This window comes from Pipistrellus kuhlii, unplaced genomic scaffold (assembly GCF_014108245.1).
Source record: "Pipistrellus kuhlii isolate mPipKuh1 unplaced genomic scaffold, mPipKuh1.p scaffold_m20_p_7, whole genome shotgun sequence".
In the NCBI taxonomy this organism is placed as follows: Eukaryota; Metazoa; Chordata; class Mammalia; order Chiroptera; family Vespertilionidae; genus Pipistrellus; species Pipistrellus kuhlii.
Genome location: NW_023425573.1, coordinates 26,025,023 through 26,159,196, shown reverse-complemented (window position 1 = coordinate 26,159,196; position 134,174 = coordinate 26,025,023). Strand labels below are relative to the sequence as shown.

Here is a 134,174-nt window from a genome sequence, read left to right as displayed (position 1 = left end):
AGCAGGAACTGAATCCAAGTGATGATGATGATCTGGTAGTGGTGGTGGTGGTGGTGGTGAAAGCTAACAACATCCCTTGCTTTTAACCATTACACATGCTGCATTCTTTGACTTTGTTTCCTCAGCAGCTGGCATTGTCCCAGCACACAGTAGACACTCAATAAATACCTATAGAATCAATAAATTTTTTCTTATACTCCTCAGGAAGGGTGCTTTTCTCTTCTCATTTAATTTTCTGTCTCTCCAATGTTTTGTTAAATAGTGGTTTTTAAAGTTAACTGCAGATTATTCCTGCCCTAGTCAGAGATAACAGTTTCAGATTTGTTGTATCAGTGATAGAAACAGAAATTGAGACTAGCAGATCATTAGGAGAAGTAAGGAGTTTAGTCCGAAACAAGTTTAATTTGTAGCAAACACAGGTTGATTAATTGTAGCAGATTGTGTTTTTCGTTTTTTAATATATTTTTATTGATTTCAGAGGGGAAAGGAAAGAGGAGAGATAGAAACATCAATGATGAAAGAGAATAATTGATCGGCTGCCTCCTGCATGACCCCTACTAAGGATCAAGCTGGCAACCCGAGCATGTGCCCTTGACCGGAATCAAACCTGGGACCCTTCAATCCACAGGCTGACGCTCTATCCACTGAGCCAAACCAGCTACGGAAAATTGTTTTTCTAAAGATGGCAGCAAAAATGTATTCCACGCCTTGTACTCCTCTAAAACCTTGTAATTATCCTTTCTATACATAGAATATAATTCCCTTTCCTTGGACCCTTGTAACCTATAGAATGTGCTAGAAGAAAAACAACATGACTTCCAATGCTAGATCATAAAGAGGGTAGAGCTTCCACCTTGTCTGCTCAGTCTATTTTATTTTTTTGTTAATCCTCACCTGAGGATATTTTTTCCACTGATTTTTTTAAAAGACAGAGTAGAAGGGAAGGAGAGGGAGGGGGGGGGATGCAGGGAGAGAAGGAAGCAGGGAGGGAGGAGAGAGAGAAACATGGATGGGAGAGAGACATATCAATTGGTAGCCTCCCACACACATCCCAACTGAAGCTGAGGATCAAACCTGCAACCCGGGTACATGCCCAAGACATCATGAAGCAAGGACAAACTTCCTCATTGTGCCGTGTCTGAATTCCTGATTCACTAAATCTATGAGGATAATGAAATGGTTGCTTTAAGCCACTACATTTTGGGGTAATTTGTTACACAGCAATTTAACATCCTCTTTATGGATTGGGTTGCATCCCTCCAAAAGACATATTGGCATCCCAACCTCAGAATGTACTTCAGAATGTCATGTTATTTGCATATAAGGTCTTAAAGAGGTAATTAAGCTAAAATGAGGCCATCCAGGTGGGCTGTAATTCAGTGACTAGAGTCCTTATGAAAAAGGGAAATATAGCCCTTATGGGTATGAAGTAGTTGGTTGGAGCATCATTCCATGCACCGAAAAGTCGAGAGTTTGATTCCTGATCAGGGCACATATGGGAGGCAATTGATTGATGTTTCTCTCTCACTCGTTCTCCCTTTTCCTCTTTCTCTAAGAAAACAAAAATCAATAAAAATTTAAAAAGGGAAATTTGGACACAGACATGCATAGAGGGAGAACTGCATGTGAAGAGGAAGGTACAATCAGGAGATGTTAGAAACAGTTTGCAGCTTATATGAATTATTCTAAGCTGTAGGGTGGACAATCGGGGCAACATGAGGGCAGGGCAACCACTGTAGCAACCCAGGAAAGAACCAATGAAGGCCATGGCCATGGGAATGGAGGATGGGAACTGCAAGAGACAGGCATGAAAGGAACATCTGCAGGACTTCATGACCAAGATGGGGCCAAGAAGTCCTGTCTGGTCTTTTATACTAGTACATGGTCCAATATTGGTCCTTTTTTGTTTTAAATCCTCCTGTGTTACATTTTCTGTTATTGCAATCAAGTTTCTAACTCTTACATGGGCTAGTTATAAGAGAAACAAATGAATGTTTGAAAGTAATTACAATGTTGCCTCCATTCCTGTCTTCTCTCTCTTTTTTTTGTTAGACTTTATTTATTTATTTTTTTTACAGCAGTTTTAGGTTTACAGAAAGACTTAGCAGGAAATACCCAATTCCCAAACACCTCACTTCCTCCTCCCCCTCCAGTTTTACATATTATTTTTAAGTGATTCATTTATATATATAATTTTTTTATTTTTTTATTTTTATTTATTTATTTATTTATTTATTTATTTATTTATTTATTTACAGAGAGGGAGAGGGAGAGTTAGAAACATCCATGAGAGAGAAACATCAATCAGCTGCCTCCTGCACACCCACAACTGGGGCTGTGCCCGCAACCAAGTAGCGGGTGTGCAGGAGGCAACTGGTCTATGATTCTCTCTCATCTATGTTTCTGGCTCTCTATCCCTCTCCTTTCCTCTCTGTAAAAAATCAATAAAATATATTTTAAAAAGAAGAAGAAGAAGAAGCAGCTTGGGCTAGAAGTGTCCCCTACAGAAAACACTTCCTCTCTCCCCCAACTCAAAGAAGTCTAGAAGCACAATGATGTGATGGCAAAGTCTAATTGCACAGTTTATTTAAAAAGAGACAGCTGTAAGGTAGAACTGCAGATGTTTTCTTTATTGTAAAGACAGCAGTTACAAAAGGGAATAAATATGACATTAGGAATTACTTTTTAAAAATACAACAATAAACCCCTGGCATGTGTACACAATCCCAAGAACCCTGGAGATTTGAAAATGTGTGCGGGAGGTTTAGAACACCGTCACCGCTTTGGAGCGGATGTTGGAAACTTTCCACATGATGAGGGTGGACATGACCTTTGGGATTTTAAAAGACTCTAGATTTGTCAGTTGTGAATGTCAGGGGTCTACTGTAATATAATTTGCATAGAGTCAGAGTTAGCAGGAATTTTTCTACTCGTTAATAGTACTTCTAATTATTATTTTATTATAAGTATGTAGTAGAGTATTTAGGGGTAGAAAAAAAGGCTGAAATGGGGAGGCATGAATGAAGGTGGGTCTGGGGGAAATGCTAGGGGACAGGAGGAAAGTGATGGAAAGGAACAGAATTTATCTTTTCTCTATTTTGTGTCATCTTGGCAGCATGCCACACCCCCTGTTGGCGAGGGGACAGACAACCGTCCAGTTTGACCTGCCTCAAACTTCACCACCCTCAAAAGATGAGGATGCAAAGGCAACTGGCAGGCTCAGGCTAAGAATGAGAACAGGGCAGCTGATGGGAAACAAAAGGGGTGGGGGGGGGACGGAGGAGTGGGAGGGCGGGGCAGAGAATTACCCAAGAAAATGGGCAACATTAACATCACAGCCCCCAAGGATCCTCTCCTCTGAGGACCACCAAGGGAAGAAGTGTCTGTACAATTTGTTGCCACTCTTTAATGTGGAAGAGGAAAAGGAACAAGGAAAAGTCACAGGTGGCCAAACCGAGGCACGTTCTGGCTACAGAAAAGGGCAGAGCAACGTGGGAGGAAAAGAAAGGCAAGGAACAGCTAGTCTCTCTCACCTGGGGGTGAGAGCGCTCCCTGCTGCCCTGAGGCGAAGGAGTTTGCTTGACTGGGTGTGGAGGCTGGTTGGGGCAAGGAATCAAGTTGGGGGCCAGGATGCCTGGCCAGCTCTCCCAGGGGCATCTGTGAGGCACAGCTGTAGACAGAGGTCAAGGTCCCCCGACTATGTGCTAAAAGTGGCCTTGAGCTCCCGGAAGGCGGCCTGGCGGATCCTCCTCTTCTCCTCCTCCTGCTTCCGCTCTTCTTGCTCAGCTTTCAGCTCAGCTTCAAACTTACTGGCACAGGCCAAGGCGTGGACCTGCAGGGAAACAGCAGAAATAGACCAACAGGGTGAGAGAGGGGGAGAGAAACTAGGAGATGGAGCCACGTGACATGAGACTCCTTCCCTGTGGTCTTCCCAGGTTTGCCTGGTAGTAGCGGGGACAGTCACTCCGCTGTTGGGGATGGGTCTTCCCACTTCTCTTCTTTTTCAGGATACTGTTTAGTGTCCCACCTATTACCCACTTCTACTCCTTCTTTATTAAATATATTTTTATTGGTTTCAGAGAGCAAGGGAGAGGAAGAGACAGAAGCATCAATGATGACAGAGAATCACTGATCAGTTGCCTCCTGCTGCCCCACAGTGGCGACAGCCCACAACCCAGGCACGTGCCCTAACCAGGAACTGGACCGTGACCTCCTGGTTCATAGATCTACACTCACCACTGAGCAACAACAGCTGGTTTGCTCCCCGCTTTTTATTTCACAACAAAATAACTTCCCTGCTGGGATTTTGATTGAGACTGCGTCACTCTCCTGTGGCAAAGGGATTTCTTTACAATATAGGTTCCCCCTGAAAGCCTGTTTTTATTCAGTATGGTTTTTTATGTTACCCACTAAAATGTTTTGTTATCTCTAAATAAGTGATTCTAAACTTATTTCCATATATTACATTTTTTGTTGTTGTTGTTGTTTTTATTTGTGAATGGGATTTAGCGCCATTTTAAAAAAATCAAATTTATCTCCAATGATACAATATCAGGTAAACTCATCTTAAAATCCTCTACTCTAGAACTGACATTTTCTCTCTGTGTGTGTCTCATAAACTAGGTAAACTTTGCAAACACAGTGGGCATGTACATTATTTAATAAAGATGGCGAACTTGCTCTCCAAAGCAACCATTTCCATTTATACCCCACCAGCAGAGAACACAGGTTCTCACTTCACCCACAGCCTTGCCAATAATTAACCTTATAAATTAAGGCTTATAATTAACTTTCTCCCTACTTGCCAATCTGATAGGCAAACTGGCACCTTTTATTTCCTCTTTGGTGAAGCACCCATTTGTATCCTTTGCTCATTTTTCTATTCAGCTTTTTTTCTTTTTCTTTTTTTACTTTCCATAATGTAGGTATTAATTCCTTGTTAATATTTTCTCAGTTACTTTCTCCAAGTTCTTTGCCTTTTTAAAATATATGTTTTTATTGATTTAAGAGAGAGTGGAGAGGGAGAGATCAAAACATTGATGAGAGAGGACCATCAATTGGCTGCCTTTTGCATACACCCCACCAGGGATCGAGCCTGCAACCTGGGCATGTGCCCAGACTGGGAATCGAACTGGTGACCTCTCTTGGTTCATGGATTGACGCTCAAATCACTGAACAACATTGGCCCGGCTTATTTGTCTTTTAACTTCAAGGTAGCTTAAGCCATACAAATATTTTTGAATTTTGATGCAATCAGTGCTTTCCAGCCATTTCCTTTCTGACTTTAGAATTTTATGTCATGTTTAAGAAGTTTCTAAACCCACTTTCCTGTATTTCCTTCCAATACTTTTATGGTTTTATCTTCACAATCCGCTTTTTTTTATTGTTGTTGTTAATTTTCACACAGGATTTTTCCCCCCATTGATTTTTAGAGAGAGTGGAAGGGAGGGAGGGAGGGAGAGAGAGACAAACGTGAGAGAGACAAATCGATTAGTTGCCTCCCGCAGGCACTCCAATCAGGGCTGAGGAACAAGCCTGCAATGGAGGTATGTGCCCTGGACCAGAATCAAATACTGGACCCTTCAGTCCATGGGCTGATGCTCCAATCTCTGAGCCCAACCAGGTAGGGCAAAAACGATCTTTTTCATATACGAAATTCCCACATGAAGGAGATCTGTTTTTATTATTGTCTATCCTGTTCTACTAATTGTTTTGTTTATTCCTGTACCCAAACTACATTATTTAATATTACCTTTTTATTGAATGTTTTTATATTTATAAAAAATTAAATATTCTTTTATCATATTGAAGAAAAATATTTTTATTGCTGGGTTGGCGTGGCTCAGTGCTTGAGTATTGACCTGTGAACCAGCAGTTCATAATTTTTTTAAAAAAATATATTTTATTGATTTTGTACAGAGAGGAAGGAAGAGAGATAGGGAGTTAGAAACATCGATGAGAGAGAGTCATCGATCAGCTGTCTCTTGCACACCCCCTACTGGAGATGTGCCCGCAACCAAGGTACATGCCCTTGACCGGAATCGAACCCAGGACCTTTCAGGCCCCAAGCCGACGCTCTATCCATTGAGCCAAACCGGTTTTGGCAGCAGTTCATAATTTAATTCCCAGTCAGGGCACATGCCCGGGTTGCTGGCTTGATCCCCAGAGTGGGGTGTGCAGTAGGCAGCCGATCAATGTTTCTCTCATCATTGATGTTTCTATCTCTCTCTCCCTCTCCCTTCCTCTGAAACCTATATTTTTTAAAAGATGGTTTCATTTTAAAATGTGTTATTATGAATGTTAAACTTCACCAATGTCTCTGAGATATTTAACTGACCACAATTTTCCCCCCTCTAATATCTTTATTTATTTATTTACTTTTTTTTATTAAATTATTATCTGTGTACATATTTTACCATTGCCCCCCCCCACCATACGTACTCTCCCTCCCCAGAATTTTGTGTCCATTGGTTGTATTTATATGCATGTATACAAGTCCTTCGGTTGATCTCATTTCCCCCAGATCTCTCTACCTTCCCTGCTGTAATTTGACAGTCTGCTTGTTGCTTTACTGTCTCTATATCTATCTTTTGGTTCATCAGTTTATAATGTTCTTTATTATCTATAAATGAGTGAGGTCATGTGGTGTTTCTCTTTCATTGACTGGCTTATTTCACTCCAATTCCATCCAGGTTGCTGCAAATGATGAGAATTCCTTCTTTTTTATGGCAGCATAGTATTCCATTGTGTAGATAAACCATAGTTTTTTGATCCAATCATCTCCTCCAAGATCTTTAGATCTTAATTTCTACAGGACTATTCTTTTCATAATGGCCATGGTATTTAACAAAATTTCCTTTTACAGGAATATATGCAATATTAGGTTAAGAAATTTCAATCAGTAAAAAAGAAAAAAAATCAATTTCAATCAGTAAATTTTTACCTCAAGCATATGTTTGTCTTGTGGACAATTACGTCAGCAGTAAGCAAAGCCTGCTGTCAAATTACCAAACCTCGGAATGCTGGATGGCACAGCAGCACCTCTCCTTAACACATGAGCATCGGCTCGCTGGGTGGAAAGGCTGCACACTTTGAGGCTCCACTTTGAGGCTCACCCAAGTTTGCTTCATTTAAAATATATGCCAAAAATAGAGACAAAAGGTGTATCCCTTTTGTAAATATCTGAATTAATGTTAATTAAAATTATATACAGTATTAAGCAACCTAGAACGAATTCTATGAATGAAAATACTCAATTTCCAATCTTGAGAAAGGAATTGGATTTCATCCCAAGTTTTACTTCTAACAAGTATCACTGCCCTGAGTGCTTATTTAGTGTTTCCTACCACTTTTTTTTTTAAATAAACCTTTATTGTTCATATTATTACAAAAGCTCCTCATTTTTCCCCCCTCCAACAGGTTCCTACCCCACCCTCTGCCCTTTCCCCACCCCCCCTTGTCCTCATCCATAGGTGCACAGTTTATGTTCATTCTCTTCTGGCACCCCCCACTCCTCTTTTCCTTGACAATCATCAGTCCACTCCCCTTCCATACCTCTGATTCTATTATATTCAACAGTTAATATTGTTCATCAGGTTTTTTAATTCCCTTGTTTTTTTGTGTTGTGTGGTTTTTTGTTTGTTTGTTTGTTTTTTATTGGCTTCCAAAGGGGAGTTTAAGGTCAAAAGGAGTTTCGGGTGTGCCCAGATCCTATTCATCAAAATCTGGGTAAGCTCCTTATTTTTTGGTACAAGATTTAGCATATCTAGACCTGGGTGAGTCCTGGTCCTATTTGTTTCTCATTTCAAGCACATGGATTAAAAAATCAGTACTGATAAGAGGATTCTGCCAGTGCCCTCGGGCTCAGTTGATAAGAATTAAAAGAATGTCCATGTGCCTTCCTTGTGTGTCTCCTTACCTTTGGTTTTTACAGCTCCTCTGATTTTCCTTCTGGTTTTCTCTTTCCTTCTCGTTGTAGAATTTCCAGTCATTCGACTTTCCTGTAGTTCTGGGTAATGTCCATTTTATATTTTAGTTTTATTTTATTGAAATTGTTGTGTGCGGCTGCGGTTAGGTGTTTATCTGTGCAGCCATCTTGGATCCTCCTTTCCTACCACTTTTTTTGTTGTTGTTAAGTCCTGACCATATTTTTTTAATTTGATCTATTGATATCAATATTTTAAACATTATCCCAGTCCTTTTTTTATTATTATTAATCCTCACCCAAGGCTATTTTTCCCATTGATTTTTAGAGAGGGGAGGAAGGCAAGAAAGGGGGGGGGGAGAGAGAGAAAGAGAGAGAGAGAGAAAGAAAAAGAAACATCAATATGAGAGAGACAAATTAACTGGTTGCCTCCCAACATGCTCCAACTAGGGGCAGGGAGTGAACCTGCAGCCCAAGTACATGCCCTTGACAGGGAATCAAACCCACAACCCTTTGGCACATGGGCCAACACTCCACCACTGAGCCACAATGGCCAGGTCCCTTTCTAATTTTCATTCTGTTACCTCCTTTGGAGCCTAATGAAGATTCTCACAACTCAGTGGGAAGTTATATCCCTTTTCTGAATTCTGTCTACACTTCACAGAGGTCTGTTTCTGGAGAGAGATACCTCTGAAAGTATTACTTGGAAGTGTTATGTTTTTGTTCTTTGTGAATCAGAAGCCCTATCATGCAAATGTGTGGGTGTAACAGGGACTAGGAAATTATATTTTCCAAATTTCCCAGATATTTCTTAGGACATGAACAGAAACTATTTGCAACCAACATTGTACCCTTCAAATGAAAGGGCATGCCTTCCTTTTGCCTTAAGTCAACTTAGATTTATCTCTAAAACGCAGCTTATAACTTTTCCTCCTTAAATTATTCCCTTGGCTGTGGGAATGTCCTGCCTTGATGGGGGAAAAAAAAAATATATCACCGACAAGCCTTGTAGCATTTCACATCCCACCTCCAATCAAGTGGTCGTAAATACTGGGAGTTCCCCATTGTTGCTGCCTTTATTGGACCTATGATTCTCCAGAATCTATGGAAGCTTCCCAAGTCCAGCCTCGCCCAAGGCAAACCGATCCCCATAGTGCCCATCACTGATCATGTCAGGCTCCTGCTCAAGCTCCTCTGAAGACTCTCCCCACCACACACACACACACATCCACCCAAGTGTGAAGCTGTGCTTTCCAAGCCTGGCCTACCCTGAACCACCTGCAGAGCTCATTCAAGTCCATGTTTCCTGGGCCCCACCCTGGAGAACCAGATAGATCTGGGTGGGACTAGGAAGCTGGCCTGCAGCTGGTTCTGGTGCTCAGGAGGCTAAGGAAGGCCTGACCTCTAGGGGAGCCCAGACTCTCTGTCTAAGTGTGTCCAGTGTGGACCAGGCCCAGCCTCCAGACACTCCTCACCCTCCATGCCTTGGAGCCTTTGCTCCTGCCATTCCCACGGCAGGAACGCCTTCCCTTCCTTGATTACAAGGTGAGTCTCCATCTTTGAACATCTGTCACAAACGTCAGCTCCTTTATGGCCCTCTCCTAAATTCAAGGGGTGATTCCCTGCATTTGTCACTCAAGCAAATGTTTATTGAGGGCCATTATATGCCCAGCACTGTAATTACAAAGATAATATACCTACGCTGCCTTTGAGTCTGGGTGGGGAGGCAGATGCATACACATAACACATTCAAAAATTTTTATTTTATTGTTATTCTTTTCATCTTTTCTCCTGGTTATAAAAATAATGCACCCATAATTATAAAACATTACAAAAATATTTAAAAAGTCCCTTAGACACAGGTATTACTAATGCTTTAGTATGTAATTATCCAGGTTGTATTTAATATTTACAAAATGGGGTTTCAAACAGTTTTTGCTTAATTCATTTTCGGCATCTGTCCATACATACCCGTGGCTGTAAGGTGTGCAAATGAGTGGGTGTAATACCCCTATAATGGAAGTTTCAGTCATTTCCAATTTTTCTCTATTACTACCAGTGCTGTAGAAAAAAAACAAACCCTATCTGTATTTATATTTATACTAGAGGCCTGGTACACAAAATTTGTGCATGGGAGGTGTCCCTCAGCTCAGCCTGCACCCTGTCCAATCTGGGACATCTCTCTCACAATCCAGAACTGCTGGCTCCCAACCGTTCGCCTGCCTGCCTGCCTGATTGCCCCTAACTGCCCTCCCCTGAAAGCCTGGTCACCCCTAACTGTCCTCCCCTGCAGGCTTGATCGTCCCCAACTGCCCTCCCTTCCTGGCCCAGTAACCCCTAACTGCCCTCCCTTGCCAGCCTGGTTGCCCCCAACTACCCTCCCCTGCAGGCCTGGTTCCCTCCTCCCCCCCCTGCCCTTCCCTGCCAGCATGGTTACTCCTAACTGCCTCCCCTTCTGGCCTGGTAACCCCTAATTGCTCTCCCCTGCTGGCCTGGTCCCCCCAACTGCCCTTCTCTGCTGGCCTGATCACCTACAACTGCCCTCCCCTGCTGGCCTGGTCACCCCTAACTACTCTCCCCTGCAGACCTGGTCCCCCCAACTGCCCACCCCTGCCAACCTGGTCACCCCTAACTGCCCTCCCCTGCTGGCCATCTTATGGTGGCCATCTTGTGTCCACATGGGGGCGGCCATCTTGTGTGTTGGAGTGATGGTTAATTTGCATATTACTCTTTTATTAGATATTTATATATAGACAAGTTTGGACACAATGCTGGTGTTGAAGGTGCATTTGTGTCTCTGAGGCCAAACTCCTATAGGCAGAATTCTAGAGGTGAAGGATGATATCAAAAGTTAACGACTTGCCCCGATCTACTCTCAGAAAGTTGGGTCGATTTATGTACTTGCCCAAAGTGTCCAAAATAAATTATAATATCATGATCAAATAAATTATGATAGCACTTCCACTCATAACACAGGCACGCAGAAGAGGACAGACTTTCCCAACTGGGATAGTCAAGGAAAACAGCCAAGAGGAGGCAACTCTTTAATTTAACATGGATCTTAAAGAATGAGTAGTTTTCTGGGAAGAGTCATCTGAATGGGGCCTTCCAGGCAGAGGACACAGCAGTATTGAGGCCCAGTTGTGAAAAACAGGGCAGCATCTGAAATATGCATGGGGTGGACGAGGCTAGAGTGGGGACCAGATCTAGGTCAGAAAAGGTCTGAATGCCCAGATAAGACATTCCCAGAGACTTCATACAGTCTTGGACAAAAACACTCGGCACACTGAGCTGCAGCCGTGGAGTGGAAAGAGCGTCCTGCTAAGGTGGGTCTCAGTCCTCGGCCCCAGCCCAAGGCATCACGAGAGATCTGCACACATTGACTCAGTCAATGAATGGGGAGGACCCATCCCACAAGAATTATTCCTTGCCTCCTCTCTATCTAGGCTGAGAGTTTGCTTTCCTCACTAGACGAGGTGTGTGTCCTGGGAAGGGCAAAAGTGTTGTCTACTACACCCTGGTATTTCCTGAGCTGAATGTGGGGCCAGGCATTTCCAGGGGGACTGGGTTGAATCAATGCTACGTCATGAAGGAAGGACCAAACCACTTTCAGGGTTGGACACACAACGCTGGTTTTGAAGGCACAATGAGTGGTCAGCCTGCCCCTGGCTATCAGATGACGGCCGTAGAAATTCAGGCACCAAGTCCACCATGATTCAGTTTACATGTTGGCACAAAAATGATGGACTGTTTCTCCAAGCAGCATCCTAGGGGCCCGAGCAGGTTGAAATGTGTTGCCAAGGACAATTTGTCTCTGGGCAGACTAGTAAAATAAGCCAAAACCACACAAGAGGCAGACTCCTGCCTGGGGTGGTGGGGAGTCCCAACAGCTCATATCACATATGGACTATTCACAGTGAGCCAGGGACTTGCTTAATACTTTATGTATACGTGAACTCTGGTAATCCTCACAGTAATCCCATCATCCCCCATTGCACAGATGAGGAAACTGAGGCACAGACAGGTAACAGGAGGAGGCAGAATCTGAAACCAGAGAGCCTTACCAACTGCACTCCACTGCTGTGGTAGACAGGGGACTTGGAGGGCTCTCCTGACCTCTCTCTCTCTCTCTCTCTGCAGGTGTGCTCTGCAGAGGTGAAAATGACAGCGCCCAGCAAGGGGAGGGTTCTCCATAAATGCTCAATGGCTGGATGGACATGTGAATGAATGGAAGCACCCAGAGGAGATTCAAGACCATGCACTGCAGATTCCTTACCCACTCCCAGACATTGTCAATGGAGCAAATGGCCCCATTGGTCACTTGTTTACACACAAGTGTGTAAGAGGCAAATATGGAGGTAGCTGTCCAAGTAACCCAATATGAAACCAGAGTCTGATGCCTGTGCCATTCGGTGGTTTTCCTGTTTTGTTTTTAATTTGTAGATTGCAGGCAGACACATTCATTCTCCTGCAATCACACATGATCTATTTAAGCTTGTCCGGAGGGAGTTGAGCGAGTCGCTAACTGGCATCTCCTGCTGGGCAGGGTAGAGGGAGGGGGCGATTGTCCTGCGCGGAAGAAGCCACCTACCTTGGCTTCAAAGAAGTTCTTGGCACCCTTGACGCCCTCCAGGGCAACATCGATCTCGGACAGCTTTGCCAAGGCCATCAGCCCACTCTCCTCCTGCAGCTCCCCTGCGGCAGCCTTGTGAAAGATGAGCAGGAACTGTGGGGAAAGGTCAACATAGGTGAGAAATTGACAACCATCTCCTTCGGCCCCACTAGATTGCTTACCTTTCCCAGTATTTTCTAAGAAATCCTTATAGCTATGCTTCAAATGCTTTAGCTCTGTCTCTCCACTTTTGTTCATGGTCATTTTTGACTTTCAAAAATTTTACATAAAATCTAACAAACTTTTTCTTTTTTCTCACCAGTGTTATGCTTAGAAAAACCTTCCTCGCCACCAAGGTTATAGACACAATCACCCACGTTTTTGTCTACTGCTTTTGACTCCCCCCCTTTTTAAAAAAACAAAACAAAACATGTAAATATTTAATCTCTGAAATGTATTCTGATCTATCATGCAACGTTGATCATTAACCATATTTTCCTTCAAATGGTTAGTTAGTAATCCCCACATCATTTATTGGATAATCCATCTTCTTCTTCCAGATTCAAAATGTGACCTGAATGAGTTAATCTTTAAAGCCAGCCTGTGCCAAGGCCTCTGTAGAATGCATTTAAAAATAAATAAATAGGCTAAGCTGAAAAGGTTGGTCCCCCAGCTTTCTGTCTTTCTTCCCCAAGTCAATTTTATGGCTTTTAATTTCTCTTACTTAAACAATTTTTCTGAATTTATTTGTCAGTAATGCTACCCAACTTCTACCATTTATTTTTCCATTTGGAAAGAATATGAGTTATGCATTCACATCAAAGAGGCTTCTCCAGGTTTTCATGTGCTACCTAAAATATAGGGAAATTTGGGGTTCTTTTTCATGACCTTCTTTTCTAGAGAATGGCTTCCCAAGAGCAAAGGACAATACCTAAAGTATCGTGAGAAGTAAAACACCTACAACAAGCTCTCCAAATCCCACCTGGGATGTCTTTTACTGCCAAGACTCTTAATTCCTGGAGGGAAGTTTCTTTCATCAAGTCAAAGTTTCAACCTCCTTACCCTGGCCAGTGGCTCAGGTAGTTGAGCATCCCCCCATGCAGGGATGGGTCATAGATTCGATTCCCAGTCAGGGCACATGCCTGGGTTGCAGGCTTGATCCCCAGTTGGAGGTGTCAGGAAGCAGCCAATCAATCTCAATGTTGCTGTTGTTTTTTTCCCCTCTCCCTCTTTCTCCAAAATCAATAAAAACATACTTTTATAAAAAAGTTTTTCTGAAACCAGTTTGGCTCAGTGGATAGTGTCAGCCTGCAGAATGAAAGGTCCCAGGTTTGATTCTGGTCAAGGGCATGTACCTTGGTTGTGGGCACATCCCCCATAGGGGGTGTGCAGGAGGCAGCTGATTGATGATTCCCTTTCATTGATGTTTCTTTTTTTTTTCTTCTTCTCTTCTTCTTTTTTTTTTTTTTTAATATATTTTATTGATTTTTTTTACAGAGAGGAAAGGAGAGAGATAGAGAGCTAGAAACGTCGATGAGAGCAAAACATCGACCAGCTGCCTCTTGCACACCTTCTACCGGGGATGGGCCCGCAACCAATGTACATGCCCTTGACCAGAATCGAACCTGGGACCTTTCAGTCCGCAGACTGACGCTCTACCACTGAGCCAAATCAGCTTCAGTATCATTGATGTTTCTAACTTTCTATCCCTCTTTCTTCTTCTCTGTAAAAAATCAATAAAATATATTAAAAAAAAAAAAAAGAAAAAGTTTTAACCTCTACCTCCCCCATCCCAGAAACATTGCTAATAAAGTTTTCTTTGTAATTCTTGCTTTGGGAGTCTTGGGAGCATTGCTGAATGCAAAGCTGTGGATGAAGCAAGATGCTCAGGGGTGAAGCAAGATGTGCAGGAACACGCAGCTTTGCAGAGGCCACTGGTTGGCTCAGTAGCAACACGATGTTCATCCACCCGCAACTTCAAACTCTCTCACTAGGGGTCGGCAAAGATTCAGTTTGCTGCAGACTCTCAGAGCCCAAACACTGGCTCCAGAGGCTTGGAAAATATTAAGTATACTTATATGAAAGCTATATATGAAATCAGCTTTATCACTGACTATAAAGACACTTCGGTGTTTCGTTTCATATGCCTGAGAGTCAAGCTCAGATATTATAAAAGAAATGTATTTAACTATTTTTTAAATTAATACATACATATTGGCTATAAAAACAAAACAAAACAAAAAACAAGCCTGTTGAAGAAGGTGAGGTTCACAAGAGTAGGGAGGTGTGGGGGGGATTTGGGGACAGTTGTGGTCGGGCTCTCACAGAAAACCCTGAAGCAGCAAAGACTTCAATGCTGCAAATGTGAGCCACTCCAGGAGAGAAGGAGGGAAGTATCTGTCCCTTGTCCCTCGGTACCCTGCCTGTCCTTAAAGCACTTAGTTACAGAAGCCCCTCCCCCACCACACACACAAAAGCAGGTAGCCTCTGCATACCAGCCATTCCCTTGGGCCCAGGGAGGCAACGGGAAAAGATAGAGCCTAGCAACAACCCAGGTGACCCTGGGGAGGCCTCTCACGTCTGAAGTGGAGATGACAATGTTCCTCGGTGTTTACAGAACAGCGTAAAGTATTCCTTGTGGGTCTTTTCCCAGAGCAGATCCCAGCCTGGCCCCGTATGCTCCCTCTGCCAGCTCAGCAGATGACCAAGAGGAGCCCTGTCATTACTGAAGGGCCCCCATCCCAGCCAGTTAAAGAAGATAAAAAGTCCAGCTCAACCTGAAAATGTGCAGCCTTCCAAAAGCTTGTCAGACATTCCCATTTAATTTTATTACAATCACCAACGCTGAATGACAATTTCTCTAACTGCCCAGCCTTGTTTGTCTTCCTATTTATAGTCCACAAAGACTGGTATGTTGTGGAGAATTGGAAAATGTCCTAGCTATGAGCAAAGAGCGGGGGAGGGAAGGAGAAACAGAAAACAAAGAAACAGAGAGAACGGTCAAAGCTAAACGCAATTTCAGATACAAGTTATATTATAAAATGCTTCGGATAAGTGTAGGAAATTTTAAATGTCATGGCTCTAGCTTGAGATGCAAACATGTCTCCATATTAGTTCATAGTTTGCAAGTAACAGAAACAAACTTGGTTTAATCAAAAAGGGGGTAGTCATTATATAAAAAGGTATCTTTAGCTGAAACCGGTTTGGCTCAGTGGATAGAGCATCAGCCTGCGGGCTAAAGGGTCCCAGGTTTGATTCCGGTCGGGGGCACGTACCTTGGATGCGGGCATATCCCCAGTTGGGGGTGTGCAGGAGGCAGCTGGTCGATGTTTCTCTCTCATCGATGTTTCTAACTCTCTATCCCTCTCAATTCCTCTCTGTGTAAAATTAATAAAATATGTCTTAAAAAAAAAAAAAAAAAAAAAGAGAGAAGATATCTTTAAAAAATCAAGGGTAGCCCTGGCCAGGTGGCTCAGCTGACTGGAGCATTGTTCCACTCACTAAAAGGTTAAGGCTCAACCCCCTGTGAGGGCACATACCTAGGTTGCAGGTTTGATCCCCAGTTGGGGCTCCTAGAGGAGGCAACCACTCGATGTTTCTCTCGCACATGAATGTTCCCCTCTCTCTCTTTCTCCCCCTTCCTTCCTCTCTCTCTAAAATCAATAAAAATATATCCTCAGGTGAGGATGGAGATAGAACTGCTAACTTTGGTCCATCGTTATGTTTCTTCTGTGCGTCTGTACACACATACAAACTACAAATGCAAATAATATTTTACATACAGTTTAGTAATCTGCTTTTGTCCTTACTTTTTTTTTTTTTTTTAATTGGTTCATTTGTTAATCCTCACCTGAGGATATTTTCAGTGGAATGGAGGAGGAGAGACAGAGAGAGAGAAACATCGATGTCCCACTGATTGGTCAGGCCCAGGTGAGGATCAAGCTTATACCTAGGTATGTGCCCTTGTTCAGAATTGAACTGGGACCCTTCAGTCTGCATGCCAATGCTTTATTCACTGAGCCACACCGGGTAGAGCTTGTCCCTACTTTTTACATTGTCAACAATTGTTCTCTGGTCATGAAACACTTTGTTGTATCATCATTTTTAATGGATCCATGTATGTCATTTTCTAAAATGCCCTTAATGTACATGCATTATTTTCATAATTGGAAATGAAAAGGTTTAAGAGGAAGACCATTTCTTTGTATATTTGGGAAAAGCAGCAAAATAATACTTAAGAGAGACCTACCTTTTGTATCAAAGAGCTTTATTTGGGTGTGACTTGCTTGGGAGAGTTAAAGAAAGGTAAGCACTTACTAAGTGCCAGGTTTTGAGAAAGGAACTGAAGATGTGAGCAATTTTGTTTCTTGGCAACCCCTGTCCCATGTGATGATGGTAAGTCTGTTGACCATGGTGCCCTGTAGCACCTGACCTGGCCTTAAACAATAACAGTCCCCTGAATGCAATGATTGGTCCAGGACGTGGGCACGCATTCCTAGTAGGTCCAATCAGAGCTCTTCCTCTAGGACCGGTATGGACTGAGACAAAGAAGCGCTCTATTCACTGGGGTTGCTAAACTGGGACACTGCACTTTGGAGCTGTTGTCAGCCATCTTGCAGGTGCTGGGAAAATGCCCTATGTGGAGTAGAAGATGAGGTGGACATGGAAGAAAGCACAGTGAAGATGTAAAAATATATCAAGAGAATGACCCTGGATTACTTGTGCCTAATGCATTTCTACTTCTTCATCTCCCAGGTATGTGAACCAATACTGATTTTATTTTTCTCATTTACATTAGTTGGCATTCTCTTTCTGTCACTTACAACTAAGAGTTCTGATACAGGCAAAGGAAGAGAATTTGGTTCTCCCAACAGTCCTGAGGAAAAGCTATTAACACTCCCATATTAAGACAGAAAAACTGAGGCACAGAAGGAAAATAATGTGCTGAAGTTCTGCAGCTTGTGTGAGACTGAGGTCTGACAGCAAACCTCCCTCCATAAGCACAGCGTGGTAACAGCAAGCGAGCCTATATCTCTGGAGATATATCTGCTAGAAGTGGGACCACAATGGGCTCTGAACTGACAAAGGAGTGAATGAAAAGGTCACTAAGCCCTGTAGGCAGGTTGAAAACACACCATGGAACCCTTGGAGATGTCCAGTTCTCTACTGTCCACCATCTGTGGGAAATGGCCAAACCAGCATCTCCAGCAGCTAACCAAGCATCTTGGACTCTGGGAAGAGCAAATTTGGTAAAACTCAGGGCAGGGATTGTGTTAGCTCAGTTGGTGACTTGCACAGACCTCTTAACACCCTCTCAATTTCTGTTCCCCAGAGATCACAACTTTGCCACAGAAGCTCTTTCCCTAGTGTTGCCTCCAAAGCTTCACCAAGCAAATGCTTTTACCTTCTACACCCCAGGGGCACCAGGGTAGGAAAGAGTCAGTGTCCAGTACCACACATGCATGATATAAATGAACCAAATGGCAGGTGAGGGAGCAGGAGGGACAGGTGGGAAGGTGACCATGGCGAGTGACACAGGTGACATACAGGCTACAGCTCAGGTCCAGCCATAAGCTGGGGCCTGATTTCAGCCAAATGCTGACCTTTTTGGCCCTCTAGCTCCAAGCTCTGCAATAAAGGCTGGACCGGATTATCCTAGTTGGGGGCCTATGCCCAACACATGTTTTCCGTGATCTTTCATCTCCATCCACATCTACCAGTTCAGGAAAGGAAGTGATGGAAGAATCTGGAGTTGATTTGTGGGCAGTGAGAGGCAAGGTCAGTTTCATCACAGCTGGGCAGGAACTCGTGGTTGCTAATCAGCTGCAAAGACCCCAGGAAGAGCCTCCAAGGCCCTATCTAGTCTGGACAGAAAACCAGTACTCGGTCAAAGTCACCATTGGAAAGCAGGATGCTGGAACTCCACTGTTTCTGGAATATTAGTAACAAAGGGTAAACACCAGGAAGGACAATCTTCTCTATTCCCGGCCCCTGAGGGATCAGCTGAGACATGCCTAAGAATAGACTTCAGCAGCTGGGCTAAAGCCCAGAGCCTTCAGCCTGATGTTGTCCCCAGGTTATTCTAATTCTAGGCCACTCTGACACATCTAGAGGCCTTTTAATAAAACTCAAACATATAAAGTGTACTTAGTGGTCAGAGTGACACCATCCAGATTACAACTCTTCACATCCATAAGAGACACACTCTGGGGGCAGACTTAATGAGCGCCAAAACCCCACTGAAGCAAGTCCTGCTCCATAAGGGTGTTTCCATTACAGAAATTCTCCCACTGTAGACACAACTGTTCCTCACAGTCAGTTGGCCTGGAGGTCAATTCCTCCCAATGATACCAACAGCAATCAAAGCTTAACTACAACAAGACTGTGCACACAGCCCACAAAAGGGTGCGCCAAGAGTGTCCACCTCAGGTAATTAGAGAGACTGAGCCACCAGGCCCTATAGGACACATAGCACACAAAGCCACTCTATCAACAAAGGAAAATACTCAAAATGCAGAGACAAAGAAACAGGTCACAAATGAAAGAAATGGAGGAAAGCAAACTACTGGATATACAGTTCAAAACCATGGTTATAAGGTTACTCAAGAATCTTCTAGAAACCTCCGAGAAATTTAGTGAGACTCTCAAGGATATGAAAAAGGACCAATTAGAGATTAAGTATACACTGACTGAAATAAAGAATAATATACAGAGATCCAACAGCAGACCAGAGGATCCCAAGAATCAAGTCAAAGATTTGAAATACAAAGAAGCAAAAAACACCCAACCGGAAAAGAGAAAAGAAAAAAGAATCCAAAAATATGAAGATAGCCTCTGGGACAACTTCAAGCTTACCAACATCAGAATTATGGAGTTACCAGAAGAAGAGAGAGAGCAAGGCACTGAAAACCTATTTGAAGAAATAATGACAGAAAATGTCCCCTACCTGGTGAAAGAAATAGTCTTACAAGTCCAGGAAGCGCAGAAAACCCCAAACAAAAGGAATCCAAAGAGGACCACACTAAGACACATCATAATTAAAATGCCAAGGACAAAATATAAAGAGAGAATATTAAAAACAGCAAGAGAAAAATAGTTAGTTACCTACAAGGGAGTAACCATACGACTGTCAACTGATTTCTCAACAGAAACTATTCAGGCCAGAAGGGAGTGGCAAGAAATATTCAAAGTGATGAATAGCAAGAACCTACAACCAAGATTACTCTACCCAGCAAAGCTATGATTTAGAATTGAAGGTCAGATAAGAAAAAGCTAAAGGAATTCACAGATAAGAAAAAGTTAAAGGAGTTCATCACTGCCAAACCAGTATTATATGAAATATTGAAGGGTATTCTTTAAGAAGAGAAGAAAAAGGCAAAGATAAAAATTATGAACAGCAAAGTGACAACAAATACATATCAAAAAGTGAATCTGAAAATCAAGTGAATAAAAAAAGATGAACAAACATAATAAACTGGTGAATATAATACAATTAGGGACATAGAAAGGGAGTGGACTGACAATTCTCAGGGGGGAAGAGGGTGTGGAAGGTACAGAAGAGACTGGACAAAAATTGTACACCTATGGATGAGGACTTGGGGGGATGGGTAAGGGCAGAGGGTGGGGTGGGAACCAGATGGAGGGGAGCTATGGCGGGGGGGGGGGGGGGGGGAGAGGAACAACTGCAATAATCTGAACAATAAAGATTTATTAAAAATAAAAATAAAAGAATGAATGCCTTAGTCCCCAAGGGGCCTCTGGCTGTTACACTATAACTTTCTTCACCTTAATTCTGAATTTACTGTGTACATGTTTAAGATAAAACTTTAGACTTATAATAAAAAATAAAAAACTCAAACATATAAGACATGGAATTCCCTTTCTTCTGGGGTTGCATCCTTACCCTGGGAGGAACCCAATGGCCTTGAGCCTCCTCCCTACCCTCAAACAGAAAAGGCCATATCACCCACAGGGAATCAGCCTGTGAACCTGTGTGCACTCTCTCATACAAAATTTTGCTTGCAATTTCAGGGTTCAAAGGCCAAAATGACTATTCCTTTTAGAGAAAGAGTGGAAAAGGGAAGGAGAAAGAGAGAGAGAGAGAGAGAGAGATTGATTTGTTGTTCCACTTATTTATGCAATCATTGGTTGCTTCTTATATGTGCCCTGACTAGGGATAGAACCCACAATCTTAGGGATGTGTTCTATCCAACTGAGCTACCTGGACAGAGCAGCCTCCTTTTTTTTTTTTCTTTTTTCTTTACTATTTTTAAATGCTTACTATAAAAACAAAAAGTTTTAATATGGAAAAAAAGAATAAACTTATATAACCACCAAAACTATGCACCCAGAAATACCTACTATGAATATTTTGGTGAATATCTTCCAGATTTCTCAATACTTATATCATTTTACCCAAATGAGGCTAACCTACCCACAATGACTTTCTTCTTCTTTTCTTTTCCCTCCCAATTGATTTTTATTTTTTTATTTTTAGTTTTTAATATATTTTATTGATTTCTTACAGAGAGGAAGAGACAGGGATAGAGAGTTAGAAACATCGATGAGAGAGAAACATCGATCAGCTGCCTCCTGCACACCCCCTACTGGGGATGTGCCCGCAACCAAGGTACATGCCCTTGACCGGAATTGAACCTGGGACCTTTCAGTCTGAAGGCTGACGCTCTATCCACTGAGCCAAGCCGGTTTTGGCCCTCCCAATTGATTTTAAAGAGAGGAAGGGGAGAGAGAGAGAGAGAGAGAGAGAGAGAGAGAGAGAGAGAGAGAGAGAGAGAGAATTGATGTGAGAGAGAAACATGGATAGGCTACCTCCCACATATGCCCCAATAGGGGATCCAACCCACAAACTCAGTATGTGCCCTGATAGGGAATTGAACCTGCCACCTTTTAAAAATACATTTTTTTTTTTTATTATTGATTTCAGAGAGAAAAAGAGAGGGAGAGCAAGATAGAAACATCAATGCTGAGAGAGAGTCTTTGACTGGGTGACTTCTGCACACCCCTTACTGGGGATAGAGCCCACAACCTGAACATGTGCCCTGACTCTGAATCAAACTGCAACCTCCTGGTTCATAGGTTGATGCTCAACCACTGAGCCACACTGGCTGGGCCGAACCCACCACCTTTTGGTGTACAGGACAATGTTCCACACAACCGGGCTACCTGGCCAGGGCCACCCTGACTTTCAGTCTCTTTACTGAGCATTTCCCCATGGCAGAACTGAGGTTCACTAGTGCCTTAAATTGTTTTTACAAGCAGAACTGTAGATTAAATATCCAAACCCTGCTCTGGAGAAGCCCAAGCCATTTGTACTCCAGGAGACTGTACATTTGAAGGTGTCCTCAGGGTCACTCCCCCTCCAGGGGCCCAGGATTGCAGGACACAGGTACCTCACGGAAGCTGAGCTTGCCGTCAAAGTCCTCGTCCACCTCCTTGATCATGCTTTTCAGGCCCAGGTGGGTCTGGGGGGCCCCCAGTTTCTCCATCATCAGCTTCAGCTCCATCAGGTCGATGAAGCCGTCCCGTCCAGCATCATACCTGCAGAGTCAAAGGAAGCACACGGATGAGGCATGGCACAGCCAGGACAAAAGAACACTTGTTACTCTCCCAAGTGTGTGAATCTTTGGCCTCACTCATTGAAAAGTGACTCAAGTGCCTCCTGCTTTGCAGCACCTGGACCACAGCATCAGAAGGGACCACCTTCCACAGGACACCTTTGGGCACTGCATACTATGATTCCCAGTGGATCTTGTACTACATGTTTGTTTTTAATGATTTATCTCTAGAAGTGGACCATAGTTTCCTGACGATGAAAATATTCCTGTTTACCTTTATTCCCTCCATTTCCGTCAATAAACATCAACGGAATCTCCTGATACTGGACAGCAGGCGAGCTGCAGGAAGGTGCCCTGTGCACCCACTATCTTCACACAAAGCAACCAGAGACTCCAGTAGCCTCCCCTTGGGTTTCTCTGCCCCCATTTCCACCAACCCCTCCGCTCATCCTTCTGTCTCCTGAGTATGCTTCCTGCCCTTGCACGAGGCTGTGAATCAGGCTTGGCCACTGCACCCTGGCTTTATGCTTTGCCTTCTGGCTCACTCATCTAGTCTCCAGTTCCGAACAGTCACTTTGGTGTGAGTGACAGCTGAGAGGGATCCTGGCTCTGTCCTCTTGTCTGAGTTTTAACCACATAGCCAGCACCTCTGGTGGTTGTCCCTTGAGGCCCCCATCCCTCTCCCTGAAAACAAACCCAGCCACCTCCACGTGGAGATCCAGCCCTGCCCTCTATTGCAGAATGCCTAGGTCAGCCCAGTAAGGTCTTCTTTAGCCTTCTGTCCTCTGCTTTCTCCTGACCACTCCACCTGCCTTCTCTACACACTCGGTTATTACAGCATTTTCTCACAGACTCCCTAAACTCCTCCCTTCAAGTCCATCTTCTTTTCTGCTACCTAGAGTTCTCTCTTGCTTTAAAAAACATATCCATGCATAATCGCCAAAAGGTGGAAACAACTCACATATCCACTGACACTTGAGTGGATAAATAAAATGTGGTATATCCATACAATCAATGGGATATGGCATATTTATACAGTAGAATATTATTTGCAATAAAAAGGAATGAAATTCTGATACATGCTGTGACATGACTGAATCTTGACAACATTATGCTAGGGTTGAAATAAGCCAGATACAAAAGACAAATACTGCACAATTGCATCTATTTGAGGTATCTAGAATTCATAGAGATAGAAAGTAGAACAGTGGTTAGCAGGGAGTGGGGGAATGAGGAGTTACTGTTCAATGGGCTAGAGCCACTATTTCCAACCAGCTGCAGTGGCACAGTGATGTGTCATAAGAATTTTTTAAACATGCAATACCTGATATGTCATCAGGGGCATTGACCTCTTTTCCCTTAAACTGTCAAAGAAAAGAAAAATGACAACAACCGACACAACAATAACTGTGTAAATGACAGTTATACCTTTATTTATTTTTTTGTCAGACTGGCCAAAAAAAAAAAAAAATATATATATATATATATATATTTGTTGGTGTGCCACAAAATTTTAGTAATGAGTTTATGTGTGCCATGAGATAAAAAAAAAAAGGTTGAAAATCTCTGGGCTAGAGTTTCAGTTTGGGATGTGAAAAGGTTTCTGGAGACGGATGGTGATGATGGTTACAGGAGAATGTGAATGTACACTTAACGGTTAAGATGGTAAATTTGTTAAAAAAATTTTAAAGAAATAAAATATATGGTTTCTTCACTCTCTATCTCGCCCTTCCCCCAACCTAACAACAAAAACCCACCATTGTTGGGAACCACACCACCACCCACCAGGAATTACAGCCTTTAGGCAACCAGAAATCCATCTCTGTGGGCTGGAGGTATTCTGAGGCCCACAGGGTTGGGCTGGACATGAGGCCTGTACTGCTCGACATGATCCAGCCACAGTGGCTGACTCATGCCAATCCTCCCACCCGGAACACACCATGCACCCAGAGCACACCACCCACCCACTCCGGACTCTCTAGGTGGCCTTTCTATACCCCAGAGCTCTGAGAGCTGCCCCTTCTCTCCTCTGATCTCCAACAGCACCCACTGTCTGTCCCCCTCTGGAATTCGCTGACGCAACCTCCTTCTGCTTGGCACCTTCCAACTCAAGCAGCTCTGTGCTCTCACTAAGCACTGCCTCCTTGCCTGGGAGAATCACAGTACAAGTGCTACTGGGTGCAGGCAAGACCCCTGGATCTGCTGGTGACACCAGGGACTCTTTTAAAAAATATATATTTTATTGATTTTTTACAGAGAGGAAGGGAGAGTGAGAGAGCTAGAAACGTTGATGAGAGAGAAACATCAACCAGCTGCCTCTTGCACACCCCCTATTGGGGATGTGTCCGCAACCAATGTACATGCCCTTGACCGGAATCGAACCTGGGACCCTTCAGTCCACAGACTGACGCTCTACCACTGAGCCAAACCAGCTTCGGCGACACCAAGGACTCTTAAGGACAAAACAGGTGTCCAGGTCTGGAAGGAGCAAGGTTCTTCTGGGTTTCCAGGAAGGGGGCAGCATGTATGAATCACAGATGGACCAGTCCAGGATCTAGTATTACCAAAGGATTGTTTGTGAGCCCTTTAAAAAGGAAGCAATGATTGCCATCAGTTCAATAAATATAATTCAGGGGTGGGCCTTATTTACTCGGTTTTAATTTCTTTTTAAAATAACGGCTTTAAGGAGATATACACTGAGTGGCCAGATTATTATGATCTCTGAACGCATAATAATCTGGCCATTCAGTATATACACATATACATATACATATACACATACACACACACACATATATATACATTATATATAATATATATATATATTAGAGGCTCAGTGCATGAATTTGTGCATGGGTGGGGTCCAGCCAGCCTGGCTAGGGGGAGGGGATATGGGAGGTTGGCCGACCTGCCTGATGGTCGAACTCCTGGTTGAGGGGACAATTTGCATATTAGCCTTTTATTATATAAGATATACACTGAGTGGCCAGATTATTATGCATTCAGAGATCATAATAATCTGGCCACTCAGTGTATATTATAAAATTAATTTTTAAAATTTGAATTCACAAGATTGTGCAGCCACCATCACTATTTAACTCCAGAACACTTTCGTCACCCAAAAACAAATCTGTATGGTTATTCCCACTCCCCTCTCCCCCACACCACACCCTAGCAACTACTAGTTTGTTTTCTGTCTTTATGTATTTGCCTATCAGATAAATGGAATCATCCCATATGTGACCTTTTGTATCTGGTTTCTTTCATTTAGCATAATGTTTTCAAGGTGGCATATGTTAATCAGCACTTTATTCCTTTTTATTCATTGCTAAATAATGTCCTATTGTATAAATATACCACACTTTACTTATCCATTCATCAGTTGATAAACATTTGAGTTGTTTTCACTTTTGATTGTTATGAACAATGCTGCTACCACACTCACGTACAAATTTTTGTGCAGACATACGTTTTCATTTCCCTTTGGTATATATCCAAGAGTGGAATTGCTGAGACACATGTTCATTTTCTTTTGAAACAAGATTGTCAAGTTAGTCCCTCAGAAAACCACTGCTAACCCGTTATCTCTGCCAGGGTGAGCAAGGCCCCTCTGATAGGCTGCTGGGGGAAAGATAAACAGGTCACAGGTGCCTTTACAATCAGGGGGGTTTGCTATTGGTTGTAGAGCAACCTAGAAAGGTGCCAACTACCAAATCTGCTGGTGACACAAAGTTGGGGCAGAAGCGAGGCCTAAAAGATCTCAGCAAGCTGTGATGTCCAGGATAAAACAGAGCAAGGAGAGCACACATTACCTAGCAACCCCACTTCTGGGTGTACACCCAACAGTACTGAGAGCAGGGACTCGGCCCGGCCGGCATGGCTCAGTGGTTGAGCATCGACCTATGAACCAAGAGGTCAGGGCACATCCCCAATGATTCTCTCTCATCATTAATGTTTCTCTTTCTCCCTCTCCCTTCCTCTCTGAAATTAGTAAAAATATATTTTAAAGAGAGCAGGGACTCGAACATGTTCTAGCAGCATTATTCACAATACTCAAAGGTGAAAACAACTCAAATGCCCATCGATGGATGACTAAATAAACAAAATGTGGTGTGTACTTACAACGGAATATTATTCAGTTTTAAAAAGGAAAGAGCCCAGCTGGTTTGGCTCAGTTGGTTGAGCATCAACCCATGAACCAGGAGGTCATTGGTTAGATTCCCGGTCAGGGCACATGCCTGGGTTGTGGGCTCAATCCTCAGTAGGAGGCATGCAGGAGGCAGTCTATGGATCTATCTCTTTCACTGATGTTTTTTTCTCTTTATCCCTCTCCTTTACTCTAAACATATAATAATATGGTTTTTTTGTTTGTTTTTTTTTAAAAGAAAGGAAATTCTGGCAGATGCTACAACATGGACAAATACTGTATGATTCCACTTATAGGAGGTACCTAGAATAGTCAGACTCACAGAAAGTAGAATGGTGGTGGGAATGAAATGAGGTGCTCTTATTTCCTTGTTTTTGCTAACAGAGTTTCAGTTTTACAAGATGAAAAGAATTGTGGAGATGGATGATGGTGATGGTTGCCCAACAATGTGAATACACATCATGCCACTGAAACTGTGCACTTAATAATGAGTAAAGTAGTAAAGTTTATACCTTATCACAACTTTTTTTAATATATTTTTATTGATTTTTTACATAGAGGAAGGGAGAGAGATAGAGAGCTAGAAACGTCGATGAGAGAGAAACATCGACCAGCTGCCTCCTGCACACCCCCTACTGGGGATGTGACCGCAGCCAACGTACATGCCCCTGACCGGAATCGAACCCGGGACCCTTCAGTCCGCAGACCGACGCTCTACCACTGAGCCAAACCAGTTTCGGCTTTATCACAACTTTTTTTAAAGGCAAGATCGCAAAACTAAGTCCTCCACACCCACTTCTCAAGTGCAGGTCTCGGAGGAAAGGGCTCTGTGTGATGACATTTGGAGATTTGCCGGATGCCAGTGAGTTTGGGGGCTGCCCAAAACCCACGGGTAAAATCATGACGGCGAGAAGGAAAAGTTCCCAATCCTGGACAAGGGGGGCCGCAGTACTCCCCAGTCTGCTCCACTCCAGGCTGACCCCAACACCGAGGCCTATGGGCCTGGTCAGTGGGGAGCACCCAGGAAGGGGGATGGTGTAAGACCACACCAGGATTAGAGTGGAAGGAACCTGGAGCATTTGGCGCCGGGAAGCAGAGAGCTATCCTCAGGTTGTGCATTTAGTTCCTGGGAACCTCTGGACGGCGAGGACTGGGCTCTGTGCTTAGCCAACACAAGGAAGAGCGCTCTGGCAAAAACAGGCGACGAGGAGGAGACCTGAGAAAGGAGAGCTCTTACAAACAGGCCACCGGCACAGGCTCCGTTACAGGGAGTCCTAGTCAAAGTAAACAGGCCTCTTTAGTGTGGAACTTTCCAGAACCTTCCATGCGGTCATGTGTCTGAGATTTAGCAGAGGAAAAGGGCGCACAGACTCGTCTGACCACAGGTCTCTGCATCTGGGAAATTTCCACCAGAGGAGGCACAACTGACACCCTGGGGTGCCAGAGAGTTAACTTTGGGAGACACTTCCTTGGGCAATTCCAGAAGGGCGACTAGTTACACGACCAGCACAGCCGCTTCCATGCTGAGATTTTGAATGGAATGGCCTCCACCCACTGCTCAGCGCACTGCGTGCAATCCACCCAAGTTTGCGGAGGAAACCAAAGCCACGAAGGGGGAAGGGGTGCATTCAAGGTGGGAACCATTGGGGGCTGACGCCCAGAGGGTTAGGGTCTGAACGTTAAGGAAGGAAAAGAGAAGGCAGGAAAGGAGCAGCCCCGAAACTTAGGTGAAAAGACTGAGGGAGGCCCAGGAAGAAGAGGTAAACAGGGGCGAGGAAGGAGATGAGACAAGATCGGGGAACAAAGCAGGAATTTGTTCTGGTGTGGGGGGGTTGGTAGGGGGGGAGAAACGAGGACCAGGGTTTCCCTGCTCCCCTAACCTGGAGCAACATGCTCCCCCCTCACCCACCCACCCACAGCACAGAGGGGCTGTGGATAGCAGGCCATGCGTGGAGAGGGGCTTGGAGATTTTCTTCTTGTTTTGTTTTTGTTTTTGTTTTTTGGTGTTCTTTTCTTTTTTTCTTTTTTTCTTTTTAAATATATTTTATTGATTCTTTTACAGAGAGGAAGAGAGAGGGATAGAGAGTTAGAAACATCGATGAGAGTCATCGATCAGCTGCCTCTTGCACACCCCCTACTGGGGATGTGCCCGCAACCAAGGTACATGCCCTTGACCGGAATCGAACCCGGGACCCTTCAGTCCCCAAGCCGATGCTCTATCCATTGAGTCAAACCAGTTTCGGCTGGTGTTCTTTTTTTCATCTGGATTGTGATTGAGAGGAGTTCAGAAGGTTTAAAAAACCTTTATTTTTAGGCCCTGAAGCTTCAAACATTCTCCAGACTTAAGAAAAAGGACAAATATGTCAGAAAGGGACTCAACACAGCCTGGAAACAGGTTAAGGAATTCCACTTTCTGTGACTGGGCAGGAAAGTTTGGTTTGACCACTCGTACCTGCCCCAGGGGGCAGATCCCAGACAGAAGAAAGAGCCAAAGCCGCAGCCACAGCCCCACTGGGGTCCACTGTGAGCCACCAGCTTGGCAGAAGAATAGACAGCGTGTAGACAAAGAGGGGACATCTCCCAGGCCAAGAAAGACGGGGAAGGCAGGGGTCATGAGCCAGCCACCGCCTTCACTCCTGGGACGCAGCGAAGGCTGCTTTCACTGCTCCTGCTGGAAGCACCGGCCCAGTGCCATCTCCGTAAGTCCTGGCAGGACTATAAAGTGGTCCCAGTAGTGGCATCTTCACCCCTCCCGGTGGAGCTGGCATTGATCATTCAGGTCGTCTAGGAGGGTTTGTCCACAGTCCCTTTCTTCAGGGCCTGCTTTTGCAAGAGAGGCAAAAAGACTTCCCAAGTGCCCTGTCATTTTACTGTTTTGTCTGCTCCTCTCCCAGCATCTAAGACGATATATGTGTGCAGCACACACAGTGGGATTCAGGGAGCCTAATAACTGAAACCGGTCTGCTCTGCAGTTCACGACGCATTGTCTCATATTCCAATCCTTTTCATCTTTACCCGTCCCATGAAGAATTAATAATAGCCACCTGTTTCTTGTTTTATTGTGAGCACAGGCACTGTGCTAAATCGCCTCGCTGAACTCAACAGTTCTGTAAAGTGGTGATGAGTCACCCGCTTGATGGATGGCAGCAGCTGAGGTAGGCAGCAAAGCCAGGTCCTGTGTGGGTCCCGATGAGCCTGGGACTTCCAGACAGGAGCTTGGCTCTACGTGGGTGTAGAGAACGCAAAAATGATAGTTAACAGTTTACCATGTGCCCCTCAACTTGAAGGCGGGCCAGGGGGCACCGTGCCTACTCAATGTCCCAATGCACAGATCCTACTGCAACTGTGAGGTTTACACCTCTTACAATTCACATGTGGAGCCTTTGGCAGAAGTGAGCTACATTGCTGAGTCCCGAATGTGGGTGGGTTCTGATTTTGGTCTTAACGCACGATGCTTCGGACTGCCCAGAGATGCAAAGTCATTCGTTCTTGGCCAAGAGAAAACTGAGGTTGCCATCTTATAAACATTTGGAGAAAGTCTCACCAGTCAAGCCCTTGAAATAAATTTAAACTGATTTAACCCCCCACCCCACTTCCAACACACCCTCTGAGGGATGTAGTATTGTCTAGCTGATGAAGAAACCAGGCCCATCAAGGTCAACCAGCCCAAGGTCACTAGGGCCTGGTGAGGTGAACAAGGAGGACATCCATCCTGATGCCCAAGCCTGCAGCCCACCCCTGGGGCTGGGAGGCATGGCCAGCAGAGGCAGGTTCTGGGGAAGGAAGATTTAGTAGCAGGCCAGTCCTTACACAATGCCAAGGTTGCCCCTCCAAGGACAGTTCCCAGAGACAGGTTAGCCAAAGCTAAGGTACAGAGGAGTTTCTGGGGAAGTCGGGTGTTAAAAAGATCAGGGCCTTTCTGAAGGCTTAAGATTCCCTACATTATTCCCACATCCCACGGTGGGTACGGCCGCAGGTGCAGACGCTGAGCGGAGGGGCCCCGGCTGGCCCAGAGGGCACAAAAGCCTGCTTCCCTGTGCTCAGAGGCCCTCTTCCGAGGCCACGGCAGTGTGGCAGCCCCTTTAGACAAGGCGGCTGACAACCGCTCATCTTTCTTCAGACTTTGGGGCCTGTGGAGAAGGCGAATGGAGTTGGGTATGTCCTCCTTATCCTAGAAAACGCTTTTGCTGCCTGCCCCATGAAAATGCTGTCACGTTCCTTGCACTTTGGAACCCAGCCCCGAGAAAAGGAAGCAGCACCTAGAACAGCCTGCCCACGTCAGGCCCGCCCACACTGCCCCGCTGGCAGGGCCACCCACCAGGCATCGCCCCCAGAGACAGATGTCACTTCCCAGCACTGGGATGTGGGACCAGGTCACAGGGGAGCCTGGGAAGGGAAGGCCAGGAGAAGGAGGGGGACCAGGCCCAGGGAGGCCCCGAGGGCAGGATCCCAGCCCTGAGCCTCACTAGGGCTTTCTCTCTCTCTCTCTCTCTAAGCCTGGCCTAACCCTGCAGCCACACCCCCACCATTTCAAACCATCAAACTGTTTTCTTTTCCTCCCCACGGTTTACATCTTTCAAATGCCTGCAGGCTTATATTAGAACTCCCTTAAGCCCTTGGCTCCCCACTACTAATATCTTAGCTCCTTTTTTTTTCTTAGCATTTAAATTTTAACCCAGCAATTTCTTATTAAAGACAACCCGGGATATTAAAGAAAAACCACATGTAATCCCAAAACCTAGCACCCTTTTGTGTTTCCTGGGGCTTCCCGCTAGCCCTCCTCGGGACTGGTGACCTTTCCCCATGTTTTTGCTTTAAAATGTCTTGGGCCCTGCCCTGGCCAGCATGGCTCAGGGTTGGGCGTGGGCCCGTGCACCAAAAGGTTGACAGTGGACTCCCAGTCAGGGCACTTGCCGGGTTGCAAGTTCAGTCAGTTAAGGGGTCTGTGGGAGGGAGTGGGTGGATGATTTTCTCTCATCACTGACGTTTCTATCTCTCTTTCCCTCTCCCTTCCTCTCTCTGAAAACAATAAAATAAAATAAAAACACACACATATAAGTAAATATTTTTTTAAATCTTTAAAATGTCCTCAGTCCCTGTCATCTGTCTGCTCTCCAGGTTTTGTTAGGGAGAGGCTGGTCTGAGCAACACGAGATGGCCCTGCTGACACAGGCCGGGTTCAAGCTCAGCCCTGCCACTCACTTGGGAGAGGCCTGGGCTGGGGGCCCTCTGCAGACGGGGTGTGAGAGCCATCTGTGCTGCGCGGGGCGGGAGAGGGGCCAAACGGAGGTAAGACGCCTGCACTGGGCCCTGCACCTGGGAAGCAGCCAGCGAGAGGGAGCTGTTTCTAAAAGCAGTGCCTGTCTGCAGCCACGAAGAGGAAGCTGACAGCTTCCAGGGCTTCTGCTCTGCATTGCTGCCCACACCCAACCAGGCCTCAAGCAGGCCCCACCACCTTAGCGTTCTGCAGGGAACCCAAATCCACAGCCTGCGGTGCTCCCTGCCCTGACGCTCCGCCAGCCCTTACCGAGGGACCCGCCCAGCCATCCTATGTCAGAGGACCAGGTCTGCTCCCAAGGGCCCACTCTTTACTGACTGGGTGGGTGAGCAAGGCCAGGCTGAGATCTCTGAACACACGGCTGTGTGTGCCTGTGACCTAGAAAAGCCCCCAGAGGGGCCAGTGGCGCCGAGTCCTCACCCACCAAAGGCCGCTAGCAAGGGGGCGAGGGCCAGTTTCCAGTGTGGGCCCAGAGCCGGCAGCTCCTTTTTCCACGAATCACTGGGCTCCCGCTGAGCGGAGCCCCTGGGTGTTCTTGGTTTTCAGCACACAAATAATCTTGCCTTAATGGAAGAAAGAAGCCGCCAGCTTTTGTCCGTCTAAGGCTCAGCCATCAGAAACTCCCCAGGGGCCCCTCCGAAGGGGGCTCTCAGGGGGTGGCAGTGCCCCAGAAAATGCCTTAGTGTTGGGGGATCATGCCTCAGACCTGACCAGGGCATCGGGACACCCCCACTTGTCTTTCAAAAGGCCTCGTGTGGAAATCGTGTATTTCAAACAGGCAGGGGCTGGCTACTCAAGGTGTGGTCCCGGGACCAGGTCACCCAGGATTGTTAGAAACGCAGTATCAGGCCCCATTCCTGCTGGTGCCCAGGCTCTTTCAAGCAGGAGAAAGGCACTGTGCCAGACTATCCCCAAGGCGAGTGGCCTTTCCTGGGGGGCCCCCACCTTCTCACTGTGCGGATCCCTAGCTGGGCCTAGCCACATGAGCGTCAGGACTCCCCAAGGTCACAGGACCGCCCCTCCTCCTCCAGACTCCCCCGGTGGCCCGTTCGCTCAGTCTCTGGTTTCCTAGTCTTTGTGTGGGTCCCCCTCCAGCTCCCAGCTGTCAAGTCATCTGCTGCTCCTTCCTTCCTTCTTTCCTTCCTGTTTGCTGCAGGGAAACCAGATCTCCACGTGTGTGACCACTGCCTGCAAAGGTAAGAGTAAGCAGGCTCTGAGCCAGGGCCCGGGGGACTCGCAGGAGTTAAGTACGAAGGCTGGAGCCCAAGGTCTTTGATTTCCAATCAGGCTGCTCCCAGCCAGCTTCGTCCAATGAGCTTTGTCAAGTTCTATTCACCCTCTCACTCACCACCGGGCTCCCAGCTACCTGGGGCCACTCCCCAGCAGGAGGAAAGCACAAAGACCAGTCCCAGCGGGAAGCCGAGGGACAAAGAGACAGTTGAGCTGTGATAAGGCCGGAACTTGGGCAGAGCTGGAGTGGAAGGAGGTGCGGGGACAGAGGAGCAAATGCGCTGAGAGGGAGCCACCATCACCAGTCTAGTCCAGAGGTGCCAGGATGTCCCAGAAGGCAGCCCAGGGCCCACTCTCACAAAGCATCCTGGGAGAGTTGTGTCTGCCAAAGGGCAACAGGGGGCGACCCTCAAAGAGTCTGAGGCAGAGACGCAGCATCAGAGAGCTGTTTCAGAAAGACCTCTCAGCTCTGTGAGCAGAATGGGTTTTGTGAGGGGTGGGAGATGAGCAGACTAAGGCAGGGGGCCCAGTGGGGGAACGCCATGTAGTCCTAGCCATGGAGGGATGCAGGGGGGTGGGGGGGAGGGCAATGGTGAGGTGGGAGCTGTACTGGGTACAGGTGAACGCCAGCTTCACCTGTTCTGTGCACGGCCAGTGCTCATTCTGGCCAATTCCTTCCTTTTCGGGCACAAGGCCAACCAACCTCTTGGCAGGCTGCAGGAGACCAGTGGAGTCTGGGTCTTGTCCCCACCGTCAGCCACAGCACCCTATAGTTCCACACATCATACACAGTCTGAAAGCTCATAAAGGAAAGTGGGGGCAGCCCTGGCCAGATAGCTTAGTTTATTAGAACATTGTCCCGATAGGCCAAGGTTGTGGGTTCGATCCCTTGTCAGGGCACATACAAGAATCAACCAATGAATGCATAAAAAAGTAGAAAACAAAACTAACTCTCACTCTCTCTCTCTCTCTCTCTCTCTCTCTCTCTCCCCCTCTTTTTAAAAAGTGGGGTTCGAGCTGAGCTCCCCCACTACAGAACACCAACTGTGTGCTCAGCACCTCACAAGACAGCAGAGGCGAGGCAGAGCCAGGCGGCTGCTACTCAGGCTTCAGTGCAATCAGGGAAGTCTACTTAGTCCCAAACGCATGCCGGGAGTGGCCCTACTCGGGACTGCCCCGTGGATTCAGGAAGAGAGACGGCAAGGGGTTCTGGCACAGCAGCAGCTCGCGGCACTAAGCCGCCAGGCCCAGCCTCATGCTCTTGCACTGGTTGCCATAACGCAATAGTGGGAAGACCTCAGTACAACCCTCCGGCTGATGCCAGCAACCCAGAGTGGAGACAAAGCCAACCAGTCCCCATGGCCATCCCCAAAGGAACGTGCCGGAGACAATGCCATAGCAGGCCAGTGGCACAGAATTTCAGCCACACTGAAGGCACAAATGCCCTCTGACCACGAAGGAACGGTGGGGTGCAGAAGGAAGAGCCCTGGAGAGCTTCTGGCTCAGCGACGCAAGTGTAACGGCAACAATCCCTCCTCCTGGAGCCTGGAGGGGCCCCTCCTGAGGAAGGTGGAAGACAGCGGTGGCTGGGCGTGTGCTCCTGCGGTCAGACTCCCCTGGCTCAGCCCCCTGGTGACCTCATGTGCTGTGTGTCCCTGGGCAAGTTACTCGAACTCTCTGGGCTGCCAATTCCTCTTTTGTCTAGTTGTTGCCAAAATGAAAGGAAGGCAGAGAAACGCTCAGCTCATCAACGAGGGCTCCCGTTCCTGGTTTTGGTTGCTTTTATCTCTTTAAAGAGAAAGACCCTCATCCTGGGCCCCCCCTCCTCCCTTAGGCCTTTGGAAATTGGGGCACTCTTGCTGGGTTTGGGCAAATATGGACTGGGACTGTTTGGGGACAGGGGAATGGGGTGAGTGGGTCTGGGAATCGAATTCCAGGCAATCCATCCTGAAAGGAGGTGAGAGGAAAGGAGGGAGGTTGTGAGGACACAACAGTCGGGTCCCAAGGGAAGCCTCTCTGGACAAAGACTGATTGGGGGGAGGGGGGAAGGAGGGGCGGGTAAAAGGCTCTTCTGATCAGGGAAGTCGAGATGAGACGGGTGATGGTGGGTTCTTTGCTGTGAAAGTGCAGTAAAGGGGTGCCTCCCCTTAGCTCCCAACTTTCCCCACAGAAGTCCTGAGGGGCCAGACAACCAGGCAGAGGAGCCCCTGGAAACCCAGCTCTGGGAATTCCCGGGAGCCCTGTTTGGGTCCCCCCAAACAACCCGGGGCTTTCATACCCAGACTTGGTCTGGCCTGGGGCAGCCCCGCAGTGCCCCGCCCCTCTTGACCCCCAAGACCAGGAGGAGTCTGGGCGGAAATGGCCAGGGGGAGGCACAGGTCTCGGGGGAGCTGAAGTGGGCAGCGGAGGATGAGGTTGTGGCTTTAAACCGGGAGGAAGAGCACTGGCTGCCGCCCTCCGAGTCTGGCTCTGCACCCACTGCTTCGCTGCCGCCTGTCCCTCTCCTGTGTCCCTGCGCTGGGCTGGCACCACCTTAAATCCAGTGGCCCTGCGGGCCGGAGGGACCGGCAGCTCCCTGAGTGGAAAGAACATGGGGCTGGGACTGGCGTGACCTAATTAAGGCTGTGACCGCACACCGAGTAGTCACGCGATCTTGGGGACAACCTGAGAAGGTGGTCACTTACCTTTTTCCACATCTCACTTACAGGCGTGTGCCCGTGTGGCATGTGGTCCGTGTCACAGCTAGAAGGAACTGTACCACCCCGCTGAGGGCTCCCATTCCTCTGACGGCCCTGAGCTCTGCCCAGCTCCCCGGGGGCCCTCACTAGGGCCTCGCTGCAGCTCCAGAGAAGACCCTCTGCTGGGATCCTGGCACCCCTGCCCTCCTACGGCCCTGGGCCTGGCCCTGGGGTGACCGGAGGCCAAGGGGGAAGAAGTTAGCCACACAACCACAAAGACCCAACCCTGCCAAAAACCGGTTTGGCTCAGTGGATAGAGCATCAGCCTGAGGACTGGAAGGTCCCAGGTTCGATTCCGGTCAAGGGCGTACCTTGGTTGTGGGCACAACCCCAGTGGGGGGGGTGCAGGAGGCAGCTGATGGATGTTTCTCTCTCATTGATGTTTCTAACTCTCTGTCTCTCTCCCTTCCTCTTTGTAAAAAAATCAATTATATATATATATATATATATATATATATATATATATATATATATATATATATTTTTTTTTTTTTTTTTTTTTTTTTTTTTTAAGGGCCAAAACCGGTTTGGCTCAGTGGATAGAGCGTCGGTCTGCAGACTGAAAGGTCCCAGGTTCGATTCTGGTCAAGGGCATGTTCCTTGGTTGCAGGCACATCCCCAGTAGGGCGTGTGCAGGAGGCAGCTGATCAATGTTTCTCTCTCATCGATGTTTCTAACTCTCTGTCCCTCTTCCTTCCTCTCTGTAAAAAAATCAATAAAATTTATTTAAAAAAAAAAAAAAAAGGACCCAACCCTGCCTTCCCAGGGCAAACCCTATGAAGCAGGAGGGGGAACCTCACAAAATCAACAATAACAGACAGTTCTATAATAACAACTAAGTGCAATCAACTAGACAATGCAGGGTGTGGGAGAGAGGTGGGGGGCATCAGGCCAGCAAGAGGAGGGCCAGGCTGGGGGAACTGGGTGAGAGGAATTCAGCAGCTGGCAGGGCCTGGCCTAGAGTCCTGATGAGGAACTTTGTTCCCTGGGCCACAGGGAGCTACTGAATGTTGTACGTTGTCCCCAAAGGTTCTGAAAAGGAAAACAAGGTACTGCAATGAGATCTGGGCTCTGGCAAGAGGATGGATGGGAGGAGGACAGTCGGGCAGGTGGTCCCGTGAGACCAGGAGGTCAGGAGGCCCGCAGAGAATGTGCCCCACGTGGCCCCACCTGGCTGTGGAGGGGGAGGAAGGTTGCCAAGGACAGCTGAGATTTGGAGCCTAAGAAGCTGGGAGTGGAATGATATTTGTTGACGAGGGAAGCTCACCGGCACAGGGAACAAGCGTGCAGGTGGCCTGGGTTCCAATCTCACCACTTCCACCCTGTGACATTGGGCAAGTTACTTAGCTTCTCTGTGTCCCACTTTCCTCGTCTGTAAGAGGGGCGTGATGACAGTGCCCACCTCAGTGATTCTGATGTGCAAAAGCAGTGCCTGCACACAGTAGGCACTCTGCAAGCAATGTTGTCAGGTGGGGTCGGGGAGCCCAGTGCTCAGTAACATTGGCCTTTGTGGTAGGGCAGGGTCGGGAGGGGGGCGGGGGCAAGCATGAGGCATTTGGGGGGGGGGGCAGAGACCCTGTCACGGGGGGTCACGCTCCGCAGAGTGGGACAGCACCTCCCCAAGGCAGGGACAGAGCTCCCCAGGTCCCTTGGGCACAGAGCTGGGTGGCCAGCAGCCAGATCTTCTTGTTGGAGAGGTAATGGCTGGGGACCACTGTCCCAGGCACAGTGGGTGTTTAGTGAGCAGAGCTCGGTGGGGCTGTGGGTCCAGCTGCAGCCTCAGGTCCCCCTGCCATTCCCACCAGGATGGGGTGGAGGGGCCAGCCCTGGGCACGTGGCAATATGTAAGCCCCAAAGTGCGTCCTCCTATTTCCCACAAACCAGGTCCACGCTGGCAAAGGGCTGAAGCCTGTTGGCGCCCCAGGGCAGCCTTGCACGGTGAGAGACCATGCAGCTACACCACCCACCTGAGGTGGGGTCATCCCTTCGGAATCAGACCCCAGCGAGGCTGGAGGGAATCCACTGCTCTGTCCTGCCCCTGCTTCGCCAAGGCTCCCGCTGGCCTGGAACCGGGAACTGGCCAAGGAGGCTGCTGCTGGCACTAGCAACCCAGTCCTTACCCCCCCAAAGCAAAGAATGCACCTTCATTCAGCCCTCACGGGGGAGCCGGGGCTCAGATGAAAAGAGGATAAAACCAGGCCCAGACACCCCACACCCTTCCACCCACGCCTTGTACAAAGGCCTCCATGCCGAGACAGGGGCCCTAGCAACAGGACCCCAGGCAGCGCTGAAAGGAACGAGGGCCCTCAACGCACTCGACTCCCAGCCAAAGACGGTGGCTGGCTCCACACACTCACCAACTCTCCCTCTGCAGCCCCTCCCGAACGGAGGGACTCAGAGGCTGGTGAGGATGGAGAGGAGAGGAGGTTTGGGGGGAGAGGAGGGAGAAGCGGGGGAGGCATCAGCAAAGAGTGTTCGAAGAGAATGCAGGTGAGGAGTGTCCCCGATCAACTTGCCCAGGAAGCCAGCTGGCCCTCCAGGCGCAGAGGCGGGGGCCCAGCAATGTCAGGCTCTCTGTAAGGTGAAAACTACTTCGGGCAAAAGCCGTCTTGCTGAGTTGGCCTAGGGCAGTGGTCGGCAAACTCATTAGTCAACTGAGCCAAATATCAACAGAGCAACCACTGAAATTTCTTTTGAGAGCCAAATTTTTTAAACTTCTTCTAGCGCCACTTCTTCAAAATAGACTCTCCCAGGCCGTGGTATTTTGTGGAAGAGCCACACTCAAGGGGCCAAAGAGCTGCAGTCTGCCGACCCCAGGCCTAGGGAATGTTGACTCAGACACACACCTTCTACCCCCAAACACACACACACACACACACACACACACACACAGCGCTCCCAGCTGCCCGGGAGCCACAACCACATGTAGAGAGAGACCATAGGGGTCTCCACTAAAAACAGCACACGTGAGTGTCCCAGAGAAACAACCTCTACACTCAGGCATTCAGGAGCCCCTGGGAATGGGCTGCTTGCTACCTGGTCTCGGGAATCCAAGCCTGTGACGAAGCCCGTCTCATGTGCACAAATTCACAGAGGGACAGAAGAGAGCACACGGCTCAGGAAAAGACCCGAAGGACACAGGGGCCCCTTCCCTCCTCAATGACAGAACTCCCACTGTGGCCCGGGACCGGCCCCGCTGGGAAGGGAGCCCTACTGTGGTCTGATCACGGTCATCGCCTTCCTCTGGGCTGGGTGGGCCCAAGACCCAGTGCTGGCCATGGGAAGCCAGAGGCCGGCGTAGGGGAAGACCTGGGAAAGATTTCCTCCTTGCTGAGAAGAACCCCAGGTCTTTCCTGCTTGGATGTGACTTGGAAAGCCTGGCCATCTTGCTATCAGCGCACAGACAAAGCCAACAGAGAGAGTGGTAGACGGCAGAGAAGGACCGGACCCTAGTCCTTGATGGAAGCAGTCAACAGGGCCCAGGGCCTCCTTGTTCTCTGGGTCCCCGTCATGTGAGCTGGTGCATTTCTTTACTCATCAGTGAGTTCGGGGCAGGGTTTTCTGCCACTTTAGCCAAAGGCCCCCCACCTAACACACGACAGGACGGCACAGCCCGTCTCAGCGCCCTGTTTAGGAACAGACACCTAACCTGCTGGCAGGGATCCCTCGGGAACGGAACAGCATGAGGCTTCCGTTCTTGAAGTCGTACATAAATATCTCTACTGTTTTACAAGAAAATTTAAACAGGAAACATACTTTTATAATGGAAAAAATGTGTTTTCTTTAAGCTGTGAGATTCTAATCTCCGCTTTCTCTTCAAACCAATGGGTCTTAACTATGTCTGGGGAAACGGGTCATGAGCCCCTCGGAGGATCTGAAGACTTGGGGGGGGGGGGGGGAGGCGCTCTCTCTAACCAAGAGGCTCAAGGAGGCAGACACCCAAGGCCAAGGTCTCTGTGCCCCAAGTTTTCCTCTCCGCCTGGGGTTTGTAAGCCCCTCCAGAGCTTGACCGTAGCCTGGCTCAGACACATCTTGGACCACCTCTCAGGGGAAGCAACACCATGGCAACCCTTCTGAGGGTGCAGAACGTAGCACTGGTGACGCCAGCTTCTGCCTCTTTTCCGCCTCAGGAACTGAGGTCAGCTCCAGCGAGGGAAACCCCAGGCCAATGACCAGAAGTGAGGAAGGAGGGATGAGTCCACCACGGAACCATGTGGCCCACCTTCTACCCTCTGAGGTCACGCAGGTCCCCCCAACGCTCTAAGCTAGGGGTGTCGAACTCAATCAGAGAAGGGGCCAAAATCTAAAATCCAGCCTAAATCGCGGGCCGAATGGTTTACTGAACAGTCATAAACTGTCATTGTGATGGAAACGCAGCGGAGTGCAGTAATGACAGCGCGGTGCGGGCCACATTGCAAGGCCTGGCGGGACGGATTTGGCCCGCGGGCCTTGTGTTTGACACATGTGCTCTAAGCTCTCAGCCCCCCATCCTCTGGCTCCAGAAGCCTCCGTCTGAATTCCTTCCCAATACTGGCTGGCTGCTCTTCTCTGACTGTGTCCAGAAATGCCAGGACCTCCTGCTACGAAAGCAGCAGAATGCAACATCCTCACAGGGTCGGCTGGGGTGCCTTGTACACGGGTGGCGGGTGGCTTTTCCAGGACTTCCGTCCACCCCTGTCAAGCAGCATCCTGTTAAACCTGAGTCGCTGTTAAGTTTGTTGAGCGCTGGCTGGTGTGGCTCAGTTGGATGGGCATCATCCTGTCCTACTGGGCACCGAAGGTTGCTAGTTAGATTCCGGGTCAGGCTTTAACCACTCAGACGTCCCTGCACATAGCCCCCCTTCCCCCCCCGCCCCGCCCCGCCAGGAGCATCTAGGATTTAGGACCAGGGGGTCTTTGATCATCAACACTCAAGGGAAACAGAAGCAGGAGGCTAACAGAGGCTTTTTCCAGGAGGACTGCAGAATGCCATGGAGGCCAAGCTCTGTGAGTGCGTCAGAGGTATGCGAGAGAGAGCACGGGTGTCACAGGTATATAGACATGTGTCTGTGTGCAAGGCTGCCTGAGATGCACATTCCATGAAACAACAAGCTAAACGCAAACATTCACAAAACCTGAGGGTATGCTGGGCTCCTGACCTCAGCACGTGTTCCCCGAGGCAGACCAGCCTGGCAGTCCCCAGCTCCTGAGACCCACTGGCTCAGCCACACTGCAAAAGCAAGCACGATGCAGCCCCGGGTAAACCAGACACCCCCAAACTCAATAGAGAAGGTATTTCTACTTCCTAGTTAGACTGAGATGGGGGGGGACCTCAGGGCTGAGAGTCTGAGTCCCCTGGACGGTACAACCTTGAATTAGGCACTTGTTAACTAATATATATATTTTTTACATAATGTAAGTCTTTCATAACTCACTCAATTTCAAAGTCTTATAAGATGAGATGGCTTCTGTAATAGGAGGGTGGAGGGCACTTCTGAGAGAGAGGAGGGAGAAAACTCCAGCAAAGAGAGAACTACCAGGCGCTGTGCACCGCAGGAGCCCCTGCACCGCGCTCACCGCCTCGCCGCGCTGCTGGCAAATGAAAACAAGCAGCGCTCACGGGCGAAGGAGCAGCTCCACGTCACGCTGACTTTCTGCCAGAAACCAAGGCCTCGCAACAGAAGCCAGCCTGGGTTCTGGCTGAACACCCCCCAGGAATTCAAACAAGCCTGGGTTCCCTCACCCCACCGCCACGCAGCACAGTCCAATGTGCAAATCCAGTGCAGGTGAGACCGTTCAAACCCAAGGGCATTCCTGTGCCTGCAGCGGCAGGCAGGCCAGACGTTCCCCTCCCCTCAGGGGGCGAGAGCGCTCAGCTCCCATTTACTTGCATGTCCTTCCCAATCTCTAAAGTCAACTCACTCAAAAGACGTGGATGAGTTTGGGTGAGGCCCCTCACCTCTACCCCCCAGTACAAACCTCCTTAAGAAGGCTCCTTTCACCTCTTTGGTAAAATGCCTCCAGTCCCACGCCCCCTTTCCCCCACCCTCAGAGGGGAAGGAGAAAAGGAAAGCTGGGGGGTGGGGGGAAAAGTTCCAAGACAACCTCTTCTTTTCGGGGCTCAATGGTGACCCGGGGAATTGGGTGTTGGCAGGGTGTTCGTGACATCATCATTTCGGATTCTTAATAAAAAGACAGCCTTCCCACAGCCAAATGCTCCTCTTCCCACCCTCTCTTTGGGGAATTGAAACACAAGCTTTTAAAACGCTGCAAACACACCGCAGCTGCATTTTCAGATGTTGCTTTTGGGTCCTGCCCTTAAGTGGCTGCCCTCGTTACCTCCCCCTTTGAAAGAGGCCCCTGGCTTGGGTCCAGGGTAATTGAAATTTCCTGTCTAACCTTGACCACTCCGCCAGCTCCTGTTACAGCCCTGGACACACACTGTAGAGTCAGTTTCTTCTGGGCCTTCTCACTCTTCGTTTAAAATCAGGCCACTATTCTGTAGGCTCAGGCTATCTAGTAACACACTTGGAAACGGAGAGGGAACTTTCTCTGGCCCGGTCGGTGACGCCTCTGGCTTCCCACACTCATTAGAAAATTCTCTTTATTCTACAACTCACCATTGAGGAGCCAGGATACAAAGACAAATGACCCCATGCCAAGAATCCAACACGCTCACAGGCCCTGAAGGAGATCCAGTTGTTTGGGGTGTGAGTGAGTGTGTGTGTGTGTGTGTGTATGTGTGTTTTAATCTTGAAAAATGTAAGAAATCCCCAGGCAAGATACTTTTAAATACAAGAAATCGCCTTTAAAAGTTCAAAGCATGTTTTGCAGATATATCTACATGAATAGATATCTTCAGAGAGTTATCTATGTGAATCTCTCTAGCCCCCGACGAAAGAATGAGTGTGCTCTGTACCAGCCAAGTCAGGTTCTGAGCAAACTCCAAGTGACATCAAAATCTGAATCTAGAAACTCTTATTAAAAGAAAATTCCTACTGAAAGTAATTGCACACCTGGCACCACTGGGGGGTTTCCATTGGTTTGGCTTTGTTCTTACAGTTAGATGGCAACTCCGTTTGGATTAGGACTGGGCTACGGGGAGACTGGTCCTCTTCTGTTGGGGGTGGGATCATGCTGGCTTTGGTTAGGTCTCTGACCTCCCTAACTCCCTCAGATAACCTAAATTGGTTAGGAGCCTGACGTGCCTAAATCTGAGGGCATCCTTGAGCGGACTTTCCCCATACCACCCAGAAGGTGGGGAGGAAACGCTCGTGGTGCCCCATGGTTTGGGTTTCTCTGCTCACTCACAATAATGGGTTGGATAGCCGCCCCCCCGCCCCCCCAAAAAAAAACACCATTCATGGTCATCCAGAACCTCAGCATGTGATTTTATTTGGAAATAGAGTTTGCAGATGTAATAAATTAAGAGGAAATCACACTGGACTAAGGTGGGCCATAAATCCAATGACTAGTGTCCTTATAAGAAGGCCACATGAAGACACATGCAGGGAGAGCACCATGTGACTACCAAGGCAGAGGGACCAGCACCACTGCATTTGGGGATTTGTCGCCTGCCTGGGCGGGTGTAGTCAGGGCCCTTTCATAAGATGAGGGGTGTGTCTGTCAACTACAGTCTCTGCCATGTTCTAGGCACCGAGGGTGGATGAACACTTAAGTGATAAAATCTCCCAACCAGAGGAGCCCTGACCTTGGTGAGGCAGGGAGAGCAAAGTTCCAGCTGCTCCCAGATGTGGGGAACTGGGAGAAGCACCTGCAGGATGATCATTAGCTCAGGTGGAAGATGCTTAAGTGTGTGGAAGCTCAGGGGGTGGGCCAAGGAATCCTTGTTTTTGTAGGGTCTGGGTGGCCTGAAGGTGGATAGGGGAACGAGGGTCTGGGCATGGACAAAAGAGAGATAGTTGGCTTAAGAAAAAGAGAATCTAATCACTGTCGGCATCATCTGGGCACCTGGATCCAGCCTTCCCTGACCCCACTGCCTTATTCCCTCTGCTACTCGTAGGCAGCCAACTAACAAACTTACCCTCTCAAAGACTTTTCTGCAGGGGAAAAAAATTATAGTAATAAAAATAAGTACATGAAACCCAAATCACTGCAAAGCAACTTGAAGAAGGTCCCCAAGATGCCCTCCCTGAATCCAACTGGACTGGGGGAACTACTGGTCTTCCCGTGAAGGGCATAATCCAAAACAAATCCAAGGGACTCTGACGAACCACTCCCTGATTGTCCTCCCACCTCTGCCCCAGTTGCAGGCATTTCTTTTGCCCCAACTCAGCTTTCCTTCGTTGCCCCATCAGGTGTCAACACCAGACAACACCAGTGCCTGGAAGCCAGGGGTTCGGAAATTGGGGTGTCAGGCAAGCAGAGGAGGCTGGGTGGCCTCCGGGTGCCTGCCTCTGCTGACCTCCCCACGGGGGCTGGCGCTGGACGGCAGCCCAGCCTCAGGCTTGAGCCACCCAGTGCCGGCCACACAGAGCCCTTAAATAGAACCTCCACGGGGAGGACAAACATTCCAAGCGCTTTAAAAACGCCCCAAGCATGACCTGGCTGGAGGCCTCCGCTCCCCCAGACATTTTTTTTTTTTTTTTTTTTTTTTGGTCCTGGCCCTATTCTGAAAGTCATATTAATAGCTGGGTTAGGAGCTTACGGTGTGCCAACATAATTTATGGCCTTGAAGGGCAGGAACGATCATTGCTCCCATTCTTCAGATGAGAACATTGAGGCCCCAGTAGCTCCCAAGCTCCAAGCCTGTGTAGTGGGGACCCTCTGCTCTGCCCTCCCCGCCGGGCGGGGCTTACACAGCAGGACAAGAGCGAGCCCCCACGGGGACGACTACCAGCTGCGCCTGCAGACAGGGCGACGCCCCCAGGAGGCTCGGGGACCCGCTCGCTCCAGGAACGCCCTGATGTTTTGCGGAGTGTTTAACCAACTCCCCGTTCTCAGCCTCTGATGTACCTCTTATTGGTACATCAGACCCCGAGCGGCAGCCAAGGATAACTTTTCCTCTTTTATTTTAAAAGATAAAGGACAACAGGGCTAATGTCTCCCATGGGAGGTAAAGGCTGGCAGGTGAGGTGCGGCGCAGCTCCGTTTCCTAGAAGTTGTGCTCGGGTGCAAACGCAGGACTGGGCTGCGGAGGGGGCGGGACCCGCGGCGGCCGCCCGGGGCCCCAGGACCCGGGAGCCGGGCTCCGCGGCCCCAGGGGAAGGGACAATTCCGAGCTGGGTCTGCGGTCCTGCTTTCCGTGCCCACAGCCCCCGGGGTCGGGTTGCCCACCGCGCCGGCATAGACTTGGGGAGCGCGGGGTCCGGGACGTTGAGTAAAAGGCGAAGGGCACCCCCAGGGATTCCCGCACGACCCACCCTCCCCGTCCGAGCCGAGCCCGGGACTCCCGGCCCGAAAGACGGACCCTCCGCCGCCTCCCCGCGCCCCCTCCCCGGTGCCGGGCGCGGGGCCCTCGGGGCGCGCGGCGCGGGGGGCGCTCACTGTTTGAACTGGCGCTCCAGGTCCTTGATGAGGCGGCGGCTGAACTCGGGGAACTCGGTGTAGGGGTTGAAGACCTTGCAGCGGCGGGGCCGCGCCGCGCCCTCGGTGATGTCCAGCCGGCGGCTCAGCTGCGCGCTCAGCTCGGCGTCGGCGTCGGCGCTGGCGGCGGGCGCCCCGGCGGGCGGCTCGGGCTCGGGCTCCGGGGCTGCGGCGGCGGCGGCGAGGGGTGCGGGCTCCGGGCAGCCCCCCTGCGCTCCCGCGGCCCGCAGTCTCCGCTGCAGCTTGCGCGCCAGCTCCTCGCTGGCCATCGCGGCGTGTGCGGGGCGCGGGGACTCGGACCGGCGCGCGCGTCTCGCAGGCTCGCGGCTCGGCGGCCTGTGCCCGGCGCGGGGCGGCGGTTGGGGTGGAACTGCCGGGCGGGCCGGGAGGGCGGGGCGGAGCCGAGGCTTTAAGGAGGCGCCGGGGCTCGGGGACCGCCCGCCCGCCTCGCCGGAGCCGCAGGTGTCCGCGCGTCCCGGGACCGCGGCCGCTCCCGGCTCCCCGAGGCTTCGGACGTCCGACCCGCTCTGACCCGCTGCCCACGCCCGCTCCGGGGCGGGGGGAGAGGCCGGGAGGCCGGGGACCCTGAGGTCCGGGGAGGAGCGGCAACGGGAAAGGTTCACGACCGTTCGGACGGTTCCTTCTCTTTCCCCAACTGGAGGCGCTCGCGGCCCAGGACAGGCTGGGGGTCGGGAGCCCAGCGCCCCCGGGCATCACCCACAAGCCCCCACGGCTCAGGGGGCCACCCAACCCATCGGTTCTGAGGTTTGAGGGCGGAGGCGCCCGCGGGGAGCGCGGGACGGGTCGGAGGAGCTGCTTTGTAATCACGCATTGAAAATAAATGTTTGCAAAACATAACTAAACGTACTGGAAACAAACACACAAACAAACAGAAAAGAGAACCAGGAGCAAGAGGGAACTCGTGGCTGCCCCGGAGGTCAGAGACCTGTGCGGCTCTAGGGGCCCCGGCTTTTCGGTGACACGCTCAGCAGGAAGAGAAAGACACTCGAAAATAAATCCGCATTTTTACCAAAAGGGCAAAACAAGCGCAGTCGTCATTCTCCCCGAGGAAGGCTGATGCAGGAAGGCTGAAGCGGGTGGCAGTGACATCAGCCACGCCTGGAGAAATGTCTTGTAAACACAGATCTGCCCCAGCCCAGCCCGACTCCGATCTGACCGCCCCTGGGGCTGCTCAGGCTGGAATGCCTGTGACCCTACCGGCGGGGGGCGCCAGAGACCCGGGCGGGGCTTTGGGGTGACTGTAGGGCACGCAGAGGTCCCGCAGGGATGGTGGGCCTCTGTAAGCGTCTAATGAGGAGGGAGAGGAAGGCTATTTTTTTTTTAAGGAATTAGGAAAAATATTACGTTTGAATTAAAGGTATCAAAAAAAATGTCGTAACATCCCTACTTAACAATTTGATTTGATGTGTTAAATGGCCAGGAAAAGCCTCATCGGAGAGGTGTCATTAACATAATGACCAGCAGGAAGTGAGGGTGCCAAACAGCGAACCAGGCCCAGAGCAGGGCCCACACAGGAGCGGGAGAAATCCCTCCCTGTGCTATCAGCATCACCTTACTTTCCTCCTCTTACGTTCTAACTCTCCCCCTAGATGTTTCCAGAAGGCCCTCAGTTACTTCTTTCTTTCCTCCAGGATGTCGAGGTCTTTTTTAGGGTTCTGTTTGGAAAATCCTTACAGTGATCCAGGCAGCTTTCCCCAGGATGTCTCAGGCCCTAGCAGGGTCTTCTCACCTTTCTCTTTCAGCCTGGCAGGTGGAGGGGAGGGAAGCCAGACCGTCCCATTACCCAAGAGGTCCCCGGGCACGGCCATAGAACATAATCCTAGGGGGGCTGAGGACACATATGTGATACCTTAATCAATAAAGAAAAATTTTTAAAAAGAACATAATTCTATTCCATTTGCTTCCCAACCTTGAGAGCCCTTCCCCCCAATGCCACGTCAGCCAACTCTGGGTTCCACTCCCTGGAGTGCTCCCAGTCCCCATCCTTCCTGCATGAGACTAGCACAGATCTCCCGCCGGGAAGAGCAATATAGTTGACCCTTGCACAACACAAGTGTGAACTGGTCAGTCCCCTAATATGGGGATTTTCTCCAATAAATGAAGTCAATGTATTTTCTCTTATGATTTTCTTTCTCTAGCTTACTTTATTGTGAAAATGCATGCAACATACAAACTATGAGTAAATCGACTGCTATCATAAAACTTCTGACCAACAGTGATTACGTTTTTGGGGAGCCAAACGTTATGCAGATTTTCAACTGCAAGGGAGGTTGGCATCCCTAATCCTCCACCCCTTTGTTCAGGGGTCAACTGTAGCTGGCAACCAATGCCTTTCTCTTTAGGGGCCCCACCCTGTCATCCTGTCCCCCATTCACTCACCCAGGCAGGAGGAATTGGTCCAAAATAGTGCTATGCAATAGAAATAGAAAGCATAATTTTAGTTGTAATTTTGTATTTTAAATACCCTGGGGTTTTTTTTAAATGAAAAGAAAAAAAAAATGGTGAAATTCATTTTAATATATTTTCTTTACCCTGATATACCGTATGCCAAATTTGTCATCTTAACATATAGCCAATATAAAAATATTCATCAGATATTTTACATTATTTCATTTCATATCGAAGCTTCAAAATTTGGGGTGTATTTTACACTTACAGCTCATCTCAATTCAGACAAGCTACGCTCAATACCCACAGTTGGTGCCTGGCTGCCCTCTTGGATAACTCAAGACTAGGGGGCAGATCAGAGCAATGGCTCCCTCACTCTCACCCTCAAGTTCTGCTGCTGAGAAGTTCCTGTCTGGCCTCATCTCTGGCCTCCACTCCTTCGGCTCTGAATCCTCCTCCTCCCCCAGCTCTCCTCCCCCACTGCCCCACACGGCATGTCCATCTGCCCACATATGACCCCGTGTTCCATGGACGCTAGAGCTGGGGATAAAATCCTAAAATAAAGGCCAAACTACGACACTGGTTGCAGGTCCCACCTGTCCTTTCTTGTTCCGATCTGGGGCCTCTGCGGTAGGGAGCGGCGGGGTTGTCCTCTCCCTGCAGAGGGGACATCTTCCAGGTTCCAAAGCCTGCTTGGTTGCCAGGCACCTGCTGATGAGAGCAGGTCTTAAGTTTGGACGTATTACACTTCATTGCATCTCATCTTTATATAAAGCACAGATGAGATCACTTTTGGGTTCTATAATAATAAATGATTCTGGTTCTTCTCTTCAGAGGGAACCAAGAGCCCTGCCACAGGAAACGAGGAGTGGTATAAATCCGGGCTCTGTCCCTTATCAGCTGTGTGACTGTGGATAAACTACGTAACCTTCGGCCACCTAACACTACCCATAGGCTGTACAAGGATGTAATGACCACAGATGGCCTTAAAGCACCCAGGAGGTGCTGCTTTAGGCACTGCACAGGCTGGGATGAGTTCCAGCCACAGGCATGCTCTGTGCCCTCCAGCTCTCACCTTGGCACTGGCTAAGCCAGTGTTTTGGGGGAGCGTCTCACAGCCCTCACCCACATTTCTGCTACACAGACTAGTAGCTCAGCCCTTCAGGATTTCAAAAGCCTGGAGACACCAGGGAATCATATTTCTGTCACATCAATGAATTCTATTTTGATTTTTAGAAAACCTGTCTCTTTTACCCACTCCAAATTGGCCGAGTGGCCCAGGGCTTCCTCCCTCTCTCCTCTCCATCTTCACATCCCCCCCCCCCCCCAGACCACCCCCACCACAGAAACCTCCGATATTCTCATGCAGATCACTCCCTCTCTCACTTCAGCCTGGCCCTCAAACTTGGATCTAGGTCTCTCTGCATTTCTAAGGCTTTGGCTGGTGCTTGAATTCAGGTGCAGACCATGGCCCAGAGGGTCTTGAGATGAGTGGGGATAGTTTGGTTCTTCCAGAATCATTGGCGTAACAAACCTATTTACAGTTTCCATTTAAGAGTGGTCCATGCCAAGGAAGAATATTCAAAGATTTAATGTGTTAACTGGAAGACGACATCTCAAAAAAAAAAAAAAAAAAAAAAAAGTATCTAGAATCTCATGGGGAACTCCTACAAAGTAATAATAAAAAGAAAAACAAACCTATTAAAAACCAGGCAACAGGGCCCTAGCTAGTTTGGCTAAGTGGCTAGAGTGTCAGCCTGTGGACTTAAAGGTCTCTGGTTCAGTTCTGGTCAAGGGCATATGCCCAGGTTGTGGGCTCAATCCCCAGAAGAGGGGCAAGCAGGAGGCAGCCTATCAATGATTGTCATCATTGATGTTTATCTCTCTCCCTCTCCTGAAATAAATAAAAACATATTAAACAACAACGAAACAGGCAACAGGTACAAGCATTGTTTTGAACTTACTTAAGCTAGTCAGATCCAGCACAGATCTCAGCGTCTCTGGGGTTTGGGAAGACGAACAGAATTGTTCTGCCCACGGGAGGGAGATTTGGGTGCAGATGTAGCTCAGCCTGGCGGGTGAGTAGCTGGAACATCACTGGCTGCTCAGTCACCCTGAGCCTCTGCCACTATCCAAGCCAGCTGCTACCTGGTGCCCTCTTTGGGGGCTGAGCTTTGTTGATGATTTTCTCATTCTCAAGGTGGCCAGTGCCCTTTAGCAATGAAAGGTCTTATCATGAAGGCGTCGTGTGTGATGTGGGGGGTGGACAGCCCCCTCCCTCCCAAGATGTCGCTGTGGATGGGGGTGCAGAGCTGGAAAACTTATCTTAGGGCTTTGGACTGAATCACAAGAGCTGCCTTCATCTCAGAGTGGGTCCCCTGCCCGGGATACTTATGGGATCCAGAGGCCCCCGAAGACACAATGGGTGAGGGAGAGGGAACCTGGGCGGCAGGTGGTCATCTGGTTCCCTCTGACAGCTGGGACCTGGAGCTTCTGCCTTCCGGGTCTGACAGGCTTGTGGGCTGGGCCCTGCACGCTGCAGGCAGGCTCGCCTGGACATGAAAATAACAAAAGGAGATGGACTTCAGGGGCACCTGACCTGCCTCCTGCCTGGGCCCTGCTGGCCTCTTCACCTACGGACTCTTTTGGAATGTTTTTCAGTGTAAACAACAAAACACACAGGAGTGCAAAGGAAACCAATTATAGTGACATACCAGTTTCAAACTTGTTTAGAAAAGTGTGCTATCTGGGCTTCTTGGATAATGTCCTAACAGCAGCCCTCATGGTGTCAGTCGTTTGAAAATAGAATCATGGATGCAGTACTTCAAGACGCCTGCCACAACTGAGCGATACAGAAGCCTGTGAGGTTGCCGGCACCATGCGGGGAAAAAATGCTAGAGTTCAGTGGGGGTTAGTAAAGATGAAGATGGAATTCTTTCTCTATTTTGTTTGTAGACCCATTTGAGCCTGTCCACAGTCACTTGGGGGTCCGTGGACCCCAGGTCTAGACACTGACACGAAGGAAAAGGAGACTGCAGCCCTCACCCATGGGGGAGCCATACAGCCTGAGAGTTTCACAGCAAATCTCGCCAGCACCCGGCTCATTCCGCAGGAAAAGGGGCATTTGGGCACACCCACAGGCCTCAGGGCCCACAGATCATGACAGGCTAGCCGGTCAAGAAGTCACCTTCCTCGCATCCCTGGCCTTCCCACAAATGGCACCCTGTAAGGAGTCCAGGACAGGCAGCTCCCCAGGAGTGGTGGAAGTGCCCTCCTCCCGACCTCCTAGTCTGGTCACTTGTGATCCCTGGTCCCCAAGTCAGTGCCTGGCACACGTAGGCATTACAAATGCTGATAAAGGAAGGAAGGAATTAATGAATAATTGAAGAGAAGTTTTCTATTTCATTTAACCTTGCCGTCCCTGATCAGAATGTTTATATCTAACATGGTTACCTGCATTTTCATTTAAGAGTTTATGCTTTTCATGTTTAAACAAAAATCTCTGTCCTGTAACAGAAGAGTTGAACCTATTCAAATGGGTTATGATAACAAATGTTTAAAATTACTTCATCATTGACTTTAGGCACTTTTTTTCTTTTTAAAAATTTAATGTTTTTAATTGATTTTAAAAAGAGAGGAAAGGGAGAGAGATAGAAACATCGATGACAGAGAAACATCAGTCAGCTGCCTCCTGCACACCCTCCACTGGAGACTGAGCCCGCAACCTGGGCATGTGCCCTGACAGAGAATTGTACCGGAGACCTCCTGGTTCATGGGTCGATGCTAAACCACTGAGCAACCCCAGCCAGGCTTGGGTTTTCTTTTGGATGCTATTCTGCAATTCCCTTTCCTGTCTATTCACATACAAGTCAAGTGTTTTTTGGTTTTTTTTCTTCCCCCCCCCCCCCAAGTAACTGCATTGTTATTGTATTGGTGGTTACCCTCAGTTAAAAAAGAGAGAAAAAGAAAGAAAATATATATCTAAACCTACATATATATATTTTTTAAATTTATTTGAGAGAGAGAAACGTCAATTTGTTCTACTTATTTATGTATTCATTGGTTGATTCTTTTTTTTTTAAATGAGATTTATTCTCTTTATTAAAATATTTTTAAAATATATTTTTATTGATTTCAGAGAGAAAGGGAGAGGGACAGAGAGATGGAAACATCAATGATAAGAGAGAATTATTCAATGGCTGCCTCCTGCATGCCCCGTACTGGGGATCAAGCCCGAAACCTGGGCATGTGCCCTTGACCGGAATGGAACCCGGGACCCTTCAGTCTGCAGGCTGATGCTCTATCCACTGAGCCAAACTGGCTAGGGCCATTGGTTAATTCTTGTATGTGCCCTGATCCAGGATTAAAAGGACCAGGGTGATGCTCTAACCAACTGAGCTACCCAGCCAGGACTGAACCTCCATTTTCTTAATTAACAGTTTCTGTGACTGCCTCCTGGAAAAGTGAGAGATCGGGCATTCTGTGTTCTCTTCCAATTTGCTCCCAGAAATTCAACAGCATTTTCTGGGCATCTATGGACAAGTTTTTGGGCTGCTAACTGCTAACACTAAAAATAATAAAAGGTCTCATTAAGCAACACTTACTATGCGCTGCACACAGTACTAGGAGCTTTCCACATGTGGCCTCACTTAATTTTCCATAAATCCTGCAAGCTAGGTCTGTCTCCCTTAACTCCCAGCAACCTGGCAGGTAACCTCACCCAGGCCTGATGAGCATCTCTGGAGGCGGAGCCTGGGAATCTATTTTAGAGACAAGATGTCCAGGCTGGGGTCCACCACTGAAGCGGATCTGTGCACCCTACCTTTAAAGACGAGGGTCAGTGTGGATGCGGAACTTGCTCATGGCCTCGCCAGCCCTGACGGGTCTCCCCACCCGCTAGTGTACAGCCGCAGAGATGAGGCAGGTGAGGAGAAAGAGGAGGAGGAAGAGTGTGGGCAGGCTCTCACCCACGATCCAGGTGAATCCGGCAATGGATTCCTCCAACACCTCCCCCTCCCCTGGTTGCTGGAGGTTGTGGGATCTTACAAGTTTTTATCATAGTTACCAATTCTCTCTTCTACGATGACAAATCCCAGTACAGGTAAATTGAAGAGGTTTTTAAACCTCTCGCCAGGTAGGGAATTTAAAACGGAGAGTGCCACCTAGTGGCGGCCGTGAGAAATTACCCTGTCCCTACGCAACTAGAATCAAGATAGATGGTTAAATAATTGAGTTGAAATTTGCCGAGGGAGTAGAACTTAAATGATGATGATGATGATGATGATGATGATATAATAATAATAATAATAATAATAATAATAATAATAATAATAGTATTATATGTATTAATTAACTAGATTTGGGGACTCCTTTCACAATGTATACGTATATTGAATCACCACGAGATATACTTGAAATATTTTATAATTTTAAATGTCAATTATACGTCAATAATGCTTACATTTAAAAAGAAAGAAATGATTCATTAACGTAAAAAATCATAGACTTTCAAGGTTGAGAGGGGTTTTAAAGAACACCTACTGCAACAGTCCCATTTTATGTCTAGGGATGGTCTCTCTCGCCCATGAGGACAGTGATCTCAACGTCACAGATCGTGACCTGAAGACACTGTGTGAGAAAGACCTCTGTTAAGAAGGAATCATCAAAGGGGAGTCAGACAGGCGCTCAAACATTTACCTGCACCAAAGGTGCTTTCCTGAAGCCTACCTGAGCTGACCCTGGCAGTTCCACTTCATCACAAGTTTGGAGCGCCTTCTTCTGGATATCCCCAGGTTGTCAGTGACTTTCTTAAAATTTGCTTCAAAGACTGAATAAAATTATGCCCACAGCATGTGCTCATGTATTCACTCATTCAGCAAATGTTTACGGATGACACCCTGTGCCAGGCACTTTGCCTCGTGCTGGAGATTTAAGGAACATACCCGAGGCAGTTCTTGAGTATTCACACAAATTCACACCAACTGTAATAAATGTCCAAGATGAAAAAACAGGGCAATGATAACATATTAGAAGGCACCTGACCTAGGCAGTCAGGGAAGGCTTTCCGTAGGAGGTGACCTGCTCCTGAAATAGAAATTTGGAATTAAATGAAATGTGAGGCAGCAGGGCCTGATGTGTAGAGGGTAGAGTCTTCATCCAGACAAAGATGCTAGGCACCCTTTGCAGATTTCTGGAACTCTCTATCTGCTTCTCTGGCTTCCTCTGTGCAGTCAGTTCCTGCTGTCTCAGCTGCCCCACACTCCACTTTCTGTGGGATTGCTGGGCTCTGCTCGGATTTCTCTACATGGTGCGCAGTCTGGATTTTGCCTCAGGCGGAAAGCCTGGGAGAGGGTTGGACTCGCCTCATTTTCTACCCTTTTCTCCTGGGCTGCCAGGTAGCCAGCGCCAGTGGGAATTTTGTCCAGTTGTGTAATTTCTGGCTGGAACCTGTGGAAGGGTCACCTCTAAGGACAGGAAGCAGAAGACTCTTTTTTTTATTTTTATTTTATTTTATTAAGTTTTTCCAGAGAGTAAGAGAGAGGGGTAGAGAGCTAGAAATATCCATGAGAATCATCGACCAGCTGCCTCTTGCACACCCCCTGCTGGGGATGTGCCCACAACCAAAGTACATGCCCTTGACTGGAATCGAACCCAGGACCCTTCAGTCTGCAGGCCGACGCTCTATCCATTGAGCCAAACCGGTTTCGGCGAAGATTCTTTTTTTTTTTTTTTTTTTGAATTATTGATTGATTGATTTTAGAGAGGAAAGAAGGGAGAGAGAGAGGAAGGAAGGGAGAGAGAGAGAGAGAGAGAGAGAGAGAGAGAGAGAGAGAGAGAGAGAGAGAGAGATCTATTTGTTGTTCTACTTGCATGCATTCATTAGTTGATTTTTCATGTGCCCTGACCTGAGCTGACCCTGCAACCCTGGTGTGTGGGGATAGTGCTCTAGTCAGCTGAGCGCCCGGCTAGGGCCTTTAATGGTTTCACATTTTAAAATCAAACAGCTTTAAAGCAACAGCAAAGTTGCCAGACTCGTACAAAGATCCCCTCCATGTCCTCCAGTGGGAGGCTCTATTCCAGTTTCCACAGTTGTCCCAGTGACATCATGTAGGGCAAAGGCTCCAGCTCAGGACCGAACCCCGTACCTGTGGTCTTGCTCCTCTGGTCACTTTCCATCTGAGTCAGCCCCTCAGTCTCTCCTTGACTTTCAGGATTTCACATTTTGAAGAGCATAGGCCAGTCATTTTGTAGCCTGTCCCCTAATTTGGATTTGTCCAATGCTTCCTCATGATCAAACATGGGTAATGCACATCACACGTGCTGTGCTAATATAATATTGTACATCAACAGTAATTGAACAATTAAAAAGACAAAATAAAAAAATTCCACAAATGCTGTGTTCTCTCCTTTGCAATCTGTTTCTCTCTGTCTCATAACTGGTGATGGTACCTTAGTCTTCTTAATGAAGACGGTATGTGCACTGAAAAACTTATTTTCTTCCCTTTGTATTTAATAAGTATTTGGCGGAGAGATACTTCAAGATCATGTAAAATTCTGTTCCTCACCCCTTTCACCCACTGATTTTAGCAGGCCTTAGTGTTTTTTGCTAGAATGGAATTAATTCTTACCATGGTGTCTGCTAGTGATGTTCAGATGTCACCACTCCTACAGGTGTTAGCTGGCATTCTCCTGTGAGAAATAGCTTTCCGTTCTCACATTATTTATTCATTCATTTATATCAGTATAAACTCTTATTTTATTTAATGGATTATAATCTATTACTATCATTAATTCTTTTGATGCTCAAATTAGCCTAGGTTTGGCTGCTGGTAGCCCCTTTAAACTAGCTTTTCTTTTTATTAATCGCCTTGACATTCGGGGGCACTTCCTGATTCTCTGGCATTAACAGCATTCCAGGTTCATCCATATTCCCTTTTCTCCATCGTTCCCTTTAGTGGCAGTGGTGTTCAGTAACCAAGACCTAGGGGGTGGGTGTGGTCATGGTCACCGGTGTGGGGTGTTCCCAGGCCTTTACAGTGGGCATAGCTAGGAAACGTGCATAAACAAACACAGAAATACACAGACACACACTCAGATTTACACCTACATTTATTTCTATATCAATATATGCAAATCATGACTTCAGACCAATACTTCCCATTCCAGCCCAACTCCATAGGGTCATTCTTGCTCTCCCCTTTCCAGGCTGTACCTCCTTTCCAACGGTGAGAAACCTGGTTCCCATTGCCCCCGACATGTTTGCTTACTTGCTCGTTCCCTCTACAACCAGTTTCCCAACCCCTTCGCCCGGGAGCCCAATACTCAGGGCACCTTCCCCCATTCAAAACCCCAACCCCAGGCCAACAACCTCACGGGGGCCTGCCTACAGCTTTTTGGCCATAGAAGGAAGATGGCAATACTTATATTTAATAAAAAGAAAGGAGAAGAGGAGGATATTATCTTATTTTTAATAGTTAATTAATCATCCTAGCCCCTTTATTGAGTAATGCTTCTTCAGTGATTTGAAATGCCACCATGTCATATACTAAAGTGTGATATGTACATTAAGGTCTGTTTCGGAGGTTTGCTATTTCAAGAATCATTTAAAAGTGAAAGACATCATTGTTCAGTTAGTCAGTTTCTCTTCTGTTAAAAAATAGTGGGAGATGAGTGGGAGGTCCAGAGCAAGCCGAAGGCCATGAGCTCCTTTTCAGACCTACTGAATTTGGGGTGACAGTGGAATCTTGCAAGAGGGTGAGAAGACCAGGACCTGTAACCCCAGGTACCACCCATATAGCCCAAGCCCTAGCTCTACCCTCAAATCAGCCCTGAGTCTGGGGCAGCTGGGTAAAGGGTCCTTGGGGTCTCTGGCCTTCGACTTTCTCTCCTGCTCCTTCGCCTAGAGTGGGCTGAGATGTAGCAAAGTAGAGCTACCACCAGATGGCAGCTCACCAGCCGGTGCTGCCATCCACTTACACTGGGCCTGGAGACCTGTCCTGCACTCCCGGGAAGATAGTCCCCTTTGGCATTAACATGTATTAGTTATTATGATTGTTCATTGATCCCCACCACATGTCAGGCCCTTGCCGGTCTCTTCCGGATTCAGTTCTTGAGGCTAAGGGAACCTCATGGGGTAGGGAGTCATTACCTTCCCAGGTGAGGACCTGAGGCTCAGAGCTGTCTCGTGACTTGCCTGAGGCACACAGCTAGCAGGCCTTAAAGCCGGTCTAATGCCCAACCCTGTGCCCTCTCCACCCACCCTGCACTGCTTGCTCCCAGGAGCTAAACTTCCACGTTGAAGATGTTTTTCTAGATCCTGGGGAGCCATGGGCAGAAAGGCCAGGTCCCTATGATAAAACAGGGCAGGGGACTTCCGAGTCTTAATGACTGGTTCCAAATTCTTTAACACCCTGCCAAGATTGGGGGACTGCAACTTAGTGTTTGGGCGCCTGAATCCATCACCAGCTGAGGATGAAAATGGAGCAGGAGACAAAGGGGGACAGTGAGATCTTGGGAAGCTGACACAGACCCTGGAGGGAGGGGTCTGCTGAGAATGGGGTGCCAGGTACACCACCACCACCATTTCCTAAACACTGCAATTACCAGATGTCCAATCTGATAAAATGCTTCCTTTTCCGGATCCTCAGCTTCCTTATCTATAAAATGGGATGACAATTATCTGGCTATTGAAGCTTGGAAGGACAGAAGATTGTGCATTAAAAGTACAACTACGAATTGGTGTCAGTGCTGGGAAGAGAGTGTCATGGGCACGAAGGGAGAGGGCAGCTATGAGAAGCACATCCAAGAAAACCACCTCATACGAAAGGGGTGCTGAGGTTTCTTCCACTTAGTAATGTGCGGTCAAGTGTCCTCCATGTCTTTGTATGGCTTGATAGCTCATTTCTTTTTATTGTTGAACTAGAGGCTGGTACCAGACACTCATGCACTGGGTGGGGGCGGGGGCATCCCTCAGCCCAGCCTGCGCCCTTCCGCAGTCGGGGAGCCATCAGTGGGACAGCCTTAGCGCTGCTGTAGAGGGTTGGCCACTGTGCTCGCCAGCCTTCAGCCCAGCCTGTGGCTGCGTGGCACTCTCCCTGTGGGAGTGCACTGACCACCAGGGGGCAGCTCCTGTGTTGAGTATCTGCTACCTGGTGGTCAGTGCGCATCATAGCAACCAGCTGTTCCATCGTTCAGTCGATTTGCACGTTACCCTTTTATTATATAGGACTAGAGGCCCGAAGCACGAAAATTCGTGCAAGAGCGGGCCTTCCTTTCCCCGGCTGCTGGCACCAGCTTCCCTACAGCACCTGGGACCTGGGCTGCTTCCCTCCTCCAGCCACCCACAGGCACCTGGGACCCAGGCTGGCTTCCCTTGGGCCTCAGCTTCATCAGGAAAGATGTCCGGAATGACATTGGGAAGACATCTGGTCTAATTAGCATATAACCTTTATTATTATAGATAATATCTCATTGTATGAATGTACCAACCACAGTTTATCTAATGAGCACATTTAAAATCAGGAAAGAAACCCTCCTTTAGAAAGGGGGACAAAATGTATTTGGGGGAGAAGAGACAGAAGGAAGGTGTGTAGATAATATGGGGGGGGGGGGGGATTGAGCAGAACATGGCATTGCCAAGGGGAGGGAGGCAGTGGTGGAAGGGAGAGGGGCTGCGGAAGGCGGGGCAGCAGCAGTAGGTACTTACTTGGGGCCCTGGGCCTCTAGGTACTGGGAGAGAAGGCGGAGGCATAACAGGTGCAGAGTAGTCATCTATGTTATTTCATGTTGACCTGTGTCTTGAGGAATTTCCTGTCCGGCTCATGGTGGGTTTCAAAACACCCACTACCCCTTCCTGGCAGCTGCAGTCTGGAAAAGCTCACCACCAAGCATTTCCTAGGAGGCCAGGGGCTCAAAGCCTGGACATTTAGCACCTCTGTGGCCAACTGGTAGACTGCCAGTTGCCATGGGCGCTAAGGCACATTCACAAGCCGAGAGCCTGACACCACTGTGTCCCCAGGGCCAGGGCAGCTGGGGAGGAGGGGGAGGTTATTTCCCGCAGCCTCAGTTCGGAGACTCTTAGATCCCAGGATTGAATAGGGCCTGAAAAGCCACCTGCTCTACCTTTAGTGTGCCACTGGGATCTCCTTGGTCAATCTCCCAACAGGTGACCTTCTGGCCTCTGCTTGCTCACCTGCACCATCTGAGCCAGCCACTCCAGTTTTAGGCAGCTCAAATAATCAAGAAACTTTTCTTAAACCTAAAGCTGAGGCACATATTCAGAATTAGCGACAGCAAGGGAGCCTGGCAATGAGTGGGCCGGGACCTCAGCCAGGGTGCCTGGAACTGTGACGTGGAGAGCACTGCAAATGGGAGAACAAGAACAGACCTGAGAAAACAGAGCCAGCCCCTGGAGACCCCCAGAAAGCCCGTGTTCGGCAGGGCCAGGCCAGCCCGGTGACAGACGGAGGCAGCTTTTGCAGAACTCTCAGCACCTTCCAGGTACCATCCTGAGTGGGGTCTGGGGGAACAGGATGAGGCCAAGGCTGAGCTGGGCCTCTGGCTCTTAGAGCACCAATGTGAGTAGTTCTTGTCAGTGACAGGAAGAAGACCTACTGGCCCAGGGACAGCTGATGGATCAGGTCTCCTGCCCTTGGGTAAATCATGCAAGTAGCCACAGATCCCGGATGGGGCTTGCATCCCCTCCACAGTGCTTCTCCCAGCACGGCCAGCCTGGACTGATAAAATGCCTTGTTCACCAGCATGGTGTTCCACATATTACTTTTTTTTTTTTTTAATATATTTTATTGATTTTTTTACAGAGAGGAAGGGAGAGAGATAAAGAGCTAGAAATGCCGATGAGAGAGAAACATCGACCAGCCACCTCTTGCACACCCCCTACCGGGGATGTGCCCGCAACCAATGTACATGCCCTTGACCGGAATCGAACCTGGGACCTTTCAGTCCGCAGACCGACGCTCTACCACTGAGCCAAACCGGCTTCGGCCACATATTACTTTTAATGAAGAAACTAATTTCACAGCAAATGAAGTGATGCCATGGACTTGCAATCATGTAATTCTCAGGGTTTAGCACAGGTCCCACAACACAGAGCAGCTGGTAAAAGACTGGATGGCCCACTGGAAACCGTCTCCTAAAGGGGCAGGTTCTGCCTTAAAGGTTGCAGTGTCCATTTTGCATGAGTCTCTCTCCTCAACCACAGCTCCTGGCCCAGGAACCAGGTGTAAAATGGAGTTCTGCTCTTGAGGAGGTCTTGGTTTTTAAAGGAGGAATGCTTCTGCCAGGGGACAGAATAATGGATTGCAAATTAAGTCTCACCAGGCCATTTGGGGCTCTTCAGGACACTGACTGGGGAGCATTAGGAGGGGAAACCTGGGCACAAGTTCCCTCACAATAAGAGTAGTAAGGACCATAGCTGAAACCCAGAGAATCCTCCAGCAAATATGAATGAAAAACTGTAACGAAGGCTGCACAATTTAGACCCTTTAGGAGTAAAGGTGTGAATCAACCATGTCAAATAAAGAATGCTGACCAGCTGAGGTCCTGGCTGAGGGCCAGCAAATACAGTGAGGAAGTGGACAAAGAAGTTATAAAACACCAGCTCCAGCCTCGTGAGTTAGACCGCACATCCTTCCTCGATGTACACAGCAGCTCCTCAAGGTGCTACACGCACACAATTTTCTTTCCTCAGTATTTCATGCAAGTTTTGCTGGAAGCTAATTTACCCTTTAATCTTTATTTATTTATTTAAAAAAAAAATATATATATATATTATTGATTTTTTACAGAGAGGAAGGGAGAGGGATATTTAGAAACACCAATGAGAGAGAAACATTGATCAGCTGCCTCCTGCACACCTCCTACTAGGGATATGCCCACAACCAAAGTACATGCCCTTGACCGGAATCAAACCTGGGACCCTTCAGTCCACAGGCCGATGCTCTATCCACTGAACCAAACTGGTTAGGGCTACCCTTTTATTTTTAGGTGTCATTGTTATTCTACATTCTCTTCAGATGAGACTGTGACTGAGGAATCAACGCAGCCCAAAGGTCCACAGATTGCTGAGCTTTGCACTTCCTGTTTGGGGAGAGGATAAAAACATACTGCGAGTAATTATATCTTGGGCAGAAAAAAGAGTTGCTTTTGTGGTATTATTAAAGTTCAAATATGTGTAGAAGGGTGTGCATAGATGCTGAGTGGCTACAGGGGAGGACTATACCAATTACTGAGCTCTTTCCTCTCAGCCTCACCTGTTTTGGGGATACTGGGCATAGAACTGGGCAAATATCCTGCTTTGCCAGCTGGCATACCTTGGGTTTCTCCAGCAGGTGCCCATGAGGGAAGACTCGATGCTGGAGGGAGAGAAGGACTGTGCTCCTGCTCCCACTGGCAGGATTTCAGCCCCATTCCTTTGCCTCTGCAGCAGCAATGTGTTCGTTCCCACAGCCAAGCCCGACTGCCATGTCTGAGCTCAGGACCAGCTGCATTCGTACCCAGACAGCACCAGTTGGGCAGCATCCACAGAGGCAGCACTTCTGGATTTGCTGCCTCCTTCATTTTTTAGTGTTTTCTTTTTGCCCTTTTAGTTACTGAATAAACAATCCTATCATACTATAAACATAACTTGCAAGGTTTCTGTCTTCTATTTGGACCATGACCAATACATGTAGCAAGGAAATGTCTACCTACTGAAACAAGGCCTCAAGACTGTATTGTTTCAAATCCTTTAGACACAATAACCGAGGCTCTGCAAATTTCATTTTCTCTTGGTGTTCCCATAGGCATTGGGCATCCGTACACCCCATATGTCCATCTTTGGGCTAAGCTACTGAGTCTAAATCAACATTCCAAGCCTAGACTGGGAGTGATTTCTCACTTCAAAATCTATTTCCTGCCTGTTTGGCTAAGTGTTCCAGGTTCGCTTATGGTCGGGGACACATGCCTGGATCGCGGGCTCGATCCTCAGGGAAATGCAGGAGGCAGCCAATCAATGCTTCTCTCTCATCATTGAAGTTTCTATCTCTCTCTCCCTCTCCCTTCCTTTCTGAAATCAATAAAAATATATATTAAAAATATCTAATTCCACCAAAACCGGTTTGCTTAGTGGTAGAGCGTCGGTCTGAGGACTGAAAGGTCCCAGGTTCGATTCCGGTCAAAGGCATGCACATTGGTTGTGGGCACATCCCCAGTAGGGGGTGTGCAAGAGGCAGCTGGTCGATGTTTCTCTCTCATCGACGTTTCTAGCTCTCTATCCCTCTCTCCTCCTCTCTGTAAAAAATCAATAAAATATATATTTTAAAAAATAATATATATATATCTAATTCCTTGAACTTCCTTCCATTCCAATATTCCTTACCAAAAATTGAGAATTAAAACCACATTTTGGTATTACAAATGTAAATTGTGTTTTGGCAGTGATTAATACCAATGAGAGAATATCTTAATAACATAGTTACGATACTGACACTGTCTGCACCATCCACATACTCTGTCCTGGGATGCACTTAAAACAAAGACCTGTGCACAGATTACCCATTTCCCTTGTATTGAAGAGGCCACACCCAGTTCTTGCTGATACTTTCCATTTATTACTGCAGTAGACAATTGCTCTGAAAGTGCAACACTAGATCCCTCCTGCCACGGCTTCTGCTCCTCCGCTGGCAGATCCTTGGAAATTCATTCTTAGAGCATGCGGATTATAAGCTTCTCTCTAGGTAGAAACTTATTGCCGCTGCCAATGTCACAAGGAAAACACAAACACACACAGGAATAGAAAGACAAAATGAGAAGAGAACAGGAGAGGAGTAGGGGCCAGTTTCGAATGGCAAACTCAGCAGAGGGGTCTTGGGAAAACAGCCCGCCTGTGCAGAGTGGAAAGAGACTCCCCATATCCCAGCAGCAGCGTCTACATCTGTTAGGTGCACCTTCCCCGTGCCTCTAGAAACCGTAACCGTGTCACGTCTCAGCACAGCAGAGGCCTATGGAGTCAGAGTGAAAAGACCTCTCAAGCCAGGCTGGAGAATGGGTGGTTTGGATAAAGTGACTCTTTAAGCTCCAATATGAAGCTGTTAGGCAGAGTATCTGGAGCGCTCTGAGGGTAAGATGCTGCCTAACAAATAACTCTGGTTTGACCTAGCATAGGGTCAGCCTATTTTTGATGAAAAAAAGTTAAATTTCAATAGTGGAAGGGAGACATAAGCAGCTCTGGAAAACACAAGAGAGTAAAAGATCTGAACAATGAGACAAAACAAAAACAAAAACAAAAACAAAGCTAAAAGAACATGGACAATACACCTAAACACTGGGCATGACAAATCCCTCACTCAAGAACACTTTGCGCACACCCGCCCACACAATAGTCAGGTAGGTGCCCAAAGGAGGGCAAATCCAAATATCTGCTCTCTTTGGAATATCCATGACAATTCTGAGGTTAGGCCGAAGTAAAGACCTCCCTGGGCCTACAGACCTCAGGAGGCAGCCTTTGCCCCCCATTTTAGCCATGTTGCTCCTATGTTTGTTTGCCTGAGCCCTTCACAATGGTCCGGGCACTAGAATTTATTCTTCACATTCCTGGAGTTTAAATCATTGCTAGATCTTTTCCGATCTAACTTCACCTATAACGGAAGCACCTCCCTTTGGCCCCTGTACTCCTCTGTTCTTTTAGGAAAAAACATCCCAAAACAGTGGCAATTAGAGGGTGTTTAGGAGTTGAAAAGTAGGAGAGTAATATAAATACAATAAGGAAATGCCTGTTACTTTCCTATGACTTCTCTGAGACTAGGCGGCTAAGGACCCCTGGTCTACAAGGATAAGTTTTAGGAGAGACCTTAATTTAAGGTACTTCGATCTCTGCTCACAAGAGCCTAGTAAGACAGTGCTCCTTGGAGGTTGCTGTACGATTGGTACTCAGTACTTATTTCAATCCTAGGTGCTTCTCAGCCTCTCTTGACTGCAGTCCTTCTGAGTCAGATGACCCAGCTTCGCTGATGCATGCCCGATCATTTCTGAAGCATGCCTGCAGCAGCCTAACATATGCCAGGTGAGGAGGACTGAAAGCAGGTCTCCAACCACTGCAGACAGGCACAGTCTTGCAAAGATAGCCATCTATCGTGGTCACCTTTTCTTCAGTTGTCCCAGTTTCAGGATCACAGAACTTACCATACTAAGTATTAATACCTGGCAAAAACCAGTTTTTGCTTCTCTTCCTAAATGAGGAGTGTGCAAGAACCCACAGAAACAGGCTGCACACACAGGCCCTGACCATCTGGGGAAATGATTTCAACACTGCCTTCAGCTCCAAATCCCACACTCGGAACCTCTGCTAGAATCCTGCTCCTAACAAACCGGATGCCACTCCAGTTTAGTTTTTAGTCACCTTCTGAGCTGCCTCAGGGGACGTAGAGTAGCCACCTGGATTATAGTTCTAAGTGCAGCAGTGCCTAAGAGGAAAGAGTCCCACACGAGGGAAGACAGAGGGCATAAGGCAGGAGACCATGCAAAATCAGTAACACATTTTTAGAAGGTGGTGGGCTTGGGGGAAGAGGGGAGCAAAATAAACAAAACATCCCAATAATTTAATGGCAAAGCTAGAAGAGCATTTACAGCTATCCTGGGACCTCCAACAAAAATTATTTCCTGGATGCACAGACATTCGTAATACTGACAAGTCTCAGTGGACAGCTCTGGCTGGTACACGTGGTTGCGACACCCTTTGTACAGTAGAGAGGAGCATGGCAGAGGGCCTATGAGGCATCTCGACAGCACACAGCAAAACGAAAGGCTAGACTTCCCCCCACAGTAACCCATTGAAAAAAAAGTGTGTCTATTACAAAGTCACGTTTGCCATCTTTCCACTTTATAAAGTCAGCGATGCTGGAGGGTGTCTAGCAGAATCCATCCTCCAGGAATGAGTGCAAAAGGGACGTCCCTTCAGTAAGCAGATGGAAGGACCAGCTGGAGACCTCCCATTCATTTCGGACAAACACACACATACTTAAGGAAAAGGATTATTGCCAGCTTGTGTACGTTCACAATGTGATTTTTGTATTTCGAAAGCTTGAATTGTCCCTGAAAGAAAAAATGGAGAAAATAGAGCATTCAATACACGGATCATCTATAGGCAACACACACACACACACACACACACACACACACACACACACACACACACGGGAGACCTGAACTAAGCAGCTCTGGGGCCCTCATGACCATGACACAGTCCAGGACCCTCCTTCCTACTAATCTAATGCCGGCACAGCAACCGGCCTCCCAAGTTCCTTCATACACTCCAACTCAACTGTGCAATAGCAAATGACTAGAAACCACCCAACTGCATTTCAACAGGGGGTCTTGTTAATATTAATGTTATGGCACATTCATACAATGGGACACTGTGTAGCTTAGAAAACACAAGGAAGCTCCCTACTAATATGGAAAGATCTCCAAGAGAAGTGGATAAGTTAGGATGCAGGACAATGTGTGCACACAGTATGCTACCTTTTATGAAAGCGGGGATGCGGGAACTAAGGTCACATTCGCCTGTATATATAAAAAAGCAACTCTGTAAGGCTCCATAAGAAAACAGCAGCAGTGACCTGGGGCAGGGGAAGGGAAACAGTGAAAACTGGGCAGACAGAGTCAGAGTGGAAGTGAGACCTCTCTTTTTCTTAGACACACACATACTTAAAAAAAAAAAAAAAAAAAAAAAAAAAAAAAAAAAATCAAACATATGCTTGTATTATGCATTAAAAAAAAAAAATCAACCAACCAAACAACCTTCCCCAGGTTCAAAACTTATAGCAACTTAAAAGGGATATTCTAAGAGGTGAAACTTAGCTATAATTCTTGAAAGAGAAGCATGTATGTGTGTGATAGACAGACTGTAAGATGTGTCCTGTCAGTTGCCTTCGATTGGCTGTAGACCTGTTTGTCATCCACTAGTACCCACCCTGCTCCCACTAGAAATCCAATGGCATCACAGCAGTTCAACTTGCCATTTGAATCTGGAAACCTAAGGGCTGGAAGGGGCACTCAAGATCAGCTTACCTTACCTACTGCTGTGGCCCAGTGCTTAAGACTTAAATTTGTATGAAACTTTGAAACAATAACCTGATTTTAAAATCAGTATTTCCCTTTAACTTTAATGAACATTCTAGAAACTTTGGCTTTAACAGGCCTGTCTTAAAATGACTACAACTGATTGGGCATAGGGAGAGGTTCAGATGAAAAAATATGCTCAGCCCAACCAGGCAGCAAGCAGTTTTCTCCCACTATCAGCGGATGGGTTCTCCCAGTGCTGGCCAGGCTGACTGTGACTAATAGCCCTCACTACATAGAGCATGACTGCAGACAGTACAGATAGATGGGAAACTGGAACTGGTGTGAGCCAACTTGCGTAGGAAGAGATTGATGTTATCACTAAACCCACTGGTGTTTTTGTAACTGACAGGCATGACCATGTAGCTCATTTATCAACGGCTACTGAGCACTTCAATGATTTCTAAGGAGTTGAAGGTTTAAGAAAGAGAACTTAATGAGATGAGCAACTATTTTAAAAGGATAGACCCTGCCCTAGCTGGTTTGGCTCAGTGTCAGCCTTTGGACTGAAGGATCCTGGGTTCAATTCCAGTGAAGGGCACATACCCAGGTTGCAGGCTTGATCCCCAGTGAGGCCCATGAAGAAGGCAGCCAATCAAGGATTCTCTTATCACTGATGTTTCTACCTCTCTTTCCCTCTCCCTTCCTCTCTGAAATCAATAAAAATGTATAAAAATAGCCCAAACCGGTTTGGCTCAGTGGATAGAGCGTCGGTCTGCGGACTGAAAGGTCCCAGGTTCGATTCCAGTCAAGGGGCTGTACATTGGTTGTGGGCACATCCCCAGTAAGGGTTGTGCAGGAAGCAACTGGTCGATGTTTCTCTCTCATCGACGTTTCTAGCTCTCTATCCCTCTCTCTTTCTCTCTGTAAAAAATCAATAAAATATATATATTTTTAAATGTATAAAAATTAAAAAAAAGACAGACGCCACTGAGGTGCCAGAAATAGCTAGTAAATGACAAGGAATGTACCTGATCCTAAGACAGAAAAGCAAACATAACTAATGTGTGTGTGTGTGTTACTTCTGAGCCCTCTGGGATGATGTGCTATAACACTTAGTCTACACGACAGAGGACACCTCTAACAAAGGAGTAGTTAGGAAGGAATGGTTTGTTCTGTTTCATCTCTTATTTTTTAAAAAATCTTTACTCAAGGATATATATATATATATATATATATATATATATATATATATGTATGTGTGTGTGTGTGTGTGTGTGTGTGTATATATATATATTTTAGAGAGGAGGGAGAGATAGAAGGAGGGAGAGAGCGACAGAAATGGAGAAAGAAAGAGTGAGAGAGGAAGAGAGAAACATCGATGTGAGAGACAGATCAATTGGTTGCCTCCTGCACAAGCCCTGGGGATCAAGCCTGTAACTGAGGTACGTGCCCTGTACTGGAAATCAAACCTGGGACAACTCCAGTCTGTCAGCCAACACTCTAACCACTAAGCAAAACTAGCCAGGGCCCTTCTCTTCCTTTTGATGCCACCTCTATTCCCATTAAGCAACTGGATGACAAAAGTCAAGGAGCAGGGAGAAATAAGATGAGTGACTAGAAAGGCAGCGGGTGTGAGAGTAGATTCAGAGAATTTTCTGACTATGGGAGAATGATCTATCTTGAAGTAAGAGAGATGGCAGACAAGGGTCTGGACGAACCCTTTCAGCTGGTTAGTGATGTAAAGAAGAGCATTTTCAAGATGTCACCATCATAAGTTGGTGACCATCTTTTGAAAGAATTCCTGTACTGTACTGGGGTTGGGGCAGAAACAAATTCTTCTTTCTGTGGCAGGTAAACTGTAAGAGCTCCATAACAATTTCCCATTTAGATATTTAATATTTATTCTAATTATTTATAGTGTCATAGATCTCTTCAGAGTCAGAAAACCCAAGACGTTATAATCATGCTAAGGTCTGAAAAGCGGAAAAGGGAAGGAGAGGAGTAAAAAGCCAGGAGAATCAGCTATTTTTCCAGTCTGATACAAAGGATCAGAAAGAGCAACAGGATGGGTAACAGGCTCCTGACAATGACAGGCTGGTGGCAGTTGGCACTGGTCTAGCCTTTCTAAAACAAGTGGGCTGAGAACAGCCTGGTGCCAAATTTAGTCTGAGGAATTTGTTCACCTCAAACCAGCTGGGAGCTGATCCTCTGCTCATCCCTCACCTTGGCTGCAGTAAACAGAGAGATTAAAAGAGGGAAAGGAAGAATGGAGACAGGAAATGGTAAAGGCCACAGGCGACTTTTTGTTTTCTTATAAAAAGATGGGCTTTTGTTCTTTTAAAAACAAACTAAAATTTAGAAAACCCAGCATGAGCTCCTGATAGCTAGCCCCTCCAGCCACCTAGCAATGCTGGGAAGGTGGCGTGGGCTGACAGAAAGTTCTTGTTTTTGATGTAAAAGGTCTTTTAAAAATTTACATTCTCATCTGTGAACTTAGTAAAGGGGCTTTCAAACATCAAGATTTCCACTGTAGCCCTACCAGTATGGGTCAGTGGTTGAATGTTGACCTATGAACTAGAGGTCACGGCTTGATTCCTGGACAGGATACATGCCTGGGTTGTGGGCTCAATCCCCAGTGGGGGGCATGCAGGAGGCAGCTGATCAATTATGCTCTCTCATCATTGATCTTTCTCTTTCTCTTCTTCTCTAAAATCAATCAACCTATCTATATTTTAATATATATACTTTGACTTTTTTTTTTTTTTTTTTTACAGAGAGGAAAGGAGAGGGATAGCCAGAAACATCGATGAGAGAGAAACATTGATCAGCTGCCTCCTGTACATCCCCCACTGGGGATGTATGTGCCCACAACCAAGGCACATGCCTTTGACAGGAATCGAACCCGGAACCTTTCAGTCCACAGGTCGATGCTCTATCCACTGAGCCAAACTGGTTAGGACAAATCTATATATATATTTTAAAAGATGTCTACATTATCCTAACTCATTCCAGGAGATTTTTACATGCCAGGACACGGGACAAGGAAGCCAAAAGACCCACAGTGCCAAAGGGACCCTTTGTCTACTGGATGACACTCTATCCTGATGACAGGGCCTCAGAAATAGCAGAACTCCATCAAAATTGGCTTCTAACTTCACATTTGAAACAGCTTTCTAATCTACTCTCAAAGCAAACACCTTCTTGTACTTCTACAGAAATGGACAAATACAAACTCTGCAAAAAATGAGCTAATAAGGTATTTAATTCCTGAGGAGGAACCACTGGGGAGCAGGGTGGTTGGTTCCTCAGAAAAATGCCTCCTGCTCTTACAGAAACCTGCCCGTGTTGTTGGCCAGTAGGGGCACCAAAATGATTCTGGTCCTTTAGGGAAAGCTGGAAGCCAACTAGGAGAAGCCTCCCTGAGTGTCTGCTCTGATGGGAACTCTGAGAGCACAGTCACAAATTGGGCTTAAGTATTCACACTCTTCAAGGGAACATTCCCTGGGTACGTCCAACCTAGGCGAGCTCGGGCTCCCTCCTGCATATTAAGTAAAACTGCAAAGGTCCTAGGTGCAGTGGGGCCAATTTCAATGCCTAATCTCTCACTGAGTGAGCATACCAGCTTCATTTCCCAAAAATACAGATCACTGTTCTGTGCCTGGCAGCCCAGACACAGAAGTAACCAGAATCCTCTCCCAGCAGCTGACGGGGACCTCTAAGTGAAGGCATGGTGGAAGGGCAATACTGATTTTAATGGGGTGTCAAATCAAACAGTCCTAAAATATTAGCAACCATATAGAATGGCATAAAATATCAGATAGAGGAAAAGTACTTGTAGTTCAATAATAATTTATTTAAATAGCAGTTTTTATTCCTTCACAGATCATGATCTACTTGGAAGGGGAAAATGCAGAGAGGATAAGAGCTAAATGTCAGAGGTGTCTGAACACGAGCTGAGCTGGGTGTGTGCATCTTCTGGGAGCACCTCCTTCAAGGTTAAATCAATAGAGATGAAATATGAAGAAGACCTTCTCAAGTCTGTTAAGTAAGCTGGGCTTGTTTTTGTTTGCTTGTTTATTAGACTCTAGTAATCCTCTCAGACTTTCAAGTCCATGCCTCAAAGAACAGATGTACCTCCTTCATCTTCCCATAAAAAGGACAGGGAAGGGGGAGGAGGGAGAACATAAACTGCAAAATGACAATCATGCACAGATAGGACTTTTCAAAGCAGCTCTAAAATTTTTTTTCTGTGTTAGTGTTAGCTAAAGGAAGGGGGGGGGGGGAGAAAAAAAAAGGGGGGAAAAAAATAAAGGAAGAGGGAATAATTTTAAAATTTCTTCCATTCTGATTATTCCAGTTTCATTTTAAAGCATTTTTTATGGACCTAACATGCTGTTGACTTTTAACAGTATCTTCATTTTATGTATTTTAAGAAGTAACCATTGACAATTAAATTATGACAAAAATCTTATGGTGTGAGTGGCATCATGTGTATGTGCAGGAGTTCTGGGACTAGTATCTATCCTCAGAGTCCTCAGACCTCTGCCACCAGCTTCTGTCCCTCACTTCTAGCTCATCTGTGGGTTAGAAAAAGTGAAAGCCTCACTTCCTCCCTGGGAAGGTGGAGTTCTGAAGCAGCTACTACTGTTGACGTGATCTGTTCCATGCTTAGAAATCCTCTCTTAGGAATGGTGGTGGTGGTGGTGGTGGTAGTGGTGGTGATGGTAGTGGTGGTGGTGGTGGGTGATGTCCAGGAAAACGATCTCAGGTCAAGCCTACACAAATCTCATCCTTTTATCCACCCCTCTCATTCTGAATAAATACATCCCACTTTCCTGCTACAGCAGCAGACATGTTGAGTGGTGCTCAACAAAGAGAGACTCTCCTAACTGATATACAGATGTTCTTCCAGTGAACGCTACACCGGCCTGGCCTTCAACATCCCAAGGCCTCTCTGCTGGGAAACATGCGATGGTTATTACAGTACACACAGGAGCTGTCTCCTATGGAGCCCGGCAGCTGCCCCAGCCCTTTCACTGTGAAAACCTCAAAGTTCTACCACTGGCGCCTCACGACTGACAAACACCTCCTGCAAGCAAGAGACATACTTCTCACCTATTCCATGCAAGTCACAGGACACTGTCAGATGGTTTCAAATGGCCACATCAGAGCAAAAGAAAAAGGACTTGTGGCACATTTATAATCATGAAATGCTGTCATCAGAAAAAATCTGAGAGATGTTAGTCAGTGAAACCTCACTTTCCAAATGAGAAAACAGAGGCACAGTGAGGTTAAGTGGCCTGCCCAGCGTTCACCCCGAGACATGTCTGAACCCATTGTCAGTGTTTTCTGAGACTGACAGTCAGTCAGGGAGGCTGGAGCTGATTCAGAGCTGACTCCATGCTGGCAGAACAAGGTTGGGACAAGTGGGCAGGGCACAGCCCCTAGGAAAGAGGGGTCCTATGGCTGAGAGGCATGTCAAAAGGTTACAGAGAAGATTGACAAGGCCCTACCCTGAGTATGAGAGACAGAGGGGAGCGTCCGATCAGCGGCCGCTGCTGTTCACCAGGCCATGAAACTCCTCCCAGGCCCTGGCAAACCAGAGACAAAAAATAGCACATTCAGATCAAAAGCTTTTTAAGAGGACACATAACCCACATCCCATTCCAGACACTCTCAAGGTTGAGTACAACTCACGATATCCGGAAGCATAGCCATGATCTTTCCCACCTGTACTTCCCCAGCTGGCACTTGTCCTGGAGGCCCCACTGGTGAAGACTAGCCCTCACTATTTCCGAGAGGCTTTGAATCCACTCCTTCAACAAGTCTACCCGGGAGGCCAATGAGGTCGGAGCTAAGCTCAATCATTACAGAAGACACCCCCAATTCTCTGGAGCAAGGGCAGCAGTGGGAGGTGAGGACAGGTGGCAGAAACTTTACTGGGTCTCACCTTGAGGGTAACGGCAGGTACCCGACAGCAAATTTAGTGCCTAAAGATGCAATGGGGAAACTACTCCATCTCTGTTTTAACATTTCCAACCTTCTGACTCTTCTAACTTCAGACCCCAAATTTTTACCAGGTTGTGTCAGAATATACTCATGTAACTATCTTAAAATTTAAGCTATGTAAAAACAAAAAAATGAAGCTATGCAGGTCACAGGTCAAAATTTCAGGGAACAATGCTCATGACTTCCACGCTGATTAACTCAGAAACAAGGATAAGGGATAAGAATGTGACCGAGGGGTATAGCCTCTCAGAGTGCTCAACAAAGAGGCCCTGGGGGACTGCCGGCTGGAAAACAGGAGAAACCCAGAGGCCCTGTGCATCCAGAAGCCCTACCACCTCGTTTTGTGAGGAACTGATGTCTTAACTTTTGCCCCAGCCACTTCTCAGCCCCACTAGGACAGAATGTCTGGTAAGTCCTCTGGGAATTGTGTGTGTGTGTGTGTGTGTGTGTGTGTGTGTGTGTGTGTATGTATATATATATATATATATATATATATATATATATATATATATATATTTGAGAGTTCTAAATCTAAAATGCATTTTTCAAAATTATTCATCCTTGGTTTCAAGGGGTGACAATACCTAGGGTGACAACATATTTCGTCACTTACTACAGGCTTAGATTATGGCTACTAAAATAAAATATTTACCAGACCTTCTAAAGGTAGCTTTTCTTCTTTTTTAAATAGGGAGAGATTAAATACAGGGACTTGGCACAACAAATTCACTCTTCGAGGTGATACTTATACATGTTTCATCAGTATTTCCCTTTTGAACAGGGGCATTTGTAAGTTCATGAGCTACCTCTTAGAATAAGAATTTGATGTGCAGTTAATGGTTTCTTCAGAGTATTACCAAAATTACAAATATATAACTGAAGAAAAATATAAAACTACTAAACAAGTGTGCCCGTCTCTGTTAGTTCACAATTTTCATAGCAAGAAATCTGTTTCACAGCCCATCCTGGTGACAGGAACGTAATGATGAACTCTGAGTCCAGGAGTGACGTCAGAAGGCCCTTTCACTACATTTCAAATTAAGACAGGGCAAAGCAAAATCTGATGCTTGGGCAATGACCCAAGAAACCCCTCTTGCATTTTAACACTGAAATTTAAATTCTATTTCCAGCAACTTAAATGTCCAGAGAAACTGCATGGTTGTGTTGAAGCTTCTTGTCCTGTATCCTTTTGTTTCCAGAAAGGCCTACACTAGTCCAAACAGAGCAGTTCTGTGTTAAAAATCTACACTAATCCATCCTGGCATTCAACTGGCCTCCCATTTTCTTCAGTAGTATCTTCCTCACATATTAAATTATTATGAAGAATGTGAGTGAGGAAATTTCCTCACATGGATACAGTGGAAATAAATTAGTTGGTCATTGTCATTGGCACAATGTAGGCCAATAAATCACTTGCCTAAAGCTAAGTGCGAACATTCTAATTCTTTTCCATATGACATCCCAGGCATACTGGTAATATTGAAACTTGCTTCTTTTAAAGGTAAAAAAAAAAAGTTAAATGTTAAAAATGTCATATGAATGAAGCTTCTAAAATAATAACTGAGATTAATAGAGCCTACAGGGAATTCTGAACAATTTCAAATAACAGAGTCAAAAGAGTCCTTCAGCTCACTTACCAGAAAGCAAGCTGAGAGCAGAGGTCCACGTCTGTGTAACTCCAAACTGCCCCTCCCTCCATCCCTTAAAGCACTCAGCTGGCCCTCAACACTCATGGACAAGCTCCGCCTCCTACTAGTCTGGGCTTTCTTTACTTTGAATATCAGTAGGAGTACCTTTCATAAGGCAGGCCAGCAGTTAACACTGGAGTGACCCAGTGCCACCAGGCTGATTTAGCCACAACAGAAGGGATATTTGGTCACTGCCTACAAAGTTCTATGTTTAAGTGCAATGAAATCTAAACAAGGTTAAGGAAATTCCCCACGATTTGACCCATTTCTCCTCTAGAACAAAGAAATAAAGTCACCTACCCTCAACTTTCTCTGCAGAGAGGGCTGGTCACTTTTCCCAGCTCTGTGGCCCACTCAGTGAAGCGGGCCCTGTCTTCCCCTCTTCCATCTGGGCCAGATGCACAAAGAGATTCAATAGCACTATTCCAAAAGTCATTTCCTCACAACACACTGTCCAGTTTTATCCTGGGGTCCCACAATTCCGGGTGCAAGTCTGTCTTAGATTTCTTCTCAAAATGGAGGACACAGTGAGACACTTGATGCCTCCAAGGACCCAAACCTATAAAACCTTAACTGCAATTGGCCCTATTAGGAGCCATGCACCTGAAGCAAACACTCCATCTAACAAGTTTCCTGTTTCTCAATGGGACCTGCTATTGGCAACACAAGGGTAGGAGGCAGCAGGCAGGTGTCACCTCTGTAGCAAAGCAGCCCTGGTGATGTGTGCAGCAGTGTGTGCCTCTCAGCTTACCTAAGAGTGCAGCAGGAAAAGGCCACAAGCAGTGTATTAGGGACAGGCTGGAAAAACCTAACAGTTGAAAAAGGACATTGGAAACCCAGCAAGGTGGAGGTACACTTGACTGAGAAATCTAAGCCACTCCTACAAAAAGTCCCACCAGAACACTTGGGAGTATTTTTCCTTCATTTTCCCTTAAATTCTCAAGTCCCAGCAGCTGCTGTCCTTGGCTCAAGCAAAGCTATACCTGTGAGAGACACAGGAAGGGAGCAAAGCAGACAAGTTCTGACTTCTGTTCACATGTGTTCACATGAGGAGGCCGAAGGTCAATTTGGTGCTTTCTGATCAACTTACTCGGGAAGGTGATGTCAAGCTCATCCCCTGGACCAATTATATTAGCTGAAATTAAGGTCAATACATGTAACATAATAGCAGAAGGCAAGAGGGATAAGGCCGTAAGAGGTAACTCTTTGACAAATGCTAAAAACAGAGAATAGGCATTTCCACATACCATTTTCTAGAGACTTCAACCAATTTTGTATATGCAAAAAACAAAGAAGCAATGACACCAACACTTCCCGAAGGTTGAGCCCAGGGTGCTGTCCCAGTGTGTGTTTTGTGGAATTACAGGCCACGTGGAGACTGGTGGTCAGTCAGGATGGTACAAGCACAGGGTGTCGCTGCCAGAATGGAACAGCCACTTTGGAAACTTGCGCATTACGCCCATAGCCACCTTCACAGATACTATCAGGCAACCTGACCCAGTGTCTGCAAAAATGTTTCTTTTTGGTTTTGGTGGTAGCTCCCAAGAAAGCCTGAAGTAATACGAGGCTTGCTGCAATTGTACATGCAGGTTAGGGCCTGCAGGCCAAGCTGCAGGTCACACAAGCCAAGCCTCAAAGCATGGGAGGGGCTGCACGTGCTGCAGTCAGATACCCTAAGGAGCAAACTCACGGAGGATGAAAATGCTTCCCCTCCTCAGATTCTAAGGCACAGTTACCCTGGGAGAATGGGAAGGGCTAGAACACTGAGACCTTGCAAGCAGAGTTAGCCCAAAGAGCAGGATGACCTGGCCCTGAAGGGAAAGCGGAAGGGAAAGACTGGCAAAAAGCTTGTGGCTTGGGCAGCCCTGGCAGTGAGAAAACCCCATTAACACCAAGCAAGGAAGCTATATATGTACAGCTACACACAGACGGAAGCAGGAATTTACCTCCAAGCAAGAGATTTCTTTGAAGTAAAGGCAAGTGACGTCAGCAAAGCAAAGGCTGAGGATCCCCCCCTTTCCAACCTTAAGGACTTTCAAGCTGAATTTTACATCAGAAATCACTGTTCTTATTAATCAGCGTGACTAGATGGAGACTGAAATTCAAGTACTGAAAATGGGTCTCATGTTGAGAGCTAGATGTCTCCTCGTTATATCAGACCTCAGCAGAAGTAGAACAAATACCACATGACACTGTACAATGGGCTTATGGAAATGAGGCTGCATTCCCCCAATGGCCCTCCATGGAGAAGTCTGTGCCGTTCCTTAATATGGTGACAGTCATCTGAAAAGCCATTTCTTTGATGCACCATAAAGAGCAAGAGCATGAGACAAGCTAGTTTAGCACCATTTATTAAGTAATCTCAGCTGTTGTTGTAGCTGCTGTGTGTCAGCCTGTTCTTAAAACATAAAATGCTCTTCCAATTCCTCTTGTCCAGGACAGAAGAATCTTCCAGGTAGCACGCCAACAGAACAAGAGACTCCGATGATGCCAGCTTCAATGATGGTGCCATCCAGAGAGGGAGAGGGTCATGGCACATTCAACCGCGGCTTCCAGAGGTTTTGAAAAAGGAGCCTTTGGGGGCCCAGCCTGCCTGGCATTCTAGTGGAAGTGCAAAAGGTTGGCACATTGGGAGAGGAAAGAGGGAGACGGAGGCAAAGTAGCATCTGGGTGTCAAGGAGGGTTTTCTGGTCCCTGTAGCTGCAGGCTGGAGTACTAGGCAGACCTCTGGATAAAGCAGCGAGCAGCAGTCTAAGGCAAAAAGCCCACAGGCATTCCTAGACTCTGTAAGCACTTGAATACATTTCTGCAAGTCAGGAAAAACTGCCTCAGGGAATTAGAAAGGTAGATCAGTGGAGAGGGGAAAGTTGAAAAATACCTCTTGCCCTTCCTATCCAGGTGAAAAGCTTGCTTTGGGGAATGGGGGCGGGCGGGGGTGTTTAGAAACCTTGAATGTAAGAGTCCTAGAAAAAGTAGGTGTAGACCTCTCCAGCCTGGACTGAGTCTAGTGGAGGGCAGAAACTACTTCTACCCCAGAACAAAGAATAGGAAAAATGTGTTTAGAGAAAAACAATGCTAACACAGGACTGCTAAGTCAAGCAACCAGGGCAATGGCCAGCTAATAACTCTTGGCTGCTTCATTGAGTCATAAGCAGCCATTTGATTATGAATGAACTCCTATGGCAGTGTTCCCAGTTAAAAACTGGCCCTAAGCTAGTTTTAGCTAACTCCACCCACAATATCATCTGTGACTGCATGGGAAAAAGACTCCCAAAATGGTCTGCTGAACACCATCACTGGGCTCATTATGGTCTTTAATAAGAATAACTTTATGATGATATCATTTCTAATGATGATGATGATGACAGCAACAATAGTACTTGGCCCTGTAAGAGCCGTCTCCATCTGAGGACCTTCCATTACAAAGATTCAATCAGCCTCCCAACAAACCCGTTAGGTAAAGTTATCATTATCCCCCATTTTACAGACGGGGGAACTGAAGCAGAGTGGCAGAGACTTGCCAAAGGCACACAATGATGCTGGAGTCAAAGGAGAGAACTAACCCTAAAAGTCCCAAATCCTAGTTGGCTAGCTCTCCGACTCCTAGTTGGCTAGCTCTCCATCCAGTTTTGAGGAAATCTAATAGCCACTCCCCATAACTTCATCATAGTAACCTGAACTTATTTCTGACACTAAGTCACTGAAGGAGCAATCCTAACCAGTGATTCTGTGTGGATGTCTGGCTCCATTTCTCTAAGTCCTAGAAAGAGGGCAAAGCCAAGCCTATTTCCTGTTGGCATTTATGCTTCTCTTAGATTCTACTCTAGCAAACACTCCATTCTGCTTCCTCTAGGACTTCAGCTCTACACACAAGGAAATGGAGTCACATTCCTGATAAGAAGTTAATTTCCCTGGACAAAGAAACACACTGAAGCTAACAGGTTAAAAGAAAAACATGCAAAAGTGGAGGGTTGGAATGGACAGGGAGGACCTTCTTGTTCAGTGAAATTATCTTTAAAACAAGCAAGAAAAAGGAGAGCGCTTTGTCTTTCATTTTAAGTCAGTGGTTAGCCAATGAAAGACAAGACAGCCCATAGAAACAAAGCAAGCCCAGGCTCTGCAACTGGGATTCTGCAGAGGGGTTCTCTCTGACACAGTGAGGTGAGCAGGGAGCCTCACCAGCAAAGAGCTGCTACAAGTGGCCAAAAGCATTAGAGGGGGAGCCTGCTCTGTACTTTTTCCACAAGTCAGTCTCCTGTGACCATATTCCTCTGGACCCAGCTAAGAACCTACTTCTGCTAAGGTTAGGGATATGCACCCCCAAACCCCCCCAACACGTACTTGATGCTGTCGGTGTGGGTTTTGTATTCCATAATGGTGTTGGGAGGTAGGTTAAGCACTCGCCGAAGTGTATCCCGGATTCGGGCTGTGGTTGCTTGGTCGCTGGCAGTCTTATTCCATATTGAAATAATGTCCTCCTACAGGAGAACAGAGGGACTCATCAAAGCAAACCAGAGGCAGTGAGGAGAGCAAAGGCAACACGAAACCAGACCTGCCCACAGGAAGCTTACCTGAAACCGGACAGAGACTACAGCCCCACAGATCTCCTCCCCAACCATGAACTGTTCCCCCAACATGGCCAGGATGAGGTTCTCCCAGCAACGTGATGCCAAGCCCTTCCGCAGCCGAATAATCCACTTGCCACCATTTTTATTTGCATCATCCTATAAAAAGACAGAAAACATTGAAGTTAAAATATGGTTTCACAGCTTTCTTTCTTTCTTTTTTTTTTTCTTCCACGAACACTAAAAGCTTTTGTCACTTTCCAATTATTCAACTTTATAGGAAAAATGTTAAGGAGAAAAGAGACAGAAAACAAAGAAAGACAAGGTGGAAATTCTTATACACACCATTACTAAAAGTGGCTGAATATATGATTTAAAGAGGATATTGTCCAAGAATTAAAAAAATAAAAAATAAAAAAAAAGAATTCTGCCCTGGCCAGATGGCTCAGTTTGTTGGAGCACCACCCTGTTCACCAAAAAGACTGCAGGTTCAAGTCCCCGTCAGGACATATACCTAGGTTATAGATTTGATCCCGGTTGGGGCATGTACAGGAGGCAATCTATCAATGTTTCTTTTTCACATCAATGTTTCTTACGCTCTCCCGCCCTTCCTCTCTCTCTAAAATCAATAAACACATATTCTCAGGTGAGAATTAAAAAAAAAAAAAATCCTTTTTTTGAAACTACTTTAGCAATCAAAATGAAATATCAGATCTCAAACACAGATCATGTCTCACTTTTATTATTTTCATTCCTCACTTTGTTTGCTAAGAGTTTACCAAGTGTCATCATGTCCCAAATACACAAATGGGAAGCCACAGTCTCTCCCAGACTCAGTTTAGTTGAAAAAACAGACAAGACATTAATTACATCAGGACAGTCTGTCGCGCATTGCCATATCAGAGGTATGCACAGTAAACTAAAGAATGAGACCTCTAAAAAGATTTAAAAAAGAATGAGACTTCCAGAAAATACTCAAGAAGAGGAAACATTTAAGCTGGGTCTTGAGGGGCACAGGAGTCAGCCAGGCAGGGCAGGTGAAGAGGCTGCAGGAAATGATGGGAGACGAGGCCTGAAAGGTACACTAGCTACAAGATCACGTGAGCAACAGAGAGCTGCATAATATGTTTAATTTTGTGGGTGGGTGGGAAGGAAGGTGTGATCACATTTGTCTTCTAGAAAAATGCCATGATATAAGAATAAAAGATGGATTTCAGCAAAGCAAAAAGATCAGCTCTTTGGGTCTCCAATTAGTGCCTGTAAGCTTATTTTTTTTACCGACTTTAATAATAAGTACACTAAGGTAATATACTACACACTCAGCCAGTTCTATGGGAATAAGGGGGAAAAAAACAGCCCAGCCATTCTGGCTCAGTGGTTGAGCGTTGACCTATGAACCAGGAGGTCGGGGCACATGCCTGGGTTGCAGGCTTGATTCCCAGTGGGGGATATGCAGGAGGCAGCCGATCAATGATTCTCTCATCAAAGATATTTCTATCTCTCTCCCTCTCCTTTCCTCTCTGAAATCAATAAAAAACAACTATATTTTAAAAATTAAATAAAATGCAACCTATTTTTTAATGTTGTTTCATACCATTTTAGTGATGAAATAATCTTTCAAAACCACCCAGCACCAACCCATCCAGACAAACAATGGCACTAGTATCTTTTCCTGGAAGTCCCAACTCTTAAGGATGTACCAAACAGTAATGCAGTTTTGAAAGAAGGCTTTAAAGTACTTTTAACCTTGGCAGGGCTCCCCCCAAAACCCCTCATCTTGCTGAGGCCCTTAGTCCTCACCTCCCACATGGGTTTAATTCCTTCTTTGAAGAGATGAAAGTCACTGTGGCCTGTCAGGTCCCCAGGACGTACCATGTGGCTGTAAAACCTCCAGAATTGCTCCACCTGTGAAGAGAGGGCCCCAGAGTACAGAAGATGTGACCTTTCTTTTTCTTTGAATGCAAGACTTATCTAAGAGAAAAGCATAAACATGGAAGACACACTGTTACAGGCTATACTTTGAAAGGATACATTTTCATTTGGAGGACTGTGTGGGAGGAAGGGTGTGTTAGATGAAAGCATATGGTATAGCTGGATAAAAGAAAAACGTAATATTGCTGATACAAGAAAAACTCTAAGACCTCAGCCAGGAACGTTGGCTAGTGAAGTCATGCCAGTCAATATGCATCCTCCCACAGAGGCCACAGGATAACCAGGACATGATGTGAGGACCTTGTTTTACATAATGGAAACCCTTTAGCTCTAAGGTGTATTAAGTGCCACATAACCTGAGTCTAAATGCATTTTTTAGAACCAAATACTCTCTTTCTTTAAAAATATATTTTTTTTTTATTAATTTCAGAGAGGAAGGGAGAAGGAGAGAGAGAAACGTCAGCGATGAGAGAGAATTATGGATCGGCTGCCTCCTACATGCCCCACACTGGGGACTAAGCCCACAACCTGGGCATGTACCCTGACCAGGAATTGAACCGTGACCTCCTGGTTCATAGGGTGATGCTCAACCACTGGGCCACGCTGTTCGGGCCTAAATACCCTCTTCATCAAAGACTGTTTACTCAAATACAGCATTAGCTACAGTGAAATACATTTTAGTTCTACTTAGTTACTGAGCACAGTGATAAAATCAATCCCATGCCATATGCTGCATCGTGGTGCCTTTCTAAGGCCAGGACAGTCCAAAACCAAGTAGGACTTAGCCTCTAATACTTAGGGTTTAAGTCCCTCTTCTTCTCATATATATGTATATTTCAATTACAGTTATATTCAATATTATCTTGTATTAGTTTAAGGTGTACAGCATAGTGATTAGACTTTACCAAGTATTCTCCCTGTATCCATCTGGCACCTTACACGGTTAGTACAATACTAGAGGCACGATGCACGAAATTCATGCAAGAGTATGGCTTTCTTCCCAGACTGCTGGCACTGGCTTCCCTCGGGCATCCGGAACCCGGGCTTTCCTCACAGCCCCAGCTTGGTCCAGAAGGACATCGGTCTAATTAGCATATTATGCTTTTATTATTATAGTTTTTTTTTTAAACTATATTCCCTATGTCATACTTAACATTGCCGTGACTATTTTGTAACTACCAATTAGTACCTCTTAATCCCTTCAACTTTTTTACCCAATCCCCCTACCCCTCACTCCTCTGACGAACTTCAGTCTGTTCTCTTTAGGTCCCTCTTCTTACCTAGAAATCTATGTTTCTCCTTGCCCCTCTTTCAAAGTCTTGTTAGAAAAGCTGACACCCTTCTCTCGCAATTGCAGACTTATTTATACCCATCATGCTAGCCCTTACGGTTCCTCTCAGTGATGCCTTGCAACATGACTTTCTTATCCCTGTCTCACTACAAAGTACTGGCCAGTGAAGAGGCACACTTTAGGAGGAAAGAGAAGATGTACAACAGTCTGGAGAGAAACAACTTTTATTGCCAACTCACTGCCCAGGCGGCTCTAGACAGACACACAGCAAGACACCAGAATTGTGCAGCTGAAAATGGATACTTAGTACATAGAGATTCAGGTCATATTTCTAGATCTGGTCAGCAACTAAGAAAGAGACCTTACACTGTGTACAATGGCTACTCCATCAGTCCTCTAAGAACAGAAGCAGAGGCAGTGTCTCATGTTACAAAGAAGTCAGGAATGAGCACCATTTATAGGACTTTAACGCAGTCTCTCATCTCAGCAACTGCTATGCTTAACTGTATGAGGGATAGTAAATGGTCAAATGTATACAATGAGCAATAATCTTCCAACCTGAACACAGTGGGGAAAAATAGGGTACATCAAGTAGAAACTGTGTCTCACTGTAAAATAGGAATTAGAGAGGGACTGTGGGGTAGAAACATTCCCCAATTCCTCAATCAAGCACTGCTTCATTAATGATTTGGCCCTCTCCAATCTTACAGCCAGACTGTACAATTGTACAGTCACAATCTTATATCTATATTCATAAGAAATGAAGTAGACAGCTCAAGAAATATTATTAAACTTTAAAAGACGTTTCTCCTTCTCTTTAGGCAATTTTGGTTTCTGAAACTCTTTATTGAAACAACAACAAAAAAATAAGTGTTCAGACTCAGAATATGAGGTACAGAAAAGACCTCAGAACTACCTCACTCATTTTATAGTTGAGAAAATGGCTTCAGAACTTGCTTCAGCCCAGAGTCAAGCACCAGATAAATGAGTCTTGCCACCCCCAAATCCAATGCTCTTCCCATTTTAAAACACTGCCTTTTAGTCACCCTGATTTTAAGAACTTTTACCAGTTAAATACTAGGATTAAAGACAAATGGAAATACTGCTTTGGATTTAATAAAAGATTTCACAATGTTGCTGAAACCAGTTTGGCTCAGTGGTAGAACGTCGGTCTGCGGACTGAAAGGTCCCAGGTTCGATTCCGGTCAAGGGCATGTACGTTGGTTGCGGGCACATCCCCAGTGGGGGGTGTGCAAGAGGCAGCTGGTCGATGTTTCTCTCTCATCGACGTTTCTAGCACTCTATCTCTCTCCCTTCCTCTCTGTAAAAAATCAATAAAATATATTTAAAAAAAAAAAGATTTCACAATGTAATTATTTCTCTGTGAGGGTTTAATTCTGTGAGGCTTTTCTTAATGCTGTGAATTACATGACATCTGACTTCAAACACTGTCACACATCAAGTGAGTACTGAAGAACCTTGAACCCCAGATGATGCTCATGGCCAACTCTATTCAACTTACCATATATGCCAAAAGAGAAAGCAAAACCCTCCTTTCCCAAGCTGGGTAACTTCACATATGCTTTCTTTAAGAGGAAAAGAAAAGTGCTAGGAATATTGGTAACTACTACAAAATAACTGAACAGAATCCTGAATGAATACTCCCCAGAGCAGTGTCTTCTCTGATCCTCCAAATGCTCTACCAGATGTTCATAAATAAAGGCTGCTCTTTTACCTGTAAAGGTATTCCATTCCCATATAGCAGGTAATAAAACGTTTGTGATAGATTCAGAGATGTTAGGACTACAGTTTGGACCCCTGAACAACATGGGTTTGTTCGAACTCCCCGGGTTATTTGAAAAAACAATGTAAGTGGACTCTCCTTGTGCTTCCCAATAGCACTTCTGTCTCCCTGTGTTAGAATTCCTAGCTACGTCTTATTTCCCTAATGACAAAGGAATTAATTCATTTTAGAACCCTAATAGTCCCTTGAATTCATTCAACAAACAATTCTTGAACCAAATATGCACCAGTGCACAAGCTATTTTTGATATTTCAAAAAAGCCTAAATTTACCAGTGTTAAGGGAGCATATATCAACTCAATATAGTAATGGGATGACCTGATTACCAGTTATATATGCAGTATATTTGATCAATAATAAATAGATAGCCAAGACTGGTTTGGCTCAGTGGATAGAGCGTCGGCCTGCAGACTGAAGAGACCCAGGTTCAATTCCGGTCAAGGGCATGTACCGTGGTTGTGGGCATATCTCCAGTGGGGGGTGTGCAGGTGTCAGCTGATTGATGTTTCTCTCTCATCGATGTTTCTAACTCTCTATCCCTCTCTCTTCCTCTCTGTAAAAAATCAATAAAATATATTAAAAAAAATAATAATAATAGATAAATAAATGTAGCTTGTCTAGCACAATGCAAATATTTAAAAAACTGAAGGCTCATGTCATGCATTCTGGTATATTGGAAAGGTGAAAGAATATGGGCTTTGGAATGGGGCTTTTACAGGCTGCCAAACCCGAGTTTCAACACTGGTTCCTCCACTTAGTCAAGAAAATTACAAGTGACTTGACTTTAGATCAGATACTTAACCCAAGTTTCCCTTTTCTCATTTGTAAAATATGGATAACATCACTGACCTCAAAAGGCTATAATAAGCTGAAACCGGTTTGGCTCAGTGGATAGGGCGTCGGCCTGCGGACTGAAAGGTCCCAGGTTTGATTCCGGTCAAGGCTGGCACATCCCCAGTAGGGGGTGTGCAAGAGGCAGCTGATCGATGATTCTCTGTCATCGATGTTCCTAACTCTCTATCCCTCTCTCTTCCTCTCTGTAAAAATCAATAAAATATATTAAAAAAAAAAAAAAAAAAAAAAAAGGCTATCATTAGGATCAAAGGAAGTTACATAAAGTGTCTTTTCTCCTTATGACTTTACTGTAACATTTACTGCCTATTAAAGTTTCCTTTTCCAGTATCTGCATTTTAAACAAGGCAGATACCCCAACAATTTCAAAAAAATAACAACCCCCCCCCATTTGATTCTTCCCAGAGATACAATGTATAGCACATAGTAAGTACATAATCTGTGTTGAACAAGACAGCTTCTTAGGGAAGACAAACCTAGCTATCTATGAAGGTGATAAGACAGAGCCTGGGCTCCCTGTTCTGACAATACCCACAAAAACAATTAGAGACTTCCTTTTCATGCTGAAGACAGGAAAAATATGGTATTTTATACATAATTATAAACAGATCCAAAATCCTAATGAAAGGGTCTTATATACAAAGGAAACTTTTGAACTTTACTCTTGACTTAACCATCAAACTTCATGAGAATAGATACCATGTACTGTAAAATTTTCGCCCTGGTTGGCATGGCTGAGTTGTTTGGAGCATTCTCACATGCACCGAAGGGTTCAATTCTTGGTCAGGGTGTGTATGGGAGGAAGTCAATTGATGTTTCTTTCCCCCTCTCCCTTCCTCTCTAAATTTTTAAAAAGTTATATCTCCACCCACTCCTGGACACTGCACATAGTAAGGACTCACTAAATATCTACTTAAACAAACCTATATTTTTATATTGTCCCTTTCTGATCAATTCCACAATTAAACACTAATACCTATGGATATCTAATGAGAAACCTAAGAATGAACAAATCTGACCTCGGGGACTCAGGTCAGCTGACTAAGGAAACCAGAATCCTAGAGGTTACCAGGAGGATAAACAAACATAATGATAAAAATACAGGCATGACTTTACTACTGAGGCTCACTAAGTACTCACAGAAGCAAAGGTGCCAATCTGTTTGATATTCTGTTCATAGCTCTGTGAGCTGGTGGGTCGGCCGGGGGTTCTCCTGGAGTACCAGAAAGTGTAGTTGTACTGCAGGGGATGCTCTGCTGGTCCCGGGACAACAGCCTGTACATTAAAGGTGTGTTAGTCCTGGTCATTTATCACATGCTCTGAGTGAGAAAACATTTTATAGCATCACCCTTACCACCTCCCCAATTTAAAAAGGATACATGCTCACCCTAGCTGGTTTGGCTCAGTGGATAGAGTGTCAGCCTGGGGACTGAAGGGTTCTGGGTTCAATTCCAGATCAGGGTACATGCATAGGTTGCAGGCTTGGTCCCAGTGGGGAGTGTGCAGGAGGCAGCCGATCAATGATTCTCTCATCATTGATGTTTCTCTCTCCCTCTTCATTCCTTTCTGAACTCAATAAAAATATTTTTAAAAATTAAAAAAATAAATACATGCTCAATTACCTGCAATGTGCTCACGATTCTGTTTACACAGTAAATTTCTGTAGTAGTTAATGGATTCTAAATTCCTGTAACATTTTACCTATGTTCTTATAGCTTTTGTAACTTTCTACTGTATACATATTTATGTTTGTATATTATCTGTATATATTCCCAGGTCCAGCACCACTTTCTCTATGCCAATATAGCTTATTGGCTATTGACCTAGGACAAGTTGTTTGACCTGTGTATGCTTAGCTACACATCTGAAAAATGGAGTGATCATCATCTCAAATGGGTGTTGAGAGGATAAAATAATTTAATAGAAATAAAGTGCTTAGCACAGTGCTTGATACATAAGAAGTACTCAACAGCCAGGCCAACGTGGCTCATTGGTTGAGTGTCGACCTATGAACTAAGATCAGGGTTTGAGTCCCAGACAGGGCACATGCTCAGGTTTCGAGCTTGATCCCCAGTGTGTCAGCTGACTATGGAAACCAGAATCTAGAATCAGCTGATCAATGATTCTCTCACTGAGGTTTCCATCTCTCTCCCTCCCTTTCCTCTGTCTGAAATCAATAAAAACATATATATTTTTTAAAAAGTACTCAATAAAAAGTACTCAATAAATATTAGCTACTATTATTACGACCATTAAATGTTAGCTCCCTGATCCACAGAAACTATGGATTGACCTTTGTGTCCTCTTAGCCCTGAAATGCTTGTATTTGGAGGGTACTAAATATTGCAGAATAAAGCAATTAATGATTGCTTTTCAATAAAGAAGTTGATCCATCTATTTCTAGTCTCTAATTTTTTTCTTTTCCAAGTCATTTTATAATAGCTTAGACTATTACTGACTAAAGAGTCTAAAATTTCAAGGGATGTACAGGATTTAAATACTCAGCAGCAGATTATGAAGCAAATAACGCCTTGTTATCGGCAGGGTTATTCTCCCCTACCTCAAGCTAGCAGAATGCTGGAAAGCAAGGCGGCATCTCAAGGTCCTGTGGTAAGGGAACAGTTCTGAGTCCCAAAATTAACTCCAATGATTCAACAATTTTTTCTTGAGAACAAAATCCAGTTTTACAAAATAGTGTGTAATTGTTAACCTGGTATCTTCCAGACTGCATGAGATAAACAAATTTTGAGTCCCAACTCACCTTCCTCTTACTGCTGCTCTGACTTTTGTCCCGTTCCATTTTTTCCTTCTCACCATCTTTCTGTGTGCTGTTTTCTTCATTCTGATCATGGTCACCACTGTCATCATCTTTCAATCTAAGTAGAAAGGCAAAATAGTGTTATCTCATGACTGATTCTTGCTTACCTAACAAAGCCACCAGGTCAAATGAACTACCATGGGAAAAACCCATAAGTCACTCAAAATACCGGCAATGAGATGAGAGAAGGGCAAGTCAATTAGAAAGATTAAACAAAAATAAAATGGCCATTAGCTAATGTGTGAATTCCAAAAAGCATCCTCTTCCAGTTTCAGAACAGGCTGCACAGAGAAAAAAGAGATAAACAGCTTAAGGAACTGTTTTCTTGACCAAAAATAAAGAGTCAATAATCAGAAGAGTTTCTGGATTAAGTAACTGCTTTGGCACTTCAAATGAAGTTTTAAAACTTACCTATCCTAAGCCCATTTTGCTTTGTATTTGGAGCATCGGACCTTGGACTGAAGAGTCGAGGGTTTAATACCTTGGGTTGAAGCCTTGATCCCCGGCCTCCTGGGAGGCGCATGTGGGAGGCAACCAATCAATAGGTTTTCCCCCATCTCTCTTAAAAAAAAAAAAAAAAAAAAAAAAAAAAAAAAAAAATCAATGGAAAAAATATCCTCAGGTGAGGATTAACAAAACAGAAACAAATAAAAAAAACTTACCTACCTATTCTTCTTGTTCTGACCATCTCTCATATCCTTCCCAACTGCTACTGCTTTAGTCCAGGCCCTCTTCTTATCATCTCAATTATTATAATAATTCCTAAATGGTTTTCCAACACAAACTATAACTTCCCTTTATCCATCTTCCACATAGCCACCAAATGATCTTTCCAAATGCAAACAGTCCATTTAAGCTCCATGCTTAAAACGCTCAACTGGCCGAAACCGGTTTGGCTCAATGGATAGAGCGTCGGCTTGGCGACTGAAAGGTCCCGGGTTCGATTCCGGTCAAGGGCATGTACCTTGGTTGCGGGCATATCCCCAGTAGGGGGTGTGCAAGAGGCAGCTGATCGATGACTCTCTCATTGATGTTTCTAACTCTCTATCTCTCTCCCTTCCTCTCTGTACAAAATCAATAAAATATATATATTTTTAAAAACAAACAAACAAAAAAAAAACGCTCAACTGTCCCTTGCCCTTTGCTGCCCACCGTGAAGGATAAAGTACAATTAAATGCAAGATCCTTTAGAATCCGACTCCTGCCTGTTAGCACCACCCTCCAAAGCATCTATATTCCACATCTGTGCTCTTTACAAGCACTTCCTCAGCCTAAAGTGCCATTCCTCCCACATCTGTTTTTCCTTCTATTATAGATGGAAAGATCCTTTAGAACAGTATCTTACTAATCTTTGTATATCCAGCACCAAGGGGAGGAAGATGCTGAATAATAAATGGGAGGGGGAAATGACTGAAAAAAGAAATAATGACTTCTTGCCTATAAGTATGATCAAATATACTTTAGGAGCTGCTGTTTTAAGAGCAGTGAAACTACCTTAACGCTTTCAGGTACAGCTAAAGTTCACTGGATTCAGACAAAAAAATAAACAGAAAGTGAGTTCACAAAGTTAATTAGAATGCTGTTTAGTCTAGAGCTGGGTCTTCTCCGAAATCACCTTTCTGTCCCTAATGACTATCTAGTCAAATGGAATTAGACAACTCTCAAGAAAGATATTAGAAATGCTCAAATTATAACTCAGATATTACCCTACACAGACACAAAAACCTTTTGTAAAGCACCCTTTTTTCTCCTGCCCATGTATCTTCACTACCTGGCACATAAAAAGCATTCAATAAGTGTTAGAATTCATGAGCTAGCCAAGTGTTGTAGAATATACTCAGGTGGTTCAGGCACTGTACCATAAATATCCCCATCCCCATCCTGGACAAGACATGACTATGAAGGGAACCTGATTAAAGGGCAGTCTAGCCTGGCCAATAACCTATGCCTCAGGGCCTTGCTCAAAATGAGCTAGATTCCTTCCTCAGCTTTTCATACAAAAGATGAATGATCAGAGTCAGAGCTGGGGCAGGCATATAGGTCCCACATAAGAAAAGCCGCAAAATAAATAAATAAATAAATAAATAAATAAATAAATAAAAACAATGAGCAAAGGCAGAGAAAGCCAATTGAGCAGAGGAGCAAAGAGAGTAGAGACTGGCTTTGATTGTGATGCTATTATTCCACTGGCTTCATTTGGCCTCCCTGGACTTCTGGGAAACCATTTTCTGTGCTATGATACACTTTCTCTTATGAAACTTTCTGAAAGGAGCCCGTGTAGCACACAAGTCCCACAACACGTACCGAGCACCTATTGCTGGTATCAGACACTAGAGTTTCTGGTCCCCAAGGACCTGACTGAGGACACACACACACACTCGGCCTCAGCATGGCACAAAGGACCCTCCTCTACCTACATGTGCCAATATCATCTCCTGCCTGGTCCCAACTAGCTCCTTTCACTGTAGTAGTGATCAACCTATTCGCAGTTCCCTGACCTCACCCGTTATACTCATTATGTGGTCTCTTCTTGGAGAACCCTCTCCCCTACCTATACTGTCCCTCCGGACTAAGAGTGAGGACCACTTTCTCTTGGAAATCTTTCCTAATATCTCCCTAGGCTGAGCCTAGGCACCCCCCTTCTGGACTTTCCCTAATAAATGTTTGCCCTTGTCCCAGCTATGTCATGGCCAGTTTTCTGTCTCCTGATTAAGAACATTGGTTTTTCTATTGCTTAGGTCCAAGATAGTTCCTAACTCTCTTCCTTAGGGCAGACTCCAGGGACTCAAACCATTTTCCTCTTTTCTCAGCTTCCAAACATCCTCGCTATCCTCTGGGTTCCCTATCCTCTGGGTTCCCGTGCCCTAAGTCTTGGTTGAAGAGGGACCCAGTTAACCAGCATCTCTCATTTTGCTATTCCAAGCAAAGCATGTAAGTCATTGAAAACCCTACTGGAGCTTCATCCTGTGCAGTTATCTCTTGAGGGTGGAGCTAACCTGCACTTTTAAGGCAAGTTATTTGCATCTTATCTTCCAGAGTTACCCTTCCTAATGCGAAGCTAAATTTGAGCCAAAATATGATCCAGACTGAAAAATCAGTGCTCCCTAGACTCAGGTGGGCAATTAGTATCTCTGAAGCTGTCCAGACCGAGTTGCACCTAAATAGCTTACCAAGCTCTTGCTCTGATATGTCCCCATACTTTCTGACTAGACAGATTCTTGTGGGTGAGGACTTGATCTAATTCATTTTTATATGTGTAGCATCAGAAAGATGTTTAGTGAATGGATTTCTAAAATCAAAGCAATACAAGTCAGAATGCAATGAATACCAAAAAAGTAGTTCAGACAATAGTTAAGAGAGAATGGGCTAAGGCCTGGAGCAGCCGGTTCGGGTACGGCCAGGCCCGGAGCAGCAGCTGCCAGGCTGGAAGCGGCCAGGCCTGGGAGCAGCGGCTGCCAGGCTGGGAGCAGCCAGGCCCGGAGCAACAGCAGCCAAGTCAAGAGCAACTAGGTCGGGAGCAGCAGTGACCAGACCCGGAGCCGCTGGTTGTGGAACAAACCAGAGCACAGAGGCCAGGCCCGGAGCAGCCAGGCCCGGAACAGCTCGCTCCTCGCCTGCCCCTGCCCCACAGCTGCCTCTCAGACATGGCTGGAAACTTTTGCGGGAACTTGAGGGTCTGCTGAATCAAGTGATGAAGGCTTAGATCTGGATGTGTTGAGTTAGTATAGCGCTGGGGTGTTGATCTGTGAGTGCCTTGGGTGGGGCCTGGATGAGGCTGGTTGACCTATTTGGAAATGTCTTTTGTGTGAAGTGTATCATTGGGCATGTGGAGGTATTATTGATATGAGAAAATGCTAAGTAACTGATTTACTATCTGAAAAGGGATTTACTATCGGGGAAAGGGAGGGAGGAAGAGACTGAACATAAACTGTGCACCTATGGATGAGGACAATGGGGGATGGGGAGGGGGCGGAGGGTGGGGTGGGAACCTGGTGGAGGGGGGAAAGAATGAGGAACCTTTGTAATAATATAAACAATAAAGATTGATTAAAAAAAAAAAAAAAAGAATGGGCTAAAAGCTAACAAAGACTGAGGAACAGCATCAAGTTTGGCATCTAGATCTGAAAACCAAGTTATCACAGTTGGGACTGCAATACAGCGAAAGCACCTTAGGGTTCTGCATATGAATAGGATTAATGGCAATGGTAGCTAATGACTTGTTAGATGTGTGTGTGAGGACCCCCCCCCCCCCCCCCCGCACAATTATAGTCTTAGATTACATTCCTAGAAGTGGAGCCCACACCGTAAAGGAGGCTTCAGTTCTTCATTGATCTGAGCCCATCAGATTAGACTACAGTACTTAACTCCAGGCACTGGGTTTTTAGGATTCTGACAAATTGAAACAAGTCTTAGGAATCGTGGTGAAGAGTGCAGAAACCAAGTATGTAAGGTCTAAAAACTGTAGTTTTTGTAACAAAACAAAACAAACAAACAAAAACTAAAACAAAACTAGGGGGTATGAGTGCTGTTTTCAATCGCTAATTTCAAAGGAAAGAAAGCTTTGGGTTTTTCCTGCGTAGCTAGAAGACAGACGTTAAAATATTCTGGATCAGTGTAAGGAATAGTTAATAATTAGAACAAATTAAAAATGACCCAGGTTAATTTTTGTCAAGAGGTGCTTGAACCAAGGTTAAAGAAATCTGGGTTTGAATCTTTTCACATGGACTTTCCTGTTGCTGTGGCAAGTTACTTAACCTCAAAGCAGCTTACTTTCCTTATCTGTAATAGGAGGTAACAAGATCCCCTTTGTAGGGTTGTTAGGAATAGAAATAATATATGAAAAGTATCTACCAAGCTGCCTTGAGAAACCATTATTAACATTCTTTAATTAACTTACTGCAGACCTCCAATGGGTAGGACCATGCAGATGATCCTTAAAGTATCTAAGGATAAACTTTTTATTTGTTCAATTCAGTGGAGGAAGGAGTACAGGAATGGCAGACAACCCCAGAGGCAGATCTTAGATCTGGCACTAGGGGTGGCAGGGTTTATGATGGAGAAGGGGTTAGTAAAGGGATGGACACAGCTAAGCAGTTGGCTGCAGAAGTGCTCTGCCAAGGACTAGAAGAGTCCTCTCCCACCTCTCCCATCTGGTTCATAGTTCGAAGCTCAACCACTGGTTCAGTGGTTGAGCATCGACCTATGAACTATGAACCAGATTCCCAGTCAGGGCATCTGCCCAGGTTGCAGGCTTGATCCCTGATCATACAGGAGGCAGTCAATCAGTGATTCCCTCTTGTCATTGCTGTTTCTCTCTCTCTCTTCCTCTCTGAAATCAATAAAAAATCCTACATAAGAAAAGGCTAATATGCAAATGGCTGAATGGTGGAACAACTGGTTGCTGTATTCGCACTGACCACCAGGGGGCACACACTCAACACAGGAGCCGCCCCCTGGTGGTCAGTACACTCCCACAGGGGGGGTAAGGGGGGTTGCCACTCAGCCAGAAGCCAGCCACTGGAGCCTTTCCCGTTTTTATGGGAGTCAGGCACCCCCCCCCCCCAACCCCAGGGATCCTGAATACGAGGGGCCTGAGCTGAGGGACACCCCCCCCCCCCACACACACACACACACACACAACGCCCAGTGCACAAATTTCGTGCACAGGGCCTCTAGTGTTTTTGGTTTGTTTTTTTTTGGCCTCTAGTGTTTTATAAAATGAGCCCTCACCCCACAATCAAGAAATGTTTTTGAGGAGCTGTCTGGAGTGCTGGAATCCATATGACCTCTGAATATGCACATCAGCACTCATTGTACTGGGAGAAAACAATTCCCCATCAGCAGCAGCCGGTCACAACCTAAACTGATAGTAATTTCACTTTGCATTTATACACCACCATGTAGCAATTTACAAAACACCCTTAAGCAAAGCTGAAACTGATCTGACCCTTCTAACACCCCCTGTGCGGCCGCAGGGCACGAAAGTGGCTCAAAGATTGGGAAACTTTTCTGCTGTCAAGTAACTGGTAATCGGTGGGTCTGGAGCTGGAAATCTGAGTCTTCGGAGGAGCAGACAGATTTTCTACCCTACTTAAAAGAGAGCTAAGAACATAACCTACCTAAAGGCACAATCGCTGCAGGGAAATACGGAAAATTACTTTGCATTTCCTTTCTGCATCTCCGCAGTCTGTTGCTTGGAACAAGGAATCCAATAGGGTACAAACTGAAGTCGAATAGGGGCCTGGACAAATACACCCGCTGGATAAGAAACTGAGAAGCTCCGGGAGAGTGTGGGAAGGGAAAAGGAGGGGGAGGAGAGAGGAAGTAGGAAGGAGTCTCAAGAAGACCAGAGCTCCAGCCACGGCGCCGAGCGCAGCAGCCACGTTACCTCACAGCATCTGCACCGCTCTGGGCACGGGCTGTTACCGTCCCCCTGCGCAGAGGAGAAAGCTGAGACTCAGCAGAGATCACCTGCCCAGGCCGGAAGGAGGAAAGCTGGATCAGAAATTCAGAAGCGGCCGGCTGAGGGAACACCCCTACCCCTCCACGCCGCTAGCCACCGGCACCCGCCGGGGCAGGGCGTCCGAAAATAATCTTCCGGGTGGCGCAACCACCCCTTTCTCGTCCCCAGCGCTCGCCCCGGTCCCGACTGCCTTGGGGTCCCCGAAACCCTTGCACCCCGCCTTCCCGCCGGCCGCCGGGGCGGGCTCCAGCCCCAGCCCGCGCCCGGGAGGGAGCCGGGCGCCGCGGGGTTGGCGCCGCCGCCAGGCGCGGCCGGGACGGGTGCGGGGAACCGTTGGGGGAGAAGGGGCCCCGGGAGGCGGCCGCACGCCACTCACGCGTCGAACTTGTTGTTCATCCTCTCGCCGTCGCCACTGCCTCACGGAGTGACTTCCGCTTCGCCGGTCCCTCCGCCTAGGGCCCGGCCACTTCCGGTTGCGAGGGGAGCCGCGGAACGTAGGCTCGCGGGCCCGGTGGGGGGCGGATATCCCGGGACGCCGGGCCAGGGCGGCTGCGCGGATGGGCTCGGGCTCCGGGACGGCAGCGGCTGCTGAGGGGTCTCAGGCGGCTGCTCGCCCGCCCGGTGGCTCCGAGGAAGCTCTCCCGCCCGAGGCGTCGGGCGCCGACCCCTCCCGAGGCCCCGGGAGGCAGATCGCGAAGGCGCGGGCTCTGCACTCCCCTGGGCACAGATCCCGACCCACCCCAGAGCCGGCTGAACGATCCCGGACTCAACCTGACCCCGGCAGTTTTTGCCTCTTTGTTACTGGCGATGCTAATACGATAGCGCCTGCCTCTTCGGGTTGCCGGTGGGTTGAACAGGATAATCAATTCAAGCGCTAGCAAAGTGACCCTAAAGAAGTGGTAGTTGTTAGTCATTGCTTACTAGGGCCAGGAGCTACGGAGCTCATCCCCGCCCCCTGAAGCTGCCAGTGAAGTCCAGAGACTCATCCCAGGTGACGAGGCTAGCAAGGCTTACAGGGACAAGAGCTGGTTCCACCACCATCAGATTGCCTCCTGGGTTAAGTCTCTGCTCCAAACACAGCGGGTGCACACACGCACACACGCACTGGAGTAAAGGAAACGAACCTGCTGATGATTGAGCCCCAAAGCCAGCAACCCGGTAGCTGGGAAAGGGGGTTATTTCCGGGATCCTCTTCCCGCCCCCAACAATGTTTCATGGTCAGGTCTTTATATGGCACTTACACATTTTTTAATCACCTCCTCTCACACCTTTGATCTTGTAATGATCCTAAACTGATATCTGAGCCCACAGTTAGAGATGAGGCAACCGAGGCTCAGGAAGCACAAATGACTTGCTTAAGTTTACCCTCTTATCACCAACAGAACTCACGCCCCATTGTACTCTCAACAGGTGGCCTTGCCTCTCTCCCAGGAAGATGTCAGCTAGTCCTCTTGTTTCCTAAGTGGGCTTAAGTGAGGCTGAAGGCAGAGCCCAGCAATTCCCTGTTGCCTCCCAGCCTCCCTCCCTAGCTTTTCCGTAACCATTTTTGTGGGACCAGTGCAAATTCCCTGGCCTTTGAGAAGAGAAGGGAGGCAGGGGTCTGTTTTCCAGGCTGTGGAATCGTTCTTAGAGAGTCTAAGATTAGGTCAGAGTTGGGACTTCTGGACTCCAAACCATAAAGCAACCAGCGTTCTGGGAAGCCACTCTTACTTGGCTCCAATTTGCCCATCTGAAACGTTAGGTGTATAGTGACTGTTGCTTTCCATGATGCTGTGAGGAGCTCTTAACAATAGGAAAAGATACTAAAACTCATGAAATATGTTGTAATTAATGGCAAAGATGCATATGAATAGAAAAATCACTGGTGCCGATTGAGTGCTGGCAGCAAGGCAGGGGAGGGAGATTGCAGCTGGGGTGAGCTGCCATCTTCTTTTGAGAGAGCACTGACTGCGATTCTTCACGTTTCTCTGGATGACCCTCTTTAAAGAGCTTGTAGGGAGCTCATAAAAAGAAAGGGGGGGGGGGAGAGAAAAAAAAGAAAGGGAGGCCCAGGACTGGAGGGATAGGACCTTACTTAGTTGGGGACATCATGCAAAATGGAGTCGTTAGGAATTCAACAATTCTGAGAGTTGATAATGTTTTCCCACTGTCCCTTCCCCCATTCCCCCATAGCACACCCTGCCCACAGCCCATCCTCAACCATTCCAAGACTCCGGCTCTGTCTCTTTATTTCTCCAGCTTTCTCAGGGCTTCCACTGGCCCGAAGGATGCTTCCCCAAGGGCACACTCATGACCTCAGCAGAAGAACACAGCTGGTCATTCTCTGGGTGGTTAACAGCAATTGGTTGGCTCAGTCAGGCGAGGGCAGGTAGGGGTGAGGGTCTCCGGGGAATGGCAGGGCGGGCACCCGGTTGTAGTGCGCCACGAAGAAGATGCCAGCAGTGCCACAGACAAAGAGGGAGAGCATGACCAGGAAGCAGACGCGGTCCAGCACACGGCCCACTAAGAACCACTCCTCGTTCCCCTGAGGGAGGAGGCAGAGTGTGGGATGACCAGCGGTGCCCAAAGCCTGCCTTGGACCCTGAACCGTCCCTGGCCTTCCGGCAGGCCTCCATCCTCCGTTTCTTTGGGCCCTTCTAACCTACTTCCAAGTTTCAACTTGGCTTCTTCCATAGTCCCCTGGCCCTGATGTCCCCCCTTCTCCCCAATCCCAACTCTACTTGTTCCATTCCATTGCCCTACCGTGGTCACCCCATTCATCCAGCCCCTCACCAGGTACTCACAGCACCCTCCCACTCCCAGACTGGCTTACACTGTCAAAGTGATTCCGCTGGTGCTGGGCACGGGCAATGAAGTTGCAGGCTTCCACACAGGCCTGGATGGCTGGGGTAGCCTGCTTCAGGCTCCCACACAACACCTGGCCCTGCCCTGGCTCCAGACCTTTCTCTGATGAGATGAGAGGGTCAGGTTTGTGAGTAGAATGGAGGAAAAAGGGGCTGCGAAGGTGGCCTCTCCTTAGAGACCCAGCCCCTCCCTCCCCCACCTGTATACTTGCCCCACACTCATCTGCAGTGCCTCATGCTTTGGCCAACAGACAGCCTTCCGTGTCTGTGGTACACGGGGGGGGGGGGGGGGGGGGCAATGTCCCCAGGGTCACATCCCCTGCCTCACCTAGTTTCTCCAGCGCTGCCCTCACCAGCCCATTGCGCTGCCGCTGCCGGAAGAGGAGCTCACTGCGAGGCAGGCAGAGGGCCGCCTCCTCGCCACCTGAGACTGACCACCCGGAGGAGGAGCCATTCTGGAGCCTGGGCCGGGCATCCTGCACCGCCGCTGGGGCCAGCGGGCGCACATGCATCCGAAGCAGCTGGGGCAAGCGCCGCAGGAACACCTGCAGAAGGGGGTTCTGGGTGGTTTAGCTCTGCAGCCAAAGCTGGGCTTTGCAGCAGAAAATGCAGGGCTCATGCTGCTGGAGGTCAGGAGGCAGCACCTTAGTGGCAGAGACAGTGGCGAGGCCCTGGTACAGCTCGGCTCTGCTGCCCCAGACATTGAGGCCGGGTCCCCAAGCTCTTGTGCACATCAGAATCACCAGGGCACTTGTCCCAAACAGAGGTTCCTGGGCCCCACCCCTACTGTGCTGGCCCGGGATGTGGCAGGGCCCTGGGAATCTGCATGTGTGACAAGGGCCCCCGCTGATTGCTGCAGATCACACAAGCTCTGGAGCCAGACTGCCTGATCAGAATCCTGCCTCCTCCACTGTCTACCTGTGGGACCTTAGGTAAGCTACTGAACCTCTCTGTGCCTCATTTCCTCATCTGAAAAAATGGAGATGATTCTAATACCCGCTGCAGAGAGGTTTTATCAAAGTTCAGTTAGCCTGTGTAATATGTCTGCCACTTGGTAAGCACTCGGTATTCCATGTTATTATTAACTCATTTGGGCACATGCTTCAAAACACACCGCCCAGATTTGCTGCTGAACCTGGCATGTGAGAAATATGCACGGGGACAGGGGTGCCAAGGAAGGTGCATGTCAGTGGGTGGAGCAGGGAGATGCCGGGAGGAGCAGGGAGGGACCTTGCCTTTCGGATGCCACGGGCCATGGAGTGTGTGTGGGGGGACCGCAAGGACACGTTGAGCACGACCACAGCATTCACAACAATGAGGATGGTCACCGCCAGGAGGAAGGTCAGGTACCTGCCGGAGGTGGGCAGGAGGCAGGGCTGGCCCTTCAGCACTACATGCCCAGATGCCAACCCCACCCATAGAGGCTGCTGCCCCAGATCCCTTGGGTGAGGGGCTGGCATTGGGAGGGAGGCAGGAGGGCAGTGCCCAAGAAGGGAGGGGGAGGAGGTGGGCGGCAGGCGTGAGGATTAGCCTTACTTGCTGATGAGTGGCACTGCCTGGGAGGTCTCAGGCACCTTCTTAGCCACGAGAAAGAGGAAGACCGTCTGGGCCAGGAGCACATTGATGGCAACGGTACACTTCTGGCCGCCCGCTGTGGGGGACCGAGAGGCTCTCAGAGCAGGTCTGGCCCTGCTGTGGGGCACTCCCCCCACCCCACAAGGAGCACACTGCCCCAGGCCTGGGTCGCGGTGCCACTCTCTGCCCTGCCAGCTGCCCCCCTGGCCCAGCCGATTGCTCCCGCCCACAGGCTCCAGGTACCCTTGGCGGGAAGGAAGTAGATGAGGATGGCGACGGAGGAGATGAGCACACAGGGCGCGATGATGTTGATGACGTAGAAGAGGGGCTTGCGCTGGATGAGCAGGTAGAAGACCACCTTCTGGTGGCCCGCCTCCTCTGCCGGGGCCGCAGTGTCCAGGAACATCTTGGCGGGCCGGTGCCGGATGGCCCACTCTCCATTCTCTGTGAGAGGCAGGCCAGGCGGGCAAGGCAGTGGGCTGGGCAGGCCCCTGCAGCCCTCTTGTGCCCGTAGGATTGCCATGGAGGGGCAGAAACGGTGAGGGAAATCAAATACCTCATCACCCCCCCCCCCTCCACAATGGCAGCCATTATCATGAGGAAAATCAGAGCTTTGTAGACCTCTAGAAACCCATCGATGGTGTGCTTAGTTTTCATCTGGAGTTACACAGGAGGGGGCATGATCCTGGTCCAGCCTTATGCCCACAGCCGGGTCCAGCAGGGGCCCCGGGTGGAGGTTACCTGTGAAGGCCTCAGGGTCGATGAAAATCCACTCGATGGTCTGACCATCTTCCTGGCTCAGCTGCAGATTGATCTCACTGGTGCTGTAGGTCTGGGACCTGGGGACGGGGAGGGAGACAAGGTGAAGCTGGGTATGTGTAGATCCACCTGTGAGGTATACGGTATAGTCATCTGTGGGCAGTTTTGCCTCAAAAAGTGCAGCCAGCCCTGGCTGTTGTGACTCAGGAGTGTCATCTCATATTCCGAAAGTTTGTGAGTCGCATTCCTGATTGGGGCACATACCTGGGTTGCAGGTTCGATCCCTGATCTGGGCACTGATCAATGTCCTCCCTCACATCAGTGCTTCCCTCCCTCCCTCCCTTCCTCCCTCCCTCCCTCCCTCCCTCCCTCCCTCCCTCCCTCCCTCCCTCCTGCCTTCCCTCCCTCTAAAGGTCAATTAGCCTATCCTGGGGTGAGGATTAAAAAAGAAAAAGTGCAGCCAATAATTTCCGAGTTCTCCCCAAAACCCTGGCAACAAGGTGAGGGGCCCGGGCTCTTGGGGCCTGGAGAAACCCGAGTTGAAGGGTCAGGAGCCTGCGGCTTAGTGAGGCCACCTGTGCCCAAGGGCCCCGGGTTACTATGTTCTGCTCCTCCACTGCCTCCGTCAGAAGGTGCCAAAGGTCAGAACAGAAAACCCGTCCATACCTGTGGGGTCTGTTTACTGAGGAGGGTCTCCCTGCAGGGTCTCCCTGTGGAAGACTGCTCCTCTAAACTAGAGAAGACCCTCCCCAGACACCCCCCCACCCGCATGTATAGATGAGAAAATTGAAGCAGCCCCCCCTCTCCCTGGCTGTAGAGCGTAATGGTCTTGCATGTGGTGGCACATGTGTGTGCATCATGTATGTTGTGGCAGGTATCTGCCTTCTCACCCACCCATTCCAGACATTCATTTCCCCCCTTGGGGCACAGGCAGGGAAACTGAGGCAGTGAAGGAGGGGCTTAGCAGGGAGGTGTCTGGATCTTAATGTGCACAGAACCCCAGACAGATGGAGCCAGGCCCCTGGCCAGAAGCCTCATGCCCCCCACCTGGCCAGGGCCCCTCTTAGGGCTGCTCCCTGAGGCCCCCCTCGCCCCAGTAAATGGTCTCACTGGAAGATGAGGGAGCAGTTCTGCCAGTCGAAGGGGAAGTAGGTGACAGAGACGGGGCAGGAGGAGCGGAAGATGGCAGGCGGCAGCCAGTAGACGCAGCCGTCAGGCGACACGAGCACGTTGCAGTACAGGGCCACCTCGAAGACGCCGTCCACGCTGTGGGCAGGCCAGGCCACGAGGCTGCTGAGTCCCGCACCCCTGCCATCCCTCTGCCTGGGGACACCAACCCCTTCTGGGGGCCACGCCCTCCCCAAGGGCCTCAGGAATCACCACCTTCCCTAGCACCTCCCTGCCACCCCCACCCACTCAGGCTCCTCAGACCCTGCAACCTGTCACTGCCTCTTCTCCCGCTCTCTCCCCGGGTGGTCAGGATGGCCACCAACACCTGTTCGTCTCCTGCGAAGTGCCAGGACTGAGGACAGTGTTTCTCCTGGCTGGTTGGCACTTGTCAGCTTCCATAGGAGCTGTCCTGGTCCCCGTCCCGGGTTAGAGGGAAGGGAGTGGCCCAGCCTGACGGAGCCAGTTCTGCAAGCAGCTCTGGCCTGGGCGGGGCCTCCGCACCTGCTCTGCCTAGTAGCCTGGCGCCTCTGCAGGGCCCCTAATCTGCATCCTCTGCCACCTTTCTCCCCACACCCCCCTTGTCCTGCGAGGCCCGGTTCTTGTGGCCTTGGGTCCCCCAACCCTAGCCCACATCCCCGCCTCACTTGTTCTCCAGCACGACATCTGGCCGCCACACCATGGTGGACGGCACCCTCAGCACCCACAGGCCTTCGTAGTCCTGCGGGTCCCAGCGAAGGCGATAGTCGCACCACTGCTGCAGGGAGAGGAGGGTTTGCCAGGCCTGCTGTCTGGGTGCCCCCCCGCCTCCCCACAGGAACAGGAGCCCAGCCCAGGGGCACAGAAGAGGCAGGAGGGGAGGAGGGCAGCTTTGAGGGCCTTGGGGCCCCGTGGTGTGGGCCCTGAGAGAGGAAAGAGGGTGAGAGGCAATCTCTTACCATCTCTATCCAGACGTTGGTGGTGAGGGCCTCTTCTCTCTCATTCTGGGGGTGCAGACCGAGGTGTAAGCCCCCAACAATGGTCCTCCCAGATACTAGTCCCTACAGGTCATTGCTGGGTCCCCCAGAGCCCCAGCCTTTTGGGCAGTCTCCATGGGCGTGTTCTAGCTCCTTCCTCTCCCTAGCAGGTCCCTGGTCCCTCCTCCCTGTCGTCCTACAAGCCCCGTGGCTCACCAGGGAGATGAGGTTGGTGAGGGTGAGCTTCAGGCTGACGTTGACCACGTCCGCTTCCCGCTGAGCAGGCCGCAGGAGCGGGTTGTAGCCGTGCATCAGGTCGGCCAGCAGACGCTCTTCCTGATTCCGGCCATGGGCTCCTGAAACAGACAGCAGTAAGCCTGGGCGCAGGAACTTTGGGGCAGAAAGAGAGGGAGGCCATGAGAGGATGTGGCCTGGAAAAGCAGAGAGCTGGGGTTGAGGGCAGGCTCCCATAGCCCTCCCATCCCTCGTCTCCTGAGGCCTTGGTCCCCTGCCCCGGTCTTCCCCAGGGCCCCAAGCCCGTGTCCACACCCAGGCAGATAGCCAGCAGCGGCAGGAGGAACAGCTGCCCCTGACCCCCGAGCATGGTGTCACAGCTCTCCGAGGGGACAGGAGTGGGACGGCAGCTCCCCAGGTCTGAGGCTGAGAGATGCAGACTCTGGTCTCATATAACAGCCCACACTCCCACCCCAGTCAGCCCGGCCAGGCTGGCCCAGCCCCACAGCTGTCTGACCACAGCACTGTCAGCTGTTCTAGGATGGACAAAATGCCAGGCTCGGGTTACCTGGGCTGGGGAGGGGACAGAGGGGCCATCTGCTCCAACAGAGATGGTCCAGCCTCCCTCCCCCCTCCGTTACAGTTGTCTCAGATTCATGTCCAGCAGGGGAGCTGAGGATGAGGCCGGGGCCTTGTGGGTGTGGGAGAGAAGGCAGAGTGCTTAGAAGAGTTTCTGCTCCCGCTCCCTCCAGCATGTCAGGATGTGGGGAGGTGTGAAGGCTTTGGGTGAGACATGATTTGTACCCGCGTTTCTCTATGACATAGCTGAGGACCCCAAACCTCTCCCACCAGCCTGACATCTTAATGGATCACTCCACTGGGCCAACACACCAGAAGGCACAACGCCTACAAGAAAGATGCATGATGTGTCCTAGGTTTTGACACCTTAACACAAATCAGGGTGCCAGGTCAGGATCCTTCCTGCCTCTGAGGCATGGGTCCCTGGTAAACTTTGTCGGAAGAAGGGCTGAGAAAGAACTGAAACTGGGGGCTCTTGTGAATAGGACAGCCCCTGAATAGGGGTTCCTAAGTATTTATTAAATCATCTGTAGACTTATGGTAGGCACAGCTCCGGGCTCGTTGGACTCAGGATACACGGGAGCTGCTCGCAGGAGCTCACAGCCCATGGGACAGACAGACAAGAAGTTGTGGCCCCCTCAGAGTCAGATACAGGAACCTACTAGGGCTGGAAAACAAGCTCCATCCGCTTCATGGTTTGTGGTCACGGGAAGGGTGGGGCTGAGCTGATCTGGAAGCCGATGGCTGTGTCACAGGCTCAGGCCACCTGTCTTCTGACCATTTATTCCAAGCAGACAGGTCAGCATGTCCCAGTTCATGGGCAAGACAGAAAATTCAGTTTCCCATTCATGCCACCCACCTTTCAGTATCTTAGGGGACAGGGTGGCAGATGCCTCTGAGGTCTGAAGGAAAGCACCATTTGAGGGCCATGTCCCCACCCCACAAATGAATGATGTCTATGACTTTTCTTTAAAAAAAAATATTTTTATTGATTTCAGAGAGTAAGGGAGAGGGAGAGATAGAAACATCAATGATGAGAGAGAACCATCAATTAGCTGCCTTCTGCACGCCCCATTCTGGGGATCGAGCCCACAACCTAGGCATGCGCCCTTGACTGGACTTGAACCCAGGACCCTTCAATCCGAAGGCCGACACTCTATCCACTGAGCCAAACCAGGTAGGGCTGTCTGTGGCTTTTCAATGTGTGTCAGTAAACCGGAAGTCATCTGACACACCCTGTCCTTGGCGATCCAAAGGAGAGGTTGGCTCAGCCCTCAGCCCCTTGGAGCAGGGCCACAGGCTCCTCCTGTCCTCACCGGGACTGGGAGGAGGGGAGGCGGCAGTGGTAGCAGCTGCCTCCCTGGACATCTGCTTGTCCTGTGTCTCGGCTGCCATCCTTACGTTCAGTTCTGCTCTAAGCCCCACACCTGATTTTCCTTGACAGCATCCCCACCCCAAGCTTTGATCTCTCCATGCACCTGGGCTACTTTCTCTGGAGTTTACAAAACCAATGTCCCCTTCTTCCTTCTTCTGGTGCCCCCAGACTCCATTGCCTCACACATTTTGCAGAGCAATAGCTCTTGCCTCTAAAAACCACACTTTGCCAAAGATCATTAATGGCTTCTGCTCAGTAATGGGGCACCCATCCCGCTCCCTCTCCCTGGCACCATCCTCCCAGGCACAGGTCCAGGCACAAATGGTTCAACTGATGCTTCAGCATTTTTTACTTTGCCTTCTTCCTTCCCCACAGTGTTTGGGAGGGAGGTGAAAGGGAGAAGATGGAGACTGATTTCTCTCTGCTTTGAATTATGCTACCTCCCTATGTATGAAGTTTTAAATTCCTTTTTTTTCTCCTCTCTGCTCTGGCCAAGTGGCTGAGAAGTCTCCTTGGTTCTCAGGAGGGCGAACTGCCTTTGAGGGGCGGCAGTATCTGGCCTGGAGGGGTTAAAGGGAAGGGATGGGACCCATTCAGAGGAAATCTTCTGTAGGTGTCGTTTATTGTCTAACAACTACTCCATCACCACCTTCTACTCTAGAGGCCGGAAAAGTGAAATGTTCATTTCCCAGGCTCCTTTGCAGCTGAGAGTGGCCATGTGATAACTAGTGGTATCTCTGCAGAAGTTGGCTGAGGGCCTTCAGGGAAGCTTTTGCTTCCTGATAAAAAGGGGTCAGAAATGGCTGGCCCCTTTCCTGCCTTGAACACGGATGTGAAATGCGGAGCTGTGGCAGTCAACAAGCCTGGGTCCCTGGTAGCTTTGTGGGACAGCTGAAGCAACCATGCAGCCACAGCCCTGCCTGCGATTCTTACTGTGTGAGAAAGAGGGAACCTCCATTATTTAAGCCATGACTCGGGGGGTCTTCTGTTCCTTGCAGATCAGTGCGTTCCAAATGGAGTCATCACCCTTTGAAAGAGGGTGGGCAGCCCAGCTGGCCTGGGGAGTCGTGTAGGGACAGCCCTGGCTTCATGGACAGCTGGCCCCTGCGGGTGTGACTTCCTATGGGGAGAAGATGATAGAGTTCCACGCCCCCCAGAGAGTGGACCAGCCCTGACAGCACCTGGAACCTGAGTGCTGGGGGAGTGGGTGCTATTGGGGGACCCTCGGTGGCTATGGGAACCTGTACAACAGGCAGTTTGGATTGGGTGTGGCATTTGGAGTTGTCTTTTCTGGAAGGCTCACAGCTACCTGAGCTAGGCCTGACACCACTGATCATCTGCTGATTGAGAAGACCCGCTGCCAACAGCACCACCGTGTGGCAGAGAGAAGCAACGACTGCCCGGGGAATCTAATCCAAGTCCCCTTTCTTCTGTGCTTGAAATAGGGACCCTCTGCGAGTTGGTGGACGGAAGTGGTGGACTACTCCAGGGAAGGCCCAGATTTCCTGCTCATCGACAGGTGTAAGTCCAAGCTAGTTGGAAATTCAAAATGTGTACCTGGAATTTGTAGGTTATTTATATTGGAAGGCAGAAGTAAGTAGGGCCAGTTTTGGTATTCTCCTTCAGTTCCATTGAAAAACTAAACATGTCACCTTCTGTATAGCTGAGCTCATGAGGCTATAGGCACCTCCTGAGGGAAATGGGTTGAGCTGTGAAGACCTTAAGCCTGGACCTCAGGAGGTGAGTTATAGGGCCATCTGCCCCTGCTCCAGTTCTCAGCCACCACACCAGGCTTGACGTAGGAGACTTCACAAGAGGAGTCCATCTTCTGCGACTGAGGCCCTCCCACAAGAAACGAGATCAGTAATCACCTCTTAATTTGTAGGACACATGTAGCAATTTTTATTCTCACAACATCCCGTGAACGGGTCTTATTTTATGCATATTTTGCAGATGAGAAAGCGAAAGCTGAAACATGAGGAGTGGCTCGACCAAGGTCACACAGCTCCAAACTACTCAAAACTTTGTCTCTTAAAGCTACAAACATTTATTATCTCCCACAGCTTCTGGGGCCAGGAATCCCGAAGCACCTCCGCAGGGTAATTCTGGCTCAGGGGCTATCGTGGGGAGTGTGATTGTATCCAAAGGTCCTGCTGGGGCTGGAAGATCCACTTCCAAGTTCACCCCAGGGGCTGCTGGCAGGAGGCCTCCGCTCCTTGCCTGTGTGCCTCTCCATAGGGTGCTCTCCATGCCTCCTGGCTCCCCCCAGTGAGAGAGAGAGTGAGAGTGAGAGTGAGAGTGAGAGTGAAGGAGGGAGAGCCAGAGCAGGGCAGGGTGGGGGCATTTTGGTGTCTTCTATAACCTAACCTCGGAAGTGACATACCATCACTCCTGCCTCACTCTGTTGGTCACCCAGACCAATCCTGGTGTGGTGTGGAGGGCGCCACATGGAGGTATGAGTACAGGAAGTGGGGATTGCTGGGGCCATCCTGGAGGTGGGGGACCTCACAGAACCTCCTCCAGCTCCTCCAGCTTCAGGCTTTGGCCCTTAGGATAAGATTGATGAAGTCCCCTTTGGGGTAAAGTTGCTAGATTTAGCAAATAAATATATAAAATGCACAGTTAAATTTGAATTTCAGATAAATATAAATAATTTTTTTAGTTTTGCCTGGCAACCCTACTTTGGAGGAGAGGAATAGGAGACCCCAAGGGGACCCTCTAGGGAAGGGCTGAGATCTGGGGCCTGGGGTAGTCCGGGTGAGCTGATGGGCTGACCTCTGGCCTCGGTAGCTGCTGGGCCCAATCCTCCTGCCCTAGTCCTCAGCTCCCTACAGGGACCCAGACAGAGTGACTGAAGCAGAAAGAGCTGGGAAGGACATTCTCAAACATTGGTGCTCCCACCTCTGCCCAAAACCTCCTTCCCTAAGGGGTCTGGAAAGGGAGGCTCCTGGGGGCCTCAGAAGCCAAGGCTGAGGGTTGACAGCTGTAGGAACCAGGCAGTGAGGGCACAGGAGCCCACCTGCTCTACCCCCACCTAGAAGAAGGGGAGGCAAGAAGAGGCCACTTTTTCACAGAGGGGTCCCAAAAGGCCAGCCTGAATGACATTTTCCCTGGCCCTTGAGCTAGGCCCCTGTTTCCCCCAAAATCGTCCGGCCCCACCCACCAGCCAGTGTCCACTCTCAGACCTTCTCAGTGGCTCCTATCTTTATTCATTGAGGAGTGGGGCTTCACCTTTCCTCGTCTTGGGAGGCACAGCTCACCCCCACCTCCACCGTGCGGAACAACTGGGCTCACGTCTCAGGGCCAGGAGTTGCCTCCCTAAGAGGAGCACGTCCTTTCTCAGACACCCCTGTCCACACAGCTCCCTGTCACCCTGAAGGCCCACCCCTGAAGGCGCAAAGCCCCTCCGAAGCAGCCCGGGGAGCTGGGCCAGGCCAGGCAGGGAGGCCCTCTAGATGAAACGCTTGTCTTGCTCCAAGTAGGAGAAGGGGTCCCCGGGGAAAGGCTGGGGTGGGGGCTGGTTGTAGGCCCCCTGCAGGAGGATCCAGGCCGTGCCCACCACCATGGTGGGCGTCACCACAAACAGACAGAGTTGGTCTATTGTGCTGGCTATCCGGTTCCAGCAGTCCTTCTCCTGGGGAGAGGGAAGGGGACAGAGACAGTGGGGTGAGGAGGGCCCGCAGAGCACAGGCCCACGCCCCCAGCTGGGGCCCCGTGACAGACGTGTGTCGATAGGTGCCACCTCCGGCTCACAGAACAAGGGGGCCTTCTGCATGTCCCCAGCCAAGGCCCAGGCCCTCCTCTGGCCACAGGCAGGCCTGTCACGCTGTCAGCCCAGGAGACGAAGAGTGGGGCCACGGTCTTTATCCCAGCCACTCAGTGCTGCTGGGAGCCCCAATGGGAACTGGAACAGGGCGTCCTTTTCTCAAGAGGAAACTTTAGAAAGTTGTGTTGTATTGAACAACCATAGAAGGCTGCCTTTTAAATGCCTGACTGTGTCTGTAGTATCAGGCTTGGAGTTGAGCAGGGAGGGAAAATGACTGGCAGCTGGGAGAAAGAAGGGACCCTAAGGGATGTCCAGAATGTGAAGACATGTGCCTGTGTGCACACCTGAGTGTGTGCCTGGCCCAGTGAGCTGTGAGAGGATTCTAGGCAGGGGCTTCCCGATTCTAGGGGGCCTGGATTTTGCATCCATTGCCAACTCCTTCCTCTAAGTTGGCATGGGTCTCCGAGAGGAACTGTGGCCCCTTGAGATAGGCTACCCTCACTAGCACACAACAGGGACACCTGTGCACACCACTCACTCACCTCATTGTAGTTGTTCTGATCCCTCATGTGGTTGACGATGAAGTTGGCCCCCTCCACAGCTGGCTTCAGCTCACTGAAGAGGTCATGCTGGGCCTGCTCAGAGCCTGCAGGGGGCTGGCCTGAGGAGACAGCCCCGAGGCGGGCGTGAGCCCTGCCCTCCCCCCTTCCCCACCTCCCACAGAGGGGCCACACCCAAACCATTGGGACCCACGTGCTGTGGCGAGGCGCCGGGCCAGCCCGTGCCGCTCTGACTGCTTCTCGAACATGAGGTCACTCCGGGACTTGAGCGAGAAGTACTCCTCGGCCTTGGAGATGTAACCCAGGGAGCTGCTCCTCCGGACCAGGGCCCCGGGGCTGGGGCTGTCCTCCTCGGGGAGGGACAAGTGTAGGAGCCTGGGCAGGGTCTCTAGGAAAAGCTGTGGCAGATCAGGGGGACACGGGAAGGCCATTTAACCAACACGGGTTGCCTTCATCCATCCAAACGCCTGTGACCCCATTTCTGACTGCCACAAAGTGCCAGGCAGGATTTTACAGATGCCAACCACCACCTATCAAAAGTTATCCCCAAACGGTTCCCTTAAGCCTCCCCACATCAGCTCCTTCTCGTCCCCAGAGGGAACCACCGTCCTGACTTTCATCTCTAGCATTTGGTTTTGCCTGCCCTTGAACTTCAAGCAATTGTGCAGCCTGTGTTCTTTTGTGTCTGGCTTCTTACAGGTAACAGTACCCGTGGGAGAGCCATCCGCGCCTGCGGGCGTGTGTAGCAGCGGTTGGTGCGTTCGCACTGCAGGGAGCACTCGCCCACATGAAGTATCCCAGTGTGGTTGCCCAGACAGCCCTCACCTTCTTGACCCCCTCGGACAGCACGTGGGTGCTGGGCGTGCGGAAGTGGATGTTGAGCACGATGACACAGATCACCACGACCATGGTCACCAGTATCATGCCGAAGAGCAGGAACCTGTGGGCACACGCTCAGCCTGGAGCATCCAGGGTGTGGCAGGACACGGCAGGGCAGGGCAGGGTGATGTGGGGCGGGGCACGGCGCGATGGGGGTGGGGTGAGGCGAGGTGGGGTGTGGCCGGGAGGAATGGGGTTACATACTTGCCGATGAGGGGGACGGCTACGGATGTGGCCGGCAGCCGCTTGGAGATGAGCAGCAGGAAGACAGACTGTGCCAGCAGCACTGAGATTGCCATTGACGTCTTCTCGCCACCTGAGGGAGCCTGGACTTAGCTGTGATCGCTGGTCCCTGAGGACCCTGTGGACCTCGCATGGTTGTTCACAATACCGGGGTGCCCTAATTAGCATAACGGGCTTTGTTGCTAAAGTGATTGGATTCAGATCCCAGCTCTGACACTTACTGGCTGGGTGACCCTGGGTGTGTAGCCTAACCTCTCTGTGCTTCCGTTTTCTCAATTGTTAGATGTTGAGAAGACCAAGTGGGAGAGTATCCTGAGTGCTGGTCACTCCTCCTGGAACTGAGTAAGACCTCAAACACCAGCTGTCACCATTAGCAATGCCCTGCCACTCAGCCCTCCTAAACCGTAGATCTGTGCGTGTCCCCCGCATAGTCAGCACCAGAGGAACACCCCAACTCCAGCCCGGCCCTGAGCAGACCATGCGGTGGCCACTGTGGCGCGGGGTCCCGGGCCCTGCCCCAGCACCCTTTTTCTATGTGCAGTGCACCGCTCACCCTGTCTCAAGCAGGGGCAGGCCTGGATGGCATTTGTCTCTGGGACTCGCTGTGCCTGTTCATAGTAAATATCCCAGAGCCAAGTAAGCATGGGTGACGTGTGTCCTTCTAGAACTGGTGAATGGGGTTGCGTATCTCCATACCTTGGTTCTCTAGAGCTCCCATGCCCGCACGCCCCCCATCCCCCAATAGACTCAACCACCGATGGCCTCCTGGGTGCCAGACCCACGGCCACATCAGACCTGTCTCCTGCTCTGACAACATGCCCCTCATGCCTGGACCCTGGGCAGTGGTGACCCCAGGGAGCTCCCAGGAGGAATGAGAGGCTGGCTGAGGCCGGGTGAGAGGCTCACAGTCGGCTGGCAGGTAGAAGACCAGGTTGATCATGAAGGAGATGAGCACACAGGGCACCAGGATATTGATGATGTAGAAGAGTGGCTTTCGGCGAATGATGAGGTAGAAGGTAATGTCCTGGTGGTTGGGGCTGTCCAGCGGGGCACTGGGGTCCATGTTGATCTTGGCTGGCCGGTGCACTATCTCCCACTCCCCATTCTCTGAGGGCAGCACGCAGACACCTTGGAGTCAGTCTGGGCAAGGGGGCTAAGGCGGGGCCTCGGGGCAAGGTGAGGGGCTGGTGGAGTGAGGCCCCCTGCAGGGGCAGCCAGGCCTGTCTGCAGGGCCCTGAGGGGGGCACTCAGAGGAAGGATCAGGTCCTGTTTGTGGGCCTTTCCCTGGGGAATGGGTTGGAGATTTCCCAATCTGCAAGGGAGAATTTTTCCTCTGGGATTAGTTTTTGTTTTTGTTGTTGTTTTCTCTTTGGAAAACATAAAAGCTGAGGCCTCATGTGGCTCAAATGTGGAGTCTTGGGGATAACAAGGCAGTGAGAGTAAGAACCCCCTCCCCCAAGGTGTGATGGATCAGCGGATTGTGGGTCCCCTCTGATGGACAGGGGTGACCCCATAAAAGATCTGAGCCAGGCCCTAGCCTGTTCAGCCCTATGGATAGATCATCGACCTGTGGACTGAAAGGTCCCAGGTTTGATTCTGGTCAAGGGCACATGTCTGGGTTGCAGGCTTGATCTCCAGTAGGTGGCATGCAGGAGGCAGCCAATCAGTGATTCTCTATCATCATTGATGTTTCTATCTCCCTCTCCCTTCCTCTCTGAAATCAATCAATATATATATATATATATATATATATATATATATATATATATATATATAAAGATCTGAGCTTGGTCACAAGTAGGGGGTGGAGGAGGTATTGGGAGGGGATGACATACACCTTATCAGGATGACAGTTGAAGCCCCACCATACCCCTGGGTGCTCCAGGACCAAAAGACTAACTACCCCCTCACCTGTCAGCCACATCCATCCCCAGGGACCTGCTCAAACCCGGAGGGTCTTCTGGCCTGGGCAGAGGCTAGAGTGGGCACCGTGTTCAACTGTCTCTGCGTTTGGAACACAGTCTCCCAGCCGCACTCCTTTTCCTCTCAGTATGCTGGATTGGTGGTGGTGGTGGCGGTGGCGGCGGTGTGTGTGTGTGTGTGAGGTGTGGGTGCACAGGCGAGCATCTCGGCAGTGTCCCTGTGACTGTATGTGTGTCTGTCGGGCAGGTCCTGAGGGGCCTGCCCTCCTGCCCACCCGCCAGCTGCCGCTCCCAGCACCTGTGAAGCCCTCGGGGTCGATGATGATCCACTCCACAGTGTATGAGCGCTTGTCTTCTTCCTCCTGCTTCAGGCTCAGGGTGATCTCCTTGGCCGTGTACTTGAGCGAACTGGGAAGGGCAGTGGGTAGAGGGTGGTTCTCAGCCTCGGGCTGGAGAGATGCCCCAGGGTTAGAGAGACCATTGTGGGGGAGGGGAGCTCTGCTTGAAGGTGGCCCCGGCAGGGTGCCCTGGGGGGAGGGGTGGTTGGAGCAGTGGGTGCACCTGAACTTGAGGGAACAGTTCTGCCAGTCAAAGGGGAAGTAGGTGACGGAGATGGGACAGGAAGAGCGGAAGATGGCAGGCGGCAGCCAGAACACTTGGCCTGACGGATAGACCAGCACGTTGCAGGCGTAGGAAATCTTGAAGGTGCCGTCATTGCTGGGGACAGGGACAAGGGCCACAGTGAGCATGGGCCAGCTTCCAAATGGCAGGGTTGGGGAAAGCAGAGGAGGGAGGGCAGGTTGGGGCTGGAGGGGGAGGCTCAGGCTATTTAAGGAAGGGAGGTCGAGTGATGAGGGGAGGCCAGCGAGGGCTGAAGCTCTACTTGTTCTCCAGCACAATCTCTGGGAGCCACAGCATGTCCGGGGGCAGACGCAGGACGCTGATGTTCCCAAAGTCCTCGGCATCCCACTGCAGCCGGCTGTCCATCCAGCCCTGGAGGCAGACAGGAATGCCAGCAGTGGGTTCTGCTATTGTCCTGACCCCTTCACTCCCCCCGATTTCCCCGAGGGAAGGCAGGGCAGGGTCTAGGGCTGTGACAAATGAGGTTTGGGGAGGTGGGTATGGAGGGGGGACTCGGGTCTGTCACGTAGGACGCACACTACACAACTAAAGGAACATTATTCCCGTTGTGGATCTAGGAGACGAATGCCAACGTTATGATCTTCTGACAGGTGGCAGAGCGTGTCTCCTAATAAAATCAGGATAGTGACAATTTCCCACAGATGAAGAATCTCAGTCCACCCAAAGGCTCTGGCTGGGCTGATGGCTGCACTAGGTGGGCAAAGGCAACTGGCAGGGGTTCCTCTGCAGGCAGGAGCCAGCGCCGCCCGCAGGAAATGTCTGAGGCAGAAGCGGGCACAGGGAAGCCTAGGCCCTGCACCCTCTCCGAGCCCCCTGCTCTGAGCGAGGTGTTCTTACGTGCTCAATCCACACATTAGTGGTGAGGGTCTCCTCGACTTCTTTCTGTAAGCAAACAGGAGGGCTGCATCATTCCTTCAGCTGCAGGCATTCACCAGGCACCTCCTCCCGGCTGCCACCCAGGGGAATCCAGGGCAATTGGCCTGACCAAACTCCTACCCCAAGCACTCAGGAGTGGGCGGGCAGGGCAGGGAGCAGGGAGGACACAAGGCCTCTGAAGTATGTTATGGGGGTGATATGGGGGAACAGCAGGAAGGGAGGGGTACCAGCCTGAGGGTCTGGGGGCAGAAATGGCACCAAGAGAGGAGCTGCCACAGGCCGGCCCTCGGCCTTGAGCTCCCCTCGTGGCCATCCAGACCGGGAGAGAGCCAGGCCACAAGGAAATTGTCCCTGCCCTCCAGCCCCCAGCCCAGCCATGGAGGGGCCACTCACCAGGGAAATGAGGTTGGAGAGGGTGAGGGCCAGGGAGACGTCCACGCTGTCCTCTTTGCGAGCCACAGGCCGGAGCTCCTTGTTGTAGGCCTTCTCCGTAAACAGGTACCGGATCAGCCGCTCCTCCTCGTTTAGACCCCAGCAGCCTGGGGACAGTTGGGGAACAGGAACGGGTGCTGGGCAGGGGCCCAGGAGTGGGGCCCTGGTGGTCGGTCCTCCAGGGAGAAATGGCAGTGGGAGTGGGGAGGGGGCCATGAGGGGACGAGGCTTTGGGGGAGCTGGGTGGGTGGGATGATGTCCAATCTTACCACAGACAACCAGGGCGGCCAGCAGTCCCAGCGTTAACACAGGCCCCTCCATCCTGTCTCCCCAACTAGGTCCTGCATCTGCTCCTGTGCACTGGGCTGGGGAATGCGGGTGAGTGGCAGAGGGGACAGGTGCAGCGTGGGGGTGGAGGAGCTGAGGAAAGAGGCAGCCGGAAATGCAATCCGATGCCTCTGTGCTCTGCTGTAGGGCAGAGATCCCGGGGCAGGTGATGAGGGGGTGAGGATAGGAACTGGCTAGCAGGGCAGGAGCCCAAGGACGTGAGGCAAAGATCCCGGGCTAGGGGTCCCCACAGCTAGCCAATGGGCCGAGGGCTGGGTGGAGGCACTGGACACGGTGGACGGTGCTGGTCAGCCACGGAGTTGCGATAAGCAGGTCAGCTGCCATTTCTTGGGTGGCAGACAAGTCTGCTCAGATGGGGGCTTAGCAGCCCAGTCCCGTCTTTGTGACTCCTAACAACTGCTTCTGAAGGCTGGACCTGCCCTGCAGGGGCCCCACTCCCAGAGCTGGTGTCCGCCATCCAGTTCCCTCCCCACAAAAGCTCCAGCATTGTCTCGGCACCTCATAAATAACGTTTATTAAAGCAGCTGTGATTTTCTGATGACACATCTGGGAAGACATGTGGGTCCCCACCCCCTCCCCCCCTCACACCTGGGCAACTGCAGCTCCCTGAACCCTCCCAGCCCCTGGGAGCAGGAGGTCCTAACCAGTGGCTGGGGGTGCAGACATGGCTCATGGCTGTCTGGCTGGAGGAACCTGAGGGCCCTGTGGGTGCTGACCCCCAGCTCTGCCTCGCACCCACTCAGGCTCCCTGGGGCTCTGCCTTGGCCTGAGCAGCCAAGCGGAAGGCCTGCAGGGCCTGCACCAGCAACCGGGGAAGGCTTCGAGCCAGTGTGGCTGGCTCCAGGCCCACCAGGCCCCCAAAGACCACACGCCGGTCTCCCAAGCCAGCCCGAACCCAGGCTCGGAAGAGCCCTGTTATCGTCTTGGAGCTCAGATCGGCCAGGACCTGCAGAGGGAGGAGGGTGCTCAGGGGCTCCAATGCTACTCTTTGTCCCCTCCTCCTGGCCCCCCAAACTCTCACCCAAACCCACCCCCTTCCTTTCAACCCCACAGCCCTGCACACTTCCTGCCCCTCCACTCACATCTTCCCTCTCCCCACCACACCTTCATGCCCACCCAATACCCTCGCTCACACACAGCTGCCCTTCCTGCTTCCTCTTGGATTCTGGCCCCCCCCCAGGCTATGGGGGTGAAGCCCTCCCTCCTTCCGGGGAGGGTGTCCGTTCTGTCCCCCTAGGTCTGCCTCAGAGGCCACTGTGGAGGAGTCGGGAAGCCTGGAGACCTACCTCCTGGAAGTCCATGGCCAGGCGCTCTGGGGGGACCTGAAGGATCCAGGCATGGGTGTCCTGGAGGGTGGCCAACTTCTGTCGCAGGGGCTCCAGGCCAGGGCAGTCTGCAGGAGAGACACCAGCACCTCAGGACCACCTCCCATGCCACAGATGGGAAAACTGAGGCTTAGAGAGGTCAAGTGATAACAAAGTCGATATTTTCTGACACTAATGAGGACCCAAAGCCACAAGTAGCCCCAAAGGGTCATTCCCCTGTTTCAGGGGAGGAGTAGAGAGGGTCTGCCCGGTGCCTCGGGGTAAGGGCTTTCCCCATGCAGATTCCAGGAGAATCCCCTCGGGGCCTCCGCCAGCTCTCGGCTACTCCCCTGGCGACGGCCAGCAGGGGGCGCAATTACCTCGCGAGTCTCCACGCTGCTCCGGCCTCCGCTTGGGGAATAGGGTCCCTGCAGCCGGTGATCCTGGGAAGACGCAGGATTAGGGAGAAGCCTCAGCCGCCCAGGGGTGGGCCGGGGCTGGGCTGCCAGGGCTCGGGGTACCTGGGTGCAGCCGTTGCTCGGGGGCGCGGTGCCTAGGAGTCTCCCGGGGCGACGGAGCGGGGCGAGCCAGGGCGCGGGCCCGGCGCCGCATCCCTGGGCTCGGGCCGAACAGCTCCTGGGCGCCCCGCAGCAGCTCCAGCAGCGTGTGCGCCAGCGAGCGCAGCTCTGCGGGCGGGACGGGGTGCGGTTGGCGGCCAGGCGTGGGCGAGGAGGCTCCCTGCTCCCCCGCCCAGCGCGGGGGACGGGACTGACCGCATCGCCGGCGGCGCTGCAGGCATTGCTGATGCGCTAGGGACGCACAGGCGCCCTGGGGCCCGGGGCACAGGCGGGCGTAGAAGGCGCAGGGCGGGGCGGCGTCTGCCGGCGGCTCCTCGGGCGGGTCCCAGGCCAGAAGCTCCCTGCAGCTGGGCTCGCGGCTGGAGGGGGCCGCTGCGGAGAGCGGCGGGGGCTTGCTCACCTCCCCATCCCGCCCCCCAAGTCCTGCCTCGGAGGGAGGCTTTCCCCGTGCAGAAGGGGGCGGGCCGCACGCGGGGAGGACGTGAGCTCGGGCTCGTCCCAGAGCTATTCTGCGGGCGGGACGCCGCGGAGGGGACAATGGGAATCCAGCACTCACCGCTCATCTGCTTCTGCAGCCAGTCCCTGAACACGGCCACGCGGGTGTAGACCCCTGGCTTCCCCGGCTCCCCGCATCCGTCCCCCCAGGAGGTGATCCCATACAGGACCTCTCTGGGGCGGGGGCCAGGCTCAGAGCAGGTGAGGGGGCCTCCAGAGTCACCCTGCGGGCACCAGAGCCTTGAGAGAGGGCACTGCATCGACCCCTCGCCCCGACCCCACTCGTCAGCCTTACAGCTGCAGGATTAGGCAGCTCGGAGCCCTGCTGCGGCTCTTGTACCCATTCTAGCCACGAGGACGTAGAGGCTCAGAGGAAAGTGGGCTGTCCCGCCCCTAGAAAGCGGCCCTCCAATCAACTGGGGCTCGTACCTGGCACGAGTCGATGCCCCCGGCCAGGTAGCCGGCACAGAGCATGGTGCTGGGGCGCAGCCCGGGCCCCAGGGCCCGGCGGCACGCGTCTGCGCTGAGCAGGGGCACGCGGGCCTCCCTCACCGCCTCAGCCTCCGGCCCATCTACAGGGCAGCGACGGCGTGGGCTCAGGCGTGGGGGGCAGGGGCTCCGTTCGGAGGGTCCCTCCCTCCCATTGCACCCCTTTGATCCCTCCCCCTTTGCAAGGTCGGGCAGCGTTTGGCGAAGACAGTTGGGCGTAGGTCTGAGGCGGTGCACACTGGCCTCCCCAGACCCTATTGCTTCTAGACAAACCCGCGCTGGCCCAGCCCTGCCGGTACCTTCGAAAAGGGCCCCCCAGCCCGCGATGGCGCAGGAGGTGCCGGCGGGGGGCTCCCGGGGTCCCCGGGGCAGACACACGGGGCCCGCGGCCCCCGCCGGGCTCGCTGGCGTCCACAGCTGCACCAGGGCGAGGTCGCTGTGAAAGGTCCGCGGGTCAAACTGGGCAGAGAGGGGCGACGCGGGGTCAGCGAGGTGTGGGGTGGGGGCGCTGCTCCAGCTCCGAGGGCCTGGGGGCCGCCCTCTCACCTCGGGGTGGGACACTATGCGGTTCACCGGCACCTCCTCCGCTGGCTCCCCGCGGGGCCCCTCGGCTAGCGTCGCGGTCCACAGAAGCTCGTTCGGGGCGCTGCGTGGCGAGCGGCATGTTCTCTGGGGCCCTGCTCCCCGCCCACGGACACTCCCCAGCTCCCCAGCCAGCCCCCCAGGCCGGCGGTTTCCTGTCCCAGGGCAGGGAGGGCGAGCCCGGAGCGGGCTGAAGGCGCCCCCTGGCGGGAGCCTGGAGACCCGGAGCTGGGGAGCAGGGCTGCCGCCGCCAGGGGGCAGCAGAGACCGCCGCCCTCGCGCGTGCGGCCCACCCAGGGATCTGGGTGCCGGGGCTGGTCAGAGGCGGGGGGCCGGACGTACCCTGCGAAGCAGTGAGCCGCAGTGAGCACCCAGGACGCCGCCACCAGGACGCCGCCGCACAGGGGCCGCCCGCTGAGCCGCAGCCGCACCAGCCAGGGCCAGGCCCCGGGCCGCGCCGCGCTGCCCCCCACGATGCGGCCACTGGCCCGTGTCCCATTGACCTTCCCCAGGCGCCTCTCGCCACATGGCCCTGAGAGGAGAAAGGTGGAAGTCATGAGGGACAAGTCCTGGCGTTCTCACCGTCCAGATCCCTCCCGGGTCCACCTGCTCTCAGCCCCGTCCCCTTGGAACTTGTTTTCAGCCTCACCTGGCTCAGGTGGGTCCTGGAGCAGGGGGTCTTGAGGCCTGGGGTACCCCGGTCCTGCTGAAAAACAGACCATTTGAGCTTCCCTGCCATCCTCCCGACCTTCCCTCTACCCCACGCTGGGCCCAGCCCTCTCTCTCTCCTGGGCTCCCCTTCTCTTGCTCCCGCCCCATAGCAGTCAGGGTCTGTGTCAGCAACCACAAGCTTCTCACTCTTCACCAAATGAGCTCACACTGTTCCTTCCTCCTGCTCTTGCACACGCAGAGCCCCAAGCCTGGCAGGCAGGCGCTTTCCTCCTAGACCTTCATACATTGTCCCGTGGCAGCCCCACTCAGCCTCTGTCTCCAAGAGGGAGGCAAGTCAAGGGAGGGCTGGGATGGACAGGAGAACAGTCCCAGGCGGTTGGTGCAAGCTCACCTGTGCAGGGGGCGGTGCGGTTGGCACAACTTTGGCACTCATGCAATCGATGCTGCATCTCCATCGCCACTAGATTTACGGCCCGCTGGGCGCTCCTCCGGGCGACCTGCAATGCCTTTGTCCCCTGGGCTGACAGAGCTGCGGGGACATGGGGCACCGTGATGCCTGGTGGGGAGGAGCTGTGGGCTTGTCCTCCGTGCCCCGGCTCCAAGCCCTGCCTTGGGAGACCCGCAGGGAATCAGGCTGGGCTTCTGAGCGCTGGGGTGGAATGGGAGGAGACAGAGTCCCAAGGCCCCGGGCCCAGCACTCAGAGCCAATGGTTCTGGATTCTCAGCCCCGTATATCGCTGTCATTCAGCTGGGCTGGAATCTTTTTTGTTAATCCTCACCTGAGCCTGTTTCTCCATTGATTTCCAGAGAGAGTGGAAGAGAGAGGGTAAGACAGAACTATCGATGTGAGAGGAACACATTGATTGGTTGCCTTCGGCCCGAGCCCCAACCTGGGCCCGGGGAAGGGAAGAGCCTGCAACCAAGGTACCTGCCCTTGACCACATTCGAATCTGGAACGCTTTGGTCCACAGGCCAATGCTCTATCCACGGAGCCAACCTGGCTAGGGCTGGGCTGGAATCTTGGAAAAGGGCATTTCCTTGAAAACCTCGAAGGAAAAGCTGTTCTCTGAAGGTTCAGATATCACAGAACTCAGATGTATTGACTCAAAACGACTGTGGTTGAATTGCCCACCGTCAGGCCGAGAGCCAAGGGGGTGCTCTAGGCTCTCTCCTCCCGGCTCACCTTCCCTGATGCACACCCTCGCTGGCTCCCCTCCCCTTTCCATCCTCATCTTCCCCCTCCCTCTCCTACCTGTGCTCCGGGCCCCTTCTCCCAGCAGGGCGGGCAGAAGAAGCCAAAGGTCCTTGTGAATGCAGGTGGCAAGCTCATGTTCCTCTGCCCAGGACCCACTTCCGCTCGGCTCCTCCCTCCTTGGCCGCTCCCTCAGACCCCCCGGGGCTCACCTTGCAGGGTGCTGAAAGGCAGGCGCATGTACAGCGGGTGCCCCTGGGCACATGGTGGGCATGGGAGGGGCAGCAGCAGCAGCAGCAGAGCCAGCAGCATGGTGACCAGGAGCCGGGGCACTGGCCCTGTCCTATTTTCCCCTCGGAGTCCACCCTCCAGGCGCTTATCCTGTGGCGCCTGCCTTTCTGTCCCTGAGCACTGAATTCACGTCCCTCAAACCATCTGACCCTATTTCTCTTACATCAAAGCTACCATTTCCCTCGGTGGCCCCTCACCTGGTCCTTAGCTCACGGAGCCCACAGGGGAATGGGGCTGAGGGGCTATATAGGGGACAGATGGGGGAGGTGCACAGGCGGAGGCCAGGGTAGAGGGAGGGCACAGGGTAGTGGGCTCAGCCCTCACCTTTGAAATTTCGTCATCCGGCTCTGAGGCCCCAAGGCCCCCTTCCCTCAAAGGAGCCCTTGTTTCTGCGGCTCCATCAAAGGGGCCTGGACAGCCCGGAAGAGCTGGCGGTTAGGCTGGGGGCCAGGCAGAGGGGGGCTGATGGGCAGGGGCTGGCCCAGATGGAGGGTCTCCAAGGCTCAGATGGAGGGTTTCCCATCTGCCTCGATTCCCTGAGGCGGTCACAGCTATGCTGGGGGCAGATGATCATGGGGGAAGGTGGGCAGGGGTTGTCTGAGGGTCCTGGGCAGCCCCAGCCCCTGAGGAGGTGCCTGAGCTCCCAGCTCCTTTGCCCCTAATTGCTTGGCAGCATCCCTCCCCAATGTGGTCATTTCTAACGATGATCAAAGTGCCCTAATTAGTGCCCTGATTGCCCCACTGGGGGTAGCGGGGTGGGAAGCGGCAGAGGCAGGCGGACACTGGAGTGGCCCAGAGAGGAAGGCGGGAGAGGAAAAGCCCCACCAGTGGCCCAGTTTGGGGAGGACGGGCCCCAGCAGCTCCGGCCGCTCTCCAGACCTCCCCCCCTGCGCAGGCCCCTCTCCCTCCGCCTCCCCCCCCCCCCCCCCCGGGCCTGCCCAGCATTGTTCTCAGTGGCTATGGCCCTGATCTGGCAAAGGGAGTCTTCTGGAGTCTCATGGGAAGGGCTACAAACTGGGCAGCTCTCATGGGACAGAGTCCCCACCTGGTGCCCTTCTGTCCCCCCAAAATGTCCTGGGCCCCCCAAACTAATCCTGACATCCCAGTTCATGCTGGTGACTGCAGGGTGGCTTGGCAGGCCTGGTCCTTTTCCAGAGTGGATTCTGTCCTGGCATCGCTCCAGCCCTTGTTCCTTCTGCACAGGTGAGCGAGCCTCTAATGGGAACCTGCCCCACTTGGTTAGACAGAGGCTCAGACCTGCAATGTTAGGGCTGTGGCTGGGGTTCTGGGGCGCCCTGGCCCAGGCAAGCCAGGGGCAGGCGCCCTTCCTCTCTCCCTGCCAAAGAGTGGAGGGTTAGGGGAGACCCACACACACTCCCACTCTCGCCGCAGCTCAGGACACGCCACCTGGCCCCAGGGTGGGAAGAAGAGCTTTCATCAAGCCGGAGAGGGGATTGTCAATGGACAATCTGCCAGGAGAAGATTCGAACCTGGCGGGTGGGGAAGGCCCAGAATCTGGCTTCACGTTGGGAAGGAAGCTGCCACTCTGGTGGCAAAGGAGCCCCGCCCCCCACAGAGAAATGAAATGGTTTTAAATCTAACCCGTTGAGATGCGAGTCCCCTATCAGCTGGCGAGAGTCCGTGGCCATGTGAGCTTGGCCACTGGTCTGTCTGCTGTCGGGGAGCAGGGCTTGGTCTCCTCCCTGTGGTGTCAGCATCTGGGACAGAGCCTGGCACACTATTTGCTAACCAAAAGAAGGCATGAGTGACCAGCACTGGCCCCTCTTCCTGCTCCGGGGCTGAATTCCCTGCCTCCTGCCTGCCCACCTCCATCTGCCCAGTTCAAGCCTGAGGGCTCCCTGCCCTGTCAGCTCCCTTTCCACACAGGGGGGCCCTTCCCATCCATGCCCACGTCCAGTCTGCTGGTCCCTTCCTCTCCCTTGGAGTGTGGGTCAGCGGGAGAGAAGCGACATTGTCTGGGAAGGCCTGTGGGTACCAATACTTATTTATTTTAAATACGTTTTTATTGACTTCAGAGAGGAAGAGAGAGAGAGAACTAGAAACACAAATGACAAAAGAGAATCATTGATTGGCTGCCTCCTGCATGTCCTCAACTGAGATCAAGCTCACAACCCAGGCATGTGCCCTGACCTGGAATCCAACCATGACCTCCTGGTTCATAGGCCGATGCTCAACCATTGAGCGCCCTGGTTGGGCGGTATTAGCACTTTACATGGTTATCTCTGAACTTGGGGTAGGAATGTGGCCCCCAGCCCTAGGTGGCAGAACTGGGGTTTCCTCTCTTCCGCTGTCCCCAAGTTCTTTCTCTCTGCCTCCCAGTTTATTGGACAGGGTCGGGCAGGAGGTCTGTGAGGGTGCAGGAGGGAAGCAGAAGGGACTCCAGAGACTGTTGGTGACGTTTGCAGCTTCTGGATTCTCAGCCTTCCCTCCAGGCTCCAGGCTCCTGCCTGGGAGGCGAGCTGCCTTGTCTGCCATATGCTGGCCTTCCTGCCCTGGCCCTGCGAGGCCACAGGCTGTCCCACCTCCATCCCTCTCCCAGGAGGAGGCAGCCTCGGCCCCCACCTCCCACTTCAGGAGAAGGGCGGGAAAAGAGCTGGGGCCTTTTTGCTGATACCTGTGGAAACCGGGGCAGCCTGTGTCAGGAGGCTCCAGTGGGTGAGCCAGCCAGGCGGCCTCCCCTCTGGCACAGAGCCCGCTCTTGTACTCAGAGGAGGGCGCTGGAGGGACCCAGAGCCTCTGGAAATGGGAAGGAGACCCAGGCACTTGCCACCCAGAGACAGAAGCTGTCTTTCCAGGTCGCTACGCTTGTCCTCTGGGCGAGGACCTTCCCCTTCCTTCTTTCTCAGAACCCTCTCTTCATTCCAAACCGCCCTCTGCCCTCTCCCTTCATTCCAAACCGCCCTGAACTCCCTAGAGCTCCACCAGGAATGGGTAAAAGCCACTGGGCAGAAGATTCACCCAAGAGCATCTGGGTGTTTTTTTATTTCTCAGGTTGAACCATCTGAAATTACCATTCTTTCCATCCAAATGATCAGATGCAGTAAAAAAAAAAAGCACTGAAACAGTCCTGGCCGGAGGCTCAGTGGTTAGGGAATCGGCCCACCAAACACCAAAGAGTCTTGGGTTTGATTCCTGATCAAGGAGGTTCGGGTTCACTTCCTGCCCTCGGGGTTGGGGTGCAGTGGGAGGCAGCCAGGCGATGCTTCTCTCTCTCTCTCTCTCTCTCTCTCTCTCTCTCTCTCTCTCCCTCCCTCTTTCTGTCTCCCGTCTCTCTCTATCTCTATCTCCCCTCCCTCCCTTTCACTCCCTCTGATAAACAATAGAAAAAATATCATATGAGGATTAACAAGAACAAAAAAGAGCAATAAAACACTTTATTTAAACATGTCAATATTTACATATTCCAGAAATTACATCTTTTCCCCATTTAAACACTATGGAAACTTTTACATAAGGAGGGCATGTCTAGGCAAAATTCTTTCAAGTTGAATATGTACAAAATTTTGAATATCACTGTTCTACCTTGTGATTAAAAGAATCAAACCATCTCACCATTCTGCTTGTTGCTGCTCCTTTTTTGGCATCTTTTGTCTTTCTTTCTTGTGATCTCTCGCCATCAGTTTCTATCCCTTTTCTCAATCTTGCTTTCAGCTGTGTTTTTCTCAAACTTGCTAATTTAACACCTTCAATTTCTTTTTTTTAAAAAATATTTTATTGATTTTTTTACAGAGTGGAAGAGAGAAGGATAGAGTTAGAAACATCGATGAGAGAGAATCATCGATCAACTGCCTCTTGCACACCCCCCACTTGGGATGTGCCCGCAACCAAGGTGTGTGCCCTTGACCAGAATCGAACCTGGGACCTTTCAGTCTGCAGGCGGATGCTCTATCCACTGAGCCAAACTGGTTTTGGCAACACCTTCAATTTCAAATTTCTCCTTTTCCTACATGATATAGTTCTCCCCAATCAATATCTTTATTCTTACTGCTTTCACACCTTCCTGATAACATGAAATAATGTTTTTAGGAAACACTGTGTCTTTAATGAAGAGACATTCTCTGGAGTCTCGGTGAGAGGGCAGGCGGGGCAGGGCTAACTCCTGACTCCATTTTGTACTGTGGGGCAGGGTGGAGCTATCCTCCATTTTGTAACTGGAACCTAGCCCTCACCCAACCAATCAGGGTCAGCCAAAGCAGTGACATCACCACCCCTATAAAACCCTTTGACCTGTTGAAGCTCATGCTCTTCTGATCATGCCACTGTCGGTGTGAGTGGGACAGAGCCCATGCTGGCACGGAACAAGCTTTCTGCTATTGCATCAGACTAGGCTCCCTGGTGGTCCTTGGGGATTGAAAAATCTGGGTGTAACACTCGGTTTCCTTTGGTGTTACTTCCATTTATTTTCTTTTGTTAAAATAAAATTATACTGAATAAATTATAGCTAAAATATTCAATCAGATCACTATAAGTCTTACAGCAATGTTTCTATCAATTTCTCTCTCTGGGCTTCTATCTGCATCAACGCAAAAAAAGATTTCCAAAGATGGTGGTTATTCATTAACCATGGCTATTTCTGATAGGGAGATACATTAAAAAAAAAAAAAAAATATATATATATATATATATATATATATATGTATATATATATATATTTTTATTTTTTTATTTTTTTTTTATTGATTTTTTACAGAGAGGAAGAGAGAGAGATAGAGAGCTAGAAACGTCGATGAGAGAGAAACATCGACCAGCTGCCTCTTGCACACCCCCTCCTGGGGATGTGCCCGCAACCAATGTATATGCCCTTGACCAGAATCGAACCTGGGACCCTTCAGTCGGCAGACCGACGCTCTATCCACTGAGCCAAATCGGTTTCGGCAGGGGAGATACATTTTTATGTTGTTTCACTTTACTGTCTTCTCTGTGCTTTCCCACAATGCTCGAGTCCTTTACAACCTGCCTGGCTGGTGTGGCTCAGTGGTTGAGCATTGATCCATGCATCAAGAGGGTGCTGGTTGGATTCCTGGTCAGGGCACATCTGGTCTATGGGCTCCATCCCCAATAGGGGACATGCAGGAGGCAGCAAATGGATGTTTCTCTCTCACTGCATTTCTTTTTCAACAATGTTTCTATCTTTCTCTCCATTTCCCTTCCTCTCTCTTGAAAAATAAATAAATAAATAAATAAATAAATAAAACCCACAGGGGGTATGTGTACAATTGCAAAACCTAAAGAGAATGAAAGAACTGTGCAGGTCCTCAAGTAGAAACAATACAAAACCTGTTGATGCAGTATGTTACCCAATAAATATTGATGTCAAAGACTGGTTAAATATAGGCAACTTTGTGTGGTCCCATGTATTACAGTTTCATGTATTATAAACCTTTATAATAACGATTTGAGACAGGTGTTACCACACCCGTTTTACAGGTAAGGCCATTGAGGCTCATGGAAGTTGAATGATATGGCCAAGACCACATCACTAGAAATGAGAGGAGTCAAAAACAATTCTCCTTGTGGCTGAAGGTTGTACCCTCGACCTCCACCCAGACCTGCCTCCTGAGTCCCAGATGCTCCTAAACTGTCCCAACCTGTTGGGGTTTTTGAGGGCTCGACACAAAAGTCAAATGTTCTTCTTAAAGGGGTGAAGTGTTTGCCTTGCCCTTAAAGGGGGATGGGGAGGTGGAGCGGCTGTGGTAGCAGCTGGGGCTGGAGGTGGGAGTCTGCAATGTGAGACAAAGCAGATGGTGAGAGACCAGGGCCCCGGAGGGGTTGGAGTGAGGAGGAAGAGGAGAAACCAGGACCACAGATACCACTCAAGTTTCTCCAGCATCTATGCTGCACTTCCAGTCGGCCGTACTTCCCAAGAACCCTGAGATCTGGGGGGCTAGGGGGGTGGGGGCTTCAGCCACTCTTTCTGAGTCCAGCTGCCAGGAATGGAGTGTGTGGGGGGAGGGGTGCACACACACACACACACACACACACACACACACACAAGGGACTACTCAGCAAGGCCTCATCACCCTCCAGCTGGGCATATCGGTCCCTGCCCAAAGCTCCAGGTCCCAACACACAGGGGTCAGCAGAGGCCAGAGGCCAGGGCAGGTGGGGACCAGAGGCAAGGGAGTGGAGGATGGAGCCAATTATGGCAGTGAATAAGGCATAAACAAGGTGCTTTGCCTGCCTGCAGCCACCCCCTCCTTTGAGCGCGCGCGCGCACACACACACACACACACACACACACACACACACGCATGCACGCGCACACACACAGCCCATTTGCAGGGTAATGGCTTTGCGACAGCAGGAATTATCTGCAGCATTAGAGGCAGCCAAGCTGGTTGGGAAGGGGCGGGAGCACAGGCCGGGTCTGGGGGCACTAAAAGAGGAAGCAGATGCCCATGGGCTAGGACCTGGGCCCTCGGGGGTGCTGTAGGGATGGGAGGCATAGTGGGGACTGCAAAGAGCTTGGTGAGGGTCAGGGTCAGATGGACAGCCTCTGTGCCCTGGTGCCCATAGCCCTTTCCTCCCTGCTAACATGGCCCAGAAGTAGACAGAGAACCAGGAGCACTGACTCGGGACCTGAAATCACCGCTGAGCAGCTCCCTCCCCTGTCCTGGCTTCAGGACTGTATCCTGCTGACAGCCTAGAGGGGCTCAGGGTGACAAAGGCCCAAAGGGAACCCCAGGAGGAGGATGTGGGTTGTGGGTTTGGTGAGGGGGCCGGCAGAGTTGGAATCAATTGATAGTTTCCCTCTGTGACTGTGTGGGAATGAGGGCCAGGGAGGAGGGGGTTTGAGAGGGAGCACTCCCCCATCCCCCAGGACAGGCAGCTGAAAAGAGCCACCTGGTGTTCACAAAAGGCCTCTGAATGCCTGCTCCAGGCTGAAGACCTCCCTTGTCCTTCCTCAGTCAGCTAGCTTTGGTAGGGGCAGCAAAGACCCAGTAAAGGAAGGGGGGTAAACTGGATGTCCTTGGGACCCCAAGGTCGTGATGATGTGGGGGTGGTGCCGATTCCTGGGTCCCCAGTGTCCCAGCCCCGGGCTCAGCCAGGCCTGCTGTCAGTTGTGGGGGTGCTGGCAAGTCATGCCTGTCAGCCTGACAGTGCAGCCAGGCTCCGTGACTCTGGCAGCAAGCAGAGCATCCTGCCCACCTGCGGGCACACCCAGATTGCATTTGCTGAAATAAATTGCTGGAGGAAATAAATCCTGCACCCATGATTAATGGGAGACAGGGAGGCAGGCAGCCGCCACAGAGAGCCGCTGGGGACGCTGGGGAACAGAGTGACAGTCGGGCACAGAGCCAGCGCAGCCCTGGGCTTCTGGGTAGGGGCGCTTGTCACTTCGCAGCTGCTGGAGGCACTGTGGCCCTGGTGCTGCTTATAGGGAGCTGAGCCTACAAGCCCACAAGGCCCCCAGCGTGGCTCCCCAGTATGGCAGGTGGTGCGGAGGGGTCCAATCTGAAGCTTGCAGTGCCCCTGAACGGGCCTGACCGCTCCTGGTGATCGGGGGTGGGGGAGCCATGGGCCAAACAGGGAAGTGAAGCCAGGGATTCAGGAGGAGCAACAAGGGCTCAGGAGAAAGGACTTCCCTACTGGCCAGCGGTGAGTCACTTCCCTTCTCTGAGCTCAGTCTCCTCGTTTGTTCAGTGGAGCTAGTTCCAGAGCCTCCCTCACAAGGAGGTTGACAGGCACAGCTGGGCCACCCAGGCAAAGCTCCTGCAAGGGGGCAGGGCACACGGGGGGCTGTCCTAGCCAACAAGGGATTATCTCTGATGTGCCAGGAGCTTATAGGCTGGAGTAGGCAAATACTGAAAAAATAATACTAATGACATAATACATAAATCATTGCTATTTCTGGGGTGATACAGGGAGAAGGGTTGTAGTCTGGAGGTCAAAATAGGCCTCCCGGGGGCACTGACTACAACTGGATGTGTGGGAAAATCCAAAAGTTAGGCAGTACACTCAGTTGGCAGGGGGGCTGAGAAACAGTCTCATCACCGCTGGGGGAGTGCCCAATGGTTCAAGTGCCATGCAGGGAAATTTGCATTACCTGCTGAATGCCTACCTGAATTATAAACACTCTCATTCAGTAACCAGTACTCCCACTCAGGGCATTTTATCCTACCGTGCTGTATAAAAGCATGCTTATGAAATGAGGGATATACAAAGATGTTCTCTGCCACATTGTTAGTAAGAGTGAAAAAGGAGCAACCACCCAGTTACTCATCAGGAAAGAACTGAGCCCTCGGTGGGTGGCTCAGCTGGTTAGAGCATCATTCCAATACACCACGGCTTTGGGTTTGATCCCTGGTCAGGGGATATACAAGAATCAACCAATGAATGCATAAATAAGTGGAACAACAGATTGATGTCTCTCTCTCTCAAATTAGTAAGAATACATAAATCAAAAGAAGGAATTGAATTACGTGAACGGTTTACAGACACACCGTGGAGGACTATGCAGCTGTAAAAGAGGAACAAGGACTTTGCTTATGAAATGGGTGTCAAGATAGATTTAGTGAAAACAAAATGCAGAGCCGTGTACACGGTTTACTACCTTTTGAGGAAGAAAGGATAAAAATTAGAAGCATAGATTCTTATTTTCTTTAGAAAACTACACAGAAATGAATAAAAGTGGCCTCTTGGAGATATGTGGAAGGATGAGGAGGAAATCAAGTGAATGGGGACAGGGTGGTAAGAAGATTTTTTATTTTGGATGTATTTTCTATTAAATTGAAAAAAAAATTATGTATTGATTTTACACAGAGAAACATCAATTTGTTGTTCCTCTTATTTATGCGTTCATTGGTTGCTTCTTGCCCTGACGGAGATTGAACCCACAACCTTGGTATGTGGGGATGATGCTCTTAACCAAATGAGCTACGTGGCCAGGGCCTAAAGAAGTGATTTTGTTTCTTGGGGGGGGGGGGGGGGGGGGGAGTGGAGAGCAAAGGGCTCCATGAAGAAGCCAGAAGCACAGGGGTGAGTAATTGTTACTAATTGATTCCAGGCCTGCCTCGAGCTGGGTGGCCCGGGAATACTTATTTAAGCGCCGACCCATTCAGAACAAACCAGATTTGGGAACAGTAGTTCATGAACTTCAGGGACCAGAGGGTGACTTGCTCCTGGTGTGGTCCCAGCCAACCCCAGACTCAGGGCTAGGTGCTTGCAGGAAGGCGGAGGCCACGGGAGGGGCCTAAGGGAGGGACCCAGCAGAGGACGCAGCTAGAGCAGCACCTGGGACAGAGCATCTGGTGGAACATCTGCCACGCGGTGGCGGGGGAGAGGGATGTTTAGGGGGGGAGAGAGAGAGAGAGAGAGAGAGAGGGAGGGAGGGAGGGAGGCAGGGAGGGAGGAAGAGAGAGAAGATATGCTTGTTCCGGGGCTGCACAGCACACCCTCTCCTTCTACCCCCAGGAGGCCCCTCCTCCCCACGGAGCAGGCCTAGCAGGTCTGGGGACATGAGGATCGAGCAGGCGTGGGGCGCCTCCTGGTGGCGCTCAGTGAGACACGCAGGCCTTAAAGGTCCGGGAAGGCGGGGGTTGAGTCTTCAGGGAGGCATGGGGTACTAAGTAAAATATAGGATTGCTCAGTTGGGACAAGGGATTCGAACCCCGGCGATTCAGAGGGAAATCTTAGGACTTCTCTTAGATCTCGGTCTGGGTTTCTGGGCTTCTGGGTTTTTAGAAGTGAGGCTCCTGCGTCTTCTGCCCCACCATGATCTTCCCACACTATCCTCCTTTTCTAAAGCAGCCCCTTTTGTTTTCTGAATGGCCCTCGCCTGCTCAGGCCACAACCCCGGGGCAGCTTTGGCCCCTGTGTGACCCTGCCTGAGAAAAGTGGGGCCAGCTACATAATCTGCAGGGCCCCTTGTTCAACAATTATTAAGGATGTCAAGTTGGCAACGGTAGGGAGATAAACCAAGCAGGTGTCTAAGCGGGGCATCCAAGAACCTGAGTGGGACCAGAGGCCAGGGCAGCAGGCCAAGGAGGTGCTGGAGGGAGCGGGTGCAGAGGGTCTGGGTCATTGGGCTGCGGACCTTTACTCCAGGCCAGAGACCCTAGGCCTGGGATTTGCCGCTCGCCCCATCTTTGTGTCAGTATTTCTACTCTGGGGGACTCCCAGACCTTTCCCGTTGCAGACCTGTCTTGCCCTGCAGCCTGTGCATGGATGCACACACACCTGGTCAGGGAGGTCCTTAGGACAGAGGCTGGGGCGTCGGAGCAGGCCACTGTGAGCTTTATGAAGTGATTACATGCTCTGGCTCCATTAAGCCTATGGGTGTGTCCATTTGCAGCTGAGGATCCTGAGGCATGGAGAGGTTGACGGCTTACCAAGGTGAGCCAGGGTTCCAGGTCTGGGCAGGAACCACTGGGGAGATTTGCAAGGCCCCAGAACAGAGACTTGCTCTAGGTCATCTTGCTTACAGGTCATGGCTGAGACCTGGAGGAAATAATACAATGGTAGCTTGTGAAGTTCACGGAACCATTAGCATGTGCCAGGCCTGTTGTAGGCATGCATCCTATAGGTACTGACCCAGGGATCCCTCACAGAAGCTTCACGCACTTTACAGACTGGGACAGGGTGAGGCCCAGCGAGGTGACACAACAGAAAGGTGCAGCCAGCAGCTGAATCCCGGCAGGCAAGGTCTGCTGTCTGAGCCAGTGCATGGTGTCTCTCTGAGCGTGCCAGAGAAGGCTGAATGTGGGGACAGAGGAACAGGCTCTCTCATCGTCTGTTTGGGGTTCATCTCTACCCCATTGTGCTCTCTCCTGGCCCATCACCTCTGAGCCACACTGTCTCTAAGTTCTGCCCTGGCCCCATCTCCTGCTCCTCCAGGGCCCCCACCCCAGCTTGCAGCTGGAACCTGCCCTCAGTGCTGGTCCCTGTCCTCATTCCCCCTGAGAGGTCTGGCCCCTCTCCTCCAGCCTAGGGAAGGGTGCTGTCCGTGTGTCCATCAGTTGGCCTAAGCCAGTTTCAACAGGACCACCATCTCCACCCAGAGTCCTCCCTGCCCAGGAGGCTCAGGATCAAGCAGAGGGACATCAAATACCAAAGCCAGCCTTGAAGCCGGGCCTCCAGCCTGGCCCTCCCTGGAGACTGGATCCCCCTTGGTGACCCCGCCCTGTGTGAGTAGAGGCATCTTCCCTCTCTCCATCCTCTCCCGGAGTCCTTGTTTGTCTCTCTGCCCCAACTCTCTCACCTGGTCCTCTCTCCCCAACACCTCTATCTCTCAGCGAGTCTGTGTCTCTGTCTGACACCCTCATCCTCTGTGCCTCTCTCCCGCCCTCTCTCTGTGTGTCTGTGTCTCTTATTCTCTGTGTGTGTGTGTGCCCTCCACCCTGCTTCCCAAGCCCCAGCTCAAATCCCTCCTCCTCTCCGGTGGGGGAGCCCGAGCACAATTCTTGTTGTCCAGGCCTAATATCTTAATGCAAGGCCATTACTCACCCGGCGTCCAGGCAGGGCATGCCTCTCCCCGCCTCGTTTGTCATCCAGAGTGAAGCCTCTGTGTTGTTGCCTGGAGATCAGATTAAGGGGCTGGCAAGCGGGTGAACAAATCTAGCTGCCAGGGCCAACCACCTCTTCCCTCCCTCCCTCCCCCCCACCCTCCCAGGATCTGGGTCCTTGAACTTTGAGGAGGGAGGTCTGAGGCCTTAGAGTCCTGTTTCTGATTCTGCTTCTCCTCAAGGTGCCCAGCAAGGGGGGAGGGGCAGCAGGAGTGTTTTTCCTAAGACAGTGAGAGAGCAAAGGAGCTGGGTCCAGAGTGACCTGGACCCCTGGGTGCTGATGAAGATTACTATGAAAATACAACAGCCAACACTACGTCCTTAATGTCTGCCAGGCCCTGTTTGAAGCCTTGTATTTGTATTCACTAATTTAATCCTTACAGCAACCCTATGAGATAGGCACTATTTTAGTTGTTGTTGTTAATCCCCACCCAAGGATATTTTTTCCATTGGTTTTTGTTTGTTTGTTTTTTAGAGAGAGAATGGAAGGGAGAGGGGGAGACAGAGAGAAACATCAAGGTAAGAGAGATACATTGATTGGTTGCCTACTGCACATGCCTTGACCAGAATCAAACCCGAGAACCTTCAGTCTGCAGGCCAATGCTCTTACCACTGAGAAAACCAGTTAGGGCAGCAAGCATTATTTTTAAAAATATATATATATTTTATTGATTTTTTTACAGAGAGGAAGAGAGAGGGATAGAGAGTTAGAAACATCAATGAGGAGAATCATCAATCAGCTACCTCTTGCATACCCCCTACTGGGGATGTGCCTGCAACCAAGGTACATGCCCTTGACCGGAATAGAACCTGGGACCTTTCAGTCCGCAGGCCGACACTCTATCCACTGAGCCAAACTAGTTTCGGGGCAAGCACTATTTTTATCCTCATTTTACAGGGGTTCCGAGAGGCTGAGTGACTTGTCTAAAGTCACACAACTAGTGAAACCTGTGTTAGGCCTAGTGCTTTGCATCTTTGTTAATTTTCTCAATGTAATATCTGTGGGAGACGGACTAGTATCAGCCCCTTCTTACAGATGAGAAAATTGAGGTTTTTGCCCAGATCCAGAGCCTTCCCTTCCTCCTGTTTCCCAGGAACAAGCTCAGCTCTGCTGTCTGCAAAGCAGGCATAGTTGCAGCCAATTTGGGGGGAGCAGGAGTGTGAGGCTCCCTGGCCTGACCTGTCTGCCCCTCAGCCCCATCTTTGGGGTCCCATTCTCCACCAGGGCTCTTTCTGTGCAGAGGCAGTGTTCAGGACAACCCACCATCATCACACTCTTTCAGGTCTTGTCACTGAGCAGCTGCCACCTGGAACCCAGGATCTGGACCCCAGATCCCAGAGCTGAAAGCTGGGGGGGGGGGGGGGGGGAGAGCAGCGAAGAGGCTGTGAGCCCACCTGGAGCCTTCCCACTGCTGCCTGGACACCAACTCTTTCCACATCAGCCCAGTTCCCATAGTAACCACTGGCTTCTTGTCTCCTAGCAACTGAGTGGTCCTCAGAGGGGGAGGCAGTGCATTGGAGAGTGGCTGACATCTGAGGTCAGAGAACTTGGGTTCAAATCCCAGCTATGCTCTGTCATAGCTGTGAAATCTCTGGCAAGTCACTTAACCTCTCTGAACCTCTGCTTTTCCATCTGTGTAATGGGGATGATAATGTTGAAAGATTAAGCATTTTGGATTATGCTGTCAATCTGTGAAACATGAAGGACTATGCACAGGTGTGGAATTGATGAGACCTGGAGGAATTAATGAGAGAGGGCCTGGGTAGGAGCAGAGGAAGGTGAAGCCTGGTATGTGGGGCCTCCTCACTATGAGGGACCCTGGCCTTGTCCATCTGGCAGTCCCATCCAGATTCCTTGGCCCTTCAAATTTCCCAGTCCTCACTGTGGTGCTTTCTGTCACCCAATGCCCATGGATCCTTCTAGAGAAACCACACCCTATAGCAGTTCTGCCTCCCCTTATAAAACTGCAGTGCATTGGCTACCAGGATCCTGTACATTCTAAGCCCTTTAATTTTACCCAGTGCGATAGGTTGTTGTTATTATTTCCCAGTGTCACGTGTGGACACGGGCTCAGAGAGGGTAAGTTACATGCCAAGGCCTCACAGCTCCCAGAGGAAGAGCGGTGCGTGGAGCCTGGGTCTGTCTGACAGCCTGACATCGTTCCCGCGCTGTGTCTGAGGCCTTAGAAGCAAAGAGTGGGGAGGGAGGGGTGACCGAGGATGGAGGTGGGGGGAGGGAGGGTCGGAGATCTGAGGACAGACCCTGCAGGCAGGCCTGGGAGCGCCTGGAAGGGACCCAGGGCCAGAAGACAGGATGGAGAGCCAGCCAAAGCGCAGAGCAGGAGGGAACCCCCAGGGCGGGTAACCAGTCCCGGTGGCGGCTCCTCACCCAGAGGCACCCAGGGACGTGCTCCGGGGGAGGCGGCGAGGGGGTCGCTGCGGGGTGGGCTCGGGAATTAGCCGCTTTCCCCGGCACGGTTGGGCGGAGGAGAGGATAGAGGGGTTGGGGGGAGGGGGTAGGTGCCAGGATTGGGGGAGCCGGCGCCCCGAGGGCTCAGGGGCAGGGGCGGGCCGTGTCCGCAGGGAGCTGGGCTGCAGCCAGCCCCCCAGTGCCACCGGCGGGCGCCAGCCCTGGGTCTGCGTCCTCACGGGGTTGGGGGTTCGGGGTCGGGGTAGCTGAGCGGGACGGACAAGCATTCCCGGGAGAGCTCGGTCCCCATTCTCGGCGAGCCCCGCCCTCGCCGCCCTCCAGCGGAGCGGGGTCCCGGGCCGGGGCCGAGGTCGCTGCCGCAGCCCGAGCGGCTGATTCAATTAACTAATTCCCGGCAGGACGACGTGCGGCACCGCAGCGCACGGGGGGGAGGGGGGCGGGGGGAATGGGCGCCCGCGGCGGGGGGGCAGGGCGCTGACGTCACAGCGAGGCCACCGACGTCCTGGCGTCCGGCCAGGAGTCCCGCAGCTGCCAGGCCCGCCCCGCCCTCTGCAGTGAGCGTGTGCCCGCCGGTGTGTGCGTGTGCACATCTGTGTGTCCGTGCGCGGCCCCTGTGGGGGACGTTCTGGGTCTCAAAAGTCTCCACTGGGTCCGGATTTGGCCCAATTCGGGTGATTCCTAAGAGTGACCTCGCTCTCTTCTCGTCCCAGGCCCCCTCTCTCCTCCTGGCCCGCTGAATTTGCCACCCTCCCGCGGCCCTGGCCGGGTGTCTCTTGCCTTGGTGGGACTTTCTGGGTGTGCGTGAACAGTGTGGCACATGCGTGTGCATACACACCCAGACATGCACACACAGTGTGCACACAAGACATATCTGGGCACCCAGATGTATGTCCACAGGTCGCATACTTCCAGATGCACACAGTGGGGCCAGGTGCACACAGAGCTCTGCCTCCCAGCCTCACACTCAACACATGCATTCACAAAGTGCACATACATGCAGCTCTTCCACCTCCACACCCGCCTCCCCGGCTTCAGCCTCTCCTCTGGCTCCCAGGCCTTCTGAGGGGGCTGAGGAAGAGGCAGCAGAGAGGGGGAAGGGAGGCCTTGTCAAGGACACCAGCAAGGAAAGGGGAGGAAAAATGAAGTGGAAGAAATAAAATCAAAAGGCTTTTAAGGCTGCTCTCCCCAAGTAGTTGATGTCTTGGCTGCGACTGCCAGCAATGAAATATTGTGCTCTCTGATCGCTTAATGCACAGAATTCTGCAGCCCCCTCCCCCAACCCAGAGGCAGTCCCTCTCCCCACCCCCTTCCCTATTTTCCCTGGCAGATCTGCCTCCTTGCTCCCAGAGGGCCCATCCTATATGGTGGAGGGCACAGCGGATACCCACTTTCAGCCTGGTACTGAGGCCAGGAAAGGTTGCTCCACAGCTGGCATGGGGTCCCCAGTCCGCAGCCTGGGCAGGAGGGGAGAGCCCAGCCTGGCAGTTGTGCTGCTCTGGGCTTTCCCTGCAGAGATGCTGGGTCTGGGATCTCCGGGCTGAGACACCTTTGCACAGGAGGGGAAAGCCATGTGTGCTGCACAGGAGTACCCAGGTGCTGGAGAGGCCCGGGCTCTGGGAAATAGTGGGGGGACAGGAAGGTAGATGGGGGGGGGGGGGTGGTCCTGGCCTAATTCTCAGTTTTTAATGAAAAACTGAGCTCAGCTATGGTTAAAAGGCCTGGCTTTCTGCCTCAGCTCACATTCCAGCTCCATCATTTCCTAGCTGTGACCTTGGGCCAGCTCCCAGCTCTGTGCCTGTTCCATACCAGGAAGGATCAAGCAAATAATAGAACTGGTCTCATAGGGTTATTGGAGGATTAAAATGGAAAATTTATGCAAAGTGCTTAGCACAGGGCCTGTGCATGGTGAGGTGGGCATAAGTGGGGCTAATATCTCTGTAATCTCCCCACTGATCCACCCCCCTTTTCCCAGGACTTGGAGGGGCAGCTGGGAGCAGCTTAAGAGACAGGCTGCCTGCTGACCCCTTCTCTTTCTCCTCCTCTTCCTCCTCTCTCATCCTTGCTTACAGACTCTCCCCGCTCCCAGATAACTGTTCACTGCGCCTTTCTGTCAGGGTGGCCAAATTGGCCAAATCTCCGTAATGCTAAAAAATTGGCCCATTAGTTGGCAGGGAACATTGAAGGGGGCGGGGGGAGGGAGAGCAGTGTGCATTTCTGCCACTGATGTGCGAGGAAGGGGGGCCAGAGGGAGGGACTACAGGGCGTGTGTGTGTGTGTGTGTGTGTGTGTGTGTGTGTGTGTGTTTGGGAGCCCTAAGGCCACACTACATGCCAGACCTGCTGCTGGGGGCTTTCACAGCATCACCTTATATAAACCTCACAACGGCCCTGAGGGGTTGGGCCTGTGATTATTCACATGATACAGATGAGGAAACTGAGGCTCGGGGACAAGAAGGGCTTGGGATCTCGCTGGCCTCCCTGGAGCCTCCTTCCCAGGTGTGCCAGGACCCCCAAATACCCCAGGAGCCGTGTTCCTGAAGT

General features: G+C 49.9%; 4 protein-coding genes across 15 annotated transcripts; all 4 read right to left on the bottom strand.

Annotated features, from left to right (window-relative positions):
* Positions 1-2,558: 2,558 nt before the first annotated feature.
* EFHD1 (EF-hand domain family member D1) lies at positions 2,559-45,379 on the bottom strand. Its single transcript, XM_036420636.2, has 4 exons — positions 44,991-45,379; positions 21,947-22,094; positions 12,516-12,650; positions 2,559-3,832 (listed from the first exon to the last, which is right to left on the bottom strand). Exons 1-4 carry the CDS (start codon positions 45,296-45,298, stop codon positions 3,698-3,700), a joined length of 726 nt encoding a protein of 241 aa, XP_036276529.1. The 5' UTR covers positions 45,299-45,379; the 3' UTR covers positions 2,559-3,697.
* Positions 45,380-62,027: 16,648 nt separating this feature from the next.
* On the bottom strand, positions 62,028-93,463 carry EIF4E2 (eukaryotic translation initiation factor 4E family member 2). 10 transcript variants are annotated; one of them, XM_036420626.2, is made up of 8 exons: positions 93,296-93,455; positions 86,400-86,514; positions 84,779-84,913; positions 79,561-79,731; positions 77,767-77,919; positions 77,537-77,673; positions 71,012-71,089; positions 62,028-64,526 (listed from the first exon to the last, which is right to left on the bottom strand). In XM_036420626.2, exons 1-7 carry the CDS (start codon positions 93,313-93,315, stop codon positions 71,044-71,046), a joined length of 777 nt encoding a protein of 258 aa, XP_036276519.1. In that variant the 5' UTR covers positions 93,316-93,455; the 3' UTR covers positions 62,028-64,526; positions 71,012-71,043. The 10 variants fall into 10 exon arrangements, with proteins under 10 accessions (XP_036276519.1, XP_036276523.1, XP_036276528.1 ...); XM_036420630.2 differs by having other exon boundaries at positions 79,561-79,665; positions 93,296-93,452; XM_036420635.2 differs by lacking the exon at positions 84,779-84,913 and having other exon boundaries at positions 79,561-79,665; positions 93,296-93,463.
* Positions 93,464-95,136: 1,673 nt separating this feature from the next.
* CHRNG (cholinergic receptor nicotinic gamma subunit) lies at positions 95,137-100,886 on the bottom strand. The gene is made up of 12 exons (XM_036420642.1): positions 100,769-100,886; positions 100,436-100,575; positions 100,202-100,246; positions 99,911-100,020; positions 99,207-99,362; positions 98,079-98,176; positions 97,581-97,781; positions 97,299-97,413; positions 96,998-97,112; positions 96,091-96,307; positions 95,732-95,865; positions 95,137-95,443 (listed from the first exon to the last, which is right to left on the bottom strand). The coding sequence occupies exons 1-12, from the start codon at positions 100,821-100,823 to the stop codon at positions 95,270-95,272; spliced, it is 1,560 nt and encodes a 519-aa protein (XP_036276535.1). The 5' UTR covers positions 100,824-100,886; the 3' UTR covers positions 95,137-95,269.
* Positions 100,887-104,900: 4,014 nt separating this feature from the next.
* Positions 104,901-133,081, bottom strand: LOC118708965 (acetylcholine receptor subunit delta). Of its 3 annotated transcripts, XM_036420608.2 has the most exons (19): positions 115,488-115,656; positions 115,241-115,400; positions 114,882-115,024; positions 114,514-114,676; positions 113,901-114,329; positions 113,760-113,822; positions 113,362-113,468; positions 111,997-112,147; positions 111,689-111,834; positions 111,257-111,301; positions 110,661-110,770; positions 110,339-110,494; positions 110,076-110,185; positions 108,762-108,962; positions 107,817-107,928; positions 107,559-107,673; positions 106,927-107,131; positions 106,716-106,834; positions 104,901-106,041 (listed from the first exon to the last, which is right to left on the bottom strand). In XM_036420608.2, the coding sequence occupies exons 3-19, from the start codon at positions 114,924-114,926 to the stop codon at positions 105,859-105,861; spliced, it is 2,460 nt and encodes an 819-aa protein (XP_036276501.2). In that variant the 5' UTR covers positions 114,927-115,024; positions 115,241-115,400; positions 115,488-115,656; the 3' UTR covers positions 104,901-105,858. The 3 variants fall into 3 exon arrangements, with proteins under 3 accessions (XP_036276501.2, XP_036276502.2, XP_036276505.1); XM_036420609.2 differs by lacking the exons at positions 113,760-113,822; positions 113,901-114,329; positions 114,514-114,676; ... (1 more) ...; positions 115,241-115,400; positions 115,488-115,656 and adding exons at positions 128,024-128,025; positions 133,061-133,081 and having other exon boundaries at positions 113,362-113,489; XM_036420612.2 differs by lacking the exons at positions 108,762-108,962; positions 110,076-110,185; positions 111,257-111,301; ... (7 more) ...; positions 115,241-115,400; positions 115,488-115,656 and having other exon boundaries at positions 110,661-110,742.
* Positions 133,082-134,174: the final 1,093 nt, after the last annotated feature.

Excerpts from the sequence above, each read along its gene's own strand:
- EFHD1 (XM_036420636.2), bottom strand. The coding sequence starts at position 45,298 with ATGGCCAGCGAGGAGCTGGCGCGCAAGCTGCAGCGGAGACTGCGGGCC. Across the intron at positions 22,095-44,990 it reads CTGGAGCGCCAGTTCAAACA|GTATGATGCTGGACGGGACG; the intron begins GTGAGCGCCCCC and ends TTGACTCTGCAG. Across the intron at positions 12,651-21,946 it reads GCAAGCTCAGCTTCCGTGAG|TTCCTGCTCATCTTTCACAA; the intron begins GTACCTGTGTCC and ends CTTTCCCCACAG.
- EIF4E2 (XM_036420625.2), bottom strand. The coding sequence starts at position 93,315 with ATGAACAACAAGTTCGACGC. Across the intron at positions 86,515-93,295 it reads ATGAACAACAAGTTCGACGC|ATTGAAAGATGATGACAGTG; the intron begins GTGAGTGGCGTG and ends CTTTCTACTTAG. Across the intron at positions 84,914-86,399 it reads AGAGCAGCAGTAAGAGGAAG|GCTGTTGTCCCGGGACCAGC; the intron begins GTGAGTTGGGAC and ends TTTAATGTACAG.
- CHRNG (XM_036420642.1), bottom strand. The coding sequence starts at position 100,823 with ATGCTCGGGGGTCAGGGGCAGCTGTTCCTCCTGCCGCTGCTGGCTATC. Across the intron at positions 100,576-100,768 it reads GCTGCTGGCTATCTGCCTGG|GAGCCCATGGCCGGAATCAG; the intron begins GTGTGGACACGG and ends TGTCTGTTTCAG. Across the intron at positions 97,782-98,078 it reads CGACCCTGAGGCCTTCACAG|AGAATGGAGAGTGGGCCATC; the intron begins GTAACCTCCACC and ends TGCCTCTCACAG.
- LOC118708965 (XM_036420608.2), bottom strand. The coding sequence starts at position 114,926 with ATGCTCTGTGCCGGCTACCTGGCCGGGGGCATCGACTCGTGCCAG. Across the intron at positions 107,929-108,761 it reads CTTCTACCTGCCAGCCGACT|GTGGCGAGAAGACGTCAATG; the intron begins GTGAGCCTCTCA and ends AGGCTCCCTCAG. Across the intron at positions 107,674-107,816 it reads GCCGTCCCCCTCATCGGCAA|GTTCCTGCTCTTCGGCATGA; the intron begins GTATGTAACCCC and ends GTGTGCCCACAG.